Genomic DNA, 134809 nt, shown 5'->3' on the forward strand with positions numbered 1-134809 from the left:
TTCTGGATAAATATGGATGTCTCATGCCTAGAGGGAGGAAAGCCAAGTATTGTCTGATACTCATTTCTTGAGGCTTGGAACTGTCTGATTTGGTCTCTAGATCAACCACACTCTGGTAATCTTTTGAGGACGTTTTGATTTTTTTCTTTGGCATTCCCATGGATCCCAGTCTCTCCCCATATTAAAGAAGGTGGCTGCCAAGAGACCTCAAGGGACCATCCCCAAAGAAATACATATGAATATGAACAGGATTCACAGCCCTAGAGAAACTTCCACACACTTTTAAACTTATCTTGGAAAAGATCAGACGTTTCCTACCCACAGATTTGAATCAGCCTGAGCCTAACGTATTTAATTTCCATATTTAGAGCAGTAGTTGCCATTGGTATATAATACAAACCATCCCATGCAGCTGTGATCTGGGCATATACTGATTACTGCTAAACTACCCAGAATTCGAGCTCAATTTCACAAGACAGAAATATGGCTTTTTTTTCCTTTTGGTCATAAAAGATCACCCAAGGAAGTAGCATGACAAAATGTTTCCTGATGCTGTTACAGGCGTATGGCTGAAACTCAACCTCGCATACATCTGTACAAAAACGTACTGAGCAACCCACAAATAGCTGAGCTTTCTGGCAACGTTAACACCCGAGCACCAGCAAGCCCTCTGTCGCTAATTATTTGAGACATCGCCTGTTTTGCTTTTATAACATCCTGAGCTGTTTATCAAAGAGGTCATAACATGAGAAAGTATTCGTGCCATCTTTAATAAAGAAGCAATCTGACTGGACAGGGAGAGAAGGAAAAACACTGTTGTAATAGAGCAACAATCAAATTATGTCTATAATGGGCTTTAAATCTTTAGAAGAAAAGATCTACAGTTTAGCAGTACAAAGCAGCATTATTCCTGCTGTTATTAAAAACTGCCCTCTAATCCTTCACACATATGTAATACATCTTGTCCAAGGATCTCAAAGTCCATTATAAATAAACAAGAGGCTATACTTTATAAAATCCGGCCAAGGCCACAAAAGGGATGGAACTCTCTGCTCATGAATAAGCCGACACTTTTAGAACGACTCACCAGCCAATGACATAAAGTCTCTTGGTCTCACCAAAGTTGGGAGAAATAACTGATTCTTGGTTTACAAAAGGCACTCAATAAACACTTGTAGATACAAAGATTAATAAAAGATCCACTGAGGGAACTTTGTGAAGGTTAGTTAATTCATGGGAGTTTTTTAACAAATATATTTTATATATAAACTAGAGGCCCAGTACACAAAATTCATGCACAGGTGGGGTCCATAGTGGCTGCTAGCTGCCGGCTGGGACCTCCCTTTTCCCAGCAGCTGCCTGCTGCCTGTTGGGGCCTCCCTTCCCACCGCTGGCTGGCTGGACCCGCCCCCTGGTAGAACTCCCGGTTGAACTCCCGGTCGAGGGGACAATTTGCATATTAGACTTTTATTATATAGGATGTTACCATGAAACATATAAACCCTTATAAATTCACCATTATCCAGGGAGCCTGGTAATCTCAGTCTCAAAGCAGAGAAATTTTAGTTAATTACCTCCCTGCTGCCTACAGCTTCATTACTGTCTTTCCACATCTCTGCTGAATTTCTCTCTCAGGTAACGGCAAGTCTAAGACCCAGTGAAGAAGGAGGAGAGCAAAACCAACACCAGAATGAAGAAAGGCCACATGTTTAAGAAGCATAAACAATTAGCTGGTAAGGATAGCCACTTTATTCATTTAGCGAATGTTCACAAACAGTCACGAAACCAAGAAATGATGCAGTGTCCAATATATGCCAGGCCTTCTGTTTAACACTGGCTTAGAGAAATGCAAGAGACTATAATACAGCAAAGATATAGAGTAGGGAGATAAAAGGTAACATTTAAACCAGTCAGTGTGTTGCCCTAACCGGTTTGGCTCAGTGGATAGAGCGTCGGCCTTCGGACTCAAGGGTCCCAGGTTCGATTCCAGTCAAGGGCATGTACCTTGGTTGTGGGCACAACCCCAGTAGGGAATTTTCAGGATGCAGCTGATCAATGTCTCTCTCTCTCATCAATGTTTCTAACTCTCTATCCCTCTCCTTTCCTCTCTGTAAAAAAATCAATAAAATATATTTTAAAAAAACAGTCAGTGTGATCCAGAGTGATTGTCAATGGAATCTGTAGACCTAGAGCAGGGCTTTCCAACCTTGGCATTATCAACATTTTGAGCCAAATAATTCTTTGTTTTGAGGAGCTGTGCTCTGTAGGGTGTTTAGCAGCATCCATGACCTCTACCCACCAGATGCCAATCACACTCCTCTCCCTGCCACCCACCCCAGTCATGACAATCAAAACTGTCTCCAACATGGTCAAGTGGCCCCCAGAAGACAAAACTATGCCCAGTTAACAACCACTACTGCCCTAACTGGTTTGGCTCAGTGGATAGAGCGTTGGCCTGCGGACTCAAGGGTCCCAGGTTCGATTCTGGCCAAGGACATGTACCTTGGTTGTGGGCACATACACAGTAGGGAGTATGCACGAGGCAGCTGCAGCTAATCAATGTTTCTCTCTCATCAATGTTTCTAGCTCTCTATCCCTCTCCCTTCCTCTCTGTAAAAAAATCAATAAAATATATTTAAAAAAAAAAAAAAACACTACCTTAGAGATCTCAGAAAAGAATTAACTTTCTTCCCTTTACATACTGATATTAACTGGACTCTTCTGAGTAAAATACCTAATTCTATCTTCAGCCATCACATCTCTAGGTATTTTTAATTGTGTGGTATCCAGATCATCAGTGTCCACAGGCCACTTGAATAATGAACCATCCTATTTCAACACAGCATCTGTCTCCATTTCCGTATTATAAACCCAGGCTCCAAAAGTAGCATTTATATTGAAAAAAATCTAAACAAAACATTTACTTATATTGTAAGGGACTGCATATACAATGATGATAAATCTCCATGATGTCATATGTCAAAGAATGACTCAGAAACATGTAGTTAATTATATGTATGCCAAATAATTCACTTGTTTGTAAAGGAGATGGCCATTAAACAGTTGTCAGTTAATAAAGGAACACAGGATTTATTTTTTTAAAAAACAGTGGTGGGAAAGAAGGAAGGGAAAAAAACAATGAGAACAGTGAGCTTTATTTTGCATTTTAGAAGTAAATTAATTAGTTGGCAGCTAGCAAAGAGGTCTGTCTGGGCCTTCTGCCTTTGAACAGGCTACGAAAGGTATCAAACAAAGCAATTTCAGTTGATGATGGATTCTCCAAGAAACCTTAAGGGTTTGGCTGTGGAGTATGTGTGAGGCTGCTGGTGACACATCTGCTGGACCCTTCATCAGCATCTTGTGGTCGTCAGGTAGGGTCCGTGCCATTCCAAGTTATTCAGAATAACTCTGGCTAATTTTAATAAAACAGCCTTATTTTTAGCTCTATAATTGTAGGGAAAGAAAGTGCTACATAAAACAAGCTTCAAATTTCCAAAAGCTAGAAGTCTTAGGACTGGGGATTTTTTTTTTCAAATGTGGGATTTTCTGCACTTCTAAGTAACAGCTGACTTTTCACCCATTCATCAAACTGCAGCATCAACAAAGCTCAAGCTCACCTGCTCTTCCCTCCTGGATTAGAGAAGATTCTAGCCACCTAATGTACCACCAAAAACTGACAGAAAAGAGCTCCCTGAAGTGCCACCACCTTGGTTGATGTTTCCAGAATGACTACTCTTCCTTTCTTGTTTCATGTTGAATTACTTTAGTAAAGAAGCACCCATTATTTAACATCCATATTATCCCTGAGTGCAGTTCCTGGCACAAAAGGATCAGTCAATTAATGGCAAATAGTGTTGGAGGTTTTATTATTATAGGTATCATTTACTGGATACTTACTATGTTCTAGGCATTGGTCCAAGTTCTATGCATATTTTTATTCCATTTACTCTTCACATCAACCTTAAATTACTATAAGGACTATTATATACCCATTTTACAGAAGAATTCAAGAAAGAGAGATTCCTATTGCTGCAAGCTCATCTAATTATTTTTAACTTTTCAGTAACCCCAATTTATCTACTTATTTATTTATTTTGGAAAACCTTCCCTTTTCTTGCCTGAAGGATCTCTCTCTTCCCCACCCTCCCCCATCCCCATCCTGAGGCCTTTAGTCATAACTTCTCCTTATATGTATTTCAAATATTTTATTTCCCTATTGCATGGTGCCCAAATTCAATGTAATTGCATTTTTTTGATTGTTCATTTGTTCTAAGCTGTGGCTCTATTTTTAAGATACTACCTGCCAGACACTTGAGATCATTCAAAGATATGACTAAGATATGATTTGACTAAGAAAATGATTTTGCCCTTTGTCATCCTCCCAAAAAGAAACAAAGAATTGCCCGACACAAAATGAGATGTGAGCAACAGACTGAGTGACCCAAAAGGAGAGAGTAGACTACTATGCCTGGAGACATGAAGGAAATGGCATTTAGACTAAATTTTGAGGGGTTTTGAGGAGGAATTAGTCAGCATAGGGAAAGAGGAAAATGTATTCTGGTCAAAGGAAATAGTTCCATAGAAAAGTTGCACACTTTACACTGTATACCCATTCATGTTTGCAATAAATATTTTCACAGATAGTACATGACAAATACAGCAATAAGGGATCCAATGGTGAACAAGAGAGGCAACATTGGGGTTCTCAGGTACCTAATATTCTGATGAAGGAAGTAGGGCAGCTGATTTCCAAAGATGGCCAGCATTGATTCCTTTCCCTCCTATGTGCACATCCGTTTCTCCTTCCTCCCATCAGGAGGTAGAGCTTATGTCCCCTCCCCTAAAATTTGGGCTGAGCCTGTGGCTGTTCTGACCAACCAAATGTGAATAAAGAGATTCTGGGACATCCAAGCTCAGACATTAAAAAGGTCTAGAAGTTTCCACTTTGTTCTTTTTGTAGCCCTGAGCTGTCACATAAGGAGTGCAGACTCCCATTCTGAAAAGAGAGGCAGCATTGAGGAGTACCAAGGCAGCATATATCCAACTCCACACTGCCGCCTGATTACAGCTGCATTAGAGCACCTATTCTGATTATTCTACTACTGCAAAACAGACCACTCTAACCTTTAGTAGCTCAAAACGATAACATTTCTTTTACTCATACATCTTCAATTTGGGCAGAGCTTGGCCTCTCCACATGATGCTCCACGTGACCAAGGGCGAGAGGATTCACATCCAAGGTGGCTCAATTATATGGCTGGCAAGTTAGTGCTACGTAGCAGTGGAGTCTCAGCCAGGACTGAGGCTTCACATGGCCTGGGCTACTTTCAGAAATAGTATCTGGGTTCCAGGTGCCAGTATCACAGGAGAGAGCCATGGGAAGCTGGGTTAACTTTTATGAACTAACATCACTTCTGCTATGCACTATTAGTTGAGCAATTAACAGTGGTACACCTACCTTAAGAGGAGGGGACATAGACTCCACCATTTGATTAGAGTGTGGCCAGATTCTGGAATGCATATAGAATGGGAAATATTGTAGTAGACATTTTTATCTACAGAGCCCAAGCAAGATCAGTAGAAGAACTGAACAGCTAAGGCCCAGCCAACTCTTAGAATCATAAGATATGATCAAATGCATGTTGTGTTAAGCCACTGGGTTTGGGGTGGTATGTAAACAGAGCAAACAGACCACTAGATAGCTAAATACATTTCAAAATTATGCATACATACATGTATGGGCAGGAAAATTCATATTCTGAAAATTACATTCCAATACACATTTATCAGATGGGAAAGACAGGGATCTAAGCCTACTCTAAATTGGATACCGAAGGTGGCCTTTCTTGGCATTTTTTTTCTGCAGTTTAAAATTACAATGAGAATGCATTAATAGATCATTTCAACAAGATTTTTTAAATGTCAGCAGATCGGATTAGTTCAATGTAAAAGACAGAGCATAGAAAAATTCCAACCTAAAATAGAACATGCAGAGAAGTTTATATAATTAAAATAACTTCTTCCCCAAAGAATCTCCAAGTTCAAAGTTAGCAAAGTTGGGAGTTGGAACAGGTAATGGAGCAATACTGCAGAAGCTTAAATAAAGGCCAGCCCTGTGGATTGGTCGGGCCATCAAGGAGGTTGCTTTCAAGGTCATTGTGTAAAGCAAAAATTCCCTGGAGTCAGTATTGTCCTTGAAAATATCTTCAGTCACTAGGGAGATTACAGATAGACTGTCTCTTGATAAGACTGACAGTTTTTCCTCCCACATCAGAACAGATCATAATTTTTCAGTTGAGCACCAGATCAAGTTTGTGACTTGCATTAGGAGTGTACATTGTACAGAAAATAATATATATCTTTAAATGTTAGAGTCACACTCAACCTGATGAGACGCTCAACCTCAGTGGCACATGGAAACTGAAGTGTATTGAAGGAACAACAGAATCACAATTCCTGCCTTGCTCTTCTCACCAGTGAGTAGATTGGACAGTTCATATCTATTATACCTTTAGGGCTGTGCTCACTGGCACCCTTGACCCTCAACCCTCTCTAGATATGGCTGACTCTTGAACATGGATTTGAACTGGGAGGTTCATTTATAGTCTAAGTTTTTTCAATAAATTACAGTCGGCCCTTCCTATTCAGGTGTTTCATATCCACAGATTCTAACCAATCAAGGATAGAAAATACGATTTTCTCATTCCCAACTGCAGTTTCCCAACCTGCAATCAAAAATACTGTTTTCCACCTGCATTTGGTTGAATCGGAAAATGCCAATGGCCAATTGTAGAGCCAAAAGTGACACGGGGATTCTCAACTGTGCAGGGGTCAGCGCCCCAACCCCAATGTTGTTTGAGGACCCACTGTAGTTAATACCAAAAACATAAAATGTACATATGTCCTGGCTCCTGTGTGCAGAGTTGCTGGTTATTGTGCTTGCCTCCAGAGTAGTCTCAGTTCTGTCTTCTAAACAAAGTGTAAGAGGTGCAGAAATTAGGTCCAAAGAGAGAACTCTGTGACTCCACAATAGACATGAAGAGAAAAACAAAGGCCAACAACATAGAGAAACTAAAAACATCATTCCATGCCTAGAGTAATGCCGTCTCAGCTTTTGATATGTTAGAATTCCCCAAACCTGCTTATCATAAAAATGGGTCATAGATCCACAACATAGTACTATGTAGTACAGATACCAAATAGAGTTTATCAAGTAAAAACAAAAACGATAAGTAAAGAAGTAGTAGTAGTAGTAGTGTGTAAATAATCTCATTGACTCACAGCTTAGGCCAGGCATGGATAAGGGTGTGAACACAGACAACATCCCAAGAGATTAGGACTCTGATCCCATAATATTCTAAATTTGTATAGGGTCATGGAAACAGAACAGCTATGAGACTGTTACATGGGATCTTCTGGCCAGGGAAGAGGCTGTCTGTGTTAGAAGAAATTGGGGGAGGTTGTCTCAAGAGCTGAGCACCTGCTATCAGCCTGTTGAGCTAACTCAGATCTGCTGAGTCTCCAGGTTCATCCAACTCTGTCTCTCCTCATTGCTTTCTATTCATGCAAGTTAAAAAGAAATGTGCCTGCATTTGGAAAGAGATCTCCAGATGGTACCTGTACATGATATCTTTAGTAACCAATTTAGTCCTCCTTTTATAAACCAGTGGTCACTATCACCAGATATTTGAAGATATTAAAGTACAAATTATATAATCAGATATCAATAATACAGGAAATAGATAAGAATTTTTTCATTCTTATTATGAGAAGACTAGAGGTCCAGTGCACAAGATTCGTGCACTCAGGAGGGGGGGGTCCCTCAACCCGGCCTGCACCCACTTGCAGTCCAGGAGCCCTCAGGGGATGTCTGACTGATGGCTTAGGCTGGCTCCCCCCAGGGGCCACAACCTCCCTATCCCCCAGGGAGCGGGCCTAAGCCATCAGTCAGACATCCTTAGTGCTGCTACAGAGGCGGGAGAGGCTCCTGTCACCACCTCTGCACTTGCCAGCCATGAGCCCAGCTCAAGGCTTCTGGATGAGCAGCACTTCCCCTGTGGGAGTGCACTAACCACCAGGGGGCAGCTCCTGCATTGAGCATCTGCCCCCTGGTGGTCAGTGTGTGTCATAGTGACCAGTTGTTCTGGTGTTCAGTCAATTTGCATATTAGCCTTTTATTATATAAGACTAGAGGCCCAGTGCACAAAAATTTGTGCACTCGGGGGGTGGGGGGGTCCCTCAGCCCGGCCTGTGCCCTCTCGCAGTCTGCGACCCCTCAGGAGATAACGGCCTGCTGGCTTAGGCCTGCTCCCGGGTGGCAGTGGGCAGGCCCAATCCCTAGGTGCAGTCCCTGGTCGGGCTCAGAGCAGGGTTGATTGGGGAGTTGGGGCCCCACCCCCTGTCATGCACAGAGCAGGGCAAATCGGGAGGTTGCGATGCCACCCTCAGTCACGCTCAGGGTAGGATTGATTGGGGGGTTGGGGTGCCGCACCCTGTCACACTCAGGGCAGGGCCGATGGGGAGGTTATGGCTCTACCCCGTCACACATAGAGCAGGGCCTGTGGGGGGGTGTTGGGGCGCTGCCCCCTGCCACTCACAGAGCAGGGCCAATCAGGGGGTTGTGGAGCCACCATTGTCACACTCAGGGCAGGGCCGATGGGGAGGTTATGGCTCTACCCCGTCACACACAGAGCAGGGCCCGTGGGGGGGGGGGGGCGGGGGGGGGAGGTTGGGGCACCACACCCTGTCACACACACAGAGCTGCAGGGTGATCAGGGGGTTGGGGAGCTCCCCGCTATCAGGCACAGAGCAGGGCTGATCAGGGGGTTGGAGCACCTTCTCCTGTCACGAACAGAGCAGGGCAGATAGGGAGGTTGTGGCCCCGCCCCCTGTCACACACAGAGCCGCAGGGTGATCAGGGGGTTTGGGCGCTGCCCCCTGTCACACTGATCCTGATGCCGGGAGGCCTCGCGGCTCTGCTGATCCCGGTGCTGGGAGGCATATTACCCTTTTACTCTTATAGGATAGAGGCCTGGTGCACCGGTGGGGGCCAGCTGGTTTGCCCTGAAGGGTGTCCTGGATCAGGGTGGGGGTCCTGCGTGGGTGCCTGGCCAGCCTGGGTGAGGGGTTGATGGCTGATTCCAGCTGGTCACACCCCCTTCAGGGTAGGGGTCCCCACTGGGGTCCCTGGCCAGTCTGGGTGAGGGGCTGAGGGCTGTTTTCAGGCTGGCGGGTGACTGAAGCTCCTAACTGCTCCTTTTTTTCTTATTTTTTTTATTCTGGGCCAGCTTTAGCTCTGAGGCTTGGCTCCAGCTCTGAGGCCTCGGCTGCTGAAAGCAGGTATCTGGTTTGTTTGGGTTCTATAATCAAAACACTATTTCAACTCCAGCTCTGAGATCCTGGCTGGCTGAAAGCAGGTTTCTGGGGTTTTGTTTAGCTTCTATATTTGTAACAATGTTTCAAACTGCAAGCTCAGAGGCCGGCAAGGCAGGTGGGGAATGTTGGCTTCCTCCGTCACTGAAGCAAGCAAGCCTCATGTTCGCTTCAAGCTGCCTGACTGCCGGCCGCCATCTTGGCTGGCAGTTAATTTGCATATCGTCCTGATTAGCCAATGGGAAAGGTAGCGGAGGTACAGCTAATTACCATGTTTCTCTTTTATTAGATAGGATAGGTATAAATTAAGAAGCATTCAGAAAACAAAAAGGAGTTCTTTAACATTAAAAACATGACTTCCAAGATAATATATTGAACAAAAGTACTAAATAATAGAATGGATATGGTTTTAAAAAATCAACCAAGCCGAAACCAGTTTGGTTCAGTGGATAGAGCGTCGGCCTGTGGACTGAAAGGTCCCGGGTTCGATTCCTGTCAAGGGCATGTACCTGGGTTGCAGGCACATCCCTAGTAGGAGATGTGCAGGAGGCAGCTGATCGATGTTTCTCTCTCATCGATGTTTCTAACTCTCTATCTCTCTCCCTTCCTCTCTGTAAAAAAATCAATAAAATATATTTTTTAAAAAAATCAACCAAAATAGTGTACTAGATGATAAATCTGTCAGAATATAGCACAAAGAGAAAGAGACAGAGAGAGAGAAGGAAGAAAGGGAGTGAGATTAGATTTAAAATACAATTGAGGAAATATGGAAGAGAATTCCAGGATACCAACATTCATCTGGTAGGAATTCAAGAAAAAGAAAAGACAGAGAAAGAAGGAGAGAATAAAAAACAAAAGACAATAAGAGAAAAAAAATCCCAAGTTAAAGAACTTGAGTCATTGAGCTGAAACGGGCCATCAAAAAATAAACTGAAATAATATTAAGTCATATATAGATGTACAGACTAGTAATATATTTACATTAAAGAATAAACTGAAAACTCCAAACTTTATCAACTAAAGAACAAATATTGAATTGGCATCTGATTTCTCATCAGCAAAAAAAATACTAGTATACAATAGAGCTTATTTTCAAATTTCTGAAAGAAAATTATTTAGATCTGAGAACTCTATTCTAAACCATTTCACATGTGAAAGGACAAAATTAAGGCAAGGGATCAAAATGTTCAATGTTCATATATCCTCTCTGCAAAATGATTCAAGGATATATCACAGTGAAATGAAAAAGTAAATCCAAGAAAAAGAAAGACATGGAACACCTGGAATAGTAGTAAGATACACAACAAAAATCACAAAACCTATGATTGAATCTAAATAGCTATTAGTAATATGCGTAGGACACTTAGAGCAATTATTAATAAAAGATTTCTTATATACCATGGACATAATGTTAAGATATAATAATAATCTCTAATTTATTATAGAAAACCAAAAAGGGTTAAGTATAAATTTGCTAAAAATCTTTCCTTGTTCATGTTATGGGTTATAAATATTGATTAATGCTTGATGTAATCTATATAAATATACAAGTATTTTAACTAACAAATATAAAAATAAGATGCTGCTTCAGTGATCTATTGTTGCTTCAGTATCTATTGCTGGGCCTTAAAACAACAATAAATATTTCTTTTTTATCTCTCATGGTTTGGGGCTGACTGGGCACAACTAGGTGTGAAGGCCCCTCATTCACATACAACTGTCAATTGATGGTGACTCTCTGCTGGGACTCCAGCTGGCACTGTTAGCCAGAACACCTTCCCATGGTCTTACCATGTGGCCTGAGCAGGAGAGAGAGAGAGAGAGAGCATGCCAGGCAAAAGCTGCAATGCCTTTTGTGAACTTTCAGAAACCATTTGTATCTTCCACCACATTCTATTCATTCAAAGTGAGTCCCTAGGCTATCCCATACACAAGAAAAGGGACTTTAGACTCCACCTATTACTAGGAAAGTTACAGAGAACTTGAAGACAGATTTTAAGATTATTTCAGATGTATTATTTCCAAAAAAATAACAAGTGGTTTTAAAGAAAGGGAGAACCAAAGAGAATTTTTATAGTACTACTAGAGGCCTGGTGCACAAAAATTTGTGCACTCAGGGGGGTCCCTCAGCCCAGCCTATGCCCTCTTGCAGTCTGGGACCCCTCGGAGGATGTCCACCTGCTGGCTTAGGCCCACTCCCTGGGGGATTGGGCCCAAGCTAGCAGTCAGACATCCCTCTGGCAGCCCTCGGGGGATGTCCACTTGCCAGCAGGGAGCAGACCTAAGCTGCAGTCGGACATCCTTAGTGCTGCTGAGGAGGCAGGAGAGGCTCCCGCCACCACCACTGTGCTGGCAGCCATCAGCCTGGCTTGTGGCTGAGCAGAACTCTCCTTGTGAGAGCGCACTGACCACTGGGGGGCAGCTCCTGCATTGAGCATCTGTCCCTTGGTGGTCAGTGTATGTCATAGTGACCAGTCATTCCCAGTCATTCTGCTTTTAGGGTCAATTTGCATATTACCCTTTTATTATATAGAATAGAGGCCTGGTGCATGGGTGGGGGCTGGCTGGTTTGCCCTGAAGGGTGTCCCAGATCAGGGTGGGGGTCCCGCTAGGGTGCCTGGCCAGCCTGGGTGAGGGGCTGATGGGTGTTTTCAGGCTGGTCAAGCCCCCCCCCCCTCAGTGGGGACCCTCACCCCATGGAGGTTTGGCCAGCCTGGGTGAGGGGCTGATGGCTGTTTTCAGGCTGGTCACACCCCCTTTAGGGTGGGAGGTCCCCACTGGGGTGCCTGGCCAGTCTGGGTGAGGGGCTGAGGGCCATTTTCAGGCTGGCCAAGCCCCCGGCGATGGAAGCTCCAGCCTCTCCTCTTTTTTTTATTCTGAGATTTATCTTCTATAATTGAAACTTTGTTGCTTTGAGTGGAGCTCAGAGCCGCCACGGCAGGCGGGAAGCTTGGCTTCCTCCATCATTGGGGCAACCAAGCCTCCTGCTTGCTCCAGCTCCGTGGCTGCCAGCCGCCATCTTGATTGGGTTCATTTGCATATAGTCACTCTGATTGGCTGGTGGGCATGGCTTAAGGCATAGCGAAGGTACAGTCAATTTGCATTTTTGTCTTTTATTAGTGTAGATTAAAAGTCAGACAGGAAATAAAACAATAAAAAAGCTAGTAAACACAAAATAAGGTGCAGTTTTAATATTTCAAAAATTATAATGAGGAGGAGAAAATGGCGGAGGCTTAGACGGACGTGTTGGTGCTTCGTCCCGGACCAGATAGGGGCGAGCAGCTGAAACGGGTAACAATCAGCCCGATCAAGCTGGGGAGGTTCAGCTGAGAGACAGTCTGCAGCCAGGAAAGACAGAAAACTCCTAAAAAATGCGGATGGTTAGAGATTGAGGCTGAAACCTCCCTCTGGGCGCCAGCGCAGCGGCGAGACCGCGCCATCTCAGGCAGCGTTTACCAGCATCCAGAGATCGGCTACTAACCCGGAGGCAACGATTCGCAAACAGCGCGACTGCAAGAGCCAAGGGGAGACCTGCACCCCTCCACGGAAAGGTTAGACTTACCTCAAAGGTGCGGTTCGCAGTTCAGGTTGGAGCGAGGAACGCGCGCGCGGGCGCAGGGGGAAATCTGCGTCCGCCAAAATCCGCGCTCTCCAAAATCCGTGCCTATAGAGGCCAGCGTGTCTCGCAAGGGGGGAGGGCTCCCGCAGGGCTGCTGCCAGAAGGTAACACTATAAATGAGCCCATAGTTGGACTGGACAAAAGGGCTGCCTCAGAGTTTCCCTGATAGCCGGCTACTTGTTGTTGCCAGGGGCTTGAGCGCGCGCAGACACTCCGCGCGGTTCTGGAGGGTGGAACCCTGCGAGTTCGAACAGCTTCCCAGGCTCTAGTTTACATACTTCCTCTTACTTCTGTGAGTTTGATTGTTGAGCCCAGTGCATGTGAGTGCCCAGTTGGGGTCACTAGCAGAGCTTGTAGGGGAAGATTGATTTTGGGGAGCCTGGGAAACAGAGCTGGGAGTGGCGCCGGGGGAACCACCTCTGGGCGGAGCTGGTTCAGGTACAATAGAGAACTGGTCGGAGAGAACTTTAGCCTCGGAGGTCAACCCAGACACACTGCCACCCAGAGGCAGAGCCACGAACTGACTCCTCTATAAATACAGATAAGGCATTAAGGACTGTGGCTTGCAACAAGGAGGAACAGTGTATCAGAGGGAAAGTCAACATTCTCCTGAATTCCGGGCATGCCAATAAGAAGAGTAGAAGATCTGAAGCACCTGCATTAATGCACATTTTTATTTTTATTTTTTTAAATTACTTTTTCTCCTTTTAACTAAGAAAACATTTTTCTTTTTTTTTTTTTCTTTTTTTTTTTCTTTTTCTTTTTTCTTTTTCTCCATCACCCGATTTTGCCCTTTCAGCTACTACATTTTTATTTTTAACTAGTATTATTACCGCTACCATTTTACCAGTTTTTAAAGTGTCATCTTATCTTGTCTTTATTTTATTTTGGGACTAATGTTCTCCATTCTATTTTCATCGTTCCTTTAGCAACATTTTTCTCTACCTCAATTTGCCTCTGTGCTAAACAGTCTTCCCCACTTTTTCCCTTTTGCTGTCCTGTTTCTCTTACCCTACTCCAGCTTTAGATCTTCCCTATTCTTTTTACCCTCTGTCAAAATTTAACCCTGCTTAAATATCCTATGTCCAATCCCCTGTTCTAAATCCTTATACACCTTTCCCTTATCTTCCTTCACTATCCATTTTTTTTTCTCTCTCTTCTTCTTCTTTTCTCTCTCTATTGTTTTATCATTGTTTGCCTGATTGACGAGTATATTGTTTTTCTTTTTTTTTTTTCTTTTTTTGATCGTTTGTGAGGTTAGACTGCTTATTCTTTTTATTTTCCTGCCCCTCCCTCTCCCCCCCCGCCCCCCTGGTTATTTCTGCGCTTCTCTGTCCCCTTGCGTCGCTTGATATTATTGGTTGTTTGTAGTTTGTATTCATCTCCAGGAATCTGTTGCTGCAATTTGTTGTTATTAGTGGCGGACCTATAGGAGTTTTCTCCTCACATAAATAGTCTCTCCCCCTTTTACACTTCACTCTCTTTTCTCTCTTACTTTTTTTCTTCTTCTTTTTTTTTCTTTTTTTTCTTTTTTTTTCTTTTTTTCCTCCTCTTTTTCCCCTCCCTTTTCCAATCTCATTTTTGCACTCCTTTTTTTTTCTTTCTTTCTTTTTTCTCTTCTACCTTTTTCTCTTCTTTCCCCCTTATCTCCCAACTCTCTTAGCTCGGGTGGCCACCTTTATTTGGGGTTAGTAATATCGTAAATACAATAGTGTTCAGTGCCTGGTACGTCGTGCCTTGTTGTGTTGTATTTTGTGCCTCTAAATCAACGCAACAGATTCAAGCAACAGCGGCCTCCTGATCACCACACGCTCTTCCTGGGGAACAGTTGCTGCATCTGAAGCCTCCCTCCACCAGCCAGAAGAGCCACCACAACTGTGAACAGCACCCATCAGAGGCCCTGCTATCAACAGAGGAGCCGCTGCTACCACAACCGCCCAAGGAGCAACCACAGACCGAGGAGCCACTGCCACCCAGGGAGCAGCCACTGCCACCCAGGGTCCAGCCACTGAACGATTCAACAACTAGTAATGTCAGTGAGATCAAACATGGGTAGACAAAGAAACCCCCAAAGGAAAGAAAAGGAGGACTCGCCAGAAAAGGAGCTAAGTGAGACAGAGATATGCAACATGACGGAAAAAGAATTCAGAATAAGGTTCCTAGAGTACATGCACCGGATGTTCAAGAAGCAAGAAGAAACAGATGAAAAACTCAACTACGTATGCAAGAAGCTAGAAGAAACAGATGAAAAAATCAACAACTTAAGTAAGTCCCAAGAAGAAATGAAGAGCGACTTAGCTGCAATAAAAAACACCATTGAAAGTATCAACAGTAGACTGGGAGAAGCGGAGGACCGAATCAGTGAATTAGAAGACAAGGAAGCAAAACACACTCAAACTGTACTGCAAATGGAGAAAAAAATTAAAAGACAGGAGGAGAGCCTAAGGGAACTTTGGGACAACATGAAACGAAGCAACATACGAATAATAGGGGTGCCAGAACAACAGAAAGATGAACATGGATTAGAAAACCTATTCGAAGAAATAATATCAGAAAACTTCCCTGAGGTGGGGAAGAAAAAAGTCACACAAGCCCAGAGAGTCCCAAACAAGGTGAACCCGAAAAGACCCACACCAAGACACATCATAATTACCATGGCAAATGTTCAGGATAAAGAGAGAATCTTACAGGCTGCAAGAGAGAGACGGAAAGTAACATACAAGGGATCTCCCATTAGATTATCAAATGATTTCTCAACAGAAACACATCAGGCCAGAAAAGAATGGACGGAAATCTACAAAGTGATGCAAAGCAAAGGACTGAATCCAAGAATACTCTATCCAGCAAGGCTATCATTCAAAATTGAAGGGGAAATAAGAAGCTTCACAGACAAAAAAGGGCTAAGGGAGTTTATCACCACCAAGCCAGCCATGCAAGAAATACTAAAGGGACTGGTGTAAAAGAAGAAATATCAAGCTCAGAAAGAAAACAGCCACACACACAAAAAAAAAAGAAATGGCTACAAACAAGTACCTTTCAATAATAACTTTAAATGTAAATGGACTAAATGCTCCAAATAAAAGACATCGAGTGGCTGAATGGATAAAAAAACATGACCCATACATCTGCTGTCTACAAGAGACCCACCTCATTGGAAAGGACTCACACAGACTGAAAGTGAAGGGATGGAAAAATATCTTTCACGCAAATGGAAAGGAAAAGAAAGCTGGGGTAGCAATACTTATATCTGACAAAATACATCTCAAAGTGAAGGCCATAACCAGAGATAAGGAAGGCCACTTCATAATACTAAAGGGATCAATACAACAAGAAGATATAACCCTGGTAAACATATATGCACCCAATGCAGGAGCACCCACATACATAAGAAAACTTCTGGAAGATATCAGGGGAGATATCGACAATAACACAATCATAGTAGGGGACTTTAATACACCATTGACATCACTGGATAAATCCGCTAGACAAACAATCAGCAAAGAAACAGCAATCCTAAATGACTCACTAGATCAGATGGACTTAATTGACATCTTCAGAACACTACACCCCACAGCTGCAGAATATACATTCCTCTCAGGTGCTCATGGGACATATTCAAAAATAGACCACATATTGGGTCACAAGCAAAGTCTCCACAAATTCAAGAAGATTGAGATCATAAAAAGCATCTTCTCAGACCACGATGGCATAATGTTAGAAATAAACTACAATAAAAACAACCCAAAATACTCAAACACTTGGAAGCTGAATAGCATGTTATTAAATATTGATTGGGTTACCGATGACATCAAAGAAGAAATTAAAAACATCCTGGACACTAATGACAATGAAAACACAACAATCCAAAACCTCTGGGACACAATGAAAGCAGTCCTGAGAGGGAAGTTTATAGCTCTACAGGCCTATCTCAAAAAACAAGAAAAAATGGTAGTTAATCATCTAACTCTACAACTCAAAGAATTAGAAAGAGAGCAACAAGAAAACCCCAGAGTGAGCAGAAGGAAGGAGATAATAAAGATTAGAGCAGAAATCAATGACATAGAGACCAAAAAAACAATACAGAAAATCAATGAAACCAAGAGCTGGTTCTTTGAAAGGATAAACAAGATTGACAAACCCCTCGCCAGGCTCACCAAGAAGCAAAGAGAAAGGTCCCAAATAAACCAAATCAGAAATGATAGAGGCAAAATAACAACAGACCCCACAGAAATACAAATGATTGTTAAACAATACTACGGGCAACTCTACTCCAACAAACTAGACAACCTGGAGGAAATGGACAAATTCCTAGAAAAATACAACATTCCAAAACTCAATCAGGAAGAATCTAAAAACCTCAATAGGCCAATAACTATGGAAGAAATTGAAGCAGTCATCAGAAAGCTTCCAGCAAACAAAAGCCCAGGGCCAGACGGCTTCACAGGGGAGTTCTACCAAACATTCAAAGAAGAACTAAAACCTACCCTCCTCAGACTACTACAGAAAATTCAAGAGGAAGGAACACTTCCAAGCTCATTCTATGAAGCCAGCATCACCCTAATACCAAAACCAGGTAAAGACATCACAATGAAAGAGAATTACAGGCCAATATCCCTCATGAACATAGATGCCAAAATCCTCAACAAAATCTTAGCAAATCGGATCCAGCAGTACATCAGAAGGATCATACACCATGACCAAGTAGGATTTATCCCAGAGATGCAAGGATGGTACAACATCCGTAAATCAATAAATGTGATACATCACATAAACAAATTGAAAGAAAAAAACCACATGGTCATATCAATTGATGCAGAAAAAGCATTCGACAAAATCCAACACCCATTTTTGATAAAAACTCTCAGAAAGGTGGGAATAGAAGGATCATACCTCAACATAATAAAAGCCATATATGACAGGCCCACAGCCAACATCATACTCAATGGACAAAAACTAACACCATTTCCCCTAAGAACAGGAACAAGACAGGGATGCCCACTCTCACCACTCCTGTTCAACATAGTACTGGAAGTATTAGCCATTGCAATTAGGCAAGAAGAAGAAATAAAAGGCATCCAAATTGGAAAAGAGGAAGTAAAACTGTCCTTATTTGCAGATGACATGATATTATACATACAAAACCCTAGAGACTCCATCAAAAAGCTACTAGACTTAATACATGAATTTGGCAATGTAGCAGGATACAAAATTAACCCCAAGAAATCTGAGGCATTTCTATACACCAATAGTGAACTTTCAGAAAGAGAGATTAGAAAAACAATCCCATTTACCATCGCACCAAAAAAATTAAGATACCTAGGAATAAACTTAACTAAAGAGGTTAAAGACCTCTACTCAGAAAACTACAGGACGTTGAAAAAAGAGATAGAGGAAGACATAAAGAGATGGAAGAACATACCATGTTCTTGGATTGGTAGAATCAACATCATTAAAATGTCCATACTACCCAAAGCAATCTATAAATTCAACGCACTTCCCATTAAAATACCAATGGCCTTCTTCAAAGATCTAGAACGAACTCTCCAAAAATTCATCTGGAATAAAAAAAGACCCCGAATAGCTGCAGCGATCCTGAGAAAGAACAAAGTAGGTGGGATCTCAATGCCAGATATCAAACTGTATTACAAAGCCACTGTTCTCAAAACTGCCTGGTACTGGCACAAGAACAGACATATAGACCAGTGGAATAGAATAGAGAGTCCAGAAATTAGCCCGAACCAATATGCTCAATTAATTTTTGACAAAGGAGGCAAGAACATACAATGGAGCCAAGATAGTCTCTTCAATAAATGGTGTTGGGAAAATTGGACAGATATATGCAAGAAAATGAAACTAGACCACCAACTTACACCATACACAAGAATAAACTCAAAATGGATAAAGGACTTAAATGTACGACAGGAAACCATAAAAATTCTAGAAGAACACAAAGGCAACAAAATCTCAGACTTATGCCAAAACAATTTCTTCACTGATACAGCTCCTAGGGCAGTTGAAACTAAAGAGAAACTGAACAAATGGGACTACATCAAAATAAAAAGCTTCTGCACAGCAAAAGAAACCATCAACAAAACAACAAGAAAACCCACCTCGTGGGAAAACATATTTGCCAACGTCATATCTGATAAGGGCTTAATCTCCAAAATTTATAGGGAACTCATACAACTTAACAAAAAGAAGATAAACAATCCAATCAAAAAATGGGCAAAGGATCTAAATAGACACCTTTCAAAAGAGGACATTCAGAAAGCCAAGAGACATATGAAAACATGCTCAAAGTCACTAATCATCCGAGAGATGCAAATCAAAACAACAATGAGGTACCATCTCACACCTGTCAGAATGGCCACCATCAACAAATCAACAAACGACAAGTGCTGGAGAGGATGTGGAGAAAAAGGAACACTTGTGCACTGCTGGTGGGAATGCAGACTGGTGCAGCCACTATGGAAGGCAGTATGGAGGTTCCTCAAAAAATTGGAAATGGAACTCCCATTTGACCCTGTGATCCCACTACTAGGAATATATCCCAAGAAACCAGAAACACCAATCAGAAAGGATATATGTAACCAGATGTTCATAGCAGCACAATTCACCATAGCTAAGATCTGGAAACAGCCTAAGTGCCCATCAGTAGATGAATGGATTAGAAAACTGTGGTACATCTACACGATGGAATACTATGCTGCTGTTAAAAAGAAGGAACTCCTACCATTTGCAACATCATGGATGGAACTGGAGAGCATTATGCTAAGTGAAACAAGCCAGTCAATGAAGGAAAAATACCACATGATCTCACTCATTCATGGATAATAAAGACCATTACAAACTTTTGAACAATAATAGATACAGAGGCAGAGCTGCCTCAAACTGATTGTCAAACTGCAGTGGGAAGGCCAGAGAGAGTTGGGGGGCAGGAGGGAGGGGAGTAAGAGTTCAACCGAAGGACTTGTATGCATGCATATAAGCATAACTAATGGACATAAGACACTGGGGGGTAAGGGAGGGTAGGGGTTTGTCAAGGGCGGGGGGGAAAAAAGGACACTTATGTAATACCCTTTGTAATACTTTAAGCGAAAAAAAAAAATAAAAATAAAAATTAAAAAAAAAAAAAAAATTATAATGAATATGAGTGACTAATTTCTGCTGTTAAAAACAGAGACTTTCAAATTGGATTTTAAATGAACAAAATAAGAGAATATCTACTGTAAGCTGTTTTAAGAGACACACCCAATGTAAGAAAAGAAATACGAAAATAAAACAAAGACACCTCAAGCAAATTAAATATCAGACAAAATAGAATTAATGGCAAAAAACAATGTTAATTGGGAATGATATATGCTAATAAAGTGTGAGTTGCAGATGTTAAAAAAATTATATCAAAAAGATATAATACTCATGAATTTTTATGTAAGGACATAGTTCTGAAATATATGAAAAAAATTTAGAATGTCAAAAAACAATTGACAAACCACAGCTGTAGTGGAAATCTTTCACACCTCTATAATCATAAATTTATTAGATCAAGCACATAATAAATAAATAACTGAATTAGAAAGCCTGGCCTAATAGATACAAACACATGTACTTAAAAAAAAACATATTCTTTTCCAAAACCCATGAAATATTGTAAAATTGTTCTGATGGCCTCAGGAAATTTTCAGACAAATCCCAAAACTATAAATCAGTTATGCTGTGTTATCTAAATGCAATACAATAAAACTGGAAATTTGCAACAAAAAGTCACCTAACTTGGAATTCTAAAGCATTCCTCTACATTAGCCTTACATTAAAAGGTAAATCAAAATTGAAAGTACATATTATTTTAAGTGAGTGAAAACACAGCAATTCCTATGGGATGCTGTAAATCAATATTTGGAGAAATGTTTATAGCCTCAAACTTGACCATGCATGAGAATCACCTAGAGAGCTTGTTAAAACACAGATTTCTGGACCCCACTCCCAAAGTCTCTGATTCCAAAGTGCTGGAGTGGGGCCTGAGAATTATTGTTCTGAACAAGTTTCCAGGCAATGTTGATGTGGCTGGTCCTGGGACCACACTTTGAGAACCACTGTTTTTTAGTTTTAAATGTCCTCTACAGAGGAGGCCTTCTCTGATTGCCCTAACCCAGTGCCTGGTACACTAAATCTGTTTTACATTTTAGCATCTTATTATAAGTTGTTTATTTTGTTTCATTGTTCACCATTATTTTTCCTCTGAAGAGCATAAGAAATGATCATCATAATGCTAAGATGGTGGCAATGATGAACCAGCAAAATTTTGTAAGTAGAGTAGTTTCTAAATACAGCGTAATGAATTGCTATAACATAAAAAGCCATGAATGGCAACAAATCAGTAGGTGTTTCCATGCCCATAACCAGAATTCCCTGTGATGATCAAATGGTTCTCACACTTGACTGCACATTGGCATGACCTGGGGAGTTTTGTTTGTTTGTTTATTTTGTTGGGTTTTTTTAAATTTAAGTATAATTGGTATACAGTATTATATTAGTTATATTAGTTACAGGTGTACAATATAGTGATTTGACATTTTTATACCTTACAATGTGATCACCCCACTAATTCCAGTAATCATCTGTCACCATGAAAACTTAGCACAATATTATTCATTATATTCCCCTTCACCTTTTTCACCCATGCCCCTGCTCCCTCCCCTCCAGTAATCATCCCTTTGGTCTCTGTTCTCTGGATTTTTTATTTGTTTTGTTTTGTTTTAGACTCCACATAAAAGTGAAACCATATGTTATTTTTTTTTGTCTGACTTATTTTACTTAGCATAATACCTTCTAGGTTCATCCACATTGTCACAAATGGCAAGATTTCATTCTTTATTATTGCTGTGTAATATTCCACTATATATATGTATATACACATATATATACATACATATATAGTGGAATATATATATAAAACATCTTTATCCATTTATCTATCAATAGACACCTAAATTGCTTCCATATCTTGGCTCTTCTATATAATAAAAGGGTAATATGCAAATTGATCCTAATGGCAGAACGACCGGTCGCTATGATGCACACTGACCATCACGGGGCAGACACTCAATGCAGGAGCTGCCCCCTGGTGGTCAGTACATTCCCACAGGGAGAGCTCCACTCAGCCACAAGCCAGGCTGATGGCTGAGAGTGCAGTGGTGGTGGCGGGAGCCTCTCCTGCCTCCTCAGCAGTGCTAAGGATGTGAGAATGACAGCTTAGGCCCGCTCCCTGTGGGCCTAAGCCATCAGTCGGACATCCCCTGAGGGCTTCCGGTCTGCCAGAGGGATGTCTAACTGCCAGCTTAGGCCCGATCTCCTGGGGAGCGGGCCTAAGCCGGCAGGTGGACATCTCCCAAGGGGTCCCTGACTGCGAGAGGGCGCAGGGCAGGCTGAGGGACCCCCCCCCCCCCCGAAGTGCACAAATCTCGTGCACCAGGCCTCTAGTTGTAAATAATGATGTAATAAACATAGGAGTGTGTATATAGCTTTTTTAATTCATGTTTTCGTTTTCTTTGGATAAATGCCCAGAAGTAGAATCGCTGGGTCATATGGTAGATCTATTTTAGTTTTTTGAGGGATCTCCATACTCTTTTGCACAGTGGCTGCACCAATTTGCAGTCCCACCAACAGTTTTGGTCATGACTGATGCCTGAGTCCCAAATGCAGCGATTGTGATTTAATTGGTCTGAAGGGAAGCCTGGGCACTGGGAGTTTCAAAAGCTAGTTTCTATAGGCATTGAGAACCACTGATCTATAAGAAGGAAATCAAGTCAGAGATGACTACATCTTTCTCTTACTCTTAAAGGACAATCAAGCTATGCATAAGTTTGGATACCAATTCCTGCTTTCACATGGACTCAATGGGAGTTTTGTCTGCTGAGGAAAAGCAGATACAGCCCTGCAGCCCTTTCCAGCCACAGTTTCCACTGAATAGACATTGCTTTATGGTACGTCGCCTCCCCACCCCCAACATATTTCACAGCAATTGCAACAACCGTATGAATTACAGGTGATATGCTTTGAATGTTATTATCCGTTTCCCCATATCTTGACATTTGAGATGTAACCAAGAACTTTGCATCCCCTTGGACTAGTTGAAGGGGGAGATTCTGATTAATGTCCTTTCAACTCCCTTATGAAACACATGGCTTGTATTAGAGACAAGATGAATGAATTGATACATTGGGAACGGCCTTCACATTAGACGAACATGACTTACTAAAGCCAGGAATGTCCTAATGATTAAATCTATCCATGTATGTGAATCAACGTAGCTCCTTCGGGGAGCAGCCCTTTGAAACAAGTTGTGTTCACTAGCAAAGCAAAAATCTTTCCCATCACTGAACAGAAATCATCATTCATCCATGTAACTGTGAACATTAGAAATTTAATGAGCTGACAATGCAAAAATAAATTTCCCTTAGGTTCTGCTCTGATCACTTAAAATTACTTTCCTTCAAATATTGAGCTTAAAAACTACAAAAGTCAATTGCCAAAATTTGTATTTTTTACTAATGTTAAACTTGTCATAAAATACAGGCCACCCAGTTAAATTAACATCTCAGATAAACAACAAATAAATTTTAGTATAAGTATGTCTCATGTAATATTTCACATATGTGTACTAAAAATTTATATCTGTTATTTACCTAAAATTCAAATGTAATTAGGTGTCTTGTATTTTCATTTGCTAAATCTGGCAACACTAACTACCATGGACTCCACATGCTGAAGTCACATTCTTCAGTTTTAGGGGACTTTGGTGAATATTTGGTCAGAAGATATACATGGTCTTATCACTAAATCAAAGTGTTAAATTTGCCTGCTGGTAAAAAAAAAAAAAAAAAAAATCTCTCTATCGACAGAGAGTACCAACAAGTTAACCTCAATCTGACATGAATGAAAACTGTTTCTAAGTGGTTATAGTTTCTAAAACAGAACTCCATCTACAATAAATGTAATTATTTCACTGAAATTGTTTGCATGTGTTTCTTTTCTGCACCAGGCCATGTTCCTGTACCATCTTAGTTGCCTTCATCTGTTATTTTGCAGACCTTTCTTTGCCCATATCTTTGATTTAAATTTATCATGACACATTTTTAAACAATAGCAGGAAACCTCACTTATGACTTTAATTATAAAATGGTGTTATAAAATTATATCCACATTTCACCGTTGGCAGGCGGCAGTCCTCATTTAACATGAATATCTCACGTTGGCCTCTGCAGTTCTCTTTGGTTGATTCCAGTGCTTACTGTATGTAATTGATACAAAAACACAAGTTTAGGAAGCAGTTATTGGAACTTGTTAAAAGAAGTAGCCACATTCTTAAATACTCTCATTTTGCTGTGTAACATGCCAAGAGAATTAATAACACACTTTGGGGAATGTGGGAGAAATTCTGACTTTTTAAAGAAAAACTGATGCATTCTGTTCTTAATGTTAATTGTGTGACTGTAAGGTCTATTGCTTTGTTACTCTTCAAATCCCAACTGTGTCTAAGGGTAAAAAAAAAAGAAAGTGAACTAGACAAATATTCAGCTCTGTAAATACCTGTTGGTACTTAAATAGTTCTATTGTCCTTTCTTAGTAAAAAGAAATAGAAATGTGTCAGTCCTCTAATGGTATAATAGAAAAGACCACAACAAAAGCAGGAAAAGCCATCACATTAATCTGCTTTAGATCATCTCAATAAATTTTAAAGTAAAAACTTTAAAAAAAACTGCTGCCAGCCAGTGTGCTTCAGTCTGTGGTTGAGCATCAACCTATGAACCAGGAGGTCACGGTGCAATTCCCAGTCAGGGCACATGCCTGGGTTGCAGGTTCCATTCCCAGTAGGGGGCATGCAGGAGGCAGACGATCAATGATTCTCTCCCATCATTGATGTTTCTATCTCTCTCTCCTTCTCCCTTCCTCTCTCTGAAATCAATTTTTTTTAAAGAACATTTTAAAAATAAAAACTAGTGACTCTTTTCCACTAATGTAGGCAAGTTTCTACATTCCTCTGGCTTGGAGGCAAATGTAGTTTATGACATAAAAGGGCTGCTTCATTTGCATTTATCATTTACATACTACCAAAAAATGTATTTTACTCAGCACAGAACAAATAGAGGGCAAAAAAAGGAAGAGAATTCATAAATTATACTTATAGTCCTAATAAAGGGGGGAAAGAGATATTCATAGCCTTCCACCTTTTATTTTTGTAATACCTATATTTTACTTTGACAATTATATGAGCTAACAGTGTATATGTTTAGGAACCTGGGAAATGTGTCCCAGAAAAAGAGAATCTATGACAAGCAATAGCATAAATTAGATTACTATGATTCATAAAGTTTCTCTAAAATATGGCCCCAACTTTCAAGTTGTTCACCATCCAACTTGAGCAATACAAGCAAGAAATAATAAGTGCTAAATGGTGTGCTACAAACTCTAAGAACTGTAAGGACCAGAAAGGGGGAGAGCAGTGTAACTCAGAAAGGCCTGAGGCTTAAGTAATATTTTGATAAATGTAGGTTAGATAAAATGTAGCACATCTGGGGACTGGGCATGGGGGATTATACATCCCACTGGTGATTGCCAAAATAGCAAAAAAACACAAAAACACTGAAAACTGATATGAAAAATGATGTTGGTCATGTTTGGTATAGGCAAGAGATTTTCAAAGAAAGAACTATTTCAAAGGGGGGAGAATATAAAGCAGGAAACTTAAGGGAATCGCGTTAACTACTGGCTTTCAGAAATGGAGTGACCTTAAAAAAAAAAAAAAAAAAGACAATTTGGCCTTGGAACCACCAAAGAGTAGCTTTTCCCCCTAAACCACCCTGAAGATGCACTTTCTTTGCTTCTCTTTCTCTAGCCCCACCTTACAACCTCTCAGGACTCCAATCAGCAAGGCCATCTATAAGAAAAACATACAGTCGCCACCAGCATTGAAGTTAGCACTAAATAGCTTCTTTAATCAAGTTTCATAATTACACTGATAATAGTAGCTGACATTCTAAAAATATAATCGCTATGTAGCAGGCATTGTGCTAAGTGTTTGGCTAATACTATCTCAAACTACCTGCACAATCCTATTTTATAGATATTCCCCATTTTTAAAATGAGAAAACCATGGCAGAGATAGGACATAACTAGTCTAAGGTCACACAATTAATAAGACATTGAAATCCATGTCTGTCCAGCTGCCAAGCTCACATTCTTTCCACTACATCTATGTCATAAAAATTGTAGGCTGCACACAACACCCACAAACACACATGCGAAACAATTTTAATCCTTGATGAAAATGAACTTACATTCAACAATTATTCACCACAAATCAGCAAATACAACAAATTGGAATGTGTGCCATGCCAAGAATACGCTGAGAAATTAAAAAATAAGTATGTTTCTAATAAAGAGCTAAAAGAAGAAATGGAAACTATAATAAAAATAGAATACTCTGGGGGAGGGAGGGAGGATCGCTGAAAATTTTGGAGAAAGAACCTGTGACATTGAAATTAAATCTCAACAGATGGGTTGAAATACAAATTAGTTAAATTGAAAAAGAAAAAAATAGTATCATAAAAGAAAGAACAGAGAATTATCCAGAAAAAAAAAAAAAGAAAAAAGAGGAGGAAAAGGAGAAGGAGGAGGGGGGAGGGAGGTGTGGAAAGACAGGAGAGAATGAGAAAATTTAATTTACATAAAACTGAAGTTCCAGAAAGAAAGAGGGGAGGGGTGATATTTGAGAAGACAATAGCTGAGAATCTTCCAGAATTGATAAAAAACATAAATCCTCAGAATAAAGCAGCACAAAAAGTTATAAACATTAAAAATAAATGTATACCTAGATATATTGTTTAAAAATTGCAAGCATAAAAAAATAAAAATAAATCCATACCTAGGTATATTTAAATAAATCTAGAGAACAAAAAGACTAAGAGAGATTCTTAGAAGGAAAAAATGGGGAGACATGAACTACAAGGAACAATCAGAAGTGTTCTCTAGGGTAACAACTGGTGTTGGAGACAATGAACAATATATTCAATGTGTGGGAAAAGTTAACACTGGCCTTAAAACTCTATAACCAACTAACTGAGATTTAAAATAACAGTAAAATAGATACATTTACGTTATCTAAAGTGGAAGAGAATGTATTTATTTTCATAGACTTTCACACCAAAATAAAACAAAAAATTACTAAAGCATGTTTTCCAGTAAGAGGTTAACTGAATGCAGAAGGAAAATGTGAGATGCAATTGTGAACAAATAAATTATTAAATAAACAGTGACAATAATGATAACAATGATGATGACTAATTTGGGCAATTAAAAAAATGAATAGCTAAACATAAGACAAAGGAATCCTGAATAGTCACAGAGGATGGTAATCAAGAGTTGATAATAAGAGTGCATCATTCTAAGGTGCTCCTATGGATCAGGATAAGGGTATAGATGTTTATGCTCAAACTTAATTAAGTAAAATATACAATTTAAAATATGTGTAATTTCTAAAACCACATATATAGAATCTATAATTTCCAAACTAATAAAGAGGAAAAAGCAGGGATTGAGAAAAATTCAATAATATAAATACCAGAAAAAAATAGAAAGGTTAAAAAAAAACAAATAAACACCATGGTATACAAATAAACACCATGGTATACAAATAAATAAAATTAAGGGCAATAATACAATAAATATAAATGAGTTAAACTTGCCAGTTAAAAAATATTCTCCAATTGGATTTTTTTTTTTTTTACTCAGCCCCTTTATTTTGCAAATAGGAAAACTAACACCCTTCCAATTGGATTTTAATAAGATTTCTAATCTAGCTATATGCTGTTCATAAGTGAAATAATGACATAGGTGACATAGAAATTATGAAGGAAAGGGATAAAAAAGATAAATCAGAACTTCCAGTTAAACATTAGAAATGTACACTAATTATTTATCCTTATTCTCCTCTAAAACTCCAAAAGGGAATAAAGGAATCAACCCACAAAGGCAACAGAAGGGACAACAAATGTCAAGAACGTTTTGGAGGAAGGAAAGCAGAAGGATAAGTGGTGACTGACTCAGAGGAGCAGGGAAAGCTGAAACCCAGCAGCCAGTCTGCAGGAGGTGGGACGGCAACATGGAGGAGTGTGTGACTCACACCACAGAAACCCAGAAGAGCCTGGCATGGAGGCATCAAATCCCTCTGAAAGCCCAGTGAAGGGTAGCATTGAAAAGAGGAAGTCTGGGTGACGTTCTACAAAAGAAACAGGCCCCCTCTCCAAAGTGCAGGGCCTCTCAAACCTAGCAAGAGACAAATCTCTCTACACCCTGGAAGGGTTGTGCCAGATAGATTTATAACTGGGAGAACAGGCACCGTGAATGGCGGGTAAGATGCCAAACAGGGAGATCATTTAATGATGAGATTACAAGTGCCCTTATTGTCTTGGCACTGAGAACACTGACTGTCAGGCCGACCTAACCTGCAGGCAGGAGATTAAGTGCTCCACCCTGAGGAAACTAAACAGCCCAAAAGAACGCCTACAGACATTTAGACTTGGGTGTCAGATTAAAGACCTTGGTAATTGGGTATCTATTCAGTACCTAATCTATAGTAAGCATTGTTCTTAACTGACAAAAACAGATGCATTTCCTTTGTCAGGGGAAAAGCAAGGATTTCAGCTATCATCGCTTCAGTTCAACATTGGTCTGGAATTCTGAGCTATTCAATAAGATGCCAAAAGATTTAAGAGGTCTAAGAAGTAAAATCATGTCACATAACGTTGCCTACACAGAAAACACAAAATTCCCAAACTATTGGAAGTTTTCAAGTAAAAAAAATCTAACAAAATATGAAAGTCCTTAATGAGAGAAATTAATAAATGTCGGCAAAGGCTGGAGAATATTGCTTAAATTAATGGAAATCACTTGGATGGAAAGACAATATATTTTTTAAGTTCTCCACCAAATTAACCTATGATTCCTATCAAAATCTCTGCCTTAGAAAAACTACCCAGTCCTACCATGTGTGTCTCCTTATTGCTCGCTCACACAGAACACTTCCCTTCGAATACTTTTGGTCACCAAAGGTGAGGGCAGTTTTCCCCACACCAAAAAATTCGCTATGACACCAGCTCAGTATCCTACAACTTAACTCAATTCTAATACTATCTACCCATCTAGGGACAGTGTCAGATCCTACACTTTACGGGTTCAATCCCACAAGACTGCCCCCACTTCAGATGCAAATCACAAATAGTAGGTCCCCAAATTACCCACAACTTATGGCTGACTTAGCTACAAATCATTTTCCCATGATCCCCAATTTGATTAATTTGCTAGAGTGGCTCACAGAACTCAGGGAAACATCAACGGTGAGAGGGAATCACTGATCAGCTGCCTCCTGCATGACCCCTACTGGGGATCGAGACTGTAACCCCGGCTTATGTCCAGACCTGTCCTGACTGGAAATCAAACTGTAACCTCCTGGTTCATAGGTCGATGCTCAACCACTGAACCACTCTGGCCAAGCAAGATTATCACATCTTGAAATGAAAATCAGACATGCACAGCAAAAGAAAATTACAGGAGTCTCCCTTATGAACATCAATACAAAAACCTTAAACACGAAGTTCAGCTTGAACCTAATAATGCATTGACAATAGAAACATCAGGGCCAAATGGCTTCACCTTTTAGAGAGTGAGCATCAACCTAGGAACCAGGAAGTCACAGCTCGATTCCTGGTTGGGACACATGCCCGAGTTGCAGGCATGATCTCCAGGGTGGGGCATGCAGTCAATCAATGATTCTCTCTCAACATTGATGTTTCTGTCTCTCTCTTCCTCTCCCTCACTGAAATCAATAAAAATATATATTAAAGAAGAGATAAAGTGTGTGAGCTATAATTCACTGCATTGATAGAGTAAGGAGAAAACCCCATAAGATCACCACAATATGTCTTATTGATTGCCTTTTTGCAATATAATAGCCATTCATATTTTTTAAAATAAATAAGTAAAACCTCTTAACTAAAAAGGAGTTGAATGGAACTGACAACCCACTAATGGGAATATCCCCCCAAAATCTGTAGCAAACATCATACCTAGAAGTGGAGTGTTGGGAAATATTTCCTCTAAAATCAGGACCAAGACAAGTAAGCTACCATCACTATTTTTGTTCAATCTTATAAAGAAAAAGAAATTAAATTAAAAGTACAAGATTGGAACAAACTGCATAGAGAATTGGAAAGAAAGAAAACTGTCCTTATTAGCAAACTATACAACAATGGTACTAGTTTTCTACTGCTGTGTATCAAATTACTCTAAAACTCAATAGCTTACAACAACAAACCTTTATCACTTCAAACAGTTTCTGTGGGTCAAGAATCCAGAAGCAACTTAGAGTATAAGAGTCTCTCAAACAGTTGTAATTAAGAGATCTGCTGAGGTTGCACTGCCCTAAAAATTTGACTGGGGCCCGGCCAGCATGGCTCAGTGGTTGAGCAATGACCTATGAACCAGAAGGTCATGGTTTGATTCCAGGTCAGGGCACATGCTCGGGTTGTGGGCTCGATTCCAAGTGTGGGGTGTGCAGGAGGCAGCCGATCAATAATTCTCTCTCATCATTGATGTTTCCATCTCTCCCTCTTCCTTCCTCTCTGAAATCAATAAATATATATCTATACTAATAAAAGGGTAATATGCTAATTAGACTGGACATCTTCCAGACAACCTTCTGGACGTCTTTCCAGACAAAGCCATGGTGGTGTGGCTGAGGCAGAGGCAGCTAGGGGCAATCAGGCCAGCAGGGGAGAACAGTAAGGGGGATCAGGCCAGCAGGGGAGGGCAGTTAGGGGGATCAGGCTGGCAGGCAGGTGAGCGGTTAGGAGCCAGCAGTCCCGGACTACGAGAGGAATGTCCAACTGCCAGTTGAGGCCCGATCCCCTGAGAGATCCCGGATTGGAGAAGGTGCAGGCCAGGCTGAGGGACATCCCCACCCCCATGCACGAATTTTGTGCTAAGTGTAAGAAGTCAGACAGAGCAAAATTGACACTTACCATTTAAGATACTTATCATTAGCATAATGCCCTCAAAGTCCACACATGTTGTCAAAAATAGATTTCCTTCTCTCTTATGGCTGAATAATAGTTCATTGCGTATACGACATTTTTATCCACTCATCTATTAACATGCTGTTCCCTTATCTTGGCTATTATACAAACTTCCAATTTTAAAATGAATAAATTCTGGGGATATAATGTACAGCATGATGAATATGGTTACTAATACTGTGTGATATACCTAAAAATTGTTAAGAGATTGGATCTTAAATGTTCTCACCACACCAAAAAATGGTAATTATGTGACATAATAGAGGTGTTAGGTAACACTATGGTGTTGATCACTCCCCAATATATAAATGTATCAAATCAACACATTGGCCCTAACCGGTTTGGCTCAGTGGACAGAGCATCAGCCTGCAGACTGAAGGGTCCCAGGTTCAATTCTGGTCAAGGGCATGTACTTTGATTGCGGGCACATCCCCAGTAGGGAGTGTGCAAGAGGCAGCTGATCGATGTTTCTCTTCTCTCTCATCGATGTTTCTAGTTCTCTATCCCTCTCTCTTCCTCTCTGTAAAAAATCAATAAAATATATTTTTTTAAAAACAACACATTGTACACCCTAAACTTACATAATGTGATATGTCAATTATAACTCAGTGAATCTGAAAAAATAAAGAAAATGTGATTTTTAATAAGATATGTTATTAATTTATAGAAAAATTCAATTTTTAAAATGTAAATAGTCTCCAGATTAATCTATATGTCTTCACTATACTTGATACACTAACTTTAAAATTTTTATAGAAGAGAAAAGTCCCCAAAATAAGCAAGAAATATTTGAAGGCAAATAGAGAAACATGCTTTATCATATGTCGAGGCTTATTTTAAAGCAATAGAAATCTCAAAAGTGAGTTTGATACAGATATAGATAAGTTGACTGATGGTTTAAAGCAGGGGTGGGCAAACGTTTTGACTCGAGGGCCACAATGGGTTCTTAAACTGGACCGGAGGGCCGGAACAAAAGCATGGATGGAGTGTTTGTGTGAACTAATATAAATTCAGAGTAAACATCATTACATAAAAGGGTACGGTCTTTTTTTTTTTTTAGTTTTATTCATTTCAAACGGGCCGTAGTTTGCCCACGGCTGGTTTAAAGTGAAGAACCCAGAAATGGACCCACACACGTAAAAACATAATACTTGATAGAAATAAGTTGCAGATTAATAGGGAAAGGATAAGCTAGTCAATCATTTCTGAGGCAATTAGTTGTCCATATTTCTTAAGCAGATTAGATTTCTACCTCATGCAAAAATAAAAATAAAGCCCAGCTGAATTAAGAACAAAATCAAAGCACAAAACTTCTTAAAAATTAGAATAAAAGTTAGGAAAATGTCTTTACGAGAAGCATCTTTTAAAACAAGACCTGCAAAAGCACAATACAGATAATACAAGGTCAATGCATTTACTGCATTGAACTATTGAATTCATCTGTGATGAAAGTCAGTATAAATAAGATAAATGAGGAACTACAATCTAGGAAAAGTTGTTTTCCAGACATAACACCAACAAAGGACTAGTACGCAGCGTATATGCAGTGCTTCAACCAAAAAAGAAACACAACCTAATGGAAAATGAGCAAAAGATATTAATAGGCAGGTCACGGACGAAAAAAAATGAATGTACAATAAACATACAGAAGTATCCTCAGTCTTACTGAAAATCAGAGAAATTCAAAATAAAATCAAAATGAGTTACCATTTCATATTCATCAAATTGGTAAAAATGTAAACTGAACATTCCAAATATTGGAGAGGATGTAGAAAAACAAATTCTTATATACTGCTGCTAGGAATATAGATTGACAGAACTATTTTTATAAAGCATTTTTGGCAAAACCTAGTGTAACAGACACTATTTCTGTGGTCACGTAATCAAGGAGTTTTAGGCAGACGAAAGCATGGAGAGGATGCCCACATTTCTGGAACGTGGGCAAAGAGTGGAGGAAGGACAGTGATGTCAATGCGAGACAAGCTGATTTTTGAATAGCAGTAGACCATCCAGGTGAAGATGCAATGGGCGGATAGACACGTGTCTGGAACTAAGGGAAGATGTCTGCACCATGGGCACAGTTGGAAGTCCACTATATAGTTCATAGGCTGAAGGGAGAGTACAATGGAGGCCCACGAGCTATGAATGTCTCAGAGTGTGTTTGCTTCAGATGTGCAATATTTTCAGCGAGGCAGGTGTTAAACTAAGTCACTATTCAAGCAATAGCCCTCCTCCCACCCCTCTCCCCAACCCCTGCTCTAAACAATCTGGCTTCGTCTATTTGGAATGGCTTTGGAAGCTCTGATGTGTGTGATATAAGGAGCCTTGAGGAAGCTTGGACCACCAGGGGGCCCCAAGTCCTCAGATATGAAAATTTAATTTTCTAATACCTCCATGACCCATGAAAATAGACTACAATATATATTAATTATTCTCCTGTGCTTCAAAAAGTCAGGCATTTGACTCAATAATATATCACATTTTCTTTTAAGTGAATGTTATGAACTTTTGCAAATAGTCTGTTATGAGATTTGCATATTACAAGACCAATACAGGGTTAAATTGGTAATTGACAGAATAGATAACTAAACCTTCTTCTTACTTGATGTCATTCTTACTGAAGTTTTGGGCTCCACTTGGTACACAACAAAGAAAAGGGTATGAAAGAGAACTTGATTTGCATCCAGGGTTAAGATTTAGTGAATGAGACTTAACCATTCTCAGGAGATTTTATATATATATATATATATAATCTCCAAGAAGTTCATACAAAAATAAATAAAAACAAAGATTTTGGAGGTAATTATTAAATTTTAAAGGCCAATGTGAACTTTTTGGCAAATTCTAGAATTGTAGCAACAGTGCTTAAAGAACAAAAGGTAATAAGATGATATTTTAGGACTAATAAAAATAATAACATTAGAATTGATCTTATTCGTATGGACATTAGGATCCATAGAGGGTATTCTGTTCAAAATCATTGCACGTCTCTCTTACCTTTTTCCTGGTTTCAAAACCTTGGAAATGAACTTCCCCTTTGGACCACCTATGTCAGTTTTCCCCCTTTTAGAGTCAACTGGAAACAGAAGTAAAACCCCAACCGCCTGCTTCCGAAATAAGAGAAGATTCAGGATTTCTTTCTAAAGGAAACTTCTTTAACAGGAGCAATGTCAGCCTTGGGTAAAGTCTTAGTTGCGTGACTGGCCTCCCCAGTTCTCCAGTTTCTGTCCCCGGTACATTCCTAGTGTGAGCTTTCCTACATGTGGGGATCAGCAAGAAAGAGAAATCAGATTGCCATTGATCTGGTGAATGGCAAATGCTCTCATCCCTGACCTGGAAAATCCCAGTCTGTTTCTAGAGTGCAGCAATTACATGGATTCCATGACTTCCGAAAACAAAAGTTTTGTTACAACCCATTCGATGGCAAACTCTGAGCTCAGCTGAGGAGGAACTATTAACAGTCTTAGTTTGGCTCACTTAGTGTGAATAGTCATATGTTTCTCTACAAAAACAGCCCATGTAATGGCTCACAGATTGCTGCTTCGGGGTTAGAAACTATGCAATATATTTACCACATAGCTTTCTACAAGTCAATGGTTTGGGATTAGAGACGCATTCTGAGGCATCATCTAGGTGCAAACAACAGAAAAATGAATCCAAGATATGGTCCCAAGCCTCAAGTGACTGACTTAAACACAAACCACACCACATATTTGGAAATCTTGCTGGTCAGACATACAAACTCCTCTGGGAAAACAAGAGGGAGCAATTACTTCCTGCGTGAGGTGAAGGGGAAAGTCACAGAGGAGGTGGTACTGAGCCAGATCTTGGAGAAGGGGTAGTTTGCCAGGCTGAGACCCTCCAGCAAAGGAGACACCAATTGGGTGGGATATATGGGAAAGGGTGGTGGAGATAGACTTAAAAAGAGAGCCCCAGGTTCTTAAGGGCTTGAGTACAACCTCACTTCTCATTAATAAAATGTGATGGATTCCGATGGTGTGACTTCTGAGGCTCAGTCATAAAATACCATTGTGGCTTCTCTCTCTCTCTCTCTCTCACTCTCTCTCTCTCGCTTCCTCATCACTCACCCTGAAATGGTATAAGGACATTTAAGGAGCCCTATGGAGATCCCATGGAGTGAGAAACTGAGGCTCTAGCCAACAACCATGTGATTGAGCTATTTGAGGGGGGAGGAGGGGAGGGGTGTAGATCATCTTCCAGCCCCTATCAAGATCACTGCATCCCCAGCTGACACCTCACTATAATCTCATGAGAGAACCTGAGCCAAAACTACCCTGCTAAGGTATTCCCAAATTCATGACCCATAGGTACTGTGAGATAATCAACACTTGTTTTAAGCCACTAAGTTTTGGGGTAATTAGTTCACAGTAATAGACAACTAATTTACAGCTCTAAGCACTTTGCATATTTTAACTCACAGTAATCCTTTAATAGAACATGTCATTTTACCCCCACTTTTCAGATTGGGAAACTAAAGCACAGAGAAGCTAATTCAATTGTCTGGTCACACAATTCGTTTTCAGGGAAATGGGGATTCCAACCCAGGAGGCCAGGATCCAGTGTCTTGGTCTCTACCACTCCACTGTTCCATCTCAGATCATTTAGAGCACATCTGGGGAGCATCATGAGGTACAGTGTCAGGGAGCCCGTGAGGAGATGCCTTCCTCTTACTCTGGCTGTGTATGAGGGTCAGCTGGGAAACTTTTACCAATGCCTGTGCCCCACCCACGATCAACTGAGGCACAACCTATGGAGTGCAACCCAAGCACTGGAAGTTTTTAAAGCCCTCCAGGTGATCCCAGTGTGCAGCCAGAGTCAAGAACCACTGATAGAGCATTGTCACTCCAAGGGTGGGCCCAGGATCTTGTGAGAAGCCAAATTTGTATTTCAACAAGATTGCCCAGGTGCCTAGAGGACGCTAAAGCTTGGGGAGCACTGCTCTAATCCTTTCCCTGGACCACACCTGGTGATAGGCAGCAGCTGAACATCAAACAGGTTGGCACATATGGTTTTGCTACAGGAACTGAAATTGGGTGCACAGAGAAAAACTAAGCTTAGCATTTTATAAAGTGGTTCTTCGAATTACCAAAAAGACAAGAGGAATGAAAACTTGAAGAGACAGGTGGGAAAAGCAGGAGAGAATGAATAGCTTCTCTCGGTGTCAAAGAGAAATAAAGAACTCTAGGGGGTGATCAGTAAAAATTAGGGTGTCAGAGAAGGACCTGCCTTAAAAGACAAAAATCAAACGAGACAGCAAAATTGCCCCTCCTTGGTTTGAGGCCAGGGGTAACTCTATCCTCACTGTACAGCTTTGCAGGTTTTGTGAAAGGAATATGAAAACTATTCTAGCCTTATCTACCTACCGTAAATAACGTGCAGTAAAAGTTAATAATTTAAAAGAAAGGGAACAAAATGTCTTACTTTTTCCCTATTCAGTTATCAGCAGTATAATTACAGCTAATGCTCAGTTATGAATGATTAGAATTTAAATTTTGTCAGTGCCAGCTGTTATTGAATAAGCACATACAGCATTTCCTTCATCTTCCACAAAGTTTCCAGGGAGGTGGGAAGATGAGAGGATGAGGGCTAAGGAGACTATTGGCAGCATCCTCCTGCCTCAAAACAGGACCCTAAATTCACTCCCCATGTGGATGGTTAGATATGAGAAGTTTCTCCTACTTATCCAAAAGGAGGCAGGACTCAAAGGGTAAATCAAAAATTACTTGCTACATAGATGGCAGTCTAGCAGTAGTTGTCAAATATGGCAAGCATTGAATTACCTGGAGGGCTTATTTCAACACAGATTTCCAGGTCCCCTCCCCAGAATTTCCAGTTTAGTGGATTGGGCCATGGCCGGAGAATTCACCTTTCTATCTTGTCCCAGGCAATGCTGATGCTGCTGGTCCCAGGACCACACTTTGAGAATCCCTTCAGTATAGCATGGTGAGTAACTATAGCTCAATATAAAGGAGTTGGAACTCTGAGCTAGTGTCATGGTGTAAATCCCAACTCTGTTTTTTCTAAAATGAGTGACCTCAGGGAAGTTACTTAACCTCTCTCTGCCTCCATTTTTTATTTGTAAATTGAAGATAATAATAGGAAAATCTCCTTGGGTTGTCATAATGATTAAAAATGTTAATTCATATAAAAAGCACAGAACCGTGGTTAGCAAATTGTAAAAACTATTAGTGTCAATCCATATTGCAGACAAATTATTTATGTACTAGCTTTACTTAACATAATGTTTGCTTCACTAGCAGAGCTAAAAATAATAACTCATTTTATTTATTTATTCATTTCTTTTACTGTAAATATAATTATCAGTCTTGTTCTCAAATACTACATGTGAAACAGTGATCCATCAAATGAGGGAATAATATTATTTTCTGTGACTTAGAACAAATTCCAGAAGGTATTAGTAGATTTTGTCATGAGTCTATGGCTACAACAGATTCAGAAGGCTATGCAGTTCTTTATAAAACACTGAAATTATTTTTAATATATTTTTTATTGTTGATAGTATTACAGATATCTCCCATTTTCTCCCCCTTTACCCCCCTCCTCCCAGCCCCTACTCACCCTCCCCAGGACTTCACTACCCTATTTCCCGGGTCCATGGGCTATGCATGTCCTATATAATAAAAGTCTAATATGCAAATCAACCAAACAGTGGAACAACTGGTCGCTATGATGTACAATGACCACCAGGGGGCAGATGCTCAACGCAGGAGCTGCCCCCTGGTGGTGCGCTCCCATGGGGGAGAACCGCTCAGCCAGAAGCCAGACTCACGGCTGGTGAGTGCAATGGCAGCGGCAGGAGCCTCTCCTGCCTTCACAGCAGCGCTAAGGATGTCCAACTGATGGCTTAGGCACACGCCCCATGGAGTGGGCCTAAGCCGTCAGTCAGACATCCCCCAAGGGCTCCCAGACTGTGAGAGGGCACAGGCCAGGCTGAGGGACATCCCCTCCCCCTGCCCCCAGTGCACAAATTTTGTGCACCGGGCCTCTAGTAACTATATAAGTTCTTTGGTTTATCTCTTCTTGTCCAGCCAACCCCACATCAAGGTATGTCAGTCTGTTCCATGCCTCCCTGCTTCAGGTCTTATTTTGTTGGTCAATTTCTTTTGTTCATTAGATTGCACAAATAAGTGAGGTCATATAAACACTGCAATTATTAAACAAGAGTTTAGTAGGCATAAAAGGAAAAATTATCTGATGGAAAAGGGAAGTGGGAAAGTCAGGACAGATCATTTGGGAGCCAGAAGTAGACAAAACACAAGGAGGACGTAGAGACAATCAGCCACAGGTGGACACGACTCATGTCTGTGCTGCCTTGAGTCCTGGAAAAGGAAGCCAGGGAAAAGCTCCATGTTCAGAACACTGCACCTAGAATAAGCTAAGGAGGAATTAGCTGAAGCAGATAGAATTTGGGAAGTAACATTTAGAAAGATGAACCAGAAAAAGCAAACCCAGAGCTCAAAGAGGAGTAAGAGGAGGCAGGTAAATGTGAGGGACCAGGCATTACCTGAGGGCTCCTGTCCAGACACCAAAGTTTAATTCCATCTGCAAGTTTTAAAAATGTAGTACTTTCTCCCTGTCATGAAAATATCACAGCCTGGCTTGTGTGGCTCAGTGGTTGAGCTTTAACCCAGTAACCAAGAGATCACTGGTTCGATTCCTGGCCAAGGCAGATGCCCAGGTTTTGGACTTTATCCCCAGTGGGGTGCATGCAGGAGGCAGCCAATCAATGATTCTCTCTCATCATTGATGTTTCTATCTCTCTCTCCTTCTCCCTTCCTCTCTGAAAACAATTTTAAAATAATAATTAATAAATAATAATTTTAAAAAGAGGTCAGCATTGGACAACTTTCATGTCTTCCTTCACTGAGGTGAAAATACATGAGTAGACTGAGTAGGAAGATAATGTGGATGATAACAAGGTTTAATTCATCTTATGGCACCCCAATCAGAGGACAGCCTTTTAGAAAGAGGGAGAGGCTGTGTGGGATATATAGCTTGGAGAGGGAGGACAGGAGCTGTGGAGGCGTCCCAGAAGGTCAGGCAAAAAGTGAATCAGCAGCTTCAGGAATGCAAAGTATAAGAGTTCCTCCGTGACATTTTCAAGGAACTGATAATAGTGTCCCACAAAAGAGCCAGAATTTGGATACCAGCTACACAGAGGAAATGGTGGCCAGCAGGTATCAGCCAAGAGAACTACACTGAGCACCAACTAAGTAAAAATGACCTGAAAAATAAGATGCAAGAATGGGACCCCAAGCTTGAATCTTCAGGCCTGTGGTGTTGGAAAAGAACAATATTTGTAACTGAATGCAAGACTGAAACTATTGACTTAACTTGCACTATATTTTATAACGCAAAAATGAGACTGTTCTTACAGCTGAAAGTGAACAAAAGCTGTCATCAGGGGACAAGGGGCAAAAGAAATGCAACTGAGAATGGTTGAAGTCAGTGATGGAAGAAAAATAAACCCATTTTCTGGTTTTGCTTCCATTAAGTTAGGCCCATTCAATAAACCAGCTATATAAGCCCAAACAAAATATTGTACAAATTATTACCAGCCCATTCTTCTCTTTATGATAAAAAAAATAGAATGGAGAATATCAATTACTTTTTTCTATTCTATGTTCTCAATATGACTTGGCCATTAGGAAGTAATTTTAATCAAGCCTAGCTTTATAGATATCTAGAATATTTTCATTTACAAATAGCAGCAGATTCAATTAAAGATTGTCTAACCAACACATTATATAAAGTAAAGTAGCCTGTATGTTCTACCAAGTCAAAAGAGATGCTATCTCAGGTAGGGTTTCTAGAAGCAGAGCCTGAGATGATTTGTTACAGGAATGCTCTCAGGAGAAGGGGAGCGGGGAAGCAGGATGAGACAGGAAAATTGCTAAGCAAGGAGAAGGTAGTCTCAGCCGGACTTTACCTTTGGCCTGATTCCATGAGCTGCCTTGGAGCATGAGTCATATCACAAAATTGGTTCCTATCTTGAGGAAAGTGAGCCAATATTTTGTACATGATTTTCAACCATTCATTGTGAATTACCAAAAGGAACATAATCTCCGTGGTGAAGTGACTCCCATCAGTGGGGGACAACTCTCTAGAGAAGGAGCATCTATGACACGTTAGCAGTCAACACTCACCACACTAGACTGGGTGTGTGCCAGTCTAGCAGAGGGGGGTCTAGATGAAGAAGCACTAACAATACCTCCCACAGATACTGTCACGAGAAGTAAACCTGAGGACTGAGAAATTTAATCAACCTCCAGAATGGCACTCTCCCCACGCTGCCTCCAACACTGGGCCATTCTGGTATCTCACAGAACAGGACAATTATAGAAAGTGCGATCACCCAGTACACTGAGCATACACCTCTGTTTCCTCTGGAGGAGCCCAAACCTACGAATATATTCCAAGGTTCAGCACTTAGCTCCATGTGCTACAGGATGCAGAACCCAAAATTAAAAGCATTTCCATGTTCATATGTTCCTGGCTGTATCCTTTTCCCACCCTGGGAAGCTTCTGCAAGCCATACTACCAGGACAGCAAGCTTCCCAAACTGCTGGTTCTGGTTCTCTGTGTGGGTCTGAGTGGTCCCATCCTGGAGGTGGAGAAAGCATCTGAACTTGGAGAGTCTCTTGTTTCTCATCTGGTGTTACTGGCGTGCAGTGATCAAATGAATCACCCAGAGCATGTGGCCGGTCTCAAGCCTACAGCATATCATTCAACCCACACACTTTCAACAAACCTTCCATTGTCAACACTCTGATAGGAAAAGGTTAAACAACTCTGCCACTTCCGAATTTCACTCCAGATTTCCTCTGGGCTGAGGAGAGCCGAGTTACAACAATTCCTCCTTTTCACTAGAAATGGAAAGACTTTAGAGGAAACCAAGACAATGAACAAGTCTTTCCAGATAATATATTTTAAAATTTGGGGGTGGAATTGCAATGTACAGATTAATTTCCTCTTCAAATATAGCTGGATTTCAAAAGTAGGAAGAACAGAGGCCTGAACAAATCAATTTTGGCACAAGCTAAAAGATTTGAAAACAACTTGAATATCCTGGCTGCCATCTACAACAGGAAATGGAAAGATTTCTAAAGCCACCAACAATTAATATTAGAGAAATCAGTGTTTCTAATAAGCAAGCATTTGAAACAGGGAGACTGTATTTTTAACTCCCTACATGTATGTATCATCCTCTCTCCATATCATAAATTCTCTTCCAGGAAGGTTGGGCTCAGGCTCACCCTTGTAGACCGACCCCCACCTCCATGCCTTGCACACAGAAAGCACTCAATCAATATTTGTCGAATTTATGAGTAAATAAAATCAGCAGAACTTAAGCTAAACTATTTTATGATCTGCTACCACCATCATTAATAGTACAACTTATCACTTACCCAACTAAGAAAAATATTGGAACAAATCTTCTTAACACTTTAACACCTTATGTATAAATGACTTGCCAAAAACAGGCTGAACTGAAAGCCTTCAGAAGCAGACTCTGTTCCCTAACACACATCACTTCACTGCAAATAATTCTGCGGGTAAAGAGAAATCCATTTGGTAAGGATGCCCTCTACTGGGAAACACAAAGGACAAACTCTCCTCGTTGACTTGCCTATGGTTCCGATTTCTCACCAAAGAAGAAAAAGGCCGTAGGCCAGAGCCTGAGATCCTACCGTGTGGAAAGGCTTGCAAATTCTGAGGAGTTTAAATGCCATTGTTCTCATTTTAGAGTCAGAACCAACTAAAGCGCAGGAGTAAAGAAATCTTGGAAGAGAAACTGGAGAGAAAGGCGCTCAGGCTCCAGCACTCAGAGAACATTGTGTGTGTGCCCACTTTTATCCCACCATTGCTGTCTTCTTAGACTGCCTGGTTTCTACAGAATTGTTTAGGATCAGAAGTAATAAGACCAGTCCCCGGGCTGAATTCTATCTACAGAAATTATATTCTGATATTTTTCATTATACTTCAACTGATTGGTCCCTTCCTGGCCTAACCGGATCTCAGTAATGCTGAAATCTGACTGGGTTCTAAAGCGATAGCCCTTTATTCGGTGTTCTCTCCCTCCTCACACCTTTCTTCGGCATCTCCTTCTTCCAGTTGAGTATTTTATTGCCTCATAAAAGAATGTTCCCAGAAGGCCTCCTCTGGTGAAGCTTTTCACATTTCCCTCTGCTCTGCAAGGCTTCCTAGAAATTCTCTCCTCCAATTGAGGCCCACAGCATATGAAGCATTAAAACCAGCAGCCCAGCGGCCCTAGTAGTAACCAGCAGAGTTAGTGCAGGGCCACTGGGTACTGGGTGACCAAGGTTGAGAACCACTGTCCCAGAGAGAGACTCACTAACCAAGCTCAATTAACATCTTCTCAATTAACAATGAGAAATCATTGTCATGGGAATGGAAAGCCATGAGTCCATAGGATACTTGCATCCTTTACCTGTCAGCAGATATATGCAGGAAGCCATTCACAATCAGAAGGTTGTTTGGTGAGAGTGGAATCAGAGCAAGGAGGTTTGAGGGATCAACTGTACTTCGGTCCTGCTGGGGCCACTTCATGAAGGGGAGGGGGTTCTTACAAACAGAATCAGAATGCTTCCAACCAGTTGCCTGGAGCAGTAGTTCTCACTCTTTGATATGCAACAGAATCACCTGGGGAGCTAACAAAGCCAGGCTGGTTGAAGTAGAAGAAGACTGGCCCTTGTAAGTTTTACAAGCTCCCCAGGTGATTCTGATACAACCAACCTTTGAGAATCACTCGGCTAGTGTTATTTGCTTCTACCCCCACTTTACCAACGACTTTGCTTTTGCTGTTAAGATTGAAACATTGAACATCTAAAGCTCCCTCACTGTAGGACAGTTCTCAGGTGAGCACTGTCAACATTTTTCTCTGTTATTCTCCTTTTTCTACTCTTTATAACTGATTTATGCCCCTTTAGTCATTAATGCATTCCAGTTGCCCAGTCATGCCTACTGGGAGCACCCCCATTTCTCTCCAATACCTTTCACATCTCTGCTCTGGTTTTAGACTTTAACTCTCAGTAGAAAATCTGAATTTCCTTATTTCCAAGTTCTTAAGAGGTGACAACTCGGTGATCACAACAAGGGTTGGTACTTGGCTGTTACTCCTTTTGCCAAGCTGGATGGAGTGAACCAGAAAGCAAAGCTTAAAGATACCAGCAGTATAGTCAGAATAGGGGAAAGGTGACGTAGGAGGTCAGTGGCCAGGCCAGGCGTCAATGAAGCCTCAGGCTTGCCTGAAAACCTGTCCACCCTCCTACTTCTGGCCTACCTCCTATTTCTCCGACTATCACTTCTCGATCTCATCTGCTGGCTCCTCCTCCTTTAACTGAACTTTAAGGGTTCGAGTTCAGGCTCTTTCCTTGACCCTATTCTCTTGGAAATCTACATTCTCAACATAGGTGATCTCATCCCTCCCCATGTCTTTAAAGATCTATATACTGAGCACTCACACACCACACTTCCAGACCTCTCCATGATTCCAGATTCACATGTCCACTGCCCATTTGACATCTCCACTTAGATATCAAACAAAACCTGTCCGAAACTGAATTATTGATCTCTTCCCAATAATATGTCTCTTCTCTATAAATGACAGGTTCATTCACCCAGTGGGTCATGCTAGGGACCTGGGAGCCATGCAGGTCAGGTTTATTCCTTGTAAGATCTGGCCCCACCCACTGCCCCAGCCTCCCACACCATCCTCACATACTGTGGACCAGCCACCTGGTTTTCCTTCAGATCCTTAAATACAACAGTCTCTCTCCTTGAGACTTTTGCACTGCTGTTTCTTCAGCCTGGAATGCTCCTAAATGTATTCACCTCCAAGGTAATGAATTCTAATACTTCAATTTCAACTTAAAAAAAAAAAACTTCTCTGAACTTCCAACCAAAGTAAAATCCATTTCTGCTTTCTCAAAACCCTATATGATTCCTTCAGGTTTGTAATTGTATTTTTATTTGGGTGGTTATATACTTCATGTCTGTTTCATCATTAGATTTTAAGCTCCATGAGTGCACAGAGGATGTTTGTGGCTAAAATAGAGTAAGTACTCAAGAAATACTTGTTGAAAGAATAAACAAACATACAACATGCTTTTATAAAAATGTTTATGAGCAACGAATACTAAACTTTTTGTGTGAGTAATTCCACATTAAATTTACCCCAAAATGTACAACTAAAGTGATTATTACGACTGGCAGACAATCGGGAAATCCCATGTGGTTTCAGGTGTCAAAACACACATGTTAAAATCATTGCTAACTGTTGGATAATGAAACACAATAGGGATGTTGGGTCCGGGTGAGATATAATAATAGTTTGGGGGCCCTGCTGTTAGCCTCAGTGTTCCCAAACTCCCTCTTTTATTTCCTGACACCTGTTGCCAGACTTCTCTGATACCAACACACCTGCCCGTTTTTACCTCTCAGCTTCCTACCTCTTGGTGTGTTTATCTTGCTCCTCTAACTTTCCGTTCAAATCATCAAAATGTATTATCCTTGACACTGTGCTCCTCAGCCTAAAGGAACTTATTTGGACTCTTTTGTAATAAACAATACATACCCAAGACACAGAGCAGGCCATCACTAAAATGCTAATAGCGATCATCTCCATGGAGATAGGTGAGACCCTAGGAAACTTCAATTTATATATTGCTTTCAGGTTTCCAAGGAGCATGCATTACTCCTAAAAATCAACACAAATAAAGCAATTTTAATGTAGAAAACTACAACATCTACTAAGAAATCATTACGTTATAGGGAAGGTGGTATTTGATTAGCCACCATAATGATCTGGCAAACATTTTGAAAGATATTTACAGGGAGGGCAGCAATCCATAGCAGAGTGGCTAAAATTTGGACTTCTTTTAGTCTTGTGCTGTTCCAGAGCAAGTCCTGAAGGAAAGCAGTTAGGATCTCATGACTGGGTTCTACAGGCTTTAATGTATTTAGATGTTATACAGATCAACTGGCCTGAGGCATATCCCCAGTGTCATTCAGTAGCATAAGATAGTGGAGTATTGTCTACAGCGTTCAGAGAGAAGTATGAGCCAACAAGTTTTCACTCAGCCAAACTGTCACTTAAGTCTAAAGGCAATAGTCATTCACAAACATGAAAATATGCAGGGACTGTCGCACCCCTAAGTACTTCTTGAAAAACGCCTGGTGATGAAATTCAGTTAATCAAGAGATGAATTTAAATAAAAGAATGGAGAAACCATTATATTGAAAGGCTGATGATGAATTTTGAATAAATTTACATATAGAACCATTATCCTATATAATAAAGAGCTAATATGCAAATGAATGTCATGCCCTCGAACCCTCATGCTGGGGACCTGAGGCCAGGCCGGGGGACCTGAGGCTGCATCCCCCTGCCCGGCAGGGCTTGACAGGGGACCTGAGGCTGTGTCGCCTGTTTGGCAGGGCTTGATGGGGGACCTGAGGCTGCACCCCCACCGGCACTAGGCCAGAGGACCTGAGGCTGCACCCCTGTCCTGCGGGAACTGACAGGGGTGTGGCTGGCTGGGTCTGGGTCTTGCATGATTTCAAGGTGCACGTGGGTGGGCGGGGACTTGACTCTGGGTCCCGAGGCGTGCCCCTGACTCTGACAGGAGGAAGATTTTCATATACATTTTACTAATTTTCTTTCATCTCTGACACTTCTATTACAGAGGAAGGACAAATAGCAATATTAAAATATTTCCTCTAATTAATTCCCTTTTAATGTGCACGAATTTCGTGCACCAGGCCACGAGTCTATATATACAAAAGCCCAGCGACCAAACAGAAGAACAATCAGAACAACCAGTCAACCAGTTGCTATGACACGCACTGACCACCAGGGGGCAGACGCTCAATGCAGGAGCTGCCCCCTGTTGGTCAGTGGACTCCCACAGTGAGCGTGCCACTCGGCTGACCGAGAAGAGTGGCACTCCCACAGCGGGCCGATCCCTGCAGGCCACGCCCCACACCAGTGCATCAGCCTCTAGTGTTTACATAATTAATATAATATTAAAACTGTAAAAACTCTTATTGCAAACCACTGAGATTTTGGGATTGCTGCAGGCTAAGCTAGCACAAGCTAATTGATACACCAATATTTATCTAATAAATGAGAGTCTATTTGAGAGGGACTGAAGGGCCTTCTGGGAAAGAATATTCTAAAATTAGAAGGATCCTGGTTGGCTTTGGAGAGGCTGATGGAGTTTAATATAGGGGTGGTGTCTATTACTTAAATGTCCTTGGCTGTGTTCCATGAACTCATATCTTGTCCTTGGAAGAGAGAGAACTGCAATGTCAGTAAAATCAAAATATCCATTTCACTAAAACTGAACAATATTGTGACCAGAGCAATGAGTTTTGAGATTTTTCTCTCACCGTGTAACATGAGGGGTGAGAAATATTCTATCTCACTTTGTCAGGGTGCTCTGATGGCTTTGCACGTTGAGGGCTCCAAGACATTGGTGGCAATGCCCACTGGGAAGTTCTGCATAACAGGAGCCATGCTCAGAGTGGAAACCAGAGCCCAGTGGGAAATGGCAGTGATGGTGCAGGGTCCTGTGTTAGATTGTGGATCTGGACTGAGCAGATAATGTAGCAGTGATGTATATAACAAGATGATATACAATATAAACAATAAAGGGGATTGATAGGCTTAGTATATGGAAATGTCAAGCATTGCAGTGAGCTTCAGGCAGTTTGATCTAAAGGTCCAAAGATTTCACTCAGGACTTGATTTCTTCTCATCTCTGTTTTATTTCCATGAAGTCAGCTTCATCTTACAGCTGGCTCCCCTTGTGTTTGCAAGAGGGCTTCCCTCAATTCCTGCTTGAGCTGGGGAAGATGGACTATGGGTGAGATCCGGTGCAGGGCAGGAGCTGTAGAGGTGGGCAGCTTCAGAACTTGAGGGCTGCGGGTCAGCCAGGAATGACCTTCTCCTCCCAAACGTGATAAGGATCCCTTGAGAGATGTCAAAAAGGGGACCCACATCATCAGATTTGCATTTTATAAAAATCACTCCTTGCCCAGCCAGAGTGGTTCAATTGGTTGAGCATCATCCTGTGCACCAATGGGTTAACGGTTCAATTCCCTGTCAGAGCACATTCCTGGGTTTCAGGTTCAGTCTCCAGTTAGGCATATGCAAAAGGCAACCTAGTGATCTCTCTCTCTCTCTCTCTCTCTCTTCCTCTCTGGAAGCATTTCCTGAGGTGAGATTCTTTGTTTTTAATTTTGAATCACTACTTATGTGGAGGATGAACTGGAGGAGAAGGGTAAAGAGGGAGGTGGGTAGGGGTGGGACAGTCATCAAGAAGACCAGTTGCAAGACTACAGCGGTGTCCTGGGTGAGGTGAAATGACACTGGGACTAAGAAGATGTGGAGAGCATTAAGTGGATTCCTGAGCCTCAATCTTAATATAGTCGAGAATCTCCCAGCATTTGAGGGAAACTTCAATCATGAAAATAAGAAGTGAAAATAAACAAGCAGACTAAAAGAACATGGGAGGAAATATAGACATAGGGATTGGGGACCAGAAAAAAAAATGTTTTTTATGAATTATATTTAAAATCTTTATAAATAACAAATGATATCATAGTATCCATGATATAAGAATAAGAGTACATAAGAAGAAACATTTGGGAACAAAATGAAAGATATCTAGGAAGTTAAAATTAACATGGCATAATATTTTTTAAATATATTTTATTGATTTTTTACAGATGGGGGGGAGAGGGATAGAGAGTTAGAAACATCGATGAGAGAGAAACATTGATCAGCTGCCTCCTGCACACTCCCTACTGGGGATGTGCCCACAACCAAGGTACATGCCCTTGACTGGAATTGAACCTGGGACCCTTCGGTCCACAGGCCGATACTCTATCCACTGAGTCAAACCGGTTTGGGCAACATGACATAATATTTAAAAATCAATAAAGTATTTGGAAAATAAAGATGTGGAAATCTCCAGAAAACAAAACAAAAAGTTGTTGTTTTTTTAAATAGACTGCCTGGCCAGTGTGGCTCAGTGGCTGAGCATCAACTTATGGAAGGTCATGGTTCAATTCCTGGTCAGGGCACATGCTGGGGCTGAGAGCTTAATTCCTACTAGGAGACGTGCAGGAGGCAGCCACTTGATGATTCCCTCTTATCATTGACTAGAGGCCCAGTGCACAAAATTCATGCCCAGGTAGGGTCCCCAGGGGCTGCTGGCTCCCAGCTGCCGGCTGTGGCCTTCCTTCATTCCACGCCGCCCCCTGGTGGTCAGCACACGTCATAGTGAGCAATCAAACTCCCAGTCAGTAGAACTCCTGAGGGGACACTTTGCATATTATATATATAGATGTTTCTATCTCTCCCTCTCCCTTCCTTTTGCTGAAATCAATAAAAACATATCTTTAAAAATATAGTAAACTGAAGATAACAGAATCAATTTATTAGTTCAGAAGAGGGATAAAAATCATCAAAGAAATTATTCATGGTATAGAGAACCTCATTTTTTTAAAAAAAATATTAAAACTGATAAATGAATTCACTAAAGTAGCAGGATACAAAATAAATATCTGAGGATGGGGGGGGGGAGATTATTCATTAAATTTCTCAGAACATGAACACATGAGTTTCTGAATGGAAAGAGGCCCCTGAGTGTCCAACACAATAAAAAAAATAAACTCGCATTAAGGTACATCACCAAAAATGTTCAGAGTTTTGGAGGCAAAGAGAAGTTCTCAGAAGAAGAAAAAAATGGTTACATAATGAAAATAGAATAAGAATGGCATTAGACTTTTCTAAAGCAATCATGAAACCTAAAAAATAAATAAATAAATAGATAAAGCGATTTTTCTATCTAAAATTCTGTACTTGACTTTTGGTAAGCACTCTCTAAAATGGCTCCCATTATCCTTGCCTCCTGGATTCATGCCCTTAAGGAACCTTCTGTCCTTGAATATAGGTAGGCAGGACCTAGTGACTGGCTTCGAATAAATCAAATAAGATGTAAATGTTGGAATGTCACTTCTGAGGTGAGGTTACAAAAGGACCCGGGCTGCCTCCTGCCCTCTCGCTTGCTCACTCTGGTAGAAGCCAGCTGCCACGCTGGGAGCTGCCTATGGAGAGGCCCATGTGGCCAGGAACTGAGAGAGACCTCCAGCTAATGGCCAATGAGAAATTGAGGCCCTCAATCCTGCCACCCCTGCGGACTGAATCCTGCAAATTACCACATGCGTGAGCTTGGAAGCAGATCACATTGAGATGACTACAGTCTGCTGACACCCTGACTGCAGCTTGTGAGCCAGAGCCCCCAGCCAGATCCCTGATCCACAGAAACTGTGAAATGACAAATGTTTGGTTTGTAAGCCACTACATTTTGGGGTAACTGTTATGTACCAATAGATAACTAACACAAAACCCACGCTATCCATCCATTATAAGGCTAAACTAAAGACAACTTTCCAATATTCAAGATCCCAAAGGATTTACCTCACTTCCTCCACTTTTTGTTAGAACAAGAAAACAAACACATGGACTCAGGAAAATTTAGGGAATCAAAACAAAAGAGAGGAAAAGGGAATCCCCAGGATGATGAAAAGGGAGGCCCCAGAACATCAGCTGAGTGACAGCTCTAGAAAGCAATGGGCTCAGGTGGGAGCCCAAAGATAAAAGGCTCCAGGAAGAATGTCTTCAAGAAAAAAACATGACATTAAGAGATTATCCGATCTTTTTTAATAAATTAAAACATGTACATTTTTCTTAGAGAGTTTGGGGTACATTTGTCAAAAATATATGAAAAGTAAGGGGAAAGAGAGAAAGAAAATGAATAATGCCTAAAAAAGTAGTTGAAGAAAGGAAATTTATCCTATCTAATAATAGACAAACATGGTAATTAACCGTACTTCTGACAAGCTTCCCATTGGCTAATCAGGGCGATATGCAAATTAACTGCCAACCAAGATGGCGGCCGGCAGCCAGGCAGCTGAAGCGAACAGGAGGCTTGCTTGCTCCAGTAATGGAGGAAGCCAAGGTTCCCCGTCTGCCGCCGCTCAGCTCTGAGCTGCACTCTAAGTAACTATGTTGCAATTACAGAAGCTAAACAATCCCCATGCTTTCAGCCAGCCAGCCGAGCTGGAGTTGCAACAGCGTTTCAATTATAGAAGCCAAACAAACCAGATACCTGCTTTCAGCAGCCAAGGTCTCAGAGCTAAAGCCGGCTCTCAGCTCCAGTGACAGCCATAGAAGGTAAATAAATCCCAGAATAAAAAAAGAAAAAAAGGAGAGGTTGGGAGCTTGAGTCACCCGCCAGCCTGAAAACGGCCCTCAGCCCCTCACCCAGACTGGCCAGGCACCCCAGTGGGGACCCCCACCCAGAAGGGGGTGTGACCAGCTGCAAACAGCCATCATCCCCTCATCCAGGCTGGCCAGGAACCCAAGCGGGACCCCCACCCTGATCCAGGACACCCTTCAGGGCAAACCAGCTGGCCCCCACCCATGCACCAGGCCTCTTCCTATATAGTAAAAGGGTAATATGCCTCCCAGCACCGGGATCAGCGGAGCCGTGAGGCCTCCCAGCACCGGGATCAGCGGAGCAGCGAGGCCTCCTAGCACCGGGATCAGCTGAGCAGCGAGGCCTCACTGCCCCAATGTCAAGCAGAGCCGCGAGACCTCCCAGAACTGGGATCAGCGGAGCCGTGAGGCCTCCTGGTCCCTGGAGCAGCGTGACAGGGGGCAGCGCCCAAAGCCCCTGATCGCCCTGCGGCTCTGTGTGTGACAGGGGGTGGGGACACAACCTCCCTATCCGCCCTGCTCTGTTCATGACAGGGGAAGGCGCCCCAACCCCCTGATCAGCCCTGCTCTGTGCCTGATAGGGGGGAGCTCCCCAACCCCCTGATCGGCCCTGCTCTGTGTGTGACAGGGTGCGGCACTCCAACCCTCCTATGGGCCCTGCTCTGTGTGTGACGGGGTGGAGCCACAACCTCCCCATCCGCCCTGCCCTGAGTGTGACAGGGGGGAGTGCCCCAACCCCCTGATCCACCCCACTCTGTGTGTTACAGGGGGTGGTGCCCCAACTCCCCTATCGGCCCTACTTTGTGCATGACAGGGGGGAGCTCCCCAACCCCCTGATCGGCCCTGCTCTGTGCGTGACAAGGTACGGAGCCCCAACCCCCCTGATGGGCCTGCTCTGTGTGTGACAGGGGGTGGCGCCGCAACCTCCCCATCGACCCTGCCTTGATTGTGACAGTGGGCGGCGCCCCAACCCCCCAATCGGCCCTACCCTGAGCGTGACTGAGAGTGGCATCACAACCTCCTGATCCACCCTGCTCTGTGCATGACAGGGGGCGGCACCCCAGCTCCCCAATCGGCCCTGCTCTGAGCCCAACCAGGGGCTGCACCTAGGGATTGGGCCTGCCCTCTGCCACCTGGGAGTGGGCCTAAGCCAGCAGGTCGTTATCTCCCAAGGGGTCCCACACTGTGAGAGGGCACAAGTGGGGCTGAGGGACACCCACCCCCCCCCGCCAGTGCACAAATTTTTGTGTACCAGGCCTCTAGTTATATTATATTATAACTAGAGGCATATTGCACGAAGAGATTCATGAAATAGGCCTTCCCTTCTCCTGGCTGTGGGCACCGGTTTTCCTCTGGCATCCGGGACCCAGGCCTTCACTCTGGCCAGAGCCGCCTTCCGTCCTCTGTCTTCGCGGCCCCGGCCGGAGCCGCCTTCCATCTTCCATCTTCACTGCTCCAGCTCGCCTTCAGTCTTCGCTCTGCCGCTTGGAGCCTACGTATGCAAATTAACCGCCATCTTTGTTGGTGTTTAATTTGCATATCATGCTGATTAGCCAATGGGAGGCATAGCAAAGATACGGTCAATTACCCTGTTTGTCTATTATTAGATAGGATAACATAATAACACAGACATACATATGGCTTGATGTGTTCATTTGCTAGAGCTGCCATAACGAAGTATCACAAACTAAGTGACTTAAACAACTGAAATGTGCAGTCTTATAGTTCTGGAGGCTGGAAGTCTGAGACCAAGGCGTCAGCCATTATTGTATGTGGTCCTAGTATGGAATTTGAGATATTGGACAAATGGATATCACTACTTATTCTCAAATTTGCTCATTAACTTCTCAAACTTTGAATTTCTTGGCAAGTCACCTGTGTCATGGGAGAGGCACGGAACATATTTTTTCTCACAGTCCTCAAAAGGGCAACTTTGACTTGCGGAGAATAAAGGGGGAAGGGGACAGGAAAAGGCAAGCAGGTCCTTTAGTCTGGAATGCAGATCTGACATCTGAAAAAGGAGAAAAGGAAGGAAGGATTGAGTAGGAAGATCCTCAGACCACAGCTCAGTTTTGAGGAAATTTAAGGCAAATCTTTGGGAAGAACCTTAGTCAAAGTTGCCCTGGAGTCACACAGCAGACTGGTACAGCCCCCCTGCCGCACTGTCACGGCAGCGTGGTCTGGCTGTGATGGAGGCAGAGGTGTGTCACTTGGAAATGTCAATCAGCTTCGCTCCCTGCAGCAGACTCTCCTGAAGGGCGATGGCTACCGCGAGAGGCAAGCACAGAGAACATTCTTTGTGCCCTTGTCTGTACCAGCAAAAAATGCAATCCCCCTCAATGGCCATTTCGAGGGAGGTAACAAAATAACTAAATAGCCACACTATAAAGTATTAAAAGGAGCCAGATAGATTTCTATGCATTGACATGAACAGATGTTCAAGACATATCACAGGAGTGAAAAAATAATAAGCTTGGAGGGAGTCAATGGGGGGAAAAGGAGGGGCACATGTAATACTTTCAACAATAAAAATTATTACCAAAAAAAAAAAAAAAAAAAAAAAGCTGCAGGGCTCTTTTCCTTCTACAGTGACCACAAAAGACCCTGCTTTAATTATGAAAAGCATTATTGCTTTTGACTATACATAAAAAATTCTGATAAACTTTCCATCATCATTTCCCTGTTCTTTGGGTATATTTTTAAATACTGCACATGTTAAGCAAGTATACACACGAGACATGATTCCCTTAGCTGCCTTTGGTAAACCCATGAATTGATGTGCTAATTTCTCTTTCATCAGCACTTTCCATTGTTCCTTCCTCAGCCACTGCTTGCCTTAGGCTTTAGCAACTGTATTTCCATGGAAATGTGTACCTTTCATGAAAAGAACAGCCATTGACATCAATGATCTCTCTCAGTTTTGATCTTTGTCCAGGTCCTGCCTTCCACTTTTGAAATCTCATCCTTTCCCTTTGTCCATTTTTTTTCCCTGGGAATAAGATAATCATCATATTTTAGGGTCTTTGAACACCGCCCCCACACACACCCCCCAAGTATTGTATTTTGTATGGAAAAATTATGGTGAGTTCTTCTCCCTGATTTTTTCTGTTGGTTGGTTTTCCAATAACTTGGAAGAATTTGCTCTGGGTCACTCCCTTCTTTCATCTGATTGGCCCCTGCCACACCTTCCCCTCTCCTCCCACCATGACCCGTTTTACACATCTCCCAGGTGGCTTGCTGATGTAAGTGGCCAAGAACTAGAGTCATTTTAACTGACAATGAATCATGGATAATAACAGCTCAGGCCCTGGCGTCAGACCTCCCTGGGTTCACATCTTGGCTCTCCCACTTACTAGCTGAATGGCTTCAGCCAAATTAGCTAACCAAGTCCTCACCTGAAAAGAGGAACAGTAATGGCAATGACCTCTGAAGGGCATTGTGAGGGTCAAATGAGAAAAACGCACATCAAGTGCTTAGAGCTCTCTCTGCTGCTTGCTCAACTGGTCAGCTAGCCACAGAACCAATTGTTAACAGTGCTGCGCATTAAACAACTAAGTCATCAGAGGTGGGACCCTGGTGGGAAAGAAGAAAGTGCTTTGCATTTCTTTAAAGCAACAAGTTTATGGCCGTTCTTTCTCTTTAGCAATAGGCACTGGGAACTGTTCCAGACACCTGCAAAGTGACCAAATTCTAGCTCTTAGGTTTGTGGAGACCTGGACGAAGTTAAGAGAACCGTGACTCAGCAGAGTGACGCTCACTCTGCCAAGTCAGAATGTCACCATTACCGAATCTCAGCAGGAAACAGAATCCAGGGTGCCTCAAGTTCAATGAATTCCAAGTCATTAAAATCAAGAGCAGAGGACTGGGATTTTAACACAACATGTTTATAACATTTGTCACTGAAACGGGCCAGCTGCTTACGGGGACCATAAATAGTTCTGTCATTTCCCAATTTCCAGCTCTCACATTTAAAAAAGATTTTTTTTTTAAGATCAAAACAATAAAAACAGAGGGATCATAAGATGATATATGACAGGATGTTAAGCAACGATAAATGACCTTTTAATACGTACACTCACTTAGTCATTGCTCTCAGATGGTCAGGCTTTCAAGTTGGAATTACAAATAATTCCTTCCGTCAGAGAGTCACAAACAACCCACTTATCAAAAATTGTCAAATAAATCTGTCACTCAATAGGGGTTACAAGGCATTCGTAAATGTGGCAGACTTCCCGAAGTAACAAGCCCCCCAACACCCTTGACTGTCTCTTAGGAGGAGAAAAAGCAAACGATTGAACCGTTGCCGGAGACTTGGAGATTCCAAAGACTGACGTGGCAGCCAAGGGGTCGACAGGAGCCAAGGAGGCCAGCTGCAGGCTGAGGCTGCAGGCTCAGCACTTGGCCAACACACATAGAGACTGTTTATTCTCAAGGCCCACCTGTCAGACAGGCTGTGCAGGTGTTGGCTGAACAGTGGTTTTGCCTCTCTGGCCCTTCCATTATTCCTAAAGAGAGAGGACTGTAAAACAGAACCAGAACACCCACCTGGAGTCATGGACCCATTGAACTTTTAACCCTGAAGAATCCTTAATGACCATCTAACCCAGCGGTTCTCAACCTGTGGGTCTCGGCCCCTTTAGAGGTCAACAACCCTTTCACAGGGGTCGCCTAAGACCATCGGAAAACACATATATAATTACATATTGTTTTTGTGATTAATCACTATGCTTTAATGATGTTCAATTTGTAACAATGAAATTGGGGGTCACCACAACGTGAGGAACTGTATTAAAGGGTCGCGGCATTAGGAAGGTTGAGAACCACTGATCTAACCCATCCCCCTTTATTTCACTCAGGAGAAGATGGTGCCCTAGAAATATCCCAGGTATTCATAAAGGCAGAGTCCAGAATAGACTCTGGACCTCCCAACCCCAGTCATTTCTTGGGGGCTCTAGGACAGTGGTTCTCAACCTTCCTAATGCCGCGACCCTTTAATACAGTTCCTCATGTTGTGGTGACCCCCAACCATAAAATTATTTTCATTGCTACTTCATAACTGTAATTTTGCTACTGTTATGAATTGTAATGTAAATATCTGATATGCAGGATGGTCTTAGGCGACCCCTGTGAAAGGGTGGTTTGACCCCCAAAGGGGTCACGACCCACAGGTTGAGAACTGCTGCTCTAGGAGATACTGAAGCAAGGGAAGAAATGCCACCTGTCTTCAGAGCTGCTCTTGTTGGTTCAATGTGAAGGACCTCGCATATAATGCATGCCCAACAAATGATAGTGCCTACCCTTCCCCAGGGTAAAATATTACATTTTAGCTGGTGAATTAATATTTTAAAAATTGCAATGTCAACTAAATTTGAAATAGTCACTTGCGTTTTTACCCAGAACATTTATTTAGTTGAAATAAATGAACAAATCTTTAGATACATTTATAGAATTTTTTTCAATTCCAATAACTGCCAAAAGAGAAAGTTTCTAACTCTTATTTGCCAAGATAAATATTAATGTAACTATTCCAACCAAATGCTCTTGCCATTAGCAATTGCCTTCCAGAGAGATTTTGCCGGAAACATATTTTAGCCCCTCCCCCCTTTTTACAGGTCCCTCAAACATGTTTCATCTTTTCTTCTTGTGAATTTAGCATAAGATTGTGTAGTATGTTAATTTTCTCTCATCCCCTCACCTAGCAGGGGGACTTATACTGTGTCAAATGAAAGCATGGCCTTAAGAATCAATCACTCAGATCTGGATTTTCAGTTGGGAGACTTGAATGAGATGTTTCAAGTCTCAGTTTCTTCATTTACAAAATGGGTATAATAATAGAGTTTACAGCCCTGGCCAGGTTGCTCAGTTGGTTAGAGTGTCGTCATATGCACCAAAGGATTGCGGGTTCAATTCCCTGTTGGGGTGACTGCGGTAGGCGACCAATAGATGTTTCTCTCTTGCACATGCTCACTCTCCCTTCTTCTCTCTCTAAAATCAATTTAAAAAAATACCCGAGGGTGAGAATTTAAAATAATAATAATAATAATAATACAGCTTACCCATAGGGCTATTGTGAAGGTTAAATTGATTTCACCAAATATTTAAGAGTTTACTGTGTGCCGGGCACTGTGCTAAGCCCAACGAATTCAGTAATGATGAGTGCTCGAGGCCCTCACTGGAGCCTAGAACAAGAGAGAAATAAGCCCTAAACAAATAATCACATAAAGAAATATGTAAAGACACCTCATCTCCATGAGAGGCAAAGTGACTGAAAAGGAGGAAGATCCACTGGGAATTTTCAGAATAGGTAGGTAAAGCAGAGGGACAAGAGATCCATATTTCCTTACACCTGGTGCTTCCTCTGGGAGAGGCAATAGTAAGGCTGATGAGACCCAGAATTTGGGTGAATCATATCAGCAGTCATAGGATCTGTTCTTATCCCAACTCCTCCCAGGAAGTTAGTCAGGAGTTTCTCAAAACTGTAATATCTTGTAGAAGCTACACCTATTCCCAAACTACATGGAGGCGCTACCTTATGTTGTCACCTAGACCTGAAAGGAGTCTGCTGTTCACCTAAATGGCATCAGTTGGGATATCCTACAGCCTTCTTCTGCCTTGAGGGGGCTGAGGTGGGAAAATGACACAAATCCAGGGAATAAAGGAGCTGGGGTGACTGGGTTACCTGGTGGCCTGAAAGGTCATTGCTTGTGGAGAGTGATCCAAGCAGCGTGGTAAGAAACTCTCTGTAGGAAGCAGCCTCACTGGGAGGGGCCTGTAAAAAAAGAGAAAATTCCAGTGGGGTTTTTTGTTTGTTTGTTTTTGTTTTTTACAAATTTCTGACCTATTCCACTTTGTTTTTAAAACCTGTTAAATTGAACTTTTAAAAACAAAATACACCCAAATGAAAGAGAACTTTTATTTGACTGCTGGGGAGAGAAGGGAGGCTTATTTTGAGCAGAATATCTTTCAATGTCTCTTTCTGTTTCTAATTTCTCTACTTGAGGCCTTCTCCCTTAGAAGGCCCCATTCGAGAGAATTCCCTGGCAGCCAGCCCTCAGGAGCTGACTTTGGAGGTCAACCAGTCTTCTGCGGCTGCTCTCCAAGGCCCTCAGGCATGGAGTAGGGAAAGGTCAGGCAGAGAAGGGAGGCTGATGGCACTGCGTTGTGTTGGCATTGCTCCGGGTCCAGGGAATGTCCAGCAGGAACAAATTCCATGAGCCCAGATCCCAGAACGAGCGGTTTTTCCCAATGATTCCTGTCAACTCCCCTTTAAACTGACAGAATGCATGTTTCAGATGACTGGAGGCCAGCCAATGCCGGGGCAGTGTGTGTGTGTGTGTGTGTGTGTGTGTGAGAGAGAGAGAGAGAGAGAGAGAGAGAGAGAGGAGCCTAAGAGAAACCAAGTCCAAGGCTGATGCTTTATAAATGTGGGGCTAATTACTTGACAAGGGGGCAAGTCAGGAGAGACATAGAATGACATTAGAGAAAGCCAATTCCACAGGAGGCTGTGTCTCCTTTCTGCCACACTAGAGCCACAGATTCCAGGGAAGTGGAGTGTGGCTGTGTTAACACTGACAGCAAGACCTTGTAACACTTCTCATCTGTCACATTTGTTTTCTCACAACACCCTGAGGCAGGTGGGACTGCTCCCATGTAATAAATACGGAAATGATGGCCCTTGAGGCAGTGAGCACTTGTGCCCTCAGGCCAGACCCGAGCCTTCTGACAGTGAGCCAGTACAGTCCACTAGACCACCCTCATCCGAGGGCCTACGCGGCTCACCAGATGCCCTTCGCAAACCTTATGTGACTCTGACTTTAGCTCTGCTATGTGAAGAGTTGGGAAGACGTCATCTTATTCTTACAACAGACTGGAACTAAACAAACTGAAAATCAATACTTTTCTTAAACTCATTACAAAACTGAGGTCCCAGAGCAAACCACCACCTCAAAATATGAAGAAACAGACACATCCAGAGAAATATAGCAACTGGAATCTGTTAATCTGATGGGGAAGCCACTGGAGGGGGAAATGGGTATGAATATTTAAATAGACTTTTAATGAATTACTGGAGACTGAATGTGGACTAGCATGAGAGTAATAAACTCCTGAGGCTGAGTCATGTGGGGCCCCCACAACTGTATGAGGCTTCTCTGTAGGAACCCCTGTTCTCATATTGAGAATCTGAAAAGGATCTTCTCATGGCCTTGATAGGAGTAGGGATAAAGTAATGATAGGGAAATACACTCAGGACCTTCTCCATAACAAGGGGAAAGATTGCTAGAACCTTACCCCAGCTGAGGGAAAGAACCTTCCTCCTACTCCAGCCCCTCCAACTCCTGTCTTATCTAAAGGGAAGAAACACAGTCAACAGGGCAACGAGGAAATAGACTGGGAACATCACAGCCATAGAAGGGAGGAGGAGACAGGGTAGGTGGGAGAGCTGTACCACCAGAGACACAGGCCTACTAATAATTGGATACTTTACCACAAGACTATAGGATACTGCCCTCACCACAACCTACACTATAAAGTATAAAAACAATGGGTGATCGCTGAAAGAGTTGCAAGACACCGTCTCTTTCTGAATTAACATAGAGGTGCTCCAAAGACAAGAGAAAAGACAAAACAAAGACACTAGAAGAATTTGAAGCCTCTGGTACCTATAGCTGCCACGAACATTCATCACAGTCCAAATCCTAGTCTGATAAGCACAAAACTTCACCCTGTAGACCTGTTTATTTCAGGTCCTATTACCCAACACAATAGGTCCGGCTTTGAACAAAAAAATTACAATGCATGCAAAAGAAAAGGAAAGGGAAAAAAAGACAGTCTGAAGAAACAAAGCAATCATGAGAACCAGACTCAGATAAAACACAGATGTTGGAATTATCAGACAGGGAATTTTAAGTAACCATGATTGAAATGTTCAGGGCTTGTAATAGAAAATGCTGACAACATGCAAGATGGGTACTGTAAGCAGAGAGATGGAAACGCTTTAAGAAAAAGTCAGAAGAAAATACACAGTATCAGAAATGAAGAGTGTCTTTGACGGTATCATCAGTAGATTTAACAGAGCCAAGGAAGGAATCAGTGAACTTGAAGACAGGTCAGTAGAAACTGCTCAAGCTGAAATGCAAAGAGGAAAAAGAAAGAGAAAAACAACCCACAAAACATCCAATGACTATGGGACCATTTCAAAAGGTATATACATAATTGGAATACCAGAAAGAGAAAAAAAAGAGAGAATGGAGTAGAAGAAATATTTGAAGTAATGTCAAGTACTTTCCAAAATTAACAATAAACACCAAACCATAGATCTAGGAAGCTCAGCCAACACCACATAGGATAAATACAAAATAAAAATTATCTATTCTAGTCTATTCTATAATATCTGCAGAAAAACCAAAGACAAAGAGAAAATCTTGAAGGAAGACAAAGGAGAAAAACAAAAAACTAACCTATAGAGAAATATGGATAAGAATTATAGTGTAGCCCTAACCAGTTTGGCTCAGTGGATAGAGCGTCGGCCTATGGACTGAAGGGTCCCAGGTTCTATTCCAGCCAAGGGCATGTACCTTGGTTGTGGGCACATCTCCAGTAGGGAGTGTGCAGGAGGCAGCTGAATCAATGTTTCTCTCTCACTGATGTTTCTGACTTTCTATCCCTCTCCCTTCCTCTCTGTAAAAAATCGATAAAATATATTTTAAAAAAAGAAAGAATTACAGGTACTTCTCATGAGAAAGGTGAGAAAGAAAAGGGTAAAATTTTCACATTTGCTGGGGGTGGGGGGTGTGTATTACCAATCAATATTCTCTATCCAGTGAAGTTACCCTTCCAAAGTAAGCAGAACAGAAACAGACTCATAGATACAGTGAACATTTTGATGGTTGTCAGATGGAAGGGGGATTGATGCGATGAATTGGCCCTGTACGGTATGGCTCAGTTGATTGGGCATTGTCCCCTGCACTGAAAGGTTGGCAGTTAAATTCCTGGCCAGAGCATATGCCAGTGATGAGAGTTCAAACCCCAGTAGGGGGCATGCAAGAGGCAGCTTATTGACATTTGATGTTCACTCTCAGACTGATGTTTCTCTCTCCTTCTCCCCTCCTCTCCCTAAAAATCAATTAAAAAATCCCTTTTTTAAAAAAAAGTACCAATTGGTTGTTACAAAATAGTCAAGGGGATGTAAAGTAGAGCATAGGGAATATAGTCAATAATATTCTAATAACCATGTGTGGTGTCAGATGGGTGCAAGATTTATGAGAATAATCACTTAGTAAGTTGTGTAATGTCTAATCACTTGAGTGTAAACCAAAAACTAATATAATAATGTATGTTAACTGTAATCTAAAAATTTTTTAATGATTTACAATAAATATATATCAGTGCCCTAACACAATATATTTTGCAAACCCCCTGTTGCCTGTCAATGAGTGTCTCTCCTCTAAGCAATGATTCAGGATCAGGGGATAGGAGGTCAGCCACCTCCCTCGCTGCCATCTTCAACTTCTAGCCTCTAAAAGTTCTTCAGGGATTGTCTTCATTCCAGCCAGCTTTCTAGGAGGGAAAAAGAACATGGTGATATAGAGGAGGTGATGCAGGCCTCATAGTAGCACACATTGCTCTACCTACCTTGCATTGGCTGGAAACCAATCACATGGCCACACTCAACTGCAAGGGATGTTGGGAACTGTAGTCTGGCTTCATGCTCAGGAGAGGAGAAGAAAAGTATAGGAAGCGGCTACACTGTCATTGCCACATTAGACTCTGTCTCTATGTCATTCCCTCTTCACTCATCTGTGAATGGTTCTGTTACAACCTTCCTTTTAGGATTCTTATGAATTATCATCCTAAATGCCCCTGTAGTGGGTTGAATAGTGTCCCTCAAGAACTTGTATTCACCCAGAACCTCAACTAAATATGATCTTACTTGCAACAGAGTCACTGCAGATGTAATTAGCTAAAGGTCTTAGGTGAAATCATCTGGATTTAGGGTGAGCCCTCAATCTAATGACTAGGGTCCTTATAAGAAGAGGAAAGGACAAAGAGAGACAGAAAAGAAGAAGATGGCCGTAACCGGTTTGGCTCAGTGGCTAGAGCGTCGGCCTGCGGACTCAATGGTCCCGGATTCGATTCCGGTCAAAGGCATGTACCTTGGTTGCAGGCACATCCCCAGTGGGGGGTTGTGCAGAAGGCAGCTGGTCGATGCTTCTCTCTCATCGATGTTTCTGGCTCTCTATCCTTCTCCCTTCCTCTCTGTAAAAAATCAATAAAATATGTTTTTTTAAAAAAAGAGAGAGAGAAGAAGAAGATGGGACAGAGGCTGGCATTAAGCTGCCACTAAGGAACACCAACGGCCACCTGAGGCTGGAAAAGACCAGGAGGAATTCTTCCCTAGAGCCCTTAGGAACTGTGGCCCTGCTGACATCCTGACTTCAGACCTCTAGCCTCCAGAACTGTGACAGAAGAAACTTATGTTGTTTTAGACCACCAAGTTTGTGGTCATTGTTATGACTGCCCCAGGAAACTAAGAGAACCTCCCTCTCCATCACCTCCTGCATTCACCAAGCCTGGCTAATTTTACCCACTAACTACATCTTTAATGTGTCTCCACTCACTACCAGTGACCAGTCCCTCACCACCTTTCACCTGTTGTGTTGCAAAAGCCTCCAAATTAAATGGCCTATCTCTGATTTGCTCCCCCATCAAATCCATTTCTACAAGATCTTAATCTGACCTGAGTTGTTTCCCTGTTAAAAACCCTTCAATGGCTCCCTATTGCCACAGGAGAGGGGAAACCCAAGTTCCCCACCACAGCTCCCTCTCCCCAGCTCCTGGCCACACCGCCTCACACACCAAGCTGCTTGCCTTTTCCCACGCTCCCAGGATGATTCACACCCCCACGCCACTGATCACACTGCCCTCTCCCTGGACACTTTCTTCCCATCTCTTGTCCCATCTCTTGGGGCCTTCCTCCACCGAACCCCCGCCATTCATCAAGACTCCATTTATGTCACTTCAGCAGGAGGCCTCAGAACCATCCCCAGGCACTGATGAGGGCCCTGCACCTGTCACGTTGTATGGGAAAGATCCTCTTCTGGGTCAGGCTACCTCACAAAACCCTGAATTCATAGCTACCCCCTAGTGGCTAATGTGCGCTATTATCCAAAGTCCTTTGCATATATAAATTTGTTTAACCTTCACAACATTCCTATGATGTATTATCATTCCCATTTTCCAAATGAGGAAACTGAGGTGAAGAAGTAATCTGATTAGGGGCCCTCAGCTAACAAGTGATGCCGGCGAGATTTAAACCCGCATCCATCTCCGGAGTTTTTGTCCTCTCCTCATACCTACTTGTTTTTGTTGCCTGAGACACATAGAAGAAACATATGCTAAATATTTACTGCTCAGAGGAATAAGGCTTCAGTTAAAAACTAAGGAAATCCAAAAAGAAGTATAGACTGTTGTTCCTAATAGTGAATCAATATTGGTTCATTGGTTGTGACAAATGTACCCTAGCAATGTAAGATATTAACAATAGGGAAAACTGGTTACAGGGCATATGAGACCTCTGTACTACCTTGGCAACTTTTCTGTAATTCTAAAATTATTCCAAAATAAAAACTTTATTTTTTTAAAAAAAGCTTACTATTCCAGGCCAAGTTGGTAATGAGAATTTCTACAAGGAAGGATTTCATTTCTTTGGCTTAAGATTTCAACTACTAATTTGATTAAATTAAGGCTGTAATAAATTATATAAATTAAATTAAAATGAAATTTTCTATATATAGTCTTGTCAGTCATTTATACTTTTTATCCACATTTTCTTGGCTTCAGCTCTTGGTACAGATTTGTTCATGGAAATTTTACAAAGGAACAAAGGGAAAAATAGTATGGTAATTTTATTTATTTATTTTTAATACATTTTTATTGATTTCAGAGAGGAAAGGAGAGGGAGAGATAGAAACATCAATGATAAGAGAGAATCATTGATTGGCTGCCTCCTGCACACCCCACATTGAGGCTCGAGCCTGCAGCCCGGGCCGGGAATGGAGCCATGACCTCCTGGTTCATGGGTCGGCACTCAACCGCTGAGCCACGCCAGCTGGGCAAAGTTTTAAATATGTTCACAGATTCTTTTATACTGGAAGTGGAGCCCAATTCCTCCTCTTCACTTCTAAGGAATAGATGTGACAGCTGTGACGTGTGACTTTAGACTGGATTATAAGAGGCATGTGGCTTCTGCCTTGCTCTTTCTCTTAGATCACCCACTCTCGGGGAAGCCAGCCACCACAGTGTGAGGACTCTCAAGCAGCCCTGGGAAGAGGTCCATGTGGTGAGGAACTGAGGTGTCCTGCTTACAGCGATGTGAGTGCAACCCTCAGAAGCAGATCCTGGAGTCCAGCCTTCGTCCGATCACAGACTCTGGAGGGACCCAGAGCCACAGCCACACAGCTAAGTCACGCCCAAATTCCCGACACAAAGAAACTGTAAGATAATGAATGTGTATTGTTCAAGCTGCTATGGTTGGAACCACCTGCCCCTCAGATAGAACTGTCCTTGACAGACAATTAGTCTAGATATAGGGGCTCCTAACTTTGTCAGTGTACTAGTTTCCTATTGCTGCTGTAACAAATTAGCATACATTTAGTGACTTAAAACAACACTGATTTATTCTCTTACGGTTCTGGAGATCAGAAGTTCAAATGGATCTCAAGGGGCTAAGATCAAGGTGTCAGCAGGGCCGTTTCCTTCTGGAGACTCAGGGAGAGAACGGTTTCCTTGACTCTCCGGGTTTCTAGAGGCTGCCACATTCCATCCGTGGTCAAACCAGCAAGAACATCAGTCCCATCTTTTTCGATTATCACGTCACCCTCTCTCATTCTGATCCTGACTCCTCCTTTCATGTATAAAGATCCTTGTGATTACATTGGGTCCACCTGGATTCTCCAAAATCATCTCCCCATGTCAAGGTCAGCTGATTAGCCACCTTAATTCTATCTGCATGCTTGATTCTTCTTTGCATATAGTATAACATGTCACAGGTTCTGGGAGTCCGGACATGGACAGCTTTGAGGAGCCCACTGTAGTTATTCTGGTGAAACCTACGAACCCCTCTCAGGATAATGTTTTTAAATGCATTCAATAACATGCACATGACTACATGAATTCCACTGAATATGGTTATCAAAATGCTTTTTTAAAATTGTGATAGAGTAATATGTGTGCTTCTCCTTTAACATATAAGCTCTAACAGTGAATCTAGTAACTACCTTAATTTCAAAGTGGAGATGAATGTATGTGATATTTCAAAATTATCTGCATTAACGTGGTATAAAAAGTTGTGATTTCTTTGGTTGACATAGTCCCAGGTACTTCTGCCTCTGTGGTTTGTTGCTTACACTTAGAATCAAAGGAAATGCTACTTTTCTTAGAGGTTAATGGGTTTTTCCTTTTCAAACACACTGAATTTAGTTAAGGAACCTAGTCAAATCAAGGCATTTGCTTACTTTTTAAAAAAAAATAGTACTGCAATAAGTTAAAGTAAAAGGACATTATTCTTCTCAAATCCCTAGGAAGTCCCCCTTTTCAATTCATTTCAAATTTTATTAAGCACCTATTATGTACAGGGACCTTCAAATACCAAATACAGGCAAGGAAAACAACAAAAGTAATGGAAAGTCAGTGACAACCTGGAAATAAAGCAAGGATTCTGATAGTTTATAGAGGAAAATATGTCCTCTAACTTAAAAATGTTCATATTTGTGTTGCAAATCTAATGAAATTAAACCAAGGTGGGGGAAGGGTGGGAGGAAATGAGGGATACAGGATTTGCAAGCATGACAACAGTGACATCTAGTGGGAACTCTGTGGTGAAACAGCTCGAGTTTCTACCAGGAAACACTGCCGATAACAAATATAGAGAGCCCCATTCATTAAACATTTATTGAATATCTATTATAGATCAACTCCTCCTTAGCCCAGGCTGGCAGGCCACTCATGTTCTTTTCCTTCCCTGGCTCCATCTCACACCATAATGGCCTCACGGGTACACACCCAAGCCAAGTCCCAGATACAGAGCAGGTAAAGAAAATGAATCTGGCTAATCCTATCTTTCTAAAACAGACCGACTGGATATTCAGTGCCAAAGTAAAAACCCACGCAGCTAGGAGATGACCAATTCTAGGTGAGGAATATTTGTCTGTGGAGACAAGGAAAAATGGCACTGCTGTAGCTTATGATATCGGAGGCCTGGAGGTGGGGGTCATTGAATCCTCCACAAACTACTTCCATGCTCTCTCCCACCTGGGTCATTCCTTTCCTTCCTCCAACATACCCAAAGTGCCTTGGAGCCGTGCAAGGGCCATGAGAAGAGGAAGGGAAAGAGAAGAAGTAAGAGGGACAGTTTTGGAGGAAAGTGAGATCCCTGGCCACCCGTCAGAACTTAGGTGCCCACACTTGTGGTGGGTCCACCTTGCAGGGGACGGGTGGTCCCGGACTCTGTTCTCTGTCCTGAGGTCCTACACCTCAAAGTCAGTTGGGAATCCACTGGAACGTGGGTGTTCAGAATCCAGTGACTGGAGAAGAGGCCCATGCAGGCTCCAGAAATATGTTTGGGGACATTGGTTCAGGGAATTCCTGAGTCTCTGGTACCCAGAGTAAAGTAAGGTCTAGTTAGATGACAGGTGGACACTTCTCTTAGCCCCATGGACTCCTCAGCCAGTGGGATGGACGTGCCAGAGGAGGGCCATTGTCATGACTGAAGCAACTGTTTAAACATTTCTGGACCACACTTTGATAGCAAGGCTATAGCAGACATATTTTTTCTGTGCTCAATGTTCCTTTTTGGGGGGGGGGGGGGGCAGGGCGGCGGGGGGGGGGCCCTTCCCACCTCCATTCCATAGGAATCCTCCTCAGTCCATGTGATTCACTGGAGGGTGGTTCCAGCCTCCCAAGAGCAGGTACATGCCCCAGGCCAGGCTGGTGGGGAGGTTTTCCAGGACATTGTTAGAACTACTCAGCGTTCCCAGTGAGCATGGTGAAGGTCATCCTTCTCACCATGTTGAGTCAGCCTGAAAATGCTGTGATCACAGAGGAAATCAGCCAAGAGACAGCGAGTTAGAGGCAGGATTCTGGTGAAACCCTGGCTTCAGCCATTCCCCTAGACTTCTCAGTTATGACCAATAAACTCCTTTCTCCCTGAGCTAGTTTGAAATGGGCCTCTTTGCTTGCAATGAACATTTTCCTGTTGTTATTCTTGATGCTAATGAAAGCTATAGACAGCAACTTATTTCCAAATGGAGACGTTATTGCTCCCATTTCAAGGTCCACCTCTCCCAGGAGCCTTCCCCAGCCCATGGGATCAGCAGGGGGCCTCCTGCATTGAAACCCACAGCTCCAGCTGCCTGGGGCCTCTCATCTGAACTACTCATTTACAGCACCATTTACAACACCATAGCAAACCCCAATAATGACAGATTAGATCTCCCAGCAGCCCAGGGAGGAGAAAGGAGACTTGGGAGAGGGAATGATTTTTAAATATTTTTTAATATATTTTTTATTGATTTCAGAGAGGGAGAGAGAGGGAGAGAGAAACATCAATGATGAGAGAGAATCATCAATAGGCTGCCTCCTGCACGCCCCCCACTGGGAATCAAGCCAGCAACCTGTGCATGTGCCCTGACTGGGATTTGAACCGTGACCTCCTGGTTCATCGGTCAATGCTCAACCACTGAGCCATGCTGGCCAGGCGATTTTTTTTTTTTTTTTAACTTTTATATGGGTAGTTTTCTTTCTTTATTTCTTTTTTTTTTTTTTTTTTTTAGTCTTTATTGTTGAAAGTATTGCATGTCCCCTCTTTCCCCCCATAACCCCTTCTAGCCTGCCCCTGCCCTCTGACCCAGGCCTTCACCACCCTATTGTCTGTATAGGTCAGGCAATTTTAAAATATTTTGCCCAGCCAGAGTGGCTCAGTTGGTTGAGTGTTGTCCTGTGCCCCGAAAGGCTGCCAGTTTGATTCCTGGTTGGGGCACATACCTGAGTTGCAGGTTCAGTCCCTGGTTAGGGCTCACACGGAAGGCAACAGATTGATGTTTCTCTACAGTTCCATACCCTGCTCTTTGCCATCCAGTATTCTATTCGCCAGAGGCAACCACTTCTAATTCTTTCAGCTTTCTCTGGTTGTTAAATCTTTATCTCTTAGAGTGGAGCCTCAGTATTCGCAGATTCACTATTTGTGAGTCCCCCTGCTGACTAAATTTATTTGTAACTACAAAATCAATACTTGTGCCACTTTCATGGTGGGCAGCAAAAAAATCCGGGTCAATTCTGACATGCTCGTGCCCAGCTTCTGAGATGGAACAACACTCCACCTTCTTGTTGTTAATCCTCACTCAAGGATATTTTTCCATTTTTTTTCTTTATTTATTGATAAAGGTATTACATATGTGTCCTTACCCCCCCCCAATAACCCCCCCCCAGCCTCACTCCCGGCTCATGCCCTCACCCCCCTGGTGTCTGTGTCTATTGGTTATGCTTATATGCATGCATAAAGGTTCTTTAATTGATCTCTCCCCCTTACCCCCATCCTACCTTCCCTCTGAGGTTTGAGCATCTGATCAATGCTTCTCTATCTCTGAATCTATTTTTGTTCATCAGTTTATGTTGTTCATTACATTCCACACATGAGTGAAATCATGTGATATTTATCTTTCTCTGACTGACTTATTTTGCTTAGCGTAATGCTCTCCAGGTCCATCCATGCTGTTGCAAATGGTAGGAGTTCCTTCCCTTTTATAGCAGCATAGTATTCCACCATGTAGATGTACCACAGTTTTTAATCCACTCATCTGCTGTTCGGCACTTAGGCTGTTTTCAAATCTTAGCTATTGTAAATTGTGCTGCTATGAACATAGGGGTGCATATATCCTTTCTAATTGGTGTTTCTGGTTTCTTGGGATATATTCCTAGAAGTGGGATCACTGGGTCAAATGGGAGTTCCATTTTTAGTTTATTGAAGAATAATAAAGTGGCTGCACCAGTCTGCATTCCCACCAGCAGTGCACGAGTGTTCCTTTTTCTCCACATCCTCTCCAGCACTTGTCGTTTGTTGATTTGTTGATGATAGCCATTCTGACAGGTATGAGATGGTACCTCATTGTCATTTTGATTTGCATCTCTCAGATGATTAGTGACTTTGAGCATGTTTTCATATGTCTCTTGGCCTTCCTTATGTCCTCTTTCAAAAAGTATCTTTTAGGCCCACTGCCCATTTTTTGATTGGGTTGTTTATCTTCCTTTTATTAAGTTGTATGAGTTCCCTGTTAAATGTTGGAGATTAAATCCTCATCGTAGATAACATTGGCAAATATGTTCTCCCATGCAGTGGGCTTTCTTGTTGTTTTGTTCATGGTTTCTTTTGCAGAAGCTTTTTATTTTGATGTAGTCCCATTTGTTTATTTTCTCTTTAGTTTTTATTGCCCTAGGAGTTGTATCGGTGAAGATATTGCTTCGGTATATGTCTGAGATTTTGCTGCCTGTAGATTCCTCTAAGATTTTTATGGTTTCCCGTCTTACATTTAAGTCCTTTATCCATTTTGAGTTTATTTTTGTGTATGGGGTAAGTTGGTGGTCTAGTTTCATTTTTTTGCATGTATCTGTCCAATTTTCCCAACACCATTTATTGAAGAGATTGTCTTGACTCCAACGTATGCTCTTGCCTCCTTTGTCAAATATTAATTGAGCATAGTGGTTTGGGTCGATTTCTGGGTTCGCTATTCTATTCCATTGATCTGTATGTCTGTTCTTGTGCCAGTACCAGGCAGTTTTGAGAACAGTGGCTTTGTAATACAGCTTGATATCTGGTATTGAGATCCCTCCATTGGTTTTCAGAGAGAGTGGAAGGGAGAGGGAGAGACAGAGAGAGAGAGACATCGATGTGAGAGAGACACATCAGGGATCAAGCCTGCAACCGAGGTACGTGCCCTTGACTGGAATCAAACCTGGGACCCTTCAGTATTGGGCCAATGCTCTATCCACCGAGCCAAACTGGGCAACACTCCACCTTCTTGTTTCAGCTCTCACAGAGATAACCAGAGGATGGCGACCAGTGGGCAATGTCACGTAGACAGGAGTTTGAATCCCAACTCTGGCACCTATTAATGGGGTGGCCTCAGGTCAGCCACTTAACGCTTCTGAACCTCAGAAATTTTTTAAATATAGAATCTACCAGAATGAGTTGTTTTGAGATTTAAGATTGTAATCTATGTGAGATATGTTGTGTGTGTACATATTTCCCCTAGCAGCAACATTGGCTAATTCAGTGTTCGTGGCTACTTTATGGAACATACTCCCATGAATCAGAATTGACTACATATAATATGTCTCTACTGCCAATTCTTAATTTACATCATCTGTGGACTTTCAGCTATAACAAATGAGTATTCAGTTCTCTTGTATAATTCCCACCTCCTAATATAGGTATATCTAGATTCATTTCTATTTTAGTTCTTCTCTTGGTTATTTTTGTTACTTCAAGTAGTGTAATAACATTCTGATTACTTGTTTATCAGCCACATCTCTTGGCACCTCATATTGTAATATGGGGGTCTTAGCACAGCTAACATTTGCTAACATCTTTTTCCCTTTCTTCCACCCCAAATTCTGTTGCTGTACCTGTATTTTGGCACTGTTGAGGTTGACTACAGGTTTTTTTTCCTCCAACCAATTCTGATTGACACCAACTGGGTGTCCATTCAATTCAATTCAGTTATGACACTACCTACCTGGAGTCAGTGACAGATCCCATAGTTTAAGAAAGCAATACTACGAGACTGCCCTCACTTCAGATGTCAGTTGCATTTGAATTAGTACCCCAGGTTACCCAAACTTCTGTCCTACTTGGCTACAAAGTCAGGAGTTCCCAAAACCCCTCTCCCTTAAGGCTCAATAACTTCCTCCAACAACTCACAGAACTCAGGAAAACGCTGTACTTACTATATCACTTAATTATAAAGGATACAAATGAACAGGCAGATGATGAGGATCTTAGGGTGAGGTTCAGAGTGGTCTCACATGCAGAATTTGCTGAAATCTTGGACATAGGGTGCACCATCTTCTTGGCATATAGGTGTATTCACCAGTTCAGAAGCTCTCCAAAACCCATTGTTTAAGGGTTTTTATAGAAGTTTCCTTCTGTGGGCATGACTGTAGAAGTCAATGATTAACTCCAGCCTCTCTCACCTCACTATAGAATAGAGGGTGGTGCTGAAAGTCCAAGATTTTAATCAAGCCCCAGTCTTCCTGGAGACCAGCCCCCCCTCCTGAAGCTATCTAGGGGCCTGCCAATAGTCACCACTTTAGAACAAAAGACACTCCTGTCACCCTTATCACTCAGGAAACTAAAGGGTTTTAGGAGCTCTGTGTCAGGAACCGGAAGAAGACAAACATCTTTCCTGTTATACCACATTCACAATGTTTGCTTTCAGTCTCATAACCATAATTAGTCTTATTTGCTTTGGTTACTTATTAATTTTTGAACTTGAAAAAGTTATACTTCCTTTTTTACGGCCACTTGCTTCACAGATCATCATTGAGAATGTTTCTAAAACAGGATACGTAAGGATTAAATTTCTGAGCCCTAGCATGTCTGAAGATATCTTAGTTGTTAGTCTTGCTGGGTATAGAATGTAGATTTGGGTTCCTTTGGAGCAACCTTTTTTTTCTTACTTAAAGCATTTGGATTTGTTATTTTTCTATGGTGATCTTACATTTCACAATGCTGTACTTTGGGGTAGCTATTTCTTATTCACCAGGTGAATATTAAATGACTCTTTAAACTGGAGATTCATGTTCCTCATCTAGGTGGTTTTTCATATTTCTGTGATAATTTATTCCACTCTATTTTTGCTTTTCTCTTATATTGATCCTCTAGGTTTCTTAACTTTTTAACTCATTTTCTTCTATATTAAATTTTGCCTGTCAACTATATCTCAATAAAACTGGAAAAATAATTGTTTTTAATTTTGCCTCACATCGTGGAAATTTTCTTCAATTGTTTGACAGTGAGGAGTTGTTCTTTTTTAAAAAATTTGTTTGGGAGTTCAGTGTCCAAGGTGTCACTGGTAAGTTTTGCTTTAGGGTAACTGGGTGGTGAGTTGGCCTTTATATAAAAGTTGCCTTTTCAAAGGAAAAATTTAACTTCTATAGAGTAGAGTCCTCTGGATTTTAGCTAGTTGGGTGGAGGCAGCTACACACTCACCCTACATGTGATTGAGGGGTGGGAGGATTGTGTTCTGCATAAAGACTCTCTATCCATTCCATTATTTTTGTCAACACAGCTCACTTCCACTTTCTGTCTTACCTGGCATTTTCAAGACCTGAGTTTCTTTGAGAATATTCTAGAAAGCCTCAGTTACATCCCCATTTTCACATACTCCTAGACTATGAATTTCACTGTCCTGCTTCATTACTAACCACTCCTTGTTCAATTTTCTAGCTTCTAGAAAATTCTTGAAATCTCTAATGGCTGATGGCTTTTCTCCTATTACCTTTGTCATTGCAAGTTTATACACTTTTATTCCTATACTATTATTTTTATCAGGAACTCAATTAGAAAGAAGAGGTAAATATGAGTAGCTGGCCAACCATCTTTAACCAAAAATCAATAGACTAAGTTAGATTTAGAAAAATAAAGGAATATAACCATTATCACTCTCAGCATTCTGGATTTTTTAGAAGGAAGTCACTTAGTATGTTCTTTTTCCCCACTAACCTGGGTATAAACTGTCACATTTCCCTGTGGTGCATTTTGAGAAAGTAAATAAATTCTTATGGGTTACTCTCCCTTACCTGTGAGCAAGATAGGAGGACAGGTGAGCACAGTTCTACCTCCCTGTCATGAGATGCAACATTCTAGGAGTCTCTAATTCCTCCTCTCTATCAGATGAGATTACTCCCACTCTTTCTTATGTATTTATTACCCTAGTATTTACTGAACATTTACCATGTGTCAGGCTCTGTCCTCAGAGCTTTACAAACATTGTCTCATTTCACGGAACCTTATGAGGTGGGTGTTGTTATTCCTACTTTATAGAACCAAAACCAAACTCAAACATGCCCAAGCCCTCTGATCTATTAAGTGTCAGCAGTAGCAGCAGGTGAACACAGATTCATCAATCTCCAAACTTAAAACATTATGTTATGTAGTCATTGCCAGAGAGGTAAGAATAGCAGACATGGTGCCCATCCAGTTTGAAAAATGTGGGTTACAAGAACAATCGGCTATACATGGTCTTCCCTCCCTCCACTCATTGGAAGGTCATGGCTGGCTCCAATCCTCTGTACCTTCTTGGTGAACTGCTTCAGGGTTAGGACATGCTCCTATTCCCTTCCTTCCTCTTCCTCCCTCCTTCCCAACATTCTGTTTTAAATAATTTTAAACTTACAGAAAAATTGCAAAAATCACACACAAAGAATCTACACCCAGCTTCCTCTTGTTAACATCATACATAACCACAATACAATGATAGAAACCAGGAAATTAGTGTTAATACAATACTGTTAACTAATTTACTGCCTTATTCAAATTTCACAGGCTTTCCCACTGAAGTCCTTTCTCTGTTCCAGTATTCAGTCCAGGATCTCACATGGCATTTAGTTGTCATGTCTCTTTAGTCTCCTCTGATCTGAGACAGTACCTCAGTTTTTCTGTCTCTCATGACCTTGACACTTCAGACGAGTATTAGCAATTTATTTTGTAGAACTAGAGACCCGGTGCACGGATTCGTGCACATTGAAAGGAAATTAATTAGAAGAAATACTTTAGAGGCTGGGGAGGGACCACAGTAGGGCTCCAGGGCATGTTGGGCTCGTCTCGCCCAGTCCTGATAGGCCAAACCCCAGCAGCAAGCTAACCTACCAGTCAGTGTCTGACCCCTGGTGGTCAGTGTGCATCATAGCGACTGGTTGAACAGTCAAACGATCAGTCGGACACTTAGCATATTAGGCTTTTATTATATAGGATGTTCTCCAATATAGATTTGTCTGCTACTTTCTTACAATTAAATTGAGGTTTATGTAATTTGGGCAGGAACAACATGGAAGTGATGCTATTGCCCTTCTCAGTGCATCATATCAGGAGGTGTGTGAAGTCGATATGCATTATTCCAGATGATGTATGTTCATTTTGATCACTTGATTAAGGTGATATCTGCATTTTTCTCCACTCTCATGTTACTATCTTTCCCTGTGTAATTGACAAATACTTTGCAGGGAGATATTTTGAGGCTACAAATATGCTTTTTCTCATCATATTTTTACTCACTAATTTTAAAATTCATCAGTGATTCTTGCCTATGATTATTGAATAGAAACTTCAAGTACATCCTCTCTCCACATTTTGTTCCCTTGCAAATTAAAGCTGTGCCTGAGTGTATCTGAGCGACAAAGTCTAGGAGGTAGGCCCGTGTCCTGGCTATAAGAAATCTTGGGAATTGGAGTTCTGATTTCAGACTGGGACTTTCCAAGGATAGTAGGAAGCCACAAATATGACTGACATCCACTACAATTGCCAAGATATTTTAAAATGAGAAAAGTGAAAGACAAAACAGTATCTATAAAATACTATCACCTGCATAATTAGCCTATATGCATAAACTACCTCTCGGAGGTTCCAGAGGAAACTGGTGACAGCTTTGTCCAAGAAAGGAAACTTTATAATCAAGAGAGGTGGGAGACTTGTCAGTGTATATATCCTATATCAGGTATAATCCTTTGTGCCCTTTGATGGAGATGGATGCAAAGGAAGGAGAGAGAAAGGGGGGAGAGAGGGACCATTTTTCTTGCTCCACTCATTCTCAACAGAGACTCCAGCACCATGGCCTCCAGCAAGGCCTTCTTACTTTTCTTTGCTCTTCCTCACCCTTCTTCATCTAGTGCGGATAGATACATAGGACACACCCTCTCCACCCTCGCAAGCAGAAAATTATAGAACTTGCCTGGGCATAGAAAGTGCTTGTTATCCACCCAGCTGGAAAGGAGGGTGTAGCTATAATAGGCACATTCTGCTTCTTTGCACTGAACGCAACATGTTCTCCATAAATCCAAGTGTTGCCATTTCTTACTTGCCAGACTTTCAGTATGTTTATAAGCTAAATACTCAATTTAAAAACTTACATCAAATAATGCTGCTTTATCAAATAATAACATCAATTAAAAAAAAAAAAAACTCCTCCTCTTTTCTCCTCCCAGAAGCTTTTTCATTCTAACGTAGAATTTTTTAAATTCTGAGGGTGCGTCCAGTGGAAGTGGAAGGTGTTATAGGAAGGAAGTCGCTTGTGTTTAACAAGTTAAAGTAACTGGGACTTTCAGTCCCTCTACTTGTCTATTTCCCCTTTCTGTCCAGTGAATAAAGAACATGGCCATATCTCTTGTCCAGCCCAGTCTACTCACATCCCATATGATAATGCAAACATGACTAACTTATCTTCTGAGGATACCATCAAGTCAGTTTTTCAGGATATGGGTATCTGATAATAGTTATTGTTTTAATATTTGCACATGTAAAACTTTGAGGTCAAGAGATATAGCTCCTCTTTATCCTCCACCTCTGCTAACTGAGACGCAGTAACTATCTGCTAACTAAAAAATACGTAACAGTTTTCTACAGGTTGTTACAGGCAACTATCAAGCTCTACGCCAACGCTTCAAATTCCATCTCAAAAATCACCTCCTTGCCCTGCTGGTGTGGGCCAGCAGTTGAGCATCGACCCAGGAACCAAGAGGTCACTGGTTTGATTTGGGTTAGGGCACATACCCAGGTTGTGGGCTCAATCCCCAGTAGGGGTGTGTGCAGGAGGCAGCCAATCAATCATGTTCCTCTTCCATCAATGTTTCTATTTCTCTATCCCTCTCCCCTCCTCCAAATAAATAAATAAATAAATAAATAAGGTTTATTTTTTTTAATCTTTTGTCATACTCCTCACCACTCCGCACACCTGCAGGAAGATGGCCCTCCTCTGAGTTCCGCAGCATCAGAGTTATGACCTGAAGATAAACTCTGTGCTAGTTCATCTGAGTATTTTCAGTGCATATTATGGTGTCTATTTCACAGGAACATAATAGCTGAATGAATAAATAAGCTAATTCATTGTTTGATTTATATGTGTAGATTAAATAACTGACTCAAAGTGTTGGTTGTACTTGTTTTTTAAAAGGAAGAAAAGATGAGGATGGCTTGTTTATGTATATATGAAATTTTGAAGTCCAGAATACACTTCTTAATCCACTTCTAACCTGGCACCTTAGGAAATGGGTGGGTTGTACCTGTTTCACAGGTAGTAAGTTTAAAAAAAAAAAATCCAAGAACACACAATATGGATGAAACTCAAAAACATAACGTTGAACAAAAGAAACCAGACGCAAAATAGTACACATCATCCGACTGCATTTATATATGGCACAAAGACTGGCAAAACCCTTTTAGGGAGTTAGAAGTCAAGATGATGGTTACTCTTGGTGGGGGTTGGCAGTAACTGGAAGAGGAGCTAGGAGACTTCTGGGGACTGGTAATGTCCTGTGTCTTGATCTGGATACTCAATACACAGTTTGTGAAAATTCATCAGCTGTATATTCATGATTTGTGCTCTTTCATAAATAAATATCTATAATAATAAAAGCAAATTATGCTAATTAGACCAGACAGCCAAATGACCTTTCGGACATCATTCCAGACAACCTTCTGGACAAAGCCGTGGTGGCAGGGGCTGAGGTAGAGGCGATTAGGGGCGATGAGGCAGGCAGGCCAGCAGTTAGGGGCGATGAGACAGGCAGGCAGGCAAGGGGTTAGGGGCGATGAGGCAGGCAGGCAGAGTGGTTAGGGGTGATCAGGCAGGCAGGCGAGCAATTAGAAGCCAGCAGTCCCAGATTTTGAGAGGGATGTCTGACTGCTGGACATCCCCTAAGGGGTCCCAGATTGAAAGAGGGTGCAGGCTGGGCTGAGGGACTCTCCCTCCTGTGCACGAATTTCATGCACTGGACCTCTAGTATACTATATAATGAATACATATATTTCAATTAAACACTTTAAAAACAATACACAAATTTGTTCATTATACGAAAATTCATCAGCTGTATATTCATATGTGCTCTTTCACATATATAATTATATATAATAAATGTATAATATATAATAAATATATATATACTATTTCAATTAAAAGCTTTTTAAAAACTTCGGCCAAGCAAAAACTTAAAACCAGTTAAATTCTTTAGCACAACCCAGATATTTTCAACTAAAATGAGAAACCAATTTGATGTAAATAAAGCCATTACTACTTCAAGACCACACATAAGATCTTGAAGACAGTCCATGTTCCATTCAGCCATGAGCAGTCTCCAGAAAGTAAACCTTTAGACTCTTTATGCTCAGGATAAGAGCGTATTTGTTACGTCGATGTTGGGCATGTAAAGACTGGGACCAGATGACAGTTGTGGGACCAGATGACAATTGACCCCATTCCCAGAGTTGAGAATTTTCCACCAAATTAGGAAATTCAGTTCTAAGATTTTCATTATGTGCTGACAAGTGTTCAAATGACCTTGTAAAATACTTTCAAAACTACAACAATGACTAAATATGATGATGTACAAGCAAAAATAAGGATTCCAATTCTAAATTCCACCACATTTTAAATTCGTATTTACGTTGTCGCAGGCTGTATGTACTTGATGTGAATCGCTAAAGCCTGTGTTATGCTGCATGAAATTCTCCGTCGTCCATCCCTCCGCCCATTTTACAGATGAGTTCACTGTCATTTCCATGTCAGCTTTGTAAACAGTGTATCCTCTGAGCTCAGCTCAAGGCCTGGCCCAAAATAAACACTCGACAAATGTGTGTAATATGAACGAAGAAGGCGTGGAGAGGTTGTGTAAATTCCCCGAGGTCACCCACCCTTCACCGCTCCCTTGGGAAGTGAATCCGACAGGAAGGTGGCCAGCCGGGCTGGGTGGTGAATCTGGGGTGAGCCACCCCAGACTTCCGCGTGGGGCGTGCCCTTAGGGTGCCCGGGGTCTTCCATGGTGCGTATTCTGGGCGCCTCACCCTCCTCGGGGGGTTACATCACCCTCTTACTCAGAGACGGACCGCTTTCGTTTCTCCCACCGGGCGATCAAGAGCCTCCAGGCTCTGTCAAGGGGAATTTCTAGCCCGGAGCTGGGAGTCTCCGGGCCGGGGCGTTCCCGAGTGTGAGCCATGGCTGTACCTGGAGGGCAGGGGAAAAGGAGTCGGGCTTTAATAACCTGTGCTCGTCCGGAGGGCGCCTGGGGAACCGGGAAAACTGAAGGCGCTCTCAGGTAGCAAGATCGGAGCAAGCAGTGAGCGTGTGTCCCAGGTTCCCCTGATCCCCACACCCTCGCGCCCCCCCCCCCACACCCCCCCCGCCCCGGCCGCGTAGCAGCCCTTGGACCACCCTTTGCCCTTAAAAAGGCTGCGGAGCGCGCCTCCTCTCCCCGGAGCGAGACCCAGCAGGCCCGGCGCCGAGCGTGCCCTCGCCTGCCGAGCCGGGCGCTGGCCGCAGTGCCCTGAGGCCGCGGGGCGGGAACTGTGCACCGGGCTCGCCGCGTCCGCGTCCGCGTCCGGCTGGGGGCGGGCACCGCGCCTCGGCGGGAGGTCCCGTGCATCCTCGCCCGGCGTCCACGAGCCTCCCTCGCCCGCCGCAGCCCAGCCGAGCTGCAGCCGCCACCGTGAGCCCCCGGAGCCCGCCCCCGACTCCGCCTGGGTGGCCTCCGTCCTGGCCTCTAGGGGCGCAACCCTCCACGTGCAGGTCTGCGAGGCTGCACGCCGCGGGCTCCGAGAAAGAAGGTGGGTGCCGAGGGGCTAGGGCTAGAGAGGGCGGAAGATCGGTAGGGAGCGGAGGCTTAGGTGGGCCCCGACCCCTGCCCCCTGACTCTCTCCAGCTCGCTTTCACTTAAATGGCTGTTGAATTAAAAAGAACGCCCTAGGCGATTGGCAACCTTCTGCAGCCTTGCGCAGCGCGCCACGCCAAGTAAACTGTCCCGCCGTGGGTGCTGCCTGCATGGGGGGTAAGGGGCGGGTTTCCATCCACCCACTATCCACTCGGGACCCCGGACCCTGCAGAACTGACAAAAGACTGGCCTTCTGAAACGCACCCTGTGATCTTCCAGAGGAAGAAGCAGAGAGGCTCTTTCCCTATCGATCTATCGTCTGTCTGTCTAATGATCAATCTATCATCCTTTGTCTCGTTTTCTGGTCTGTCTGCCTTCCTTATTTCCTTCTTTTCTGCTCACCGCCCTGTCCCTCTGTCTCATTTTCGTTCCTGCATTTTCTCGAAAGGACAGGAGGAGGTAGGCAGCCGGGCTTCACCCCAGGCAGGCATTTCTGCTGGTGGCCTTGCTTCTTGTTCTGGCCTCTAAGATGCCCTTTCACGGCTGAAGTTCGCTGCTCTGCTCAACAAGTAGCAGCTTGCTGCAGATGAGAAATTCAATAAAAATGAAGGCGCGGAAAGATAGGGTAGGAATGTGGGAAAACCAGATTGTCTAATTTTAGCCTGGGTTTGTTGTGAGGGAATCACCATCTGTTGCCTCAAGGAGAAGTGTTTTGATTGCCCAGGTAAGGAAAGAAAAGACCTTTATGTATGATTGCTCATGGACTCACCTTCAAAGACAGGTTATTTTCTTTATGGACAAAACGTTTTAAATAACTAAACTCCAAATCATAGCATTTGAGAAATTGTAAAGCTGTTAAGGTCAAACAGCTCAATGCCCTGTTAGGAGTTTGTCTGTGAAGGTGATATCTTTATTGTCTCCTCACTGGGAAAGATTTACATGAGTAGAAATGCTTAGTAAAGGCTACGGAGAGTTTAGCTCATGTGTTCTTAAGAGTTTTATTTCATATTGGTGTTGCAACAGTATCAAGGATGTGTCCCTGTGTCGTGGTTAAGAGTTTAAAGTTAGAAAGACCTAGATTTCCATCTGTGCTCTCTCTACCATCTAACTTGCTGTGTGCTTTCCGGCAAGTTGCCTAGCCTCTCTGATCCTGGGTTTCCTCGTTTCTAAATTGGATTGCTGACAGGGTGGAGACAACACAAGAATAGTAGTTAACACAGAATACACCACCCAGTAAGTACATAATAAACAATACTTGAGGCTGATGAGGAGGAAGGGAGTAGTTAGGCCTGATATACCCATGGCACGGCTGCCCCAGCAAGGGGTCTCCGGATGCAGGTATGTGCACGGGAAGGAACAAGCATTATTACATCATTGGTGTCCTTCTTGTCATAAAAAATCAGGAGCTACTTCTGAACTTTTGAATTAATTCAAACAAATAAAATCTGTCCTATGCCTATTCAGAATTGCATGTTTAGCTATTTTGTGTATTTTGAGATACTCTGAGGCTTACAATTATGAACAGTTTCAAATAAACACCAAACTGGTATGACCCTGGTGGATTAATTATTGCTTATTATTAAAAATAGTGTTCCTCAGAAGTCACTATAGTCCCTGGCTTGATCTGGATGTGGGTGGGTGGAGGGAGGAACTGAGCCCTGGAGCTAATGTTTCAATGGGCTGTTTCAACTCAAAAGTGTGAGCCACAGACTGGTATCACATGGAGTTCGTTATACATGCAGGGTCCACCGAGACCTGCTGAATAGAACCTGCATGTTAATGAGATCTGGAGGGGAATTCATGGGCACTTTCGATTTGATCAGCCCTTTCTTAGGAATTTGAGTGCACCAATGTGTTTGTTTTTTTAATAGGTCTTGTGAAAACATGGATTTCTCATAAGCTGTCTTTACCTAGCCAAGTGAAAAAGATGTGTTATCACTTACATGACTGATTTTGATTCAAAATCTTTAGATAGCCAGGAGACATATTATCATTTGCTTTCTGTTTACAAGTAACAGAGAGCCCAGCCAGTGTGGCTCAGTGGTTGAGCCAGTCAACCCATGAACCAAGAGGTCATAGGTTTGATTCCCGGTCAGAGCACATGCCTGGGTTGCTGGCTCTATTCCCAGTAAGGGATGTGCAGGAGGCAGCTAATCATTGTTTCTCTCTCATCATTGATGTTTCTATCTCTCTCCCTCTCCCTCCTTCTCTCCTAAAATCAATAAAAACATACCTAAAACTAACAGAGAGCTAATATTTTAAGTTCTGCCAAGTCTGGATTCCAGTGTTCCTATTACCCCCTTGAGACGTTTCTGTTTTGATACTGCTTAGCTGAAATAGACACTATTTTGCTATATTTTTAGTTTTTGAATTTTCATACTGGAAGATGTCATTAATATTTATAGGAGGAACATAATAATACATATGTATTATATTACAGATAGAGAAAGATTTTAATGACATTCTTTTAAAATCAGCTTTATTAAGGTATAATTTGCCTACAACAGAATGTATTCAATGGTACATTTAAAATCTGTGTGTTTTATGCAATGACACTCCCCCCTTGGTCTATTAAAATCTGTGTGTTTTATTGTATGCGAATTATACAGTGGGGCCTTGACTTACGAGTTTAATTCGTTCGGAGACCGAGGTCTGTTAAGGAGCTCGTTAACTCAAATTACTCTAACATTGAAACCCTCAATGCAAAAAATCAGCCGAGAGACAGCTGGTATCTCAAAAAACTCGTTAGTCGGGACACTTGTAAGTCAAGGCCCCACTGTATTTAATAAAGTGGATTCTTTTTAAAGGTATCATCAAGGATTGCCATGATTTGTTGCCTGCTGCTAGAATAGTTCAGAGAAGATCAAGAAAAGTCACTAGAGAGGGAAAATGAAGGTTGACGCATTGGGCAGGCACAGAAAATGAAAAGCCCAGTGGTCTTGGGAGAAATGAAAGACAAATTTAGAAGGCTTGAGACCCTTGTATAATACTTTCTTGTCTTTAAAATTAAGGTGCTGATTTAATATCTGGGGCACTGAGAATGCCGCGGATTTTTTTCAAGATGAGGCCAAAATAAAATAAAAAAATAAACGTAAAAACGTTTTGCTCTGCAGGGTCTCCTCCTCGTGTTCTGATCTCTGTCCACCCTTCGGTGCAGCAGACACCCACATTTGCCACGATGCTCTCAGCCAGTGACTTTGCATCTGCTTCTTGGGATCTCGAGGTCCGAGTGGACCATCCAGATGAAGAAAAGCAGAAAGACATCACCCTGCAAGTGTCCGGGGACCTGCACGTTGGGGGGGTGATGCTCAAGTTAGTAGAGCAGATCAGTAAGTTTCTGTTTTGTTCTGGTGTCTCTATATCTGAAACCCTCTCTGTTGCATCGCTGCTGATCTAAGTTGTCTGATCACCTATGTTTTTCTGATCCTTTATCTGGTAATGGCCCAGAGAGCTATCACCCTTCCCCCAAGAAGAAGAGAACTAAGGGGCCCCTAACAACCCTTGTAAAAACTTGAGTCCCTGGTGACAAACCAAAGCTTCCTGGTAGGTAAAATGCTCTGTTTCCACAAGAATGGGCCCATTCTACGGGTGACATCTAGGGTGACCGCAGGCTTTTTTGAAGGTGTTGGACTCCTGTTAGTGCTTGATTGCTCAGTGATAAAGTCAGCTTGGTGCTAATTTGTCTTTTAACACATACACACCCTTTGCTACTCTCTCTTCTTAAACAGAGAAAGAGAAATCTTCAGGGTCAGAGTTTCACCTCAGGAGTCAACACAATCAACCTAGAATTTAATAATGTTCTGTATGCCTTGTATTTATTTCTATCTTCTAAGGCCATGGTTGTGGGCTCTTCATTGACACTAGTGAAAGAAAGCCCAGTGAATTTTCCAAGTCATGTAACCACCATCCAGGTCAAGAAATAGAACATTACTTGTTCCCCCACCCCCGTCCCGTACCTGACCCCTCCTTGTCACTGCCCCACCAAAGGTAGCCACTAGATTAAAAAGAGAGAGGGAAAGAGAGAGAAATTACTTTTTTCAAAGTAAATAACAACACTGGTGGCTCTTCATTTAGCAAAATAAAAGATTGACTATTGCCTCCAACATCGATGAAGGGAAACGATTCAACGTTGATGCCAACATTGAAGAAGCGGGCAGTTTCCGTGTTGATGCTCACTCTCAGAAAATACTCAGCTCTGATTTCAGTGTAGACACTTTGGATACTGGGGATATGATGGTTCTGATAAAAGAGCTGGGCATTACCGAGAAGGGTGACGTGTCAGCTTTATAGAACTTCTGTGCGGGCTCTGATTGGGTGCTGTGGATGTCGCCTTGTGCTCCAGGGGGGCAAGGATACATTTCTAGTGGAGAAATTATCCTGATTAAACAAAGCAGAGCGCTCCTGGTCTTCCCAGGAAGGACCATGGCGCTGGGAGACTGAAGGAAGAGAACTTCAGCATTTCAAGATGAACAGAATTTGTGTATGTCTGTTCCTTCCGCAGCATTGAAGTATCAGTGATGGTAAGATTCAGTCTGTTTTCTACCTCTCCCGCCTTAGACTCTTTGAAGAGAAGCCAAAAATCGTTGAGCCTTGGCTTGTACCAGGAGATGGGGTGCTGAAGAGCGGCCCTTTGTTTGCATTTTTGCGCACGATGGGATTGACTGGCGTGCCCTCCCTCTCGCTGTACTTCACTGTGTTTTCTATTTTTGCAGACATAGCCCAAGACTGGTCAGACTTTGCCCTTTGGTGGGAACAAAAGCGTTGCTGGCTCCTGAAAACACACTGGACCCTGGACAAATGTGGAGTCCAGGCAGATGCAAAGCTTGTCTTCACCCCTCAGCATAAAATGCTTCGCCTCCGCCTGCCGAACGTGAAGACGGTGCGATTGCGAGTCAGCTTCTCTGCTGTGGTGTTCAAAGCTGTCAGTGATATCTGCAAAGCCCTGAGTGAGTACCCCAGAGGGGCCCCTGTGCCCTTTGGACCTTTGGCAAAGGAGGGCAGGAAAATGCTGTGTGCTCCCTGAGTACATGCTCCTTAGGAAGCACACTTTTCAAACCCAATTCCGCGGACTGAAGCCATTGAAGTGGCGCTAATCCAAACGGGACATTACTGAGATACTTCAGATTCATTTCCACAAAGCTTAAAACTGCTTCAAAAGAGATGTATACTCAGAAGAAACAAGCCCATTACAATCCCCCAAATTCATTTCTCTTAGCCATAGTAAATCATCATTATATTTAAAACAATCCAAAAAAAGAGTTCCATTAAGTCATTATCACCTTGGAGCCAATGCATCTTTATTAGTTTTGAGAGAATGGTGGAGTAATGTCTTCATTGCTTCTCTTACACTTGGCTCCAATAGCCCTATCCACAAAAATCCTACACAGAAAAGTACACTTAATTATGGAATGGAACGAATTGATACCATCCCATAAGTTAAACAGCCATTAAGGACAGCATCACCCAAACCCTTTCTTTTTTTTTTGTGGGACTTCCTTAGTGGGAGCAAACCCTGCCTTGTGAGGGTGTTCTTATTTTATACTAGAGACCCGGTGCACAGATTCGTGCACCGTTGGTGTCCCTCAGCCTGGCCTGTGCCCTCTCGCAATCTGGGACCCCTCCGGTTTCGGCCTGTTCTGGCAGTCCGACATCCTCCGAGGGATGTAGTAGTGAGCGAAGTGGCAAGTGGCCAGGGAGGAGCCCGAACCCGGGCCGGCACCACGCCACTCCCACTCATCCCGGCCCCACTGCACCTGCTGCCGCTGCCGCAGAGGCAGGAAAGGCTTGCACCACTGCAGCTGTGCTCACCAGCTATGAGCCCGGCATCTGGCACCCATCAGCTGAGTGGCGCTCCCACTGTGGGAACACACTGACAACCAAGGGGCAGCTCCTTCATTGAGTGTCTGCCCCCTGGTGGTGGTCAGTGCACATCATAGCAACCGGTCAAACGGTCAAGCGGCTGACCGGTCACTTAGGGTTTTATATAAAGAGATTATTTTGAAAGTGTGTAGGTAAATTCTTTGGTCCCAAGGCTAAGATCTATCTTCCCCATGAAGTTATAAACTGCTCACTCATTCCTTCAACAAACATGTATTAACTAGAGGCCCGATGCATAAAGATTCGTGCAAGAGTAGGCCTTCCTTCCCCCAGCTACTGGCACCGGCTTCCCTCTGGCACCTGAAACCTGGGCTGCTTTGCTCCGGCCACCGCCAGGCACCCAGGACCAGGGCTGCTTTGCTCCGGCCACCGCCAGGCACCCAGGACCGGGGTTGCTTTGCTCCGGCCACCGCCAGGCACCAAGGTCTGGGCTGCTTTGCTCCGGCCACCGCCAGGCACCCAGGACCGGGGCTGCTTCATTCCAGCTGCCACTGCCAGGCACCCGGGACCTGGGCTGCTTTGCTCCGGCCACTGCCACCACCCACCCAGTTCCCTGTGGTTCCCCATCTGGTCCAGCAGTCCTTCCAGTCGTGACGCTTATGGCCTCTGGCCTTTTGTAATATAGGATCAGGCAAGCATTGTGGTGAATACTAAGGGTATGTTAGTCATAAAAACTAGCCCAAATCTTTTCCCTCCTGAAGCTTACATTCCAGTGTACAGAGACAGAAAATTAGTAATAAATGTAAAAACTAAGATGTTGAAAGGAGATAGTAGGGCAAAAGGAAAAAGTATAATAGTATATATAGGCTTGGGAATGCCAGTATTGGGCATTGGAGGCTGGTATGTATTTAACAGGGTGAAGAGAGAAACCTTTTTTTTTTTTTTTTTGAGCATGCCCAGCACAATGCCTGCATGCATTAGCTGTTTAATAACGTGAGTGACAAGTGAACAGAACCTCCCATTATGGAATGTAAATTCCAAAGTGTCCCTGCTGCTTGGTGAGCAAGTGGCAAACACCAGGCACCCTGATTTCAGTAACATTCTCATGAAGATTGGAAAACCATTTCTTTTTTGTGGGACTTAATAAATGATTGAATTACATCAAATGTCGCAGTAGACTGGAAGCACACATCATACCTGGAACCAAACACTTGAGGTTTTGAAGTAAATAGAAGCAGTCAGATGTCCTTCTCTTTTCCAGATTATCTATCTTCATGGCAGTTCTAAAAGGCCCAACTGGCATTTCTACTAATCTCTTTCTATCTGATCAATAGAAGGTAGATCAAATTCACCAAAACTATGGGTTTTTCCTCAAGGAAAAGGAAAGGCAAATGTTAGGCTTGGAGATAGGGTTTTGTTTGTTTTGTTTTGGTGTTATGTTTTGTTTCTAATGTTTACCACACTGGACATCTTGATTCATCTCTAGGTTTTGTGTATAAATTATGCATTTGAAGTGGTCACAGGTGCCTGCTGCAACCTGATGATCAGACATCCTTGGTTACTGGGGAGAGAATCGAGCTGAACTACCAGCCTCAGTCTTCGCACAAAGCAGTATTTGAGCTGAGAAGTGGGAGGAATCAGTTCATTCACCTCTGATTCTAGCCCAGAGACTAACATCCACATTCCCTGGCTTTTCCCTGGGATCATAGCAGCTCAGTGCGGTTAATGGCAATGCTAAATGTATTTCATTAATAGAGGAAGATGGGGATAATCTTCAGTTCTCCAGAAGCAGACCCTGATATAAGGATTCCAGTGCAAATATGTATTTATTTGGGGGAGGGGGGTAATGCCGGGAAACAACTGATAACGAATGGAGACGTGAGACTGGGCAGAGAAGGCCACCAATAAGAGATTGTCCCAGAGCAGAGACATGCCTCAGAGCCATCCCACCCAAGGGCCGAGGGAGCTGGGTGTTAATACGCCACTCATCAGTCACCGGGGCTGCTCTTGGAGAGCATTCATTCTCTGAACTCGTGTGGCCGGTTGCGCTGTATCTGGGCAGAGTAGACTCCAGGGTTCAGAGCAAGCCCGTGGGCAGACAGACACATGTCCTAGCTGCCGTTGGTAGTCAAGTCGGAGTGCACTGAAAGGGTGAGGCCAAGAAGAGGCGGGCAGGCGCCAACGATGTCTGCCACAGGGATGAAAGTAGCAGCTGGGCATCATGTAAGAAAAGGGCTCTCTGGATCTGTGGTCCATGAAGAAAAAGGTGGGGCCCTTGGCTGTTGATTAAAAAACTGAATAAAAAAGGTAAGGGGGCGGGCAGAAGGGAGAAAGAAAGGGAGGAAAGAGGGAGGGGAAATTGGTAGTAAGTAGGTGGCATAAGAATAGCAAAATTTGGTTGAGGCTGGGTGATGAGTCCATGGATGGGCCATTATACTATTCCCTTTGCTTTAGATACATTTGAAATATTTTCACAATAAATCAAAAAACAAAATAGAAATTTTACTAGACTAAATCTCCCTCCACTATTTGACCTCCCTACACCCTTATTGATGGGGAGCGGAGGTCTTATTCCCCTCTGTTTCTTTAAAAAGTAGTGCAATCTAGTTCTATTACTTCTCCGGAATTTCCTAAGAAATGGTTTCAAATGCCCAACAGGAATTTTTATTTTATTTTAACTTTTCAGTTTTTCTTCTTTGTTTTTTATACTTATTTATTAGATATTAGAAGACCAGAAGAACTTTCCTTGTTAAAGCCTTCTAGCGACTATTTTAAAAAGAAGAAGAAGAAAGACAAGAATAATAAGGAGCCCTTAATTGAAGACATTTTAAACCTGGAGAGTTCTCCAACAATTTCTGGGCCACCAGGTAAGAATTGTGACAGGTGCTTTGTTGTTTTAATTCATTCTTAAAGCCGAGAGTTTCTTAAGTTTTTTTGTTTTGTTTTTTTTAATCCTCACCCAAGATTATTTTTTTCATTAATTTTTAGACATAGTGGAAGGGACGGAGGAAAGAGGGAGGGAAAGAGGAAAAGAGAGAAAGAAACAGAGTGAGAGAGAAACATCGATGGGAGAGAGACACATTGATTGGTTGCCTCCCACTCATGCCCCGGGAATTGAACCTGAGACCCTTTGGTCCTCAAGCCAACTCTAACCACTGAGCAACCTGGCCAGAGCAAGAGTTACCTCAATTTTTAAATCCTCGGAACTCTCCTCCCCTCTGCTCTGTCTTTCCTCTTGTCCCTCCCTTCTTCTTTCTCCCCCAAACAAAGAAGGGTTAAAATTGCAAGAGTCCTATGATGAGGAAAGGATATCCAATTAGTTCTAGAACTAACAGAATTTTTTTGACAAGATATGCTTTATAGCTCATTATGTTAATTGCATGTATTATGTTTCTGATGAATTAGAAACCTTAATAGAACTGGCTGTGAATTTGAGGGAGGAAACAGATTATTTGGATCACTCAAATATACTTCTGTTTTCCTGGTTCAGTCTTCCTGTGACTCTTGTATGAATTCCATTTAAATTTTGCACTGGACATGTAACAGGAGAACAGGTAAAAATTCTAGAAAGGCTTCATTCTTTTCTTGTTATATAAGAATATAAAAAGCTAGCTTGTTTGCAAAGTTTGCGGGTTTTCTTGCATAGTATATTCCAGTGCAAAGAATGAAAGGAATTATTTGCACTTTTCATATGCAAAGTAAAGGCAGCCGATGTATAAACCATTATTAGCTGGGTTCTTAAAATTGGCAAGTACTGCTATTTCTTTAAAGAATTTGCCCAAAATATAGTCTGTACATACATTCTGTGAGATCTCTGGTTCTCTAAGAGCGTGAAAACTCACAGCTAAAGCAGAGGCATTTTGAATTGTTGAGAAGGACATAGTCTCCCACACTTGTATGGGTTGACTGTGGGAGCTTTTATAGCCTGTCAGTTCCCAAGTTTTCAGTAGCTAAACATTCAGGCAAGAGCTTTACCCGTGTATAACTCCTCCCGCATCAGGCATGACTCCTCTGATTATTTTAAATGTTACAACTATTTAAATTCAAAATCCATTTCAGTGTCAGCAATCTGTACTTGTTTTTCCAGAGATTTCCACTCCCTGAATCTCATATCCTAGTGTGTGTTCCCCTTTGCCTTACAGTAAGTCCTGGCTTGTACAGTAAAACCATGACTCCCACGTATGACCCCGTCAACGGAACGCCGGTGTCATCCACCATGACGTGGTTCAGTGACAGCCCTTTGACCGAACAAAACTGCAACATCCTCGCATTCAGCCAACCCCCGCAGTCACCGGAGGCGCTGGCTGATATGTACCAGTCTCGGTCTCTGGTCGATAAAACCAAGCTTAACGCAGGGTAAGGATGTGGCTCCATGTTGCTTCTCTGTGAACTGACACTGATGTAGCAAGAGAGATACCACAGAGATGGGGAGAGGTTGTTTATTTTTTAAATTAGGGTGCCTGGGGATTGCACACTGCTAGCAAAAGTCAGGACTGATTATAGCAACAAAAAGGAAAAAACAAGGCCTTTGGTCATTTCAATACATATAAAGTGTGACGTCCCTTATGTGTTGGGGTAACCCAATGGTTTACCATATGCGAATAGGAATTCTTTCCCCTTGCGGTGTGCAAAGTGTATTTTATGGGAGGTCGAGCAGTTCATAAGTGGGTTGGAACCCATGGGCCAGGGGGAGACCCAAGGTGGCCCACCTGCCCACACTGTCTTGTAGAATGCCACTTCTCTCTGCAGCCGTTCTAGAGCAAGTCCTTCCGCTTTGCCTCAAGCGGGCTCAGAAGACACACTCAAACTATTTCTCAGACCACTGGCTCTTTTCACTCCCCACTGTTCACCAAATAAAGTCAGCTTGTGGGCAGCATTCCACTCCCTGTGATATCTGGCCCAGCACTGTCTTCCTGTCCTACTGTGTACCCCGCCCCCATGGTGCCCCCAAGGCCTCTCCTCCCCTCCTGCTCTCCAGTTAGCCCTGCTCATCCTTTACGGCCCAGTCACTCTCTCCTTCGTAGATGTCAGCATTCAAGATCGTCAATTCTCTGTAGTTCTGTTCTCATACTTTGCCCAGCATCACTCTCTTCCTTTATTAGGAGGCTTGGTCTCTCCCACTGGACCAAGGCCTTGGGGATGGAGATTGCATCTTGGGGGCTAATTTAATAGAAGTTCAAGCCATTTTCATTCAGTGTTTCTGGCTGGCATTCATGCCCACCTGGTCTTGTGGTTACTGTTTAATCTCCATCCCTCCACCTCTCACCATTACCCAGTGTGTGTGTTTTGTCAACCTTAGGACTAAACTATCCAGTATAGGAGCCACTAGCACATGTGAATAGTTACATCTAAATTTGAATTTAATTAAAATGGAAATGTGGCACCAGCCACATGTAAATCTTCAGTAGCCACATGTGGCTAGTGGCTACTCTATTGGACAGGGCCATACAGAATGTTGTTGTAATTATAGAAAGTTCTAGACAATAAGATAGAGCCAGTTTTGGGTCGGACCACCTAGTGTAGGGGAGAGGCTGTGCGGGCAGTCACCCGGTGTAGGGGAGAGGCTATGCGGGCAGTCAGCAAGTGCAGATTCTCATTCTGGCTCCACCACGAGGTACAGGACCTTAAGCATAAACAGAGTCACTGAGACTCTGTTTTAAGATCTATAAAACTGAGAAAATAAAAACTGCTCTGGCTTCTTCACTGGGTTACTTTAAAGTGTCAATGAGAAAAATAAATAAATCTACGCTAATAAAAGAGAAACATGGTAATTAGCGTATGACCGCTACCCTTCCCATTGGCTAATCAGCATATCCTTATGCAAATTAACTGTCAGCCAAGATGACGGCCAGCAGCCATGCACTGAAGCTAACAGGGAGGCTTGCTTGCTCCAGTGATGGCAGACTCCAACATTCCCTGCCTGAGTTGCCGGCCTCTCAGCTGCAACTCTAAGCAACTATGTTGCAAATATAGAAGCTAAACAAAACCCTAGAAACCGGCTGTCAGTCAGCCGGGCTTCAGCCAGCTGGACCGCAACATTGTATCAAATACAGAAGGTAAAGGCCAGAGCCGAGGCCTCAGAGCTAAAGCTGGCCCAGAATAGAAAAAGAAAAAAGAAAAAAAGGAGCAGTTAGGAGCTTCAGTCACCCCCCAGCCTGAAAACGGCCCTCAGCCCCTCAGCCAGACTGGCCAGGCACCCCAGTGGGGACCCCCACCCTGATCCAGGACACCCTTCAGGGCAAACCAGCTGGCCCCCACCGGTGCACCAGGCCTCTATTCTATATAGTAAAAGGGTAATATGCCTCCCAGCACCGGGATCAGTGGAGCCGCAAGGCTCCCGGCACAGGGATCAGCATGACAGGAGGCAGCGCCCAAACCCCCTGATCGCCCTGCGGCTCTGTGTGTGACAGGGGGCGGGGCCATAACCTCCCTATCTGCCCTGCTCTGTTCGTGACAGGGGAAGGTGCCCCAACCCCCTGATCAGCCCTGCTCTGTGCCTGATAGGGGGAAGCTCCCCAATCCCCTGATCGCCCTGCAGCTCTGTGTTTGACAGGGTGCGGCGCCCCAACCCCTCCCCCCCACGGGCCCTGCTCTGTGTGTGACAGTGTAGAGCCATAACCTCTCCATCGGCCCTGCCCTGAGTGTGACAGTGGCGGCGCCCCAACCCCCTGATCGACCCTGCTCTGTGGGTGATAGAGGGTGGCACCCCAATCCCCCTCCACGGGCCTTGATCTGTGTGTGACAGGGTAGAGCCATAACCTCCCCATTGGCCCTGCCCTGAGTGTGACAGGGGGGAGCTCCCCAACCCCCCAATCGGCCCTGCTCTGAGCCTGACCAGGGGCTGCACCTAGGGATTGGGCCTGCCCTCTGCCACCCGGGAGCAGGCCTAAGCCAGCAGCTTGTTATCTCCCGAGGATTCCCAGACTGCGAGAGGGCACAGGCCAGGCTGAGGAACCCCCCTTCTCCCCCCGAGTGCACAAATTTTTGTGCACCAGGCCTCTAGTTATATATAAATATCTATACACACACATACCTAGCATTGGGAAAGCTGTAAGATAAAATATAGATATAAGCTAGTTTCAAGTCCTCTCCCTGACTGGTTTTTGGTCACATTACTTACTCGGATTTTGTTCAAGGAGATGTGTGTATATAATGTAAATATATATAACATATATTACATGGTACATGTATTACATAGAACATATTATATAACATAGATAACATGTAAACGTATTATATAATGCTGTAACATATATGTATAAAACTGATCAACTTTTGTAACTCATCCCACTGTTTTCTAGTTGGCTGGACTCCTCGCGTTCCCTCATGGAACAGGGCATCCAGGAGGATGAGCAGCTGCTGTTACGATTTAAATACTACACCTTCTTTGACTTGAATCCCAAAGTAAGATACTCTTTCTCTATTCTCTCTCTTCTTTAAAATGTGAATCCATGGAAGTGTACAACTGAGTCATTTACTCATCAAAGTTAGGATTAACGTGTGTAATCTTCTGCTACCTCTTCAGAGTTAGATCAGTAAATGCCTTCTGCTCCCTGAATTGCATTTTTGGGTTCTAGGGAGCTTAGTAAGCTGCCGCGACTGTGTGGGAGTCTCTGGGGGTCTTCGTGCCCAGCAGGCGCATGCTCCCCTCTCCATTCACAGGAACAAGAAGAGAGTGTTCAGGGAGCCAGAGTGCTTAGGGTTTGGGAAGGAGGCGTTGTCAGGACCTAGGTTAAGAGCAGGTTCTCATGAATAAACCAGGGCCCCATGATGGCGCACAGCAGACTCCCCACGGTGGCGATGAGAAAGAGGGGTCATCTATGTAAATGAAGACCCGGCTAGTCGCCAGGTCCCATCTGAGGTGTGTGTCTCCCACCTGTAGTTTACTGGGCAACTGATTCCTCTCCCTGGCCCTGATTTGCCCGTTCGTGCAGTTGTGAGTCAGCAGATAAATGGCCAAAATGTAGAAAATAGAAACTGGGTCACTGCTTCTCTGAGTGCACAGGGCGGTTCATCATACTGTTCCTGCCCAGTTTGGTGTTTGGCGTTGCTCTATCCATGTACTCGCTGCCGGACACGTGTTCCACCGGCTTGCCTCAGGCCACCTGTTGCGCACAGACCCTTTTCTCACCCACAGCAGTGTCACTGCCTCTTGTGGCACAGCCTTCCCCTCGGTCATTTTCTCCATGAACAGCCCTTCCTCATTCAAAGATTACAAAAAGTGTTCTCTTCATGGTTCCTCCTACTAGGTTTAGTTGTTATGTTTAGATTTTTTATAAGTCCTTTGAGATATAATTCACATACCATAGATTTCACCCATTTACTCGGTACAGATGAATGGTTTTTCGCATATTCACTGAGTTGTGCAACCATCACCACCGTCTCATTTCAGAACACCTTCACCATCCTAACAAGAAACTCATTATCCACTAGGAGCCGCTCTCCCTTCCCTCCCAACCTCCCGGCCCTAGGCAAGCATCAGTCAGTCTTCCGTCTGTCCCTATGGATTTGCCTATCCTGGACGTTTCATATAAATGGGGTTATATAATATGTGGTACTTTGTGACTAGTTTCTTTCGTTAAGCATAATATTTTCAAGGTCAATTCATATTGTACCATGAGCCGGTATTTCGTTTCTTTTTATTGTCAAATAATATCCCATTGAATGTATGTGCCACATTTTATTTATCTATTCATCAGTTGATGGACATTTGGAATGATTCTACTTGGGGGTTATTATGAATAATGCTGCTAAGAACATTCATGTGCAGGTTTGGGTTTTGTTTTTTGGGTTTTTTTTACTTCTTTTTATTGTGGTAAAACATACATAACAATTGCCATTTTAACCATTTTTTAATTGTTTTTTAAAGATTTTTCTCCCAGTAAATAGCTTATCTTTTCTTTTTTTAAAATATATTTTTATTGATATTTAGAGAGGACAGGAGAGAGAGAAACATCAACAATGAGAGAGAATCATTGATTGGCTGCCTCATGCACACCCCCTACTGGGGATCAGCCTGCAACCCAGTCATGTGCCCTTGACCAGAATCGAACTTGGGACCCTTCAGTCTGCAGGCCGATGCTCTATCCACTGAACCAAACCAGCTAGGGCCATTTTAATCATTTTTAGGTCCACAATTCAGTGGCATTAAGTACATTTATAATGTTATGAAGCTACCACCATTGTCCATTTCCAGAACATTTTTTATCATCCTATATAAAAACTCTGTACCCATTAAACAATAACTCCCCATTTAACCCTTCCTCCAGCCCTGTAACCTCTGTTCTACTTCCTATCTTTATGAATTTGCCTATTGAAGGTACTTCATAAAAGTGGAATCACACAATATTTGTCCTTTTGTGTCTGGCTTATTTCACTTAGTATAATATCTTACAGTTGTAACGTGCATGAGAATTTCATTCCTTCTGAAGGCTGAAGGATATCCCATTGTGTGTATATACTACATTGTGTTTATTTATTCATCCACTTATGGGCATGGGGTTGTTTCTACCTTCTGGCTATTGTGAATAATGCTATGATGAGCATTAGTATCCAAGGATCTGTTTGAGTCCCTCTTTTCCTTTTTTTTTTTCCTCTATATACTTACAAGTGGAATTGCTGGATCATACTCTATGTTTAACTTTTTGAGGAGGTACCAAACTGTTTTCCATAGAGGCTGCACCATAGTCCCACCAGCAATGAATAAGGGTTCCAATTTCTCCACATCCTCAGTAACATTTGTTATGATCTGTCTTTTGCATTAGAGCCTAGTGAGTGTGAAGTGATATCTCATTGTCTATCTGTAATTAATATTTTTGATGATGAGAGATTGTTTTTTTTTTTATTTTGGATTTTTATTTTCCAAATGTCAAGGCATTGTTAACACTATAGTCTTGAATTCTTTCTTCCCCTGCTGCTATAAAATGCCATTTTTATTTTATATTAAACTTATATACATATATAGGTCTGTTTCTAGAGACTGTGTTATTGACATTTTGTCTTTCACTATACGAATACCACACCATTTTAGTTGCTGCAGCTTTATAATATGTTTTAATGTCTGGGAGGACAGGTGTCTTCCCAATATTGTTCTTTTTCAAAATGTTCCTCATGATATTCAAAATTCGTGTGAGGGGCTCGGCTCTCGCAGCACTGGCTGCCTCGCCCACTGGTCCTTCCAGAAGCTCTTTCTGCCGTCCACCTCTCTGTATTATAGAGAATTGTTTTTTCCAGCTTAACTTAAAAATTAGCTTGTATAAAGTTTTATTTAAAAATCCCTATCAGCCCTGGCTAATATGGCTAAGTTGGTTGGGCATCATCGCATCCTGTGCATGGTTCAATTTCTGGTCAGGGCACACACCCGGGTTTTGGGCTTGATTCCCAGTGAGGGATAGGCAGGAGGCAGTAATCAATGTTACGCTCTGACACTGATATTTATCTCTCTCCCTCTCCCTTCCTCTCTCTCTAAAAATCAACAAAATGAAATAAAATAAGAATTCCTATCAGATTCTGATTAGGATTGCACTGAGTTTGCAGATCAGCAATCCCTCTTTCTTTTATTGGTTATCACATAAACCAATTTTACTATCTGCTTTTCATACCAATAAGAATGTGATTAAAGGGAGGTGAAGTAATGGAATCTAAGATGGGCTAGTTGGGCCCCTTGAAGAAACCCTGGGAAATATTTTGAGAAAGTTCTAAATTCAGAAATAAAAAGAGCTGGGCAGTGTGTCCCTTTTAGTTACCTGAACTAAAGTTCAGTGCATCTGTCTAACAAGGAACGGCCTGTCATTCCAGAATTTTGTATTGTGGAATATGAATGTGCCCCCTACACCACCACCACCACCCACACACACATAACTCTTTCTTTCTCTAGTATGATGCTGTCCGAATAAACCAGCTCTATGAACAAGCCAGGTGGGCCATTGTCTTAGAAGAAATTGACTGCACAGAGGAAGAAATGTTGATCTTCGCAGCACTGCAGGTATGGGAACTTCAGTACCTCCTCTCTGGAAGGAGACAAAGCAAGTTTGTTTTGCTTAAGTTTCATGGTATTCATACTGGCCTTTTCTTGGAAGAAAGAACTAAAAATGAGGGGAGTGAATTAGAATTTTTTTTTTTTATTTACAGGGGGAGCGCGATGGCCCTCCCCTGCATTTTTAGGGAAAGAGACGGCCCCCCCATCCTTCCCCCCACCCCCCCACCCCGGCACTTTTGAGGGGAAAGACAGGAGGAGCGCGGTCGCGCTCCCCCGGCACTTTTAGGGGGGAAGATAGGAGGCATTCAAAGGGTTAAAAGCAATTTAGCCCAGGATGCGCCCGTTAATGGAACGAGTCATTAATTATGGAAAGTTACCGCCGCAGTCAGCAGGAGCAAATGCCCCACAGAAATGCCATTTGAACAGCCCGGTTCGACCAAGTGTGGTCGCAATGTCACAGCAAAAGGGCTGCCGAAATCACACCCGCCCTCTCCTCCCCTCCCCATCCATCCCGACCAGAACCCATCCCGCTCGCACCCCACCTCCCCGCAATCCTGCTGTTTAAACTTTGGCAAGCGGCTAACTCCCTAACTTGTGGCAACTTTTTAACCTTCCTGTCTGGAGAGTTGGTGGGGGAGGGGGACGCACTAGGATGAATTCTCGGAGCTGGAAGAGTTTTAAAAAGGGGCGCAGACAGGCCGGGAAATGCCCCACAGACGGGACGGCCCGGGAAAGCAGGGCTCTGCGGCGCCTCCAAGCGTCTCCCCTTCGCCCAGCCATTCCCGGTCCTCCCGCTGCCCGCCCCGGCCCCGAACTCGGATCCCTGCAGTCGTCTCCCCTCCGCGCCACCACCCACTCCGCGGGGTTCTCCCTGCCCCATTAGACAGAAAGCTTCCCGCGGACCCCTGTCTGCACTCAACAGTCCCTCCGGCAGCGCCTCCAACGCTGCCCCTCGACTCTCAGTCCCCGCCCGCACCCCGGCCCGGGAGCAGAAGCGACCCCCTCCCTCCCACCCCGACGGCCCCCTCCGGCTACGTACCGCGCGCACAGCTGCTGCACCCGTGCAACAGGTCTCGAAAGTGTCTTCCCCGCCTCCCCGCCCCCCACCTCCCGCCACCGTGCCCTCCCCTGCGACCCCCCCGGAGCGAGGGCCCGAGCGCAGTGGGCAGCGTCCCTCGGCCGGGCGCCCTCCCGCGTGGCCCGGTCTGCGCCCGCCGCCGGCTCCCCGGCCGCCCCTCCAGCGCCGGACGCCAGGCATTCCCTGCGGGCTCCCCTGCTCACGCTCCGCTCCCTTCCATCTTGACTTTTGCAGGAGTGGAAAGCTTTGTGAATTAGAATTTTAAATGCACCTTTGTACACACATGTGTATAACTGATGTAAAGCATCAGTCTTGCAATTCTGATCTCTTCCCCAGTACAAACTCAGCCAGTGATGTAGAAGAGCCGAATCCGAACATGGTTAAAATGTCATTTTCTCTGCACAGGAGGGAGATCTCCGTGGAGATGTTTGGTATTACAGGGGAGTTGTCTCCAATAAAAGGAAGAACTGGCTAACGGATCTATTGTGCTTATACCATTTCTAAAACCTGTTTCTCTGCAGTATCACATTAGCAAATTGTCGTCGTCCGCTGAAATACAGGACTTTACAAGTGAGTCTGAGGTCGATGAAGTGGAAGCAGCACTTTCTAATTTGGAAGTGACCCTAGAAGGTGGAAAAGCGGACAACACTTTGGTAAGGACTTTTCTGCTAACTCTGAACTGTGGCTTTGTTCTCACTGACCAATGTAGGTGACATTTTGTGTGGGGTTGTTTTTTTTTATCAGAAATAAGAGAATATTTTGTCTGAATTTGAGAAAAGAAAACATGCTGGTCATCTGACAAGCTTAAACCTAGCCACAACTGACCAGCTTTCCCCGGTCAGCTCTGTAAGGGACTATGCAGTATTCTCATTACACTAATGACAATACTATCATTTCCCGTGTCTTCTTTGGGACGAGTTGGCCTGGTATGAGAGAAAGACTGCTGGGGACTCCATTTCACTACATGGAACGTGAAATTGGTTCCTTAAGTCTAGAGAGAACCCTCAGTCTATTGTATGGGGCAGCTGTGGAAATAGAGAAAATGCCTTACAGGTAACAAAGCCTTGTTACCTATTTACCTTAGGGGTGGGGAACCTTATTTTTTGCCAAGGGCCATTTGGATATTTATAACATTATTCACAGGCCATACAAAATTATTAACTTAAAAATTAGCCTGCTATATTTGGTCAAACATTTCATTAACTCACCCCTGAGGCCTTGGCAGCACCAGACCAAGTGATTTCATGGGCCGGATGGTTCCCACCCCTGATTACCTTTCCACTGGCAAGGCTGACAGAAGTGAGGGCCTTTTTCTGGAACATTATAAACATTTCCTGAATGCTTTTGACTTTAGTAAAACGTAAAGAAGTGATACAGGGTGATGGTGTTTTGCTCCTTACCCATGCCATGTGGCTGAGTGTCAGCTTTATCATGGGAATGCCCCCCCCCCCATGCTTGATGCATTTGTTGGGTGCCACACTTTTGTTTAACTTCTTTAATCACGGAAGTGGCTTAACCACATTGATTCAGAGAGGTGGATCCATAGTAATTAGATTTTTTAAAGGTAATTGATAAAAATGAGTCACTGTATTCTTATGTATTTAATATGTGTTCGCTTATGATTAAATTCCTTAACATAGGGAGTTGGTTCGTGCCAAACTAAATACCTGAAACAAACTCAAAGCCAAGGTTCTGCAGGGAGTCAGAGCCTCCTCACGTGTACAGGAGACACCCGCCCCATGAAACTGGAGTTCTTTTTTGTCTACTTCCACCACTAAATACATACAACAGGAAAGTGTTCCTTCTTAGAATAGATGAAAGTTTCCCTCCTCCCGCCCTCAAGATATTTTCTGTCAAGGCTTTGTGATGTCAAACAATAGGCTTTTCAGTTTGAAAACAAGCACCAACCTATGCTGTAGAATGAACTTTGAACCAGGTACCTTTGGAGAGTTTAATCAGTAAACAGGTGTACGTAGAGTTACTCACTCTGATGCCCAAGTTGTAAAATACTTTTGTTTGTACGTAAAAGTAGTTGTTTCTAACTCAAATGTTTCACTTGAATGGTAGGCACAGGGCATGCTTGGTCAAATTTTTAATCTCTTTTTCTCATTTGTGTGATACGTGACATATACAGAAAAATGAAAACCAGAAATGTACAGCCTACCAAATGAGTATTAAATTCTCTCCCAAGTCACCACCAAACCAATAACCAGAACTTGGCCAGCCGCCACCACAGAGGCCCCTGCATGTGCCCCATCCCACTCCCAACCCTGCCCCACCCCATCCCCCCACCCTAAGGCAACTACTGGATGTGTGGCTAGTGTGACTGAGGAACTGAGTTTGTCATTTTATATCATTGTAATTAATTCAAATTCAAATGGCTACACGTGGTGAGTGGCTACAGCGTTGGGCAGTGCAGGTATAAAGGATCAGCACCACATGTCTAATCACTGCTTATGAAATATTACGTTTTTCCTTAGGAGGACATCACTGACATCCCTAAACTTGCAGATAATCTCAAATTATTTAGGTAAGTCATCCTTAAAGGGAAAAGGGATTACTCATAACAAAGCCTTATAGGTAAAGAGTCCGGGAGTTTAAATTGAAGATCCATTAAGCCAGCGGTTCTCAACCTGTGGGTCATGACCCCTGAAAATACATCCTGCATATCAGATATTTACATTACAATTCATAACAGTAGCAAAATTACAGTTATGAAGTAGCAACAAAAATAATTTTATGGTTGGGAGTCACCACAACATGAGGAACTGTATTAAAGGGTCGCGGCATTAGGAAGGTTGAGAACCACTGCAAGCAGATTCATGGTTCAAAGATAAGAGCGTGATCTTTGGCATCAGACAGACAATGGGCCCATACTAGCTCCACAGCACATGCTACCTGGGTGACGTTGGGAGCTGTCCTTTTGTCTCTGAGCCTCCGTTTCCTGATCTATAAAATAAGGATATACCTCCTCCTGAGTTTGTTGAGAAGATTAACACATATGAAGCACTGAGCATGGGGCCTGGCTCATAGTACATGGTGGTGTAAACATGGCCAGGGTCAGCCAGAACAAACACAGATGTCGGACTGGAGTTTCTGTGACCGTCCATCTGGGAGGCTCGACTCTGACACCATTTCCCGGTTCTTTCACAGTTTGAAAATCAATTGCCACTAGAACTTGGATCTCAGGCTTACAGGGAGATAACCTTAGTTATCTACCTATTTCTGATTAACCACTCCACCCCCCCCCAATCACCTCATGTCTATCAGAAACTGTTAAAAAGGCAGAGAAGTTTTTATTTCATGGGAAAAAAGGACTGCCATAGTTGTGATGGTGCCAAGGTGTGTTAGGATGAAAGGGATAAGGTCCCTTTGAAGTTCTATCAGTTACTGTGTCACTTCATGGTTTGTTGACTTTTAACAAACCAACACTTCCCTGGGTCATTGGCTTGAAAACCAGTTGCTTTTGATAATACAGAATGCAAAGGAAGACTTAGAAAGAATGAAAATGAATCAGGTATAAATGAGAAAAAGGAACCCAAAGGTTTGTCCCTGCGTTTCTATAGCAAGCATGTCAAACTCACAGGCTAACACGGGCCAAATAAACAAGGTTTAAGTTGATGTGGGCCGCAAAAAAACAAAAGCTTCAAATTTCATAGAAACGTAGGTTTATTTCAATAGAGACATGCTGAATACAAAGGGCTGAAATAAATGAGTCATCGTTAACGTAAAATAATAGAACATTTTAATAAAAATTAATATTTTTTCTTAAACATTAACTTACCAGATACTGAATAACTGCACAAATTAATAAGCATAATGCAAATAAACCTATTTTTCTTGTTCTCCAAAAGCAAAATATTTCCTGTTGCGCACACCAAACAAGTCAGTCCAAGACTAATGATGTAGCAATCAGCTACTAAAATATTTGCTGCAAGTATTAGTGGAGAGAAATGGTGTGCCTGCGTGTAAGGGAAATAAATGCAACACAATTATAGTAATCAGTCATTAGCAAATGTTGTAGTTCGTTATTAATAATTATGTATAACAGGATATTGTAAAAATTAAGTTATGAAATTTTTATTAAAATGTTTCTTACATACCATTATATTGACTGGGCCAGAAAATGTCTCGAGTTTGACATGCTTGTTCTACAGGTTTTCTTTTTATTTTTTTATTTTTTTTTATTTTTTTTTTAAATATATTTTATTGATTTTTTACAGAGAGGAAGGGAGAGAGATAGAGAGTCAGAAACATCAATCAGCTGCCTCCTGCACACCCCCTACTGGGGATGTGCCCGCAACCCAGGTACATGCCCTTGACCGGAATTGAACCTGGGACCCTTGAGTCCACAGGCCGACGCTCCATACACTGAGCCAAACCGGTTTCGGCAGGTTTTCTTTTTAAAATGTGATCTTAGGATGTGGTCTCAAACTAAAGGGTCATTAATAGTTGCAACCATGCATATTGTGATAGGGCTACAGAAAAGCAGTAATAATTTGAATCCACAAATACATCTTCATAAATCCTATATAATAAAAGTCTAATATGCTAAGTGAGCAACGTTTTCTGGCCCCCAAAGATATCACTGTTAGAAATCTTCCCCCAAAATAGAGTCTATATAGATTAGCTATAGATTTCAGTGCTTTCCATGGCTCACTGGGAATTCTCCGGTGATTTCTCTTAAGGGTCAAGAGGAAACTACAGAAGAGGTTACCTACTTTGATATCTGATATTTATGTCTGACAACTTGAAGGTTATGCAGGTCACAATGACTGTTTCTTCAGATCTAAGAAGTGTATGGAAATTTTATATGTCATAGATTCATGGATGTTTCTCACAATTATTATTATTATTATCTATTTAGCACTTATTAATTACCTCTACATCTCAGAGCAACCCCCATTTCTCATTTTTAGAAATGACTTGGCAATTTGCAAATTGTTTTTAAAAATAAAGCATATGTTGTTTGAAAGAATGTCTTGATGTGCTTGAAATTTTCAATGTTTCCTACATTTCTGCATGTTGTTTCAACATTTCCCATACTTTCATTTGCAGGCCCAAGAAGCTAATATTAAAAGCTTTCAAACAATATTGGTTCGTCTTTAAAGACACGTCTATAACCTACTTTAAAAATAAGGAACTTGAAGAAGGAGAACCAGTAGAAAAGTTAAATCTTAGAGGTAAGTGGGCTACATCGCTGTGGCTTGTCATGACCCAGCAAGCAGATGAAAGCCAAGACTTCTACCCAGGGAAGCGAGGTTGACTTCCAGTGTGCCCCTGTGTTCAAAAGGCCCCTGCCCACAGCTCCGGCCCCGCCTGGCACATGGACCTGGAATGTGCTTTAGTAAACATGGTTATTTATAGTCTGCAGTTTCTTCTTTCCCAGTGTGTTCAAATCTATGAAGTGGTGGTAATTGGTGTCATAAGTATAATACATTGTAGGCTCCTGATAAGCTTTCTGAATTTCAGAACAGTAATGTTTAATTCAACGAACAGTTATGTTTAACTCAATGTTGCTTTAATGCCTACTCTAATTTCTGAAAGTGACTGTGAGTGTTCTGGTAACTCTATTAGTTGAAATATTTTATTAACCCTACACTCAATTCCCTTATCGTTGTGGCAATCAGAGAATTTCCTGGGTTTTGAGTTATTTTGAAGTTCATATTCATAATTGTTCCTATGAGTTAGTTCGCATTCATAATGGTTCTTATAGGTTAGGATAGCCAAATCAATCTTAAAACTGAATTCAATTGATTATATATTCTTTAAAATCATAAAAGAAAATATTTTTCTCTATCCATGTTACTTGTTTGTAAGTCTTATCTACTTAGCCTTTAATTAATGTTATCAGCTTGCTCCTCCATTTTTTAGAAGAGAACAAAATTTAAGAGGCTTATTTCAAAGTCTTTCTTTTAGATGCACACCTGATATTTATTTAGTACATTCTCCACAACTCAGTTGTGACCCTGCCTTTTGTTATTCAGGCTGTGAAGTTGTGCCAGATGTGAATGTAGCAGGAAGAAAATTTGGAATCAAGTTACTAATCCCTGTTGCTGATGGTATGAATGAAGTGTATCTGAGATGTGACCATGTAAGTAAAACCATACAAACGTTCAGTCATTTCACCTTAATTAAACCTAAGGACAAACCATCTGAGGTATTTTCTCAAATGAGAACACTATTGTATCGGTCAGCTATTGTTTTGTAACAACCACAAAAATCACAATGACATATCCCAATAAACACTTGTTTCTGAAACATCTGCAGTAGGCCGGGGGTGGATGAAGCAGGCTGGTGTCAGCAGGGCAGATCTGGCTAAGCTTGGCTCTCCACTGCAGTTTGAGCTCATTGATTTATTCTAAGTCCTGAGCCACCTGGGGAGGCTCTTCTCACAATGATGGCAGGAATGCAAGAAAGCAACTGGAAACAGATGAGACCTCCTAACATGGCGGCTTGCAATTGGTCATTTCCACCCTTATTCCACTGGCCAAAGCAAGCCTCGTTGCTGGGCCCAACATCAAGTGGGGGTAATTACACTCTGGCTGTAGTGGGAGGGACTGTAAAATTACATGGCAACGGGTGTGGAGATTGAGGCCAGTAAGTCAATGGACCACACCTACTGTTGCTCTGAAGAATTTCACTCTTCAGCTGTATCCCCTCAGCTTCTAGGACCACTCCTCTTTACTCCCTAAGGTTAGAAAAATGCAGACAGATAGGAGGCACCCTCTCTGGTTCAGAGCTCATCAATGGACCTGATTCCTACTGTGGGCTTAGTCTTTACTAACGATAGGCCAGGGTAGAAATAATATAGGAAATCAGTTCATGATTTTTTTCTTGTTCTGTCAGAGAGATCAGATGTGATCTGAAAATGGAAATCTATATCAAGGAAGGCTGTCTGGTACTTGCGGGTTTCAGCTTTCTGTGCTCCATAGCACACATTCTTGGTTCATCTTTAAATTCGTGGAATTTAGCAAGACTGACATTGCTATTCTCTAGCCCCTTAACTAGACATTCAACACAAGAATCAAAGGCCATTGTTGGGTGTTAAGTTAGGTGAATAATGGCCACTCAGAACATATGCCACTTTAATCTTTCTATGCTTGGAAGGTGACAGTTTTGTATTATAAAGATGAAAGCCCAAGTCCTGCTATTCCCAGGACTTGAACTTGCTTCTCAGCCCTCCTGTGTTTGCTGCAGGAGAATCAGTATGCCCAGTGGATGGCTGCCTGTATCTTGGCATCGAAGGGCAAAACCATGGCAGATAGCTCCTACCAGCCAGAAGTCCTCAACATTCTTTCCTTTCTGAGGATGAAAAACCGAAACTCAACATCTTCTGTGGCTTCCGGTCCTGAAAACATGGACATGAACCCGGAATGTTTTGTGTCACCCCGGTGTGCAAAAAAACACAAGTCTAAACAGGTACTGCTAATCTTGTTGGGGTAATGGTTTGCAGTGAATTCTGTCTTTTCTGAAATAAAATGAGGAATTAAAATGATTGAGGCTATCATCATGAAAAATCAGTTAATGGGCAAATTTGACTATAGACTGGGTGTTAGATGATATTAAGAAATTATTGTTAATTATGTTAGAGGTAACTGTACTAATTGAATATAGCAATATGCCCTGATATAGTTTAATTAAAAATAAGGCCCTAGCCCAGTGTTTCTCAACCTTCTGGCCCTTTAAATACAGTTCCTCATGTTGTGACCCCAACCATAAAATTGTTTTCATTGCTACTTCATAACTGTAATTTTGCTACTGTTATGAATCGTAAAGTAAATATCTGATATGCAGGATGGTCTTACTCGACCCCTGTGAAAGGGTCGTTTGACCGCCAAAGGGGTCACGACCCACAGGTTGAGAACCGCTGCCCTAGACGGTTTGGCTCAGTGTATAGAGTGTCGGCCTGCAGACTAAGGGTCCCAGGTTCAATTCCGGTCAAGGGCACATGCCCAAGTTTCTGGCTCCATCCCCAGTAGGGGGCATGCAGGAGGCAGCCAATCAATGATTCTTTTTCATCATTGATGTTTCTGACTCTCTCCCTCTCCCTTCCTCTCTGAAATCAATAAAAATATTTTTAAATAAATAAATAAAATGATTTAGTCCCTACAAATTAAATTTTTTAATTATGCTTCCATAAGCATGGGTTAAAAAGTCAAACAGATAAACGGAATCAAGTAGACCCATTCCATGGACACCCCAATACCCCAGAAAGAGGAACCCAGAACTCTCCATCTGCATGAACCTTAGAAGCTCTTGTGTTGGTTGATCTAGTTTCAGTTTCTCCCTGGGGATTTACATGAGAGAGAGAGAGAGAGAGAGAGAGAGAGAGAGAGAGAGAGACAGCACGCAGGGGGGAGAATATGAATGAGAATGACTCGTATTTGAAAAGCTGCAGGTGGATCTCCCTTTTATTTTTCTCACAGTGACCTGGAACTAATCGGATGGTTATAGAGCAGTCAGTGCATGCTAAGGAGAGTTTGACGTCTCTTGTCTCTGTTTAGCTGGCAGCCCGGATTATGGAGGCCCACCAGAACGTGGCCCAGATGTCCCTGGTTGAAGCCAAGCTGCGGTTCATTCAGGCATGGCAGTCTCTACCCGAATTCGGCCTCACCTATTACCTTGTCAGGTGATTACAATGTTCACTTGCATCTCTCACTTTCCTTTCCATTTTAAGTGGTTTTCTTGGAACCGTTCATTCTCACTTACTCTGGGTGTAGAACTCTTTATTTTTAGAATACTGCCCTTTCACAAATGGCCCAAAACTTTTGGCTGCTCAAAAACATCTTCTGTACCTCTGTCCAAGGTGCCAATACCCATGAATCTTATAAAAGGTGGGAAAGGAAATTTGGTCCGTTTAGATTCTAAACTTTAGAATAACAACATTTGCAAAACCACAGAGAGAAATCACCCATTGATTTTATGAAATCTGTAACCTCCTTTCTGGTCAAGTTTCCCCCACTAGACTATAAGCTCCATGAAGTCAGGGATTTTCCATCCATTTAGGTCACTGCTATCGTCTCGGTGCCTAGAAGGGTGCCTGGCATACACAATTGGTGCTAATTTTGAATTAATTAATTTGACTCCCTTTTATTTTTTTTAATATATGTTTTATTGATTTTTTACAGAGAGGAAGGGAGAGGGATAGAGAGTCAGAAACATCAATGAGAGAGAAACATCAATCAGCTGCCTCCTGCACACTCCCTACTAGGGATGTGCCCGCAACCAAGATACATGCCCTTGACCGGAATCAAACCTGGGACCCTTCAGTCCACAGGCTGACGCTCTATCCACTGAGCCAAACCGGTTAGGGCGACTCCCTTTTATTTTGCTTTCCTCTAAAGCAGTGGTTCTCAACCTTGGCTGCACATTAGAATCACCTGGGAATCTTTTTTTTTTTTAAATATATTTTATTGATTTTTTACAGAGAGGAAGGGAGAGAGAGAGAGAGTTAGAAACATCGATGAGAGAGAAACATCGATCAGCTGCCTCCTGCACATCTCCCACTGGGGATGTGCCCGCAACCCAGGTACATGCCCTTGACCGGAATCGAACCTGGGACCTTTCAGTCTGCAGGCCGACGCTCTATCCACTGAGCCAAACCGGTTTCGGCTTGGGAATCTTTTTAAAATCCTGATTTCTGGGCCTCATCCTCCGGAAATTCTGTTTCTTTGTTATGGGGTGGGGCCACAACATTAGTAACAAAGAAACAGAATTTCCGGAGGACGAGGCCCAGAAATCAGGATTTTAAAAAGATTCCCAGGTGTTTCTAATGTGCAGCCAAGGTTGAGAACCACTGGTCTAAAGTCAGTTTCACTTAAAGAATGCCTTTGGGACAGTGTTAATTCTCTCTATTGTCATATTCTCTAGATCACAATAAAAATGCCCTTCTATCGAAAGATAACCCTTCATTGTCCATTTTTCATAGATGATTTAGAAATGTTGCTATTATTTATCTTTAAAAAGTCGTATGTGAATAAACAGCATATTACAAGAAGCAGTTACTTCTTTTAATTATCTTTTTCAGATTTAAAGGAAGCAAGAAAGATGACATTCTGGGAGTTTCATATAATAGGCTGATTAGAATCGATGCAGCCACTGGGGTTCCAATTACAACATGGAGATTCGCCAACATGAAACAGTGGAATGTAAATTGGGAAATCCGGCAGGTAAAGTGAAAGCTTCGGGTATATTTGGTGTTGAGCCTATAAATGTGTGCCCTCAAAATTGCAGATTATTCTGATTTTAAAAGCTGTTCTTATATTTAGAACTCAGAAACCACAAGCATGTGGCCATTGTCTGCTAAAATAACCACAGGCAATTCTGGGCAGTTTCCTAACAAGTACAGATCATAAATGCCTTTGAATTACCCCACTAGTTGGCTTAGTCTCCATACAGATTCTAAAATTGCTGAGCAGTTTGATTCATTTCCTTCAACTCACCATGGGATTATATAAGACTTAGCAGAAACTACATGAGCTGTAACTGTCACCCAAAATAAATCCAAAAATCGGACTGGCTGCCAAAATGTCTAACTGGTGGAGGGCTCTGAGTCTCCGTTGCCCACCTGGAGAGCATTCCGGACCCCAAAGGGGAAAAACGCTAGAGAAGCAAGTTTAGGAATTCTCCAGCTCTCAGCACCCCATTGTCCACACCTAGGGAACTGAGTTCCGGCCAAGGCTATATCATGGGAATTCTAGGTGAAGTTAGAGCACCTTAGCATCCTGCTGGTATGGGATCTCTCTTCCCTCCTTTCCTCATTTTTCCAGCAGAAAACATTCAATGTAGAGGCATGGTAAGAGACTCACACTTTTTTTTATTAAGGAGAGAAGGAGACAGAGAGAGATCAATTTGTTATCTATGCATTCACTGGTTGCTTCTTGTATGTGCCCTGACCGGAGGTCGAACCCACAACCTTGCCGTATCAGGATGATGCTCTAACCAACTGAGCTACCCGGACACTCACACTTTTTTTTTTTTAAGAACTATGGATTCCTGTCAGCAGAGTTGTTAACCATGTGGGTGCTCATTTTTTAGAATGAAGGTCTGAGATTAGATGACTTCCAAGGGAGTGGTTCTAAAATTGTGTTGCATATTAGGATTGCCTGGGAGTTTTAAAATACCACTGTCCAGGCCAAATACCACTGCCCAGGCCACTCCCAAGACCAATTAAAGCTGCATGTCTAGGGCAGTAGCTGGGCATCAATCATTTTTAAAGGGCCTCAGGTGATTGCAATGGGCCTCCACGCTTGAGAACTCTTCATGTTTCTTCTAGTGCTGAGAGTTTATGACTCTCAGCTGGGAAGGGGTGAGGGCAGGGGCTGGAGGAAATTTCAGGTGGACCTTTTACTCTCCATTAAAGTCTGTAATATACCTTCCCTTTGACACCGGGAGTGCTTAAAAAGTCCCACATCTAAACAAGAGACAGACAGAAAGTATGTGTGTGTGTTGGGAGTTCAGAGTGTTTTGCGCCCTAGCTGGTTTTGCTCAGTGGATAGAGCATCGGCCTGCGGACTGAGGGTCCCGGGTTCAATTCCGGTTATGGGCACATGCTCAGGTTGTGGGCTTAATCCCCAGTAGGGGGGGCATGCAAGCGGCAGCTCATCAATGATTCTCTCTCATCGTTGATGTTTCTATCTCTCTCTCCCTCTCCTTTCCTCTCTGAAATAAATAAAAATATTTTTAAAAAATAAAAATAGTGTTTTGCCAAAGTTGACACCACAAGAGGGCGCAGAGAGCAAAGATGTTTTCTGTAAGGGCAAGTGGTGGGTTTTTTTGTAGGATTTGGGGAGAAATCCATCCGTCAGCTATCTCAGTAGTCCTCAGCTCTGGGGCCCTCTCCAGCAAAGCAGCTTCTTTCTCATCTTTCCGTGTCAGAGGTTAAGCTTCCCTGTGCTTCCTCTTCCAGGTGGCGATCGAGTTTGACCAGAACGTCTCCATTGCGTTCTCCTGCCTGAGTGCAGATTGCAAGGTGGTGCATGAATACATCGGTGGCTACATTTTCTTGTCCACCCGCTCCAAGGGCCAGAATGAAACACTGGACGAGGACCTGTTCCACAAGTTGACGGGCGGTCAGGAATGAAGCAAAGCTGGCCTGCTGGGCCTACACACAGAGGGCATGCCAAAGGCGGTCCTTCCCGGACAGTGGGATCCGTGGCTTGACTGTGTATAGATTCCAGACTGACAGACAATGCATATTCACCACCATCACTCAGATCCTTGCCTCATTTCAAACACAGTGCCTACCACTACCACCCCCTTTTGCTTGCTTTGCCCTGTGCTGTGAGCAGTGGGAGGAGCCTCAGTTGCCTTTTCTGTAAAATGGGAGGGTGGGAGAAAGGGTAGTGCTCTAAGATTACTGTAAGGCCCAGCCTATAGCTTCAGCTCTGTGACTTACAGAACCTGCAAGTGAATGGCCAGAAGTTGTTTCTGTGCTTATCTGCTCCATTGCTAAGTCAGCGTAGAAAGCCAACTTTAAAAGCACATGTAGCAAGAGAAAATCTATCCCACAAACTCAGGTATGAAAAGAAATAGGTCATTCCTTAACAACTGCTTTTAGCTCCCATCTTATGGTGGAGGGAATCCACACATACACATTTTCCATGAAGGTCAAGGTCTAGGGGAGTGGAGAGAAGAGAGGTGGGATTTTCTGATACCAGTTGGTGACAAGGGGTCAAAATAGTGGCCCTCAATGTCATCAGCCCACAGTGACTTTTGCCAAGGTGACCACGGACTCATCTGGTTTGGACATTGGTCCTCTCAGATTACTTCTGCATCCCACAAGTCCCATTCCAATCTAAGGATCCCTCGACCACCTGTATATCCTCGATGACATGGGTGACATGGGTACAGGGAACCTATTCCTCAACTCAGCCCCATGTCTCCACTGCTTCTACTCTGGGTTGGGGCTCAGGAAGACAGGCCCAAATCTCTCTGTTCATAAAACCACCTCCCCACATCCAGCTTCCAGTGAGGTCCCCACCCAACTGGCCACAAAGAGAAGGACAGGACACAGGCCTGGCCACTGGCTTCCATCTGCACAGCCTTTGTCTGGTCTTGGGGGCAGGGAAGCCTTGCCCTTATCACTCATCAGTGTTCTCCTGGATTTGGTGTCTGTTTATAAGACTTCTGGCCTTTCCCCTTAAAGGTCTTGGCTTTCTTAAATCAAAAGCCAATTATAGACTTCTTTTCTCTCTGCCTTAAGAAACAAGTGTAGACCAATTAACAGCTGCCTCAGTTTTCATTTTCTGGTTCAGTTTGTCAGCACTGGGAGGAGTGGGTTTTGAGAAGATGAAAAGCAATACCAAGGGTAGAGGGAAATATCAGATAGTATTTTATTATTTTTTTATAGCATTCTTCTGTCACACAAAGGACTTGGGTTGCCAAGGGAAGGCAGGGGCTCCATTTCCATTTTGAAATTCTCTAAGATGCACATTCCAGGGGACCTGGCCAGAATTCAGATGCCAGAATACTCAGCCAGCTGTTTCTGTATTTCCCAGCACAACCTTTTTTTATTATTATAGACTGGAGGCCCGGTGCGCGAAATTCATGCACTGGGGTGGGGGTGGGGGTAATCCCTCAGCCCAGCCTACACCCTCTCCAATCTGGGACCCCTCAGGGGATGTCCGACTGCCGGTTTAGGCCTGATCCCACAGGGCAGTTGGGATCCTAACCGCTCACCTGCCTGCCAGCCTGATCGCCCCCTAACCACTCCCCTGCTGGCCTGATTGACACCTAACTGCTCCCCTGCCGGCCCGATTACCCCCAACTGCCCTCCCCTGCAGGCCTGGTCCCTCCCCCCCCCCCAACTGCTTTCCCCTGCAGGCCTGGTTGCCCCCAACTGCCCTCCCCTGCTGGCCATCTTGTGACAATGTGGGGGCGACCATCTTGTGATGACATGGGGGTGGCCATCTTGTGATGACGTGAGGGTGGCCATCTTGTGACACGAGGGCATGAGGGTCAATTTGCATATTACCTCTTTATTATATAGGATTTCAGAGAGGAAGGTAGAGATAGGAACATCAATGATGAGACCTAGCCTGCAACCCAGGCATATGCCCTGACCCGGAAACCCAGGACCTCCTCGTTTATAGGTCAACGCTCAACCACTGAGCCATGGCAGCAGGACGCCAGCACAGCCTTTTGAAAAGAGATGTCTGGATTCTTGGAACCACAGTGAGACAGCCTTGGATAGGGACCCCCGGGCCTGTCACTGACATTTCTTTCAGCCTCTCCTTAGAGGTGAATGTGAATGAGCACTCCCCTGGCGCCAGCTGGACTTCTGAGGCCCGCCTGCAAAGCTCGGAGGAGGCTTAGGCACTTGGAAAGAACTTCATATGAAATGTTTTCTATATAAACAAGTGCTGAGCTCACTGTGTTAAACTTGGTATTGGTCATTTCTGGAGAGTCCTGGGCTCTATTATTTTATAACCTAGTCAGGTCTTTAAGATGATGATGGGCCCTACATTAAAAGAATGCTCCTTGCCCTGGCTAGTTTGGCTCAGTGGATAGAGTGTCAGCCTGCAGATGGAAGGGTCTCAGGTTCGAATTCCTACAAGGGCACGTACCTTGGTTGCAGGCTCAATCCCTGGCCAAGGTTGGGCACATGTGGGAGGCAAGCAGTCAATGTGTCTCTCTCACCTTGATGTTTCTGTGTGTCTCCCCCTGCCTTCCACTATTTCTGACAATGGAAAAAATAACCTCAGGAGAGAAATTACAAAAAAATAAAAAAGAATGCTGCTTGATGCACCAGCCTGCAGCCGAGTGCAGCTCTGCATCACTTACCAAAGCCAGACCTGCAGTATGGCCCTCTTCCTTAGCTTTTCAGGCTTGTCTGGAATTGCCATGGAAATGCCGAAAGAACCTGTTTCAACCAAACTTTCAGGGAACATCTCTCCCACGACTACACAGCCACATCCCAAAGGAATAACCAAGTGTGACATTAAAACCTTAAATGCTGCTGCTATTCCAAGGAGGACTTTTTTTTTTTTTTACTTTGGGTGCAAAAGGTCATCTGATGACTTCTGATAACATTTTAAATTAACGTGTGCCTTTCAACCCCTTTTGCTTTCTTGTCTACCCTGCATTGGGAAATCTGCCCTTTTTGTTGTTTTTATGACTTTTCTAATTAAATGGTTTGTATGAATTTGAGTATGGTCTCGTGTGCTCTCTCCAGTCCGCTGTCTCTAACCAATATTTTCCTCTGTTATAAAGAAGGAGTGCAGCTTTCAGGTTTAACGTGTGATTTTCCTCACAGTTCTGAGATTTGAGCTCGTTCTCCCTAGGGAGAACTGACTTCGAAATCTGTTGGTTTCAACTCCGTTCTCCTTGACCTTCACCAGATTTCCTGACATGTCCTGGGCTCTTTCGTTCCGGGTCTGCTTCTTAGAAATCATGCCAGAGAGCAAGGAAATACCCAGAGGCAGGGGAGCATCAGAGGGCCTCTGATTTGATGGCCAAGTGTCAAGGGCATTTCTTTGATGTATTAATAGATGGTCCATATGGGCCATGCACCTCTTCATGAACTTCTCACATCAATCCATAGGGGGCAGGAACCGTTTGCCTTCTTATTTCACGAAGGAGAACACAGGCTCAGCCAGGTTGGGGGTGGAGTGGGGTGCATTGAGGGAAAAGGTGAAGGGACTAAGAAGTACAACTTGGCAGTAACAAAATAGTCATGGGAATGTAAAGTCCAGCACAGGGAATATAGTCAATAATATTATAACAACTGCATCATGTCAGGGGGGTACTAGACTTATGGGGGAGCAGGTTACTTCATAAGTTATATAAATGTCTAACCACTATACCTGAAACAGATAATATTGAATGCTAACTGTAATTGGAAAAAAATAATAACAGTGAAGTAACTTTACCCAAGGCAACACCACCAGTAAGCAGTGGAACTGATTCAAAACCAGGTTTGTCTTAACTCCCAAAACCACTAAGTTTAAACCAGAAAACCCCACCCTTCCATTCCCAGCGCTACTCAGCCTTGAAATGCCTGCGCCCAGCCCCAGCCCCAATGCAGGCTTCCCCTGAGTTAGTCCCCGAAGCCCTCACTGGTAGGAGAGAGCACGGTGTTGGGGATTGGCTGCCCCAGAGTTAACGGAGGCCCAGGTGGGTCAGAAAGGTCTGGGAGCCAGAAAAGTGAGTTCCCTAGAGAGTATTTTATTTATGATTCCGGGTAAGTTTGGTTTTCAGCGCCAAAGTCAAAAAGGGAAGCAAATGAGTCTTTCATTTAAAAAAACTCATCTTTTGCCCTGACCTGTTTGGCTCAGTGGAGAGAGCGTTGGCCTGAGGACTGAAGGGTCCCAGGTTTGATTCCAGTCAAGGGCACTTACCTTGGTTGCGGGCACCACCCCAGTAGGAGGTGTGCAGGAGGCAGCTGATCAATGTTGCTCTCTCATCGATGTTTCTAACTCTCTATCCCTCTCCCTTCCTCTCTGTAAAAATCAATAAAATATGTATTTTTTTAAATAAATAAATAAACTCATCTTTTATTTGTAGGCATTAGAAGCCAAGACATCTTGCAATATTTCTAAAATCATTAAAATCTTGCCCAGCGAGCATGGCTCAATGGTTGAACATCAACCTATGGACTGGGAAGTTACGGTTCGATTCCCGGTCAGGGCACAGGTTGTGGGCTTGCTCCCCAGTGTGGGGTGTGCAGGAGGCAGCAAATCAATGATTCTTTCTCATCATTGATGTTTCTATCTCTCCCTCCTTTCTCTGAAATCAATAAAAATATTTTTTTAAATAAATCATTAAAAGCTTTTTAAATTATAACTTCTTTTTCACTTCAGTACATTTTACATCTCATTCATTTTCATTATTTTCCCACACAGTTGTGATTGTCGTGCCTGCCCTACCCCTTACACCCCCAAAACTCTGGGGAAGGGCCAGGGTGGGAGGGAGCATTCTTCTTTGCTATTTCACCCTCCTTTTCCCTTTATGCCTCCTACCTCCAGGGGCTTTTGGGTCCTGGAAATCATGGATGGGAAAACTAAATGTCAGCACCTGGCCTTTCCTTGTGTGAAAGTGTCCCATCCCCTTTCTCAGCACCTGGTACTCACTGGAGCTGTGGAAATACCGAGTGCCCTCAGGAGAGACAGAACACCAGCCTGCTCCCATTCTCTGTCCTCACAATGCCTGTGCTGGCCCTGAACTCCCGCTGTCCTTGGGATGGTAGGTTCTCAGACTTCCTTAGAGCGAACCCTTCTTGCTGAATGAAGGGCAGGATCTAGTAAGCTACCCTTGAGCCTGGAGTTCCATGGGAGCCACTCAAGATAACGCCAGATTAGATGATTTAGAAAAAGTCTCCCCACATTTGCCCACATATCCCATGACACATCAAGACTCAGTTGCCTCAGAAGAGCCCCTATGAATTAAAACAAACAAAAACAATGGCAATTAAAGGTTTATCTTTAGACTCACTAATGCTCCCAACTAATAACTGTAGACAGATTCTTTTCACTAAGTAAACTGCCTTCCTTCCTCTGACTTCTATGTGACCTTGAAGACCCATGATTCCCCTTTGTGCCTCAGTTTCTTCAGCTGTCAAAGAGGGAAAATCCGAGAGCCACTTTCCTTTAGGGGACCTCTGAATAATGAAGGTTGACTGGAAACTTAGGATATTATTTCTATTCTTCTGCCAGTGAAAGTTGAGGGGGAAGGCCTTTGGCTGCTCCTTGAGATCCCTGGGATGCAAAAGGGTGCCCTGCAGAGGAGGCAGAATCATTTGAGAAGAGCTCAGAGTCTCAAAGGAGGGGAGGGTTCAAAGCCCCAAGCCTGCGTTGTCTGATTCAGAGCCTTAGTGACCCCAGGACAGGGCCCAGGACAGGAAGGCAAGTGAGGTTACAAAAAAATAAATAATTTTTAGAAACTACATATAGGGGTGTGTGTGTGTGTGTGTGTGTGTGTGTGTGTTTGAGAAAAGAGTAGGGCTCTACACATAGGCACAAGTGTTGGTGATGGGGTACCTGGTTTGGACTGGTAAAGAACACCCCACTTATGCCCACTATGGCTATCAGGAGAGAGCAAGGACACTCTTTCAGGCAATGCTATGGAAGGTCAGAGAGCCAATGCTGCAATAGTGGGGTACTCCAGGAGCTGGGTAGGTTTGAGGATGGAGGTCTGATGAAGTGCTTACAAAGGGGCCCTGGAGCCCTGGCCAGTGGTTAGAGTGCCAGCTGGCGGACCAAAGGGTTGAAGGGTCAATTCCAGGTCAAGGGCACGTACCTCAGTTGCAGGCTCCATCCCTGGCCCTGGTCCGGGCATATTCAGGAGGCAACCAATCGATGTATCTCTCTCACATTATTTCTCTCTCTCTCTCTCTCTTTCTCTCTCTCTCTCCCCTTTCTCTCCATTTAAAAAAAAAAATCAATGGAAAAAATCCTCAGGTGAGGATTTAAAAAAAAAAAAGTCAAAGGGGCTCAAGATCTCTGTGCTACCCCTAACTTCCTCAAATGTTCCCAAAGAACCAGGCCAGCCCATATGACCTATGCTATCTTAATAAAGGTAGCAGAATCAGTGTTTCTTCCTAGGAGTTATAAAGCCCACACATCCAACTTCAAAATGGGAACGCTGCCTTCCCCACCATGGCACTGGGCTATTGGAAAAAATATTTAAGGGAATGATACAAAGATGTTTTTAAAATGAGAAAATGCCCAGCTGGCTGAGCGTCAACCTATGAACCAGAAAGTCACGGTTCAATTCCCGGTCAGGGCACATGCCCAGGTTCAGATCTGCTGCATGTGTCTTATTCTGTGCCCATGTGTTACCTGGGAGCCCTGTTTTCACAGTAGATGGCAGGAGTGCAAGAGGCCAGCCAAATTGTATTAGCACATTGGAGGCCTCTGCTCACATCATACCCACTAGTATCCCATTGGCCAAAGGGAGTCCTATGGCCAAGACCACATCAGTGGGGCAGGAATATACACTACTCACAGTGGGAGGGGTGCAAGTATTTGCTGAACAATAACCCAACTATCACACAAACTATCATATTTCTACATGATAACATGTAGAAAACAACTACAAAAATACTTCTATGTTATCATTCAAAATAAAAATACTTTACATTTATATTACAGTTTATAGTTTTTTTAAAAAATATATTTTTATTGATTTTAGAGAGGAAGGGAGAGGGAGAGAGAGATAGAAACATCAATGATGAGAGAGAATCATTGTTCACTGCCTCCGGCATGACCCACACTGGGGATTGAGCCCACAACCCAGGCATGTGCCCTGACCGGGAATTGAACCGTGACTTTCTGGTTTATTTTTTTCCCACCTTCACCCATTTTCCCCATCCGATGCCCCCATTTCTGTCAAGCATAGTTTGTTCTCCATTTCTATGAATTTGTTTTTTTTAGATCCCACATGTAAGTGAATCATAGAGTATTTGTCCTTTTCTGTCTGTCCTATTTCACTTAGTATAATACCCTCAAGGTCCATCCATGTTGTCTCAAATGGCAAGATTTCCTTCTTTTTATAGCTAAATAATATTGCATTGTAATGTGTACCACGTTTGCTTTATCCATTCATCCATTGATGAACACTTAGGTTGGTTGCATGTCTTGGCCATAGTGAATGATGATGCAATGAACACGGGGGTGCAGATACCTCTTCAAGGTAATTGTTTCATTTCCTTCTATAAATACCCAGAAGTGGAATTGCTGGATCATTTGGTAGCTCTATCTTTAATTTTTTGAAGAACCACTCTACTGTTTTCCATAGTGGCTGCACCCAATTACATCCCCATTTTAAGATATTTTCTTGCTTGTTTTTCTAATCCAATCTAGTAAATTCTCTTACGGATTCTAAAACTAATCATGTTTTCACCATAGCCCCAAATTAAGCACATTAGTCTGGTCAAAAAGAAATTAAAACAACACAAGAGGAAAATCCAAGCTCCAGTTTGAGAGTATGTGTCTCCTCATCTGCAAAGCAAGGGTTTGGGTTGTATGGTTTCTTGTAGCCCTTTGTACTCCAACATTCTTTGATTATGGTCCATTTGCCCCCACAATCAGGTACATCCAGGTACATCTTCCACTCTGATGTAACAATCCAGGGTCTTTGCACCATTCATGTGCTTTTCTTCCAAATCTGCCACCACGCTACCAACTCGGCACCACTATCTGAGTCAGGCCACAGAGTTCTATAGCTTTGATTTTGGGGCAGGTTGACGGGTTGCCAAGGCACTCAAATATGCCCCAGGGACAAAAATGATACTAAGAGGTTAAATGACCATGCCAACCAATGTTAGAGCAAGTGAAATCAGCCTTCTGCCTCCCCAAAGAGCAGTCTTACAATAATAGAGCTAATGTTACATAGCTAAAAGAATTAGAATGCTAACATGTGTGAAGGTCTATCACTTGTACTTCCCATGAGTTCTCTCGACTCAACTGGGGGTAAGGTAGGTATCATCAGCACCATTGTACAAATTAAGAAAGTGCAGTGGTGTGCTGGTTAATGTTTCATAATGCTACTAGAGGCCTGGTGCACAAATTCATTCATGGGTGGGGTCCCTCGGCCTGGCTGGCAATCGAGGCCTATTGGGGGCCAGCCAGCTGGGAGGAGGGACACCAGGAGGTTGGCCAGCAAGTGGGGGAGGAAGGGGCCATGGGAAGTTGGCAGCCGGTCCCCGCATTGGGGCCGATCGGGGGTGCCAGCTGGGGGCCATGAGAGGTTGGCTGTGGGAGTGCACTGACCACCAGGGGGCAGCTTCTGCGTTGAGCGCCTGCCCCCTGATGGTCAGTGCGCATGATAGCGACTGGTCGACCAGTCATTCCGGTTGTTCCAGTTGTTCGGTCGCTTAGGCTTTTATATATATAGATTGGTGGAAGGGAGCACCAATTTGCCAATTTCCATATTATAAATACTCCCACCACAGCCAAGACACCAATATGACATCAGTGAACACAGAACTGGAAAGAGGTTAAAAACACCCAGCTTGACTGGGACAAGCCAGCTTTAGCACACACCGGAATTGTGTACAGAAAAGTCAACAACTTGTCAAGGTCACCCAACTAGAATGTGTGAAGCAAGGATTTGAACTTAGACCTTCTGACCTGAGCTATGCTCTTTAGCACCACTCTTGATAGTGCCACATGAATGGCAAGGGCTCTTGAGCTAAGAGCTCAAGAACATATTTGGGTAAGGACTACCATAGACATTTTGCCTCCAATTATATTATACCAGATTTCAAAGGCCAAAGGAGTAAAAATTTCTACTACAAAAATCTTCAGATCCCAACTGCTGGCCCACTTGTCTAAATATGACATTTGATTGCAAATCTGGGTCAGAGGTGGAGTTCAGGAGGGGAGGAAAGAGTTCTGCCTTCTGCCCAACAGAGCAGACACCAGACTGTGGCCAGAGACAACCCCATTCACCCCATAACTGGTTGGCCTAGTCTTGCTATTGCATATAAATGATTGATGTTGATTTCACCAGAGAGAGGTGACTTTTCCTCATGGACTAAGCTCTCTTTTTAGACGCTGAGTGAAATGTTCTTTTTCTGACCTTTTCTCCCTTCATAAATGGTCCTTTGGATCAGGTAGACATCGGGAAAGCAAATGGACAGCCAAACACTTGGCAAGAAGTTGTTAAAATAATCCATTGCTTATAACCTAAGCGAAGTTCACTCTAAGATAAGGGGCTGCAAACACAAATGCATCCAGGAGTAGGTGAGGTACGTGGGCACAGTTGGTCAGACATAGAGCACAGGGATTTATGAGGCATGCCCTGCCTAGTAGTCACATATTTAAACATATGTGCATATAAATATAATATATCTTAGGACTTAATGCAGCCTATGACCTACAGTTGTAAAACCATGCTAGGGTTCAGCCAATTATAATTCAACCATACTTACATATATATTATATATTATATTTTTTTCTATTACATAATCTATACAATTTATATTATATAAATATATGTAATTTATATTGCATATTATGTAATTTATATAACTTAAGTATGTTATATAAATTAAATATATACCTATAGAGATTTCTATCAATTAGAATTGCTTAGCTACAAGAGAGAAAATAAAAAAGAATAGAGGCTCAAACAAGAGAGGTTTTTCTTCCACTCAAAACTCCTAAGACAAGCCTATTCCCATAAGGTATATGTATATATAATGTCAGGAACCCATATCCTTTTATTTTTCACTCCGCCATGCACAATTTCTATTCACAAGTCAACTCATGGTCCAACATGGCTGCTTTAGCTCCAGGCGTTATGTCACATGGCTTCAATTAACTACAAGGGAGGTTGAAATATTTGGTCTTCATTCAAAGTAGCCATGGGCTCAACTAAAAACCAAGGTTCTTTTAGTGATACAGAAGGTGAGAATAGCCCTAACCGGTTTGGCTCAGTGGATAGAGCATCGGCCTGTGGACTGAAGGGTCCCAGGTTCGATTCCGGTCAAGGGCATGTATCTTGGTTGCGGGCACCTCCCCAGTAGGGAGTGTGCAGGAAGCAGCTGAATCGATGTTTCTAACTCTCTATCTCTCTCCCTCTTCCTTCCTCTCTGTAAAAAATCAATAAAATAAATTTTTTAAAAATAAAAGGTGAGAATAGATATTGGGAGACAAGCACGCCCTCAGTCATAAGCACTTGCTATGTGCCAGGCATTATGTTAGCTGCTTAGGATAATATATCAAACAGACCTTTTAATCAAACAAGAGACAGACATCGAAGCAAATAACTCTATAATGCTGTACAATAAGTATTATTCTTTTAAAAATATATTTTTTATTGATTTCAGAGAGGAAGAGAAAGGGAAAGAGAAAAACGTCAATGATGAGAGAGAATCATTGATCGTCTGCCTCCTGCATGCCCCCTACTGGGGATCAAGCCTGAAACCTAGGCATCTGCCCTGACCAAAAATAGAACTGTGACCTCCTGGCTCATAGGTCAACGCTTAACCACTGAGCCATGCAGGCCGGGCAGTATTATTCTTGATATATTAAAAAAGAAATATGAGAACAACAACCAAAAAAGAAAAAGTGATTTTGTTGGAATTAGGAAATCTTTAGGAAAGATTTCCCAAAGGAGACGACATTTAGGTTTGGCCTTGAAGGATGTATAAGAGTTTGCCAAGTGGGGAGAAGGGTGGGAATTAGGTCAAGCTTGGCCGAGGGGCCATTAGTAGAGAGAGAGCCATGAGGTGCCATGATCAGATGTGCATTTTAGAAATATAAGTCTGGCAGCTGATGGAGGATAGATGAAGGGAGGCCACACTGGAAGTTAGAGGGTCAGATTAGAGGCTGCTGTGGCAACTGAGTTAAAAGACTTGAGGACTGGAGCTAAGCCAGTGGATAGAGAGGCAGGGCAATTGGAGGGCTGTCTCATAACTAGAATCAGCAGACTTGGGGATTGTGGCTAACACTATTATTTACTCCCCTTCTTCCTTGCTAACAGAACTTGATTTGGACCCCAGTGATGTCTCGTTAATGGTTTACACCAATCATGACAATCCTATTCCCCAACATCTCACCTCCTTTGCAGGTAAGGGTGGCCCTATGACCCAGTTTTGACCATGAGGCCTAAGGGGAAGTAGGCTATGAAGATTTCTGGGGAAGATTTTTCTATCCTGATAAAAAGGATATGTTTCGTCTTCCCCCTTCTGCATTCTTTCTGCACCTGCCCTCAGCTGAAAAGCTCACCTGTACATTATTGAGCAGAGGGAAGTCAGCAGATGGGAACAGCCTCATCTTTTCACTCCGCATCTGTCCTCACAATGTCTTTCTTTCCTCCTGCCCCAGTGGAAAAAGTGCCCGATCTCCAGCCTTCTGCGTACTGTCCCCTGGGGCCTCCAAAGGGCTTTATTCCTGCAGTTTCTTCTCGCTTCTGCATCATTCACCTCTCTCCCATCTCCTGGTGCATTCTCACCCAGCCTGCAAACATGTTCTCTGTCTGTGAGTGTTTTAAAACATAGCTGCAAATTCTTGGACTGCCTTCCCTTTCGATCTAGGTGGGCCTGTGGCTGGATTGACCAAGAGAGCACAGCAGAAGTGATACTATGTGACTTCTACATTACATCAAAAAAGACTAGGTAGCCTTTGTCTTATTCATGAGACACTCCCTTTTGGAACCCTGAGCCTACCATACAAGACCTTCAATTACCCTGAGGCCACCATGCCAGGGAGCCCACAAGTAGGCACTCCAGTTAAGCATCCCAAGGGAGCCCAGCCTTTTAACCATCCTCCCCCGAGGTGCCAGACCAATGGGTGAAGTCATACTGAACACTTAAACTAGCCCATTCCACAGCTGGTTACTGCCATTGTCTCCAGTCAATGCGATATGGAACAAGAGAAGCATTCAGCCCAGCTCTGACCAAATTCCTGACCCACAAAATTAAGAATAGAATCTAATGACTGTTGCTTTAAGCCACTAAGTTTTGAGCCACATGATAACTACATCGATAACTACAGCAATATCTCCCACCTTAAAAAAGGTTTTAAACTGCCTTACCCCATTTTTCTGCTCCTTCTTATAATACAGCGGTTCTCAACCTGTGGGTCGAGACCCCTTTGGGGGTCGAACGACCCTTTCACAGGGTCGCCTAAGACCATCCGAAAACACATATATAATTACATATTGTTTTTGTGATTAATCACTATGCTTTAATTATGTTCAATTTGTAACAATGAAAATACATCCTGCATATCAGATATTTACATGACGATTCATAACAGTAGCAACATTACAGTTATGAAGTAGCAACGAAAATAATTTTATGGTTAGGGGTCACCACAACATGAGGAACTGTATTAAAGGGTCGCGGCATTGGGAAGGTTGAGAACCACTGTTATACTAAAACTTCTTCAAAGAGTTAAGAAGCTATAAGGCACACTTTCTCGAGTCCTTAACTCACTCCTTGCTGGTTCTGTCCCGACCCATCACTAGACCCTACTCTTGTCCAGGACATAAATTATCCTCCATTATTTAGCCTCTCGAAACCTGTGCCTTCCTCAATGAAATACCATTCTCTCTCAACTTCTCAACTTTCATGACTCCGGACTTTCCTGAGTTTTCTTCCACCTCCCTGGCTGCTCCTTCTCAGCCTCCTCCAGTGGTTCTCAACCTTCCTAATGCCGCGATCCTTTAATATAGTTCCTCATCTTGTGGTGACCCCAATTTCATTGTTACAAATTGAACATAATTAAAGCATAGTGATTAATCACAAAAACAATATGTAATTATATATGTGGTTTCCAATGGTCTTAAGCGACCCCTGTGAAAGGGTCGTTGGACCCCAAAAGGGGTCGCGACCCACAGGTTGAGAACCGCTGTACCTAGGCTGATTCCTCCTCCTCTGCTCCACCTTCAAATGTTAATTTTGGCCACTTCTCATCTCTCTCTACACACTTTCCCTAAGTGTCCTCAACCAATCTATTGGTTTTAAGCACTATCTACACAGTGATGCCTCCAAATGTAGCTCTCCAGCTCTGACCTCTCCCCAGAATTCCAGAGTTAGATATCCAGTTGTCTCCTCAACATCTCCTTTGGAGGCTTGAAGACACCGATACTTAAAATGGCCAAAGCAGAGCCTGTGATTTTCCTACCCCAAATCTGTTGCTTTCTTAGACTTTTCTACCCCAGTAAATGGCCTCTCAATCCATCCAGTTCTCAGGCCCAAGCACCTCAGGAGATCCTTGATATCTTCTTTTCTCTCTTCCCTTGTGTATTAGTTTCCTATGGCTGCTGTAACAAATTACCACAAATTCGGTCACATACAATTAAAACAACATACAATATTATTCAGCCATAAGAAGGAATGAAATGATATTTGATGAACCTTGAATACATTATGCTTAATGAAGTAAGCCAGACACAGATGGACAAATCTCATATGATTCCACTCTTAAAAAGTACAGTAGACAAAAATAGAGACAGAATGGAGAATAGAGGTTACCAGGAGTTGATGGTGGGAAGTGGGTAGGGGAAGTTATTATTTATTGGGTACAGAGTTTTTTTGCAGATGATGGAAATATTTTAGGCATTGATAATGATGATTTTTAAAAATATTGTGAATGTATTTAATACAACTGAATTGCCAACTTAATGAATGGTTAAATATTATGTTATGTATGTTTTGCCACAATTAAAATAAGAGTAAACATTTATCCTCTTAAGAGTTTTGTTTTGTGTGTTTTTTTAATCCTCACTGGAGGATATTTTTCCATTGATTTTTAGAGAGAGTGGAAGAGAGTGGGAGAGACAGAGAGAGAAACATCAATGTGAGAGACACATTGATTGGGTTGCCTTCTCACAGGGATCCAGCCTGCAACCAAGGTACATGCCCTTGACCGGAATCAAACCCAGGATCCTTCAGTCCACAGGCCGAGTCTCTATCCACAGCCAAACTGGCTAGCGCTATTCTTAGAGTTCTTGATTTGAGATTTTTAAAAAATATATATATTTTATTGATTTCTTACAGAGAGGAAGGGAGAGAGATAGAGAGTTAGAAACATCAATCAGCTGCCTCCTGCACACTCCCTACTGGGTATGTGCCTGCAACCAAAGTACATGCCCTTGACCGGAATCGAACCTTAGACTCTTGAGTCCACAGGCCGACGCTCTATCCATTGAGTCAAACCAGTTAGGGCTTGATTTGAGATTTTGAAATCACTTTCACTGAGCCAAAATCAAAGCGTCAGCAGTGCCAAATTCCAATAGAGTTGCCTTTCCCATGCCTTTTCCAGTTTCTAATGGTGCATTTCTTGTCCCTGCTCTGTTTTCAAAGTCAGCAATGTAGCCTCTTCCTTCAGTCTCCACATGACCTTCTCTGCGGTTTAAAAATCTCTCTCTGGCTCTGTCTTATAAAGACACTCATGATTACATCAGCTGGATAATCTAGGATAATCTCCCTATCTCAAAATCTTTACCTTAATCACATAGGCAAAATTCCTTTTGCTAGATAAAATAAGATTTGCAAGTTCCAGGGATTAAGATATGGTTATCTTTGGTCCCATTATTCAGCCCTCCATACCTATTACCAAATCCTGTGGATTCTACTTTGAAACATATTTCAAATGTGTATACTTGTGTTAACATAAAAACATTCAAACCTGTGAAGAATTTTTGTGAGTTTATTTGAGCCAAACTGTCGACAATCGCCAGGAAGCAGAACCTCAATGGATTGAGATAATACTCTGGAGAATGGCGGGTTACATCTATATTTGTACATCATTGCAATCAAAGGAAGGGATGTAGGTGGGTTACATGAAATCCATTAGTGATAGACAGAGAGGTGGGAGAAAGCAAAGCGGGACTCTTGGGACTGGATAAAAAGTTAAAGGATAGACACATACTTAGTGGGTGCAGGAACAATTAACATGACAACGATGAAGGAATTTGTGGTATCTGTCCTGGCACCCAGGCACATTAGGCTGTGCCCCCAATGGGTCCAGAAAAAGGGAAGTTACAAGTTACCCAGACATTTCAAGGGTATGTTAGAGATGCAAAAAGACACAGAGGCTCGGTTAAGGTAAAGGATGACCTTGTCAGTGAAGATACCGGCCTAGGATATAACTTACCCACCATAACTGTTTTTAGTTAAAATTTAATTTCAGACCATCCTTTGTGGTTACTAAGTTTAGGTCTCCTGAGCTTGTCAGGTTAGCATGTGTCCTCTCTTGTCCACACTTGTCTCCACATGTACTATCATTACTCTCAAGCCAGCATCATCACTTCCCCCTCGGACACTTTCAACATCCTCCTAGTGTAACTCTCCAGCTTAGCTCTTGCCTACAATGGACAGAGCAACAAGAATGACCTTTTAGCACATAAAGCAAGCCATGTACTGAGGAGGAAACTGGTCTTGCAAGGGTGTCAGGCCATAAAAACTGTGAACAATGCACTGCCCTGGGTGGGGGGTGGGGGGGGGGCCGATTGTTATCACTGGCCCAGGACAGATCATCGGATATGGCCTGGGGACCCCCAACACCTGGGGGACTTCCTGTAAGCCCACGAAAGGGGGCAGAACCGTTTCTGCAAGACAAAGACCCCAGAAGGTTATAAAAGGTGAAGCCCTCTGCGTGTTACTTCACTCTGATTTGGAAATTATTCCCGGAGTCCACTAGTGTTAATAAACGGGGTCCTTCCCTTTCTCTAGGACAGTGATGGCGAACCTTTTGAGCTCGGTGTGTCAGCATTTTAAAAAACCCTAACTTAACTCTGGTGCTGTGTCACATATAGAAATTTTTTGATATTTGAAACCATAGTAAAACAAAGACATATTTTTGATATTTATTTTATATATTTAAATGCCATTTAACAAAGAAAAATCAACCAAAAGAATGAGTTCGCAAGGGCCACTGGCCCCCACCATGCCACTGTTGCTGGCTAGAGGCAAGCGCTTTTTCCCAGTGGGAACAGAGAGAAAAGGGCTGCCAGATGAAAATGCCTTTCCCCCGTGGCGGGAGCACCTCCACTTTCACCTGGGGACCTGCACGGAGCTCCCCACCTCCACCTATCAGGTTCCCATCTCCCACACCCTCTGCTCACCAGGGTTGTAATTACCTCTCATCCCCCGAGGGGTTATTTTGAGTAGGTGGTGAGGAGGGAAATTTCCCTGTGCCTCCTTGTGCCTCCCTGCGCCCCAATAAGACCCAAGAACCCCCAGGGACAAGGCCTCCTTGGACACTTTTCACCGTGTTCTGTGGGGGTTTGGGGGGGGCGCGGGCGGCTTAAAAGGCAGTAGAAGGAATGATTTGGTCACAGCTGGTAGAGGTAGCCCAAAAAGTCTTTAACAATAGGGACACCATGGAGGAGAAACAGGACTAAAGGAAAGAAAAGGCCGGCAGCAAACTAGGAAGGCATTAGTGTGCCTATTGTAGGAGTAGGGGCACTGGAAGAGAGAATATCCTGGGAGGTTAACAAAGGAAAGCGGAAGGCTGAGGGGAAACCCAGGCTCTGAAGGATTTACACTCAGGGAAGAGGACTAATAGGGCCAAGACTCCTTTTCCTTGAACCCCTTAGAGCCCAGAATAATAATTTTTTAGTTTCCTGGTGTATTCTGGAGCAGCCTATTCAGTCTTGACAGAGCCAACGGGACCCGTAACATCTAAGAAGACATCAGTCTAGGAAGCCACTGGACAAACTGCCTTTTTCCTTGGACATCAAAGAGGACTGTGGACATTGGAAAGAACATGGTAACACATTCGTTTCTGGTCATGCCAGTTTGCCCATACCCCTTTCTTGGACGTGATCTCTTACAGAAACTACAAGCCACCATATCCTTTGAGGGGGACGGAGCACACTTCACTGTGGATCCAAGGAACCCAGGCCCGGACCCATCCTCCCCTGGCTGAGTTCTTCTAACTTGTCCTCTCTCAGATGAATATCTCTTGCAGGAAAGGGCCAATGTGACTCTGCTTACTTGGGGAAATTACGTCTCTTTCCCATGGTTTGGGCTTAAACCACCACCACCACCACCACCACCCCCGCCCCCCGCCCCCCGCCCCCAGCCCCGGGGTTAGCAAGTCATCAAGCACCTGTAGTAGTCCAAATGCAAGCCACCGCCACTCCAGCTCGGGTTCGGGAATTCTTAGGGGCAGTTGGATACTGCCGCCAGTGGATACTGGTGTTCGCAGAGATTGCTAAACTGGACCGAAGTGGAACAACAGGCTTTTGAGGAGCTAAAGAAGGCTCTCGTCTCAGCACCTGCCCTAGCCTTGCCAGACATCAGGAAGCCCTTCCACCTCTACGTGAGTGAGGTAAGGGGCATTGCCAAAGGGGTTCTCACCCAGACTCTAGGTCCCTGGAAGAGACCTGTGGCCTATCTGTCTAAGAGACTAGACCCCGTGGCTGCAGGGTGGCCAGCGTGCCTCCAGGCAGTGGCCGTCACAGCACTGCTGGTAAAGGAGGCAGATAAGCTGACTGTGGGCCAGGAACTAGCCCTGACAACACCCCATGCTGTGGAAGCCCTCCTTCGAGGTGCTCCGGAGAGATGGATGTCAAACACCAGGGTCACCCAGTACCAAGCTGCCAAGGAAGCCGCCCAAGAACCAGTGGGGCCTTTGCAAGAGAAGGTATTGGCAGAACAGAAGCAAGCTACCAGAGGACCAAATGGTTGGTGGACTCTACCAGATGGCAGACTGTTGGTCCCAGAGGCTCTAGGTCAGACTTTAGTTGCACAGCTACACCAGGCTACCCACCTAGGTGTCACCAAGACTTCTGAACTTTTGTGAGGCAGGTCACAGGTAAATGCTAAGCAAGGTAAGAGGGTCCCCCTGGGAATTCGGGCCCAGGGAAACTCCCCAGGAGAGCATTGGGAGGTGGATTTCACAGAGATTAAGCCACCGGCATCAGGGTATGAGTACCTGCTAGTTTTTATAGACTCTTTCTCGGGATGGGTTGAAGTCTAGCCCACCAGGACAGAAACTGCCTCTTTAATGGTCAAGAAATTACTCCAGGAGATTATACCTAGATTGGGGCTACCAGCAGTCATAGGATCAGATAACGGTCCCGCCTTTGTAGCCAAGGTATCTCAAAGTATAGCTAAGGTCTTAGGCATAAATTGGAAACTCCATTGTGCATACCGGCCACAGATTCAGGGCAGGTATGAACAGGACTCTAAAAGGACTTTAACTAAATTTATCCCAGAAACCGGTGAAAACTGGACCAACCTCCTTGTCCTTTGCCTACTTACAAGCCAGGTGTACCCCCAATCGGGAGGGGTTCTTTCCTCTTGAAATCATGTTTGGTAGACCTCCCCCTATCTTACCCAAAGTTAGGGGAGGAATTAAAAGTTAAAAGTCATAACCATTCCTTGCTCAAGTCATTGCAGGCTCTGCAGTATATCCAGAGAGCCATCCATTAGCTTGTGTGAGACGCCCTGCCAGTGCCTACCTCGGACCCTGTACATCCTTTCCAGCCTGGGGACTCAGTGTGGGTAAAGAAGTTCAGGACCCATGGACTCAACCCAACTTGGAAAGGACTATACACTGTCACCCTACTGATGGCATCCAGACCTGGCTACACCACTCCCAGCTCCTGCACCAGGAAACGGCCTTGATCCCAGCAGCCAGCGGCCTCACCCGTGAGATCCCTGGCCTGGGCTCCACGCAAGCCAGGAGGAGGCTCGACGTCTGCAAGAGTGGAACTGGACTTCAGTGAGGACAGTACTGATGGGGACCATGGCACTAGGGCACTTGGTAACTGTAAGAACATTTTTACTAGCCAGTGAGAAAGTCCAGGGCCAAGTGGGGCTAGATGTCAAGGGAACAGGAGAGCAGGCAGTTTAGAAAAATTAATTCGGTCAAACTGCTTGTAGTTAGGGGGCAGTACAATCCCCTAACTAATGAAGATGAGTCCATGATTTGACTCATGTACATAAAACCAGTGGGGAATGAAGTATGGTACCTATTTGCTTTGTTTAACAATAGAAAAGTTATTTTGATTTTCTGAATTATATAAATCATCCCATTCGATTGAATGACTATCCCACTGATTGTTATCTTACTAGTTTTAGAAAGCACATTCTTCTGTACCTGGGAAACAGGACAGCACAATTATCCTAAATTGTTTTAGTGGCCACAGATAATGCGTTCCAGTTGACTCAGTGGTCCCAAGACCAGGACAGCGCAATTACTCTAAATTGCCTTGATGGCTCTAGATAATGAATTCCTGGAAACTCAGTGGTGTCAAGACCTGAGGGCTCTAGATAAGGTGTTTCTGTCAATTCAGTGACCCCGACCCAAAACTATAATTAACATGCTTAATTCTGCTTCTGTAAACTGCTTTTTTGCAAACCAGGTTCCTCATTCCAAACCTTGAGATGTAATCAATACCTTTGTGATCTTTGCCTATATAAGTCTGGTTTTACCACTATCTTATCGCTATGAGATTTGGGGAATGGCCCCTCATAGTCCCGGATTGCAATAAATGTGACTCATTAATTCAAAAAAAAAAAAAAAAAGAGAGTTCGCGTGTCACCTCTGACACGCGTGTCATAGGTTCGCCATCACTGCTCTAGGAAGCGTGCTTGGTATTTCTTTGGTCTTCTACAACAATAGAACTTACTCATATGCTAGTGTTCTTGCCAACCTCTCCTCCAGCCTCAAAGATCTGATTTCTGTGACTCAATATTGCAGGCTCTTCCCTGCCTTCAAATCTTTGGGCATGCCATTCCCTGGAACGTTATTCCCATGTCCCTTTATTTACTTATTTGTTTGTTTGTTCATTTATTTATTTATGTTTAATACATTGAACACCTGGGGCATGACCTAGCATGTTTTCAGGATATGTGTGAAAGGGCGAGGTCTACACCCTCCATCTTGCCCCAGGGTAAGGGCTACGCCCTCCATCTTACCCAGGATCCTCCATTTTTGGGTAGCCATGTGCTCAGCAAGGAGCTTCTTCCTGGAAGCCCAAGCCTCTGCTAGCCACACCCAGGATTTCTTTAAACTAACCAATGACAATCAAGGGAAGTGCGCGCCATAGACACAACCACATCCTGTGTAACAAGACACCGACTTGCGCCTGGCCAATCGGCAGGGCCCACAGTCCTTTCTCCTCCCCTTACTCCAACCCCCCTATAAAACCCCTCTCCACACAGAGTTCTCTCTCTCTCTGCCGCTTGCTGCTGTGTCAGCGAGTGTGGGGGGAGCTCAAGCTAGCTTGAATAAAGACTCTTATGCTTTTGCATCGGACACAGCTGGCTCCCTGGTGTGGTTTCTTGGGGATCCTGAAATCTGGGTATAACCGTGCACTGAAGTGCTAAGCCTGAATCAATTCATTTACTTTACAGATGAAAAATATGAAACAGACAGAAACTTAAGAATACAGACATTGCCCTAGCCAGTTTGGCTCAATGGATATAGCGTTGGACTGGGGACTGAGGGGTTCCAGGTTCAATTCAAGTCAAGGGCACATGCCTGGGTTGCAGGCTCGATCCCCAGTGTGGGACATGCGGGAGGCAGCCAATCAATAATTCTCTGTCACCATTGATGTTTCCATCTCTCTTTTCCTCTCTGAAATTAATAAACATATATTTTTTTTAAAAGAATATAGACATTATACCAAATAAAATAGTATCAGTGTTTGGATGTGAGCCCAATATCCTGTCCCAATTTAAAGACCTTTAACACCTGTGCTGCCTCTGATTTTTTTTATAAACGTGCTTTATAAAAACAGCCTATGTACTGTCTTGTCCCACTTCCTACAGCCATATACAACATAAAGTGGCAGATTAGAGGCCGGCCTCTCATTTCAGTTTGAATCTTTTCCACTACAGAATTTAAAAGGATCTCAAATGGTATTTTTTAAATTCTTAAGTACTCTGCAAATCCTCGAGCTGAAATCTTACTGCTGTTGAGTGATACCTCAATGGTAAAATAAGCATGAGCCTCAGCCCATGACTAGTTTATTCCCTCAAGATCATCTCCTCACAGGCAGGTGGGCCAGTCAGCGGAGCCCACTCGGATATCTCGGTCCCCAGCACCCGAAAGCCTCTTTTCTGCATACCATTCCCTGAGCTGGCTGCCCGGAGACTGGAAAACCTGGTACTGTCTCCTCCCACAGTTCCCTCCCCTTCCTCCAGCTTATCTCTGGTGTCAGAGAAGAATGCGGTCTTCAAGTCTGTACATTCCAATCCCTGCACTTAGGGGAAGAGCCCTCAGAAGAGCCAGCTGGTGTCTGGAGGGCAGGGCAGGGGCCACTGGCTGAGTAGGCACCTGTCATCCAGGCCAGCCCCCTCAACCCACCCCGGACGACCAGGGCTGTGAGCAGGAACCCCTGAGAAAGCACTTATTCTGGATCTCTGGGGCAACCTGTGTGGGGTGGGTATTTCTAGAGTTCTGGGAATGGGTGGGGTCAGAATCCCTGGAAACTCTACCCAAGGACCTGACACTCACTAGGTGTGCTTGCTTAGTCATACTTGTGGGAAAGGGCTCACAGTGCTAATAATGCCAGGAAAGGGGAGACCTGGTCAGTTGTGCAAATAAGCCAAGATCCCAGAATAGGATAGTGAGGATTAGGCCTCCCTTTCTTCTCACTGGATAATTGGGACTGACCTATATGATTTCAGATAAGCCAACTTCCCTCGCTATGGCTCAGTTTTCTCTCTCTAAAATGGGCAGGGAAGAGTGGAACCAGACAAGTTTTAAAGTCACTTCTAAGGCCAAGGATCCATGACTCTGATTTTTAAAAAATTTGATTCCAAAAAATAAATGTGGCCCAGCCGGTGTAGCTCAGTGGTTGAGCATCGACCTATGAACCAGGAGGTCACAGTTCAATTCCTGATCAGAGCACACGGCTGGGTTGTGGGCTCGATCCCCAGTGGGGGGCATGCAGGAGGCAGCCAATCAATGATACTCTCTCATCATTGATGTTTCTATCTCTCTTTTCCTCTCCCTTCCTCTCTGAAATCAATACAAATATATTTAAAAATAAATAAATGTGACCAAGTATGTAATCACTAGTTTGTCTCCCCCCCACCCCCGCTGCCACCCTCCCTTCAGCAGGCTATGGTTTTCCTAACACTCTAACCTTGTGATCTTCCAAGAGATCTTACCCCAAAAGATCCACGAGAGGGTTGGGAATCTGGCTTAGAAACTTTTCTCCTTCCACCTCTCCCCGCACCAACCACATGCCCTCCAGCTCACCCTCACCTGAGCACTTCTCAAGGCTTGGATGTTCAGATCTCAGGCACTTGAATGTAATGTTTACTGTTCTGAGTCCTGCCCCATCCACTTCAGGGCACCATGGAGGACATTCTGACTCACCATGTACTCTTCCCATGAATTTTTGAACATTTGTCCTGAGTGCCAGACTCCACCACGGGCATCTGGGCTACCAAGGATAATAATACGGCCCAGTTCTCAGGAAGTCAGTCCTTAATTAGGGGTCATGTCAATTTACCTGATGGCGGTTAGCCTGAGTCACCTGGGGAGAACACCAAAGGGGGGCCTGCTTCGGCAAAAGTCTTTTTTTTATATAGATACATCTATTTTTTAATTGAATTTTAGAGAGAGACAGGAAGGGAGAGGGAGAGAGAGAAACATCAATGTGAGGAACATCCATAAGCTGCTTCTGAAACCCAGGCATGTGTCCTAACTGGGAATCAAACCAGCAACCTTTCAGTGCACAGGTCAACATCCAACCAACTGAGCCACCCCTGCCAGGGCATGGGCAAAATCTTGAAGGATGCTAAACAGATGCTCTTGGTGCCCGTCCCCTTAGACCAGCGGTTCTCAAACTGTGGGTCGCGACCCCTTTGGCGGTCGAACAACTCTTTCACAGGGGTCGCCTAAGACCATCTTGCATATCAGATATTTACATTACGATTCATAACAGTAGCAACATTACAGTTATGAAGTAGCAATGAAAACAATTGTATGGTTGGGTCACAACATGAGGAACTGTATTTAAAGGGCCAGACGGTTGAGAACCACTGTCTTAGACCTCCCTGGAGTAGCTTGATCCATGCTCAGAGCAAGCCAGGGAGTTAAAGCCACAGGAAGGGCAAGCCAACAAGAAACAGAAGCTGGTGGGTAAATACACCCACTTCCTTGCTGCTTGATGAAACAATCCTCAGGTGTGCTCTGCAGTTTCTCAGAGGGTCCCCACAGGATTGAGTGCCCTGCTCATTAACACAACTGCAGTGCCTTCCCTCCCTTCTCTGCACAATTCTTGGGATCTAAATACTTGGGAAAGGTTTTCTCTTGGGCTTAAGGGGAATATTACAGTGTGAAATGTTGAAGCCTATGGAAGGCAATGTAAAAGCAGTGATTAAGCAGACTAACTACAAACTAACTGGTCAGCCTCTGTGAGCCTCAGTTTCTTTATCTGTAGCATGGGAATAATAGTCAGAACCTGCAAGGAATCAATATGATAATGCTTCTATGTTAGGCTCTGAGTAGTAAGTACTCAATTTAAAAAGGGGGATGGCCCTAGCCCAGTGATGGCGAACCTATGACACGCGTGTCAGAGGTGACACGCAAACTCATTTTTTTGGTTGATTTTTCTTTGTTAAATGGCATTTAAATATATAAAATAAATATCAAAAATATACATCTTTGTTTTACTATGGTTGCAAATATCAAAAAAATTCTATATGTGACACGGCACCAGAGTTAAGTTAGGGTTTTTCAAAATGCTGACACGCCAAGCTCAAAAGGTTCGCCATCACTGCCCTAGCTGGTTTGACTCAGTGATTAAAGCCTTGTCTTGCAGACTGCAGGGTCCCGGATTCAATTCAGGTCAAGGGCACGTACCTCAGTTGCAGGTTTCCCGGCCTGGTCAGGGTGTGTGCAGGAGGAACCAGTAGATGTGTCTCTCTCATATCGATGTCTCTCTTTCTCCATCTCTCCCTCTCCCTTCCACTCTCTCTAAAAATCAATGGAAAAAAGAGTGAGGATAGATAGATAGATAGATAGATAGATGACAGATAGATAGAGGAATGATGGCGCCACCCTGCCGGATGCTTGGAGGATGAATGGAGAGGAGGGGACTGAGGGGTTCAGAGGAATGCACATCCCAGGGCATCTCTTGTCTTGACCTTCTCCACCCAAAGCCTTAAAACTATCCTTGCAGCCTCAGTGCCAGCGGGGGCCTTGCTGCTCAGATGCTTGGAAACACGAAATAGACTGACGAACCTCAGAGGGAGAGGGTTTGGGGGAGGGAAGAGATTAACCAAAGAATTTATGTGCATGTATGTCATTCTTCTCAGCTACACCCCAGTCCACTCAGTCCCCACCAGCTACACTTACTTTTCTGGGAAAAATATGGGACAGACTTAGATGTATGTCTCTGGGAGGGAGCCCCCTGCCCCCCACCTTCCCCAAAGCCTGACCAGTGCTCCTCTTCATGGGAGATCCAGACCAGTCCAGGCCCTTGCCACCACTGGTGAGATAGGCAGCCAGCAGCAGAGACAAGAGGTTGGCTCAGAGGGCCTGGGGCTCTGGGCAAGTGCAGGGCAATGAACCAGGGCCTCTCCAGACCCCTTCCCCTACTGGTGACAGAAGAGCACCCAACATTTCTCCCTGGGTTCCTTTTTCATAGTCCTCTGTGGGGGGCCACTCACTTCCTCCTCAGGGTCTCTGTTCAAACAGCTGGGTGTGGCTCCCTCTCACCTGGGCAGCCCTGCCTGAACCCCCACCCCTGCTGGCCTCAGGTGGCCCAGCGCCAGCTGAGAGAAGCTGATGTTTTAATTGACTGCTGGGTACTCTCTGTGCCCAGTGAACCAGCAAAGGCAGAGGTCAGGGCCTCACCTGAGCCCATCCACTGGCCCATACACTGGTCCCCTCACCTTCCCACCTTTCCCTTGACTTCTCCCTCCCACTTGGCCTCCTGTCATCCATGGCACAGAGTTTCTACCTCTGGGGCCTGGGCTCCCTGTGTGGTGACTGTGCTGCCCCAGACGGGGTGTGTACAGAACAGGCCTGGGCCCAATGAAGGAATGCTTCTTTCTTTCCTTTTTTTATTTTTTAATCTATTTTATTGATTTTTTACAGAGAGGAAGGGAGAGGGATAGAGAGTTAGAACCATCGATGAGAGAGAAACATCGACCAGCTGCCTCCTGCACACCCCCCACTGCGGATGTGCCCACAACCAAGGTACATGCCCTTGACTGGAATCGAACCCGGGACCCTTCAGTCCACAGGCCGATGCTCTATCCACTGAGCCAAACGGGTCAGGGCTGCTTCTTTATTTTAAAATCTTTATTATTGAAAGTATTACAGATGTCCCCCTCTCCTTCCCCGCCTCCTCTCCCCATCCAGTTCTCGCCCCAGGCCTTCACCACCCTACTGACTGTGTTCACGGGCAATGCATACATGCATATAAATTCTGTGGTTAATCTCTTCCCTCCCCCGAACCCTTTCCCTCTGAGATTCGTCAGTCTATTTCGTGTTTCCAAACATCTGAGCAGCAAGGCCCTCGCTGGCACTGAGGCTGCAAGGATAGTTTTAAGCAGGGGTCCTCAAACTTTTTAAACAGGGGGCCAGTTCACTGTCCCTCAGACCGTTGGAGGGCCGGACTATAGTTTAAAAAAAAACTATGAACAAATTCCTATGCACACTGCACATATCTTATTTTGAAGTAAAAAACCAAAACGGGAACAAATACAATATTTGTATTTGCATGTGGCCTGCGGGCCGTAGTTTGAGGACCCCTGGTTTTAAGGCTTTGGGTGGAGAAGGCCAAGACAGGAGATCCCCTGGGATGTGCAATTACCCATTAACCCCATCTGCAGTTCCGAGGTGCCCTGCCTTTCCTCAGGGCTGCTCAGATAAGAGCTGACAGGACAAGATCCCTGCAGCTCTGGTCTGAGAGTCTGTGTACACAACTCAGGGATGATTAACCCTGGGCCCGGGGGTGGGGATGTGCAGATCAAAGGCCCTCAGACAAAATGACCTGTCTCAGAACTCAGGGGGAGCAAGGCATTGTCTGCTCTAAACAAAACTCATGCCATGTCACCAGGGCTTCAGGGAGACCTGGGGCTCTTGGTGACAGGGATCAGAGACCCCTGCCATGAGGCAGAAATGTTCTTTCTGAATTTCTATCTGTATCTTTCCCACCTCTTAGGAGAAAC

The 134809-nt window shown here is 43.3% G+C and overlaps 1 protein-coding gene and 1 long non-coding RNA gene across 3 annotated transcripts; one reads left to right on the forward strand and one right to left on the reverse strand.

Moving 5' to 3' along the window:
* Positions 1-55954: 55954 nt before the first annotated feature.
* Positions 55955-70593, reverse strand: LOC139013705 (uncharacterized). Its single transcript, XR_011472112.1, has 5 exons — positions 70500-70593; positions 61109-61173; positions 60962-61033; positions 57156-57245; positions 55955-56461 (listed from the first exon to the last, which is right to left on the reverse strand). It is a non-coding gene; the product is annotated as an uncharacterized lncRNA (long non-coding RNA).
* Positions 70594-78183: 7590 nt separating this feature from the next.
* On the forward strand, positions 78184-111408 carry FERMT1 (FERM domain containing kindlin 1). 2 transcript variants are annotated; one of them, XM_070419932.1, is made up of 15 exons: positions 78184-78338; positions 81496-81711; positions 83095-83328; positions 86920-87066; positions 88342-88555; positions 91501-91603; positions 95076-95183; positions 96777-96908; positions 98736-98785; positions 101314-101438; positions 102243-102349; positions 103456-103677; positions 104763-104887; positions 106286-106427; positions 108167-111408. In XM_070419932.1, the coding sequence occupies exons 2-15, from the start codon at positions 81561-81563 to the stop codon at positions 108338-108340; spliced, it is 2034 nt and encodes a 677-aa protein (XP_070276033.1). In that variant the 5' UTR covers positions 78184-78338; positions 81496-81560; the 3' UTR covers positions 108341-111408. The 2 variants fall into 2 exon arrangements, with proteins under 2 accessions (XP_070276033.1, XP_070276034.1); XM_070419933.1 differs by lacking the exon at positions 78184-78338 and adding an exon at positions 78824-79106.
* Positions 111409-134809: the final 23401 nt, after the last annotated feature.

The sequence above is a fragment of the Myotis yumanensis genome, unplaced genomic scaffold, assembly GCF_028538775.1.
Source record: "Myotis yumanensis isolate MYYU_CA2020_CCGP unplaced genomic scaffold, mMyoYum1.0.hap1 SCAF_7, whole genome shotgun sequence".
Lineage (NCBI taxonomy): Eukaryota > Metazoa > Chordata > Mammalia > Chiroptera > Vespertilionidae > Myotis > Myotis yumanensis.

Bases quoted from the DNA above. Each gene is read 5' to 3' on its own strand.
- FERMT1 (XM_070419932.1), top strand. From the start codon at position 81,561: ATGCTCTCAGCCAGTGACTTTGCATCTGCTTCTTGGGATCTCGAGGTC. The intron at 88,556-91,500 runs GTAAGGATGTGG...ACTGTTTTCTAG, and splicing joins AAAACCAAGCTTAACGCAGG to TTGGCTGGACTCCTCGCGTT. The intron at 101,439-102,242 runs GTAAGTGGGCTA...TTTGTTATTCAG, and splicing joins AGAAAAGTTAAATCTTAGAG to GCTGTGAAGTTGTGCCAGAT.